At 41.6% G+C, this 108,904-nt stretch overlaps 7 protein-coding genes across 7 annotated transcripts; 2 read left to right on the top strand and 5 right to left on the bottom strand.

Moving 5' to 3' along the window:
- Nucleotides 1-2,464: 2,464 nt before the first annotated feature.
- On the bottom strand, nt 2,465-14,401 carry LOC145457187 (homeobox protein DBX1-like). Its single transcript, XM_080335363.1, has 4 exons — nt 13,647-14,401; nt 12,817-12,930; nt 4,980-5,185; nt 2,465-4,213 (listed from the first exon to the last, which is right to left on the bottom strand). Exons 1-4 carry the CDS (start codon nt 14,233-14,235, stop codon nt 3,866-3,868), a joined length of 1,257 nt encoding a protein of 418 aa, XP_080191489.1. The 5' UTR covers nt 14,236-14,401; the 3' UTR covers nt 2,465-3,865.
- A 13,107-nt stretch (nt 14,402-27,508) lies between these two features.
- Nucleotides 27,509-41,779, bottom strand: LOC145457891 (72 kDa type IV collagenase-like). The gene is made up of 14 exons (XM_080336183.1): nt 41,275-41,779; nt 40,602-40,707; nt 37,382-37,505; nt 37,152-37,297; nt 36,267-36,401; nt 36,035-36,208; nt 32,800-32,973; nt 32,475-32,739; nt 30,831-30,979; nt 30,614-30,771; nt 30,224-30,368; nt 29,246-29,426; nt 28,612-28,733; nt 27,509-27,968 (listed from the first exon to the last, which is right to left on the bottom strand). Exons 1-14 carry the CDS (start codon nt 41,719-41,721, stop codon nt 27,814-27,816), a joined length of 2,481 nt encoding a protein of 826 aa, XP_080192309.1. The 5' UTR covers nt 41,722-41,779; the 3' UTR covers nt 27,509-27,813.
- Nucleotides 41,780-47,571: 5,792 nt separating this feature from the next.
- Nucleotides 47,572-55,760, bottom strand: LOC145457892 (72 kDa type IV collagenase-like). Its single transcript, XM_080336184.1, has 14 exons — nt 55,313-55,760; nt 55,126-55,222; nt 54,481-54,607; nt 53,815-53,963; nt 53,621-53,755; nt 52,753-52,926; nt 52,185-52,358; nt 51,487-51,751; nt 50,618-50,760; nt 49,843-50,039; nt 49,632-49,776; nt 48,720-48,900; nt 48,531-48,652; nt 47,572-47,891 (listed from the first exon to the last, which is right to left on the bottom strand). The coding sequence occupies exons 1-14, from the start codon at nt 55,706-55,708 to the stop codon at nt 47,773-47,775; spliced, it is 2,424 nt and encodes an 807-aa protein (XP_080192310.1). The 5' UTR covers nt 55,709-55,760; the 3' UTR covers nt 47,572-47,772.
- A 9,107-nt stretch (nt 55,761-64,867) lies between these two features.
- On the top strand, nt 64,868-79,761 carry LOC145457893 (melatonin receptor type 1A-like). The gene is made up of 8 exons (XM_080336186.1): nt 64,868-65,542; nt 65,936-66,042; nt 66,602-66,691; nt 67,008-67,204; nt 67,865-68,057; nt 68,118-68,272; nt 71,327-71,507; nt 79,108-79,761. The coding sequence occupies exons 1-8, from the start codon at nt 65,378-65,380 to the stop codon at nt 79,637-79,639; spliced, it is 1,620 nt and encodes a 539-aa protein (XP_080192312.1). The 5' UTR covers nt 64,868-65,377; the 3' UTR covers nt 79,640-79,761.
- A 949-nt stretch (nt 79,762-80,710) lies between these two features.
- LOC145457894 (uncharacterized) lies at nt 80,711-83,912 on the top strand. The gene is made up of 4 exons (XM_080336187.1): nt 80,711-81,213; nt 82,265-82,391; nt 82,539-82,656; nt 83,431-83,912. Exons 1-4 carry the CDS (start codon nt 81,077-81,079, stop codon nt 83,784-83,786), a joined length of 738 nt encoding a protein of 245 aa, XP_080192313.1. The 5' UTR covers nt 80,711-81,076; the 3' UTR covers nt 83,787-83,912.
- An 11,977-nt stretch (nt 83,913-95,889) lies between these two features.
- LOC145456791 (sodium/hydrogen exchanger 8-like) lies at nt 95,890-104,166 on the bottom strand. Its single transcript, XM_080334905.1, has 15 exons — nt 104,024-104,166; nt 103,775-103,968; nt 103,636-103,716; nt 102,948-103,006; nt 102,806-102,889; nt 102,597-102,733; nt 101,753-101,896; nt 101,562-101,694; nt 100,949-101,054; nt 99,348-99,464; nt 99,204-99,286; nt 99,029-99,140; nt 98,826-98,971; nt 98,227-98,442; nt 95,890-96,297 (listed from the first exon to the last, which is right to left on the bottom strand). The coding sequence occupies exons 1-15, from the start codon at nt 104,143-104,145 to the stop codon at nt 96,190-96,192; spliced, it is 1,842 nt and encodes a 613-aa protein (XP_080191031.1). The 5' UTR covers nt 104,146-104,166; the 3' UTR covers nt 95,890-96,189.
- Nucleotides 104,167-104,185: 19 nt separating this feature from the next.
- On the bottom strand, nt 104,186-107,938 carry LOC145456789 (sorting nexin-25-like). The gene has a single exon (XM_080334903.1). The coding sequence runs from the start codon at nt 107,786-107,788 to the stop codon at nt 104,711-104,713; it is 3,078 nt and encodes a 1,025-aa protein (XP_080191029.1). The 5' UTR covers nt 107,789-107,938; the 3' UTR covers nt 104,186-104,710.
- Between the last annotated feature and the right edge of the window lie 966 nt (nt 107,939-108,904).

The following is a 108,904-nucleotide window of genomic DNA, read 5'->3' as shown; positions in this document are numbered from 1 at the left end:
GAGGAAAAACGGTCGTGAACCATAAGGTAACACCGATCTGAGTTCCACTTGGTAGTATCATTCAAAATTAGCGCTTAGAGTTGAGTTCCCCAAAGTTTCAAACAATGTCCGCCCTGGCTCTTAGTAAAATTTCAGGCCACGCGTTTTGATCGCTAGGACCTTTTCCGCAGGAGAAAATAACAAACCGGCTTGGCCTGCCAGGCTTCTTGATTCTATCTCCAAAGTTTTTTTTAAAACAACGCCCCTGGGTCGCAAACCAAGAATCAAACGCCCCAAAGACCACTTCTTCTCCCGACAAAACCTTTTTGGCTCATTGCACAGTGCATATGCTCATTGCTCAGTCACTACACGTGTTGATCTAATTCATTGCCAGCCCGATATATGTTATGTGTGCTATGTCAGAGTTACGATTTTGTACGAACTCTGGTACAGACACAATCAGTGAAAACAATCGTACAAGGCAATTTATCTTCCAAATCATCGTACTTCGTTTTGGTGCGATATGCACACACAACTTTATCGTCCTCGTTGTACTGTAAATACATTTGAATGTGTGCTCACTGCTCATACTTGTGCAAAATCAGTGTCACTGAATAATTTAATTAGTCTATTCGTTGTTTGGTTGACTGGCTGTCTGTATGGTTAGTTGAAGAAAACTCAATGTTGCATGACAATGAGCATCCGCGGAGAACGCTGGTGACGATTTTCGATTGAATGCAACTTGCCCGACCGCGAACGACCTGACAATATTCCTAAATCTGCCTTCGGTGCACGAGCAGAGAGAGAGAGAGCTTCAAGCAAGTAGCAAGTTTATTGCAAGCAGCACTTGAGCGAACTGACTGAAGAACAACCAAACAGCTCTTGACAATGTAAAGAGCAAGGACTGTACGCTTCGATGACCACTGTAGTGGCACCGCATGGTGTCGCCACAAGCTAATATTATATGGATTTTTCCATAGCGCCTACGTTTACTCTCAGCGCCCCCAATCACCCAATTCGTAGCTAGCGCCCCCAGGGGCGCTGGGACCCACTTTCGGAACCACTGGTTTTGAGCGTTTGACATCAGAGGGTCCTAACCTGCGTTCCCTGAGTCAGTCTCGGGGGTTTCCTGGATGTCAAGACACGCACTTAACTCATATACATGAAATGTGATGACACGGCCGCCTTGGCCACCATTGGTTGAAGGTATATAATCAGAGCCGATCAGTAGTCGAATTGTGACTGTTATGTAGCGTTACCATATTTTTGAAATCTGAATTTCAGACTCGCAATACCGGAGGAAAATCCTGAAAATGGTAAATTTTTTGCAGTTCGTGGTCGGTTGACTAAAAAAGGTCAACTTTCTCGCGCAGAGCCCAAAATACAGTTTCCCTTTTACATTGTCAATTGGTTGACCAACAAGAAGGTCATCCATCTCGCTCAGCGCTCAAAATACAGTTTCCCTTTCACATTATTAGTGGGTTGACTAAATAAAAAGGCCAACTTTCCGGCTCAGCTCCCGAAATAGCACTTCAGTGCTGATTTACTGTATCTCAGTCGAATTTTGCCCCGTATTTATGCAAAATTCTCAAAATAGAGGACAAAATCTCAAAAAATGGACATTTGGGCGTCCTCCGAGGACGCTTTCAAAAAAGTCAATAAAGAGGACAAATCCTCTTAAAACAGGACGTATGGTATGGTAACCCTACTGTTATGGTCATGTGGTGGTACTTCGTGTGCAGTGGCGTACGCATGGAAGGCTGGTGTTTGAAATCGAAACCCCGTCCTTCTGAAATGTCGACTAGATCTCCAATATTTATATGCTAATGTGTAACTAAGAATTTAAATAGTATCACGCGATTGCGTTTCAACCTATCATCCGTAGACACTTTCCAATGTGAATGAATGAATACTAGCCATCTAGTTTACCGGACCACAACCTGACATATCGATCTCGCCATACGACAAATGCCACCTTTTTTGTCACCTGTCCTTCTATATTATTTTTTGCTACTTTTCATTCAATGTGCATGCCTCCTTTTTTACATCGCCTAGGCCAGATGGGTGTCTGATTTCCAGGGGTACTCCAAATCGTTTCGACACGTTCCTATCTTTTATTATATTGCAGTCTTGCGGTGCAATGAAATGACAAACATTTTAGCAATAAATTGATTGAATCCTCGCATTTCTGCACTGGTTTTTCGAAAGAACAGCAGAGGTCACACTGATTTGCAAGGAATTTTCCTTATGTTTTCGTTTTGTGTGAAAAATATATATTTAAATGGTTTGTTATTTTAAGACTTGTTGATGCAATCAATAGTACTGTATTTGATATATGGTTAGAACCCGTACAATCATGCTACGAGTTTTTGCCCACGACCTATAAAGAACCTATCCACGATTGTATACTTCGAAGACAATTACCGAACATGGCAGCTTCCCCACGGAACGATAACAATCTGCGATATATAATCAGACAGCCGAGTACAAGAGAACTTGAAAATGTATATTGATAGGAATGCCATTGCAATAACGAAAGTGTTTCGTACGAAAAGCAGTCATATGTAAAACGGGCGATCGCCCAATCCCAATGAGGGAACATTAACGAATAATGAAATTCGTTCACAGCGATAGAAGCATCACGTTATTGTTAGAGGGCCAAAATATTACGCCCAAAAGATTCAAAGCAACAATACGGTTACGCCATATATTTAATATATGTTCTATTGCAGGGCTGGGCAACTTCTCGGGTCGGCGGTTCGGATCAGGGAAAATTAAGTACTTGGCGGGCCAGATTGCCGATTAAATACATTATTCGCGTATTTATCCACCAATACAAGGAATATAAATCCTGTATAAGTTTAAAGCATAGACACCACAGTAGCTGTTGAAGTCAATCAGACAGCTGTGGTCGGTCAAAGTTGTCAACAAGTTAGCTGTCTGCATGTCGTATGTAGAAACCCTTAGTAATGACTGCACGTGAACATCAGTTATGAACGCAGCCTTGTCTCGTTAATGTTTATGGTCGAAAATATATGTACACCTGAACTGGTTCGCAAACTTGGATTCATTCTGTGACGCATAAAATTTGTCAATACTTTTAGAATAGAATGTCACGTTCAGGGTAGAAACTCTCTGCGGGCCGGATTCGGCCCCCGGGCCGTATGTTACCCGTCCCTGTTCTATTGGCAATAATAGACTATTGCAATGGGTGTCGTATTTAAATCTATCTTCAAGTTTTGTACAACGAACCAGATCTTTCAGTAACGATTTCCAATACATGTACAGATTATTTCAAATGGGAGTACAAAATTAAAGTCAGAAAAGTATATCGAGTGCGTAATATAACATGGTAGATTTGCTATTTTGGTCTCATACTTTTAGCACTTTTAGAGGTTAATCGAAATTGCAGGATATCTATTCACCACTAACGCATATGGACTGATGACGATACAACTAGGCGAAATCCTCGAAAATAAATCCCGTTACCGAGATACAGGGCTATTTCACGCGGTTGTTAAGAGCATTTCACTCATGAAAGGGATATAAACTCCCTTCAAAATCCAGGTTGGAAAAGTAAGTCGGTTTGCACGAAAAACTGTTAGTAGACTGGAAGAAGTGGAATTAGTCCAATCAGGGTCATATCCACCCTAGTAAGTATAGTGCGAGAACAGGCAAAACCTATACTTGAGTGCTCTGTGAAAAAGTAGCAATTTCTCATTACTGACCACCTCCGCGGTTCCATCCGCCAATTCTCTTTTTTAATTGGCGCGCATCAAAGATACGATTACGGAGCATAATTCATGACCAATGAAATTGCCAAGTCATCGCGCTGCAGTCAAACCGAGACATGGTCGACTAATATTCCAGCATGCAGATACTAAGGTCACATCGGCGCCGTGCTGCTATCATACCGTTGACAAAACTTCACGAAACTGCTCGTGCTCGCACTCGTGTTCTCATCGCCGCTGCTGTACGGCAGTATCGTGTCGTACAAACGATCGTTATTGTCCGTTTGTCGGGGCGCGTCGTGCGAATAATCCTCAGAAACGGGCCTCGACTCGGCAGACATCTGCCACGCGCCGTCCGGGTCTCGTTTCGAGTCCGTGAGATCCGGTTTGGGATTGGTTTTGTTCGGGATTGTTGTGTTTCTGTTGCCGTCGCCTGTCGCGATGAGTTCGCGCTCTTTGGTGTTGCGCCATTTCATCCGACGGTTTTGGAACCAGATCTTGACCTTAAAAAGTGAAGGTGCGAGTGAGATCAATCGCTCGTGGATTTGATGGAAGCACCCTGAAATCCCCGGGACCTCAATGTTTCGCGTGGTCGTACGTTTACATTTAATGTTGACGTCATTGCGATAAGGAACATAGGGAACAATAGGCTATTAGCAGGACTTAGGTCACGAGATTGGTTTCGCATAGAAATGCGGCTATACACCGCCAAGTAAGACCGAGTAGAGTACCAGCTAACTTACGGATCACACACACCTATTAGTCAGTCAAGTCTCAAAATATTCTCGTCGGAAAGATGGGATATGTTTCAACCCAAAATCAATGATTTAACATAAGGACCGTTCCATAAGAACATATACAGTAGTGAGTGACTTGCTAACCATACTAACTTTACTAACCGTCATGGATGCGACCCTAGATAAACGCTGGAGAACGGTTATTCCAGCACTATGAGAAACAATCAAGCCTAAATAACATAAATAGCGATCGCAGGACAACATCAATTCAATGATGCTTGGTATAATATTTTGGTCACAAAGGGCGACTCGTAAGACTAAAATTAACATTCACTTTGGCAGAATACTTAACGTTTTGTCATGTTACATCTACAATGTAATATATTTGCTGCCGATTTGTACCAACGCTGTCAACGCTGCTTCAACTTTCACTCTCAATGGCACCTTCGTATTGGATCTCGATAGGTCAATCTCTTTACCATATTTGCAATGCAATCATCGCACGCAATTGATTCCCGCAACTGTCACTTACTTGTGAGTCTTTCAAGCCCAGTTTGCTCGCCAGCTTCTTTCGATCGGGTTTGCTGATGTATTTTTGTTGTTGAAATTTTTTCTCCAGCGACTTCCGTTGGTGGTCGGAGAAGACAGCCCTCCTGAGCATTCCCCTCCGCGGCTTTCCTCGTGATGCGATGGGAAACCATGAGTATGACGGACCGTACGCAGACGCGTGAGGCGGAACTGAAATATATAACATGTGAAAATAAGGATTGGTGTCAATGGAGAATTCTCGATGCACATTTTAAAACGATGGTAGGCAAGAATGTATAGCGATAATCCAATAAGTTAATTGTATACATAGGAAAATGTGGGGAGCTTGATTATCCCTGCTAAAGAAGGCGAAACCCACGCAGGAGACGAATGAGTTTTTGAAATATCATGACGTCACGGTGACTGTGACATATATTCATTTTTCATCCGACCATAATGTTTTCGGCTATATAAGAAAGTAGTGTTGTTGATGTCAAGAGTGTCGTGAGAGAGCACTTTTAATATAATATTTGACAGTTTATCGTTCGAAATATTTTCAGGATGAAGTATAGGAAATATTCCTAGTTTATATGAGCAATTTTGTATGTTATCTGTCACGCTTCCTGTGCAGTTTTATATGAGTTTTATAATTGCTATTGCTATCGTCAATATTATTATTGTTGTATATCCAGATGTTCCCCTTTCAAGCGAAATTTGAAAAGGTCCTACATGTATCAATGCTAATAGCCTGCTTCTATAACATTGACGGATCACGTAGTTTGTCGTATCGATTTCACCCATACCTCGTACCGACACTTGTCAATTCATTTCCATTGCTTGTCTATTCTTTGGTGAATATTTATGTATTTCTCTTTCAATGTGGATACCTCATTTAACACGTTTTTTGTTTTATTACTGGTAAGCCGATAGGTGTTCGGTCGACAACGCAAGCCCTGTCGACTCTACGATATCGTCAACCGACAATTGAAGAATTATTGCTGTGGCGTTCTGAACTAATAATATATCAAATTAACCGAAAAATCGTTTTCTGTGATTAGGTTGATACATTTAGCCTATTCATTTCTCTCGTAACTAAGTGAAATATATACAAACACTTTCCAGCAATCGGTGCTTCGATGACACTTTCCGACTTGAATATATCGCGACCCAGTCAATTAACAATGCAAATTCTTAATTTCCCTCAGCTATAGCTTCAGCTATATTTCGAACACCAGACAGATGGGCTGAGTCGAGCCGTCTATTTTGCATTTGATACAGCAGCGCGCAAAATAAAAATGGTGGCCACGCCTCATCGTCACCATACATCATCGACACGACACTTTCCGCGATAAAGTTTAATAAGTTTGATGGATGTCATCTTGTCCGGCGTATATCGGTCATAATCTCATACATAGAAACACTCTCCGTCATCCGACGACAGGGCTAAAAGGATCACTTGTTTTGATAATCCCCACATCCATTGCCACCAAAATAATCGTGTGCCGCAATGTTCGCATCGTGTTGGGCATAATCAAAAATAGATTCCGCAAATCTCAATTACTCCATGAACAAAGGGCGGCGACGACGCCATTTTGAAAGTCGCAGAAAATTCATGTGTGGTTTGTTTCGCATGAAGCCGATTGCATTCAATGAACATAAAAGAGAGGTGTAACATTGCCACATCATAGATCCCCTCGTGGACACGAGGTCACGGGAAACCACGCGTTCTATTAAATTCAAGTCCGACACTTTGAATCGATGATTGCCGACAAATTAAATGGGACATATTAGCCAATATTGAGTCAGTCATGTTTTTGTTTTTATTGCATTGCTTAGGGAAATGAATCGACTTTTATGTCTGCGATACGTCTCGTGTATGATGGAATATATAGATCGAATTACCTGTCACTAAACGTGCAGTAATCCTCTCATTACTAAATCCAATCCGCGAATGTTACTGGAATTACACGCGACATGAAACTTGAATTTACAGTTCAAAGGTGTAGGAAGTGATGCCGGCAAACTGGATGTGTTTATGGTAGGTCGCATATTTTTCTCACTGTGATAAGTTTCAAGACAAATATGGGTTGATTGGATAACCCTGCTTAGATTACTGTGAGACGCCTTCATTATGAGGCCGATGTATATAAGATGGCACAATTGAATATGGTAACCGGAATCTTTGGATCGCGCATCTAAAGGTATTCTTTATCATAAACTTGAATTTTTAAATGCACTCGCGCGGCCATTAAACATGAAACAATGTTAAGAAATAAAAATAGGAGCACTAAATTGCTATTCAGGTGTTTAGTACAGATACGAGTGTAATGCCCATTATTACGGCCCCATTTTTTAAATACACGACATAACACCTAACCAAAGCCTAGTAGTGGGCCGTGCTATAAGTCGGCAGTTACGGAATAAAAATGAAGAATATCGGCATGGTGTAAATGACCATAGTAGTCGACAAACACCATGAATACCCAGAAAACTAGACATCGATAAAACTTATAGGACTATTCACACCCTGTTCGACCTTAACTTTACCAATAACACAATTTTGATGTATTCTCAATGATGCTTTGGGTCCACATCTGAAACGAACGAAGACTGAAAACCATAGATCCGGATTTTAATCTCTGGGACAAACGTAGTGGTAGATCACATAAAATAGCGAGTGAGTTGAAGCATAAATGTCCTTGAAAAGCTTTAATTCGAAATAAAGCCACGACAAATTCAAGCTAGTGCTGTTAAGACATCGTATATTTCATTACGGCGAAATAGGATATTTTGATTACAATAAGCCAGCCAGGCGGGTATACTCTTTGAAAAAATATCGCTATCGCTTATGTTGACCATGAATCTTCCGGATACAACAAACATTCCGAAGTGACATCACAAATACACGCTTACAGACACGAAAGAGAATCAATCTACCAATTGGGAATCAATGAGAGCAAGTAAATTATTTTCTTCTTTTTGCGTATAAATGGCATTGTGCATTGCTAATATCGGTCAACATCGCATATGGCATGCCAATAAGGCGTTGAATTGAATGCCATTGCGTTTGATGGACGACAGACGTGACTGCCACCGGGAATCGAAATTCAGCGGCGCACTTTTCATCATATTAAACAAATACAATAACCGCATCCCGCCGCAACGTAATCCATTCTATATGGCGCTACCGGATTCAAAACGCAATATGTCGGCCCCGCGCGAAATTCCAAGTCAGGAAAATTTGCGGCCAAGCCGAATCGCTGAAATAACATTTTATGACTTCTTAATGAGTTATTTGACCAAGGCACCGTCTTATTTACCTAATATTCCGCGTTACAATGAGCTTTACGACAAATCCTCGCCGTCGCTTTGATCTCGTGGATCTACTTTCAAAACACGAATCCATGGAACGAGATTCGACTTGGGGGCCGATTCGTTTGAAACGGCGTTTTACTCAGCAAATTTATTCCTCAAATAAAATCAGTTAGGTAAGAATAGTATTGATTGGAAAGTTCTATCGATTCGTAAAAATTACTAGCCGATAGGCCCAAGCAAACACTTTTTCTCGATACCAGATCGGTCGAAATTTCATCTGAGTTTCGAAAGTATTGGCTACATTAATTCGCGATGATGTTGACTACTCGCAATCGTAACAAGACTAATCTCAAAATCTCCAGACGTACATCCACGCAGACTTGAACAGCTGGGGTTGCGAAATGAAGGTAGTCCACTTCGAATCTAATTCGTGAAATGTTTCCATGTACTAATTTTAATTCTAATTCAATTTCTGGTTTTCCTGAAAATGTCAGGAGCGTGCGAAACGAGCTAATCTTAATGTGCATATACGTATGAGACTGGACTTTGAATTGAAACAAACTTTATTTTGGTTGTATTTAGTTTGCGAATTCAGTTATTCTAATTCTAATATAATTTGGCAATTTTGAAAATTTTTGAGTTGTCCAGCTCTGCTTCCATGTGCCACTCTTAACTATGTGCGTTACATCTTGAATATAAAATATAAAAAAATTGATGAATGGAAGAATGAATGAACTGGGATAGCAAACTTGAACATCGAGCCATAAAGTATTCAGAAAATGCTGACAAGGTGAGTGCCCGAAACCCCTTGCTGCTTGACCCCAATTTCAAAACATCGGGGGCGGAGATCATAAAGTTGTATTATCGATAAAGTCGAATATCGTGTTCATCAGGATTTAACAACCCCATGATTGAGGAAACCGGTTGATCGCAGCGCATGAAGTTAGTTTTAATCTCAGGATTTAACAAACCGAAATAAACTATAGATAATAGTTAGCATTGCTACGTGCAAATATTTCCGATAATGACCGTGACAATCGTGTCCTGGGTAATGGCTTCACCAAATAAGCAGACAATCAACGAACTATACCACCATTGCAGAGCGATATATCTATCAATATTCTATAATACGTTTATTCGCTGTTCATTACTGCTTACGCACGACTTTCATTTCGCAATGATGGCAATTCTACCTACTATAGTCGCAGTATCGTTATCAGCAACCTGGCGTTTCATTCAACAAATTGACAACTGACAGTCAAAACCCCGTTTTCACATATATAACATCGCTTAATTGAAAACTCGAGACACCTCGGGTAATCATTCGCGTAACCTTATCCAACTTTATGCGTCGCGATTAGCAGTTTTTAATCACACGATTAGCATTCTTCCGGATCAGCTAACTTTATGATCTCCGCCTAAAATGCGTCCCGACTAACAGTTTTTAATCACATGATTAGCATTCTCCCGGATCAGCTTGACTTATGATCTCCGCCCCGGGACCGGCTTCTATCTCTGCATGAGCAATGAGCATCACTCGTACTTGGTGGACGCTGACGCCATCCCAAAGCCTTGAAGAACATTTATCGAACTGATTACAATATGCGCCCGATGATTGAATTTAACGAAAAAGAAAAAGTATATTAAAAGATATGTTTTGAGCTTGGAGCTTTTGGGTTGGGATTTCGGGATCAAATTTGAAATCCCGGAATTGTCTCCTTAATCCAACTATTTTTGGGTATTAGGAAAAATATATACAAGCTACACAAACCACGTTTATTCATTGTAATAATGGCGCGAAACATGAGATCATCGGGACTCGGGAGTATCATAGTTAAGACCATGTCTGATTCGGCTATGAATATATCCAAGAGCTGAAAATGTACGTTCAGCCTCAACAGATGTTGGCGTAATACTTCTCAATGCTGCATATAAAGTATTCGGGTTTTCTGGATTTTTTGCATGCTTCAGATTGACGCATATCCTCAAAATTCGCCATCCTGAGCTAAATTTCAATTTCTCCTTCGACAAAAGCTATAGGGCAGAATTAGCAGAAAACGGGGTTGGAATCTCGGTATGTTTTGAGAAATAAACTAGATGTGCCAACTTGTGAATTTCACAAAGTCCCTGTGGCAACTCGCCAGCAAGCCGTATCAACTGAAAGATTTCGACAACGATTTGCCTACAATCCTGTTAAATTTGACTAATTGGATACTTGTTGGTCCCTTGGGAGTTTTGAGAGAAGTGATGACCTCTCTCTTGAGTGCCAGCTAGGAATAAGTCTTTGATGATATTTATGACTTCCAACAAGACTCTTTTGAGGTACGTATCACAGCAGGTTTCTATGTTATTACAGATATCCGTGCCAGTGCGATCATTATCACGCTAATGTGTAGTGTTCAAGACAATCGACTGATATTGTAAACGCTATTTTTAACCCTTTGCGACCGGCGGTCTAGTATACTAGACCGCGACTGTTTAACACAGAGGAGTCTATATTTAATCCAAGATAGCTAGACCTGTATTGGTCATAAACGATTGCAATCGGTTGGTATGTATAGCTCTTATAAATACGCATACATCAGACCATGTATAACCTAATGTTGCAATGTATATCCTGCTTGAAATGCAGATTGAACACGCAAAAAGGTTTCCCGCAAAATTGAATTTGTAATGATGTTCGCGTGAGTGACCGCCTGAAATATAAACCATTGTATCTTCCGTTCTAGACTTCATATAACCGATTACAGTTATCTTCTATGACTTGTTGTTGGTCATACTATTCTATGAAAGTCCTTATATCGAAGATTAGCACGTAGAAGATGTTTCAAAATTGACGTGAAAGAAGCATACCTTATTACGTGAAAATCATGGCTGCGTAAGATGACCTGACTCGTTGCGGTTTCAAACAGATGTACAATTGCTTCAGGCAATAGCAAATTATACATATAGTTAGCCATTATCCTGGCATATCCATATCATGGAGCTTAGTTTTGTATAAGAAAGCCGACACCAGCCCTAACACCGCACAAATAAGCGTGCGAGTTAGGCTATTTTTGTACCCGAGCCTGTGATAACAACATCATATAGAGGCAGTTATATATCTGTTTTAGATGGCACACGAAGTTACTGTTGGCTTGTATGACTACTGTTGATCATACATGGAGCATTAGCCGTGTAGAATACAGTTCAAATTGATGCGAAATAAAGCAATGTATCACGTGAAATTACTTCCCGAGCGTATATGGGCACTGGGCAGTGTCGAATAAGGCAATTTATGTGTATACTTACGGATTCCTTGCAGCTGCAAGTTACATATAACAAGCAACTGGGGTTGATAACACTTCAATAGCATGGAGATGTAGGCCTATACTAACGGCAACATTGCCAAGGCAGTTCCTATGTTCTGCACAACTGGACGCGCGTTGCCTTCAACGAGAATACGAGATTACGTAATCGATTACTCATCGGCGGCGGCCGCGTGATTGTGCTCATCATCACTACCTTTCCAAGATCGTAGCGCTGGGCTATGAAGCGCTATGGTAGCATGTAATGTCTCGTTGGAACGTAGAGATTCATGCGGAAGGCAATCAGGTGGTCATATACTAAGAGAGGGCCTAGGTATGACGTCAGGAGATATAGAAGAACAAAATTGTAATTTATTTTCAAGAAATCGCGAACATTTTCTCGCACAACGCTATTCCCTCTGGCGTCTGAGCCGTGAGAGTATCTCAGACCGCTAGGCGGCTACTTCAGGTTGACGGCAATATATTGGGCGTCGATTTGAGCCATATGGATGACATTTTATCGTTTACTATGTGGATGCAGTAAAATTTTGGTCAGTAGGCCGGCCGGTTACAAAGGGTTAAAACAAAGTAAGAGATATTTCCATCAGCTTTTGAAGGTGTTTTCCAGAAATCCAGGATTAAACCCGTGTTCTGGGTTGCAAAATCGACCGGATTTCCCGGGGTCCAGCCTTTATGGGTTCGACTCCCACAGAAGTCGACTTTAGAAGACTAGGATGAAAGTGGGCCGTGTTAAGAGGTCGACAGCTCAGGAATCACAATGACGAATATCGACTAGTTGTAAAATGACCAAAGTAGTCGAATCACCATGAATACTTGAACAATAACAACAACGTACTATAACTATGCAGGTATTCATCTATAACATAGAAGATTGTAATGTGAATATATGATCAGCGCCACACGCTGCTTTTTCATTGTTACCTGACTCAAAAGTCTTGAAACCCCCAATTTGTTTCGGGACGCCTTCACGCATACGGCTATATACGCCTAGCAACGAAACAGTAGCCGGTATTGCTAACTTGAACTTCGACAGCGTGACAAACCGCATTTGGTGGATACAAAGCCGGATTACGGTTCACCAGTAAGGGGCCACGGTTGCTCTACGCCCCGTACCGGATATATCGACTTTGACACGTTTGAGTACATCGACAGACTACAAATCCACCTAAAAAGGTAATTATCGACGAACCGCGAAAGGAAAACAAACGGGCCACTTACTCATGTAGACGTTCGTTTGAAATGGCAACGTGAAATTATGAAACAGGTCCCGGGGTTCCATTTTTCTTGCTGCGTGTAAAGGAGGGCGCATATTTGTTGGGATTGATAAGTTTTCTGTCGGAATAAAGATATAGAATTGATAGTGATGACGTAAAAGAGGTGAATTCTTAATTAGACCGAGTGTGTACGCTCTCTAGTTCGGGTGTTCGATGAGAAACCTTCCATAATAGTCACTTGGTGAGGTGTACAGCGCGGTAATGCGACCGATTGTGGAGACTTTCTTCAAATTATCGATCGTTAAAAGCGTGACTCATATTATGAGGCGTCATTAGCACTCAATGTTATCCAAAACAAAACTGTGAAATTAAAGTAACGTGAGTAAATTGCCCGTGCAATATGCGACAGCGTCGCCATGTTATAGCGAGACATTGATGAAATACCTGAAGCCGAACACTATTCGGTGGCTTAACCTAACATGACTATTGAGTCAAATTAGCCTTGAAATGTACTGGCAAGTAACAAAAGCATGCGAATGGCGTACATATTATTCGTATCTCAACCGTTACGGATTGGATAAATGTTTACTTGAACGTGATAGTCAGACTTATACAACGTTGCTACTTATACTCCGTATTAGTGCTATGTTGTGGAACTCCCATTTGCGTCAGAGTTGTCACGTTCGATCGGAACGGATAATTTACCTTGCTGAATAGCTTAGGCCACACTTGTCATAATTTTCTTGTGTTTGGTGACAGGTAGCACCCGTTCCCCATTCACAAAAGGTGTCGTGTCAATACCGTTATGTTTTTACTGAAAGCTTAAACACCAACCTCTGTGATCGCAGGAAGTAGCCGTCTCCGTCGTCTTTGATAAAATCGCCCGGACCCCGAACTTCAGATAAGGTTCGGATTTGTCCGTTCTCTCGTCGTCAGAGGACGGAGTTGATAATCTTGACGGGGGTGTCTGTGTGGAACAGGGTCTGAAACCCCGAGGTGGTTCATTCGCGTCATGGAATGCTCCTTGACTAGCAGTCTCACAGGATGGCACGGGGCTAGAAGATGAATCCTCATTTTCTGGTACATCATATTCTCTCCTGCATTCTCTATCAACGGTTTCGTTATCATGAAATGCCGGCAGTCGATCAGGACTTTGCCTCCGTAACGACATTACTTCCGAGGCGGTGTATGATTCGGTGCTGCGCATTCTATCGTAAATTGCCTTGAACGTCCAAGGTCCACGTCCTTCCGCAGACCCGATTGCCCCGCGCCATAGATTTCGAGGCCACATAAAGTTTCTTTCTGGTGGAAAAGGCGCGGCATAGGGGAAATCTAACGGAGACATCATATATGAATTGCACATCAAATGATGGTTATATAAACCTTGCGATACGTAAACGGCCCTAGTCGGAGAGGGCTCCATGATTATCGAGTTCGGATGTATATATTGTCAGGGTTAATTCGTTTGAGCTATAACCTGAAGACATAAGCACAGTTTATCATATATCAAACATAAATGCAATAGCTTTATTCAACAAGTTCAACTTAATCAGCTCTAATCTGTCGTGATAACGTGATCAGCCTCTAGTCGTCGACTGGAGGCATCAACAACATGCGTAGACTGACCCACTGCCGAGACCCTCTCCTATTAAATGGCGCTTGAGAGAGTTCGCTGGTTTTGTTTACGCAGAGCAAAATAAAATGGCGCATCATTCTCTCCTTCGGCAATATCGTTTCGAGCTGTTTAAATTTCCCAATAATACACAACATTAGATTGTGAACGCGTTGGAGGCATTATAGAAGTCACGAGTCCAAAGATGTGGAAATTTCAAGTATCTGCGTATCAGGACAGTGAACACAAATACTAAATTGCGCAGTGTACTTTCAGTCAAAGGCGAATGACGCTATTACCATTATCCGCTAGAAGTGGGAGAGGAATTCGTAGGACCTCCTATGCTTTGGAGATGGTTCGTACTCATGGGTCATTTATTATGACTACATCAATTTGAGAGACGTTTTCGCAGTGGTCGGGAACCTTTTTCGTCCGAAGAGCCATATTGACCCTATATTTTCCATTTGAACTCCCAAAGAGCCATACATGTCAGTCAACTATTACGTCACAATGGGAAAATCGTAGCGCAAATTCGAAAGTACTACATGGGATTCGTCGTTTGTACCGTATTTTCTCTGTAAAAACTCGTACTAATCATGCTATTTGCCTTTATTTGAGTAAGGAGTATTCAAAACTTGAGTTACATAGATCTTTTGCAAGTTATATATTTTTAATTGTATTGCACTGAGGGGCATATCATAGTTTTCGAAGCTTAAGACAATTACCTTTTAGATTTCCAACAGATGTAAACAACAGTAAAGTATTTATCTACTTTTTAGACAGTTTTACCCACCTGTCTACGCTAGATTTTGAACATTTTTACTGCCAAAATCACGCCTATTTATTGTTCGAAAATAAAGTGTAAATGGAGAGGTAAGGCATAGGTGAGGCACAACCGGGCGATGCCTTATCTGTGATAGCGCAATTCATCGCAAATATCATATAATTTATTAACTGATATTAATCGAATGTAATTGTCGCACTGATTCCGATTCGACTTTGATTTCATTGATTTGTTTTGGGGTATTCATGGTGTTTGTCGACTACTATGGTCATTTACACCAGACCGATATTCTTCTTATTTTCCGTAACTGCCGACTTATAGCACGTCCCACCTCTAGGCCTTTGTAAGACACCGCTGACGCGGATGAGGTGGCGAGGAGGAGCCTAGGTAAACCTCCAACACTTAGGTATCGGAATTCGGAAGTCGACCTCGGTCGGACTCGAATCCGCACCCATTGGTGTTGCAGCCGCGGATTATACCGCTGCGCTATCTCGCCACTTCCGATTCGACTTCTTGCGCCACGATGTTGGGTCACACGCCTACATTTTAACAGCGACTACAAAGCTACGTTATCAATCAAGAAAGTGGATAGCTATGGCGTTGTTTGTAATTTGAATTTGTAATTGTGCAATCCAAGATTTCGTGGTGGGTACATCAAATTCGGGAGTGATATTGGTCGCTGGCGCGACAGCAACTTAAATTTGAGGATTTTGGAAAGGGGGTCCGAGCCCCTAACCTCGAATATGCCACTGTAATAAACTCTCACAGACATGTTTATACTGCCACAAGAATAAGTATACTGGTCGTGCTGAAGATTTAGTAACAAGTTGCTGCAATATAGATAAATTAAGCACAAAAATACAGATTTCGCAAAGAGCCATATCTTATGCCCAAAAGATATGGCTCGCGAGCCATAGGTTCCCGACCACTGATAGGCTTGCCTTTTTGACGCAATAATTTACCGGACCACGACCTGACATATCGATCTCGCCTTCCGTCACATGCCACCACAGTTTGTCGATTGTCTCTTTGTATTGTCTTCTTTTACTATTCATTCAGTGTGCAATGTGCATGCCTCTTTTTTACATCGCCTAGGCCCCGGCGGGTGTCTGATTTCAAAGACTACTCCAAGTCGTTTCGACACCTATACCTATCTTTTCATTGTATCGCAGTCTTGTGGTGTTTTGAATTGATGAAAATTATTATTAAACTGAACTGAAAACTGACACTGAGAGCGAAGTTTAATCGGTGCATGATCTATAAATACGACTAGATGATTTTGGTAATGATGCTAGCCTTTTTAAACATTTTTTTGCGTCTTACATCGCAATTTGACTTTTTTAAACGTGGTAGTGTAGGGCATCACTTCTATCATTGCAAAAACGATTGGAAATACATTGTACCGCGGAAAGTGTAGATACATATACTATACTGTGACCGAAACCTATATATACTGTTCGTCCTACGAAAATCCTTCTGCTGACCCTAAAAGGTTTTTGAGTATTGGAGACAATGACATTGTGAGAAGTCGATAGTTATTTACGCTTTTACAAATTACATCACTATGCTACACCGTTCAAGTGCAAAATTGGTCAGCTTCACGTAGCTTATGATTCTCATGACAACGGATAACAAAATACAGATGGTGGTATTAGAAATTGAACTGTTTTCGAGCCTTCTTCACGATATTACCCACTGAATTTCAGTATAATCAAGCGAAAGTAATTATCGTAAATGACCCATCCATGCGTGCTGTCGATTCCTTGAAAAATGGCTATATAGTTCCGCCTCGTGCAAGATTTTTCCGTAACGGCGTGCTATATACTTGACAAGGAAAAGGGTTATAAACGTAGTTATGAATAGAGCATACATATATATCGCTAGAATGGAGCAATAAGAATACTTTAATCACGTACCGATGTTTACAGACTGTGCCAGCTGTCGACATAACTCGGAATTAGTTTTGTTTAATCGCACAGGCCAGCTCCTTACTCATTCGGTAGCCTTAAAGTATTCAATCCGCAGCCTCCTCATCTGTAAATATAGAGCTTCAATCGACTAAAAAACCGTGATTTACCTACTAGCTGTCGTGTGGGGCGTAGTCTATTACACAGGTGAGCTAATAATATTACAATAGTTCACTGGTCTTTTTCATGATGACGAAATAAGTGACGAGCAGAGAAGAGAAGTGTAACATGAACCGGAAGGTGGTCCAGATGATGATACAATGAGCATCTTTGACGCCTGCCCGCTATTTTTCACCACATTGTCGGAAAATTTTTCTGAATGCAATCTGACGACGTGAAGGCACTTTCTGCGCAGTTCACAACCTGGTCATGTTTTAGAATAAATGTGCTGACGGTACGCGCACATTGTGCCATCCGTCACCCAAACTTTCGTCTCGGAACAGCTCATAGTTTTATGTTGTTATATGTGCCTAATATACGATATCTATCAGAGTACAAAACCTTCATTCTATCGGCCGCAATTTTGTGCCCGGAGGTAAAACTTCGAATGTGTAATCAGCTGGTCACTGGCGAGAAAGCGCGACAATGAATGGGTGTATGAGCGGCTTGTGTTTGTCAATCGCTTCGATTGGATTTGATTTAGATTATATGATCGAATTTACTTTTGTTCATATAAACCTTTCGGGTGGTTAATTGCCTAGCAAGATTTACTTTTACTTCGACAACCTCACCACCTAAACATCAGAGACTTTAATCATTTGCTTGTAACGCCTAAATATGTTTCCGGTGATCGAATTCAGCTGTGGAGGTTATCAAATACTTACTCATTAGGAGCACTCATCGATAGCAAATTGGGATTGCCTATGCATAGAAATTCTTTCGACTTCTATAGATGGTGACTATATCTTTACGGAATAAAAGATCGTGAGTTTAACTAGTGATTAAAATATACTCATAAAATATTCCAATCCACGCCAGATCGAAAGCCTGACTGAATGTGAAATTTGTCATACTTTGCTATTTTACTCCTTAATTTTTGACCTACTCGCAAATGGAATAAAATAATTCAGTACATGGTGCCTGTCGTCTGTCGCAACAAAGGCCCTCTACACCACAGCTCTTGGCAAATAAAAACTGATACACTTTTTATTGACTTGATTATACACGCGGAGTCTATATGTGAAATGGGTATTATTATTTATTTTCGTTGCTTGTTAATATCTCTGCAATAACTTTTAAAATAGAAATTCTATGGTATTATGATTTTATGCAATTCTGTAAATTAATGTAAATAAAGGCGGTATAATTTTCGTTTCTTGATATTGCTAAAGAAAGTTGAGGGTAAATTATTTACGTTTATAATCTTATCACGTGAAATGACGTAGGCATGACGTAACCGACTTCATCATGTTTTCTATCATTGAATATAATTCAAAGAATATATATTATGGCTCTGGTGTCCGCGGAATAATGCATCGTAGCCTATAAAAACTTCGGATGAATCGTCGATCAGGAAGTAACTATCGACAAAGAAGACACCTCTGTGACCTCTTCGTGGCCAGAATAACGCACCTTTCGCTGACATATGGATTATATTTGCACGAAGCGAAGTAGAATATATGTTATTCCACAAAAGATCACTCCCACCCAATTTCCAAATTCGGCAATTATTTGATTATATTCAATGACGTGATGTGATTCAGACAGATTGTATGGGGCGATATTAGGATTATTACAGCGATCGCTCAAATGGCCAATGAATGGCCGTTTCCTCAAATAAATTTTCTCCTCCGCTATTCACACAGAGGAATAATCCGAGCGACGTGATTCCAACGCAATTATTTCCTTTTGATGAAGATGAAAGCCACCGAAAAACAGATGTTGAGTTAACATGACCATTCTCTCTGCGTATGGATTCACTCCCAAAATTATGCTGCACTTTTGAGTGAATTTCCCGCTGCCATCAAAGGGACACGCGTGTGACGCACAAGCCAAGTCCTTGAAAATGACACTGTCCAAATCGACAACACCATGTACCAGCGCAATAATGTTGCATCAGAACAGCCCATTGTTTATGATCTTGAATGTCCCGATTGAAGTTGAAAACAAATAAAACACTCGGTTAAAGGGATCTTCAATTACGCTCAAGTTGTGTGCACAGCGCTAAACTAAGATTATTGTGCTACTGTTGCTAATCTTGCATGCCGAAACATGGAGTGCGAGGCTGCTTAAATGGTATGTTTTGACGCTGCCCAGAGGGAGTCACGGAGTAAGTTTGTTCAGGTGGAGTCGCACATTATCTTTTTCGACGTCAATGCGCGCGCAGGTTGTGATAAAGTTATCAAGGTGATAAGTACACACTCGTGAATGGCAGGCGCATGTATAGGTGATGCGTATTTCAAAAGATATGGTACACATCGCCAAGGGATAAAAAGTGATGTCTGTCAGCGGATCATATTTGAGAGTTCTCCATCAAACTTCCGAGCACAATATATTTAATATCTGCCCTTGTATCCACATCATTTTCAATTCAAATATATGCATCCATGATCGATCGATTGTGTTGAAAAGTGGATTACACGATTTCGGTCGTTTTGCGATTTCGGACATAATAATACCGTTTCCGTGACCTTTTCCTCTGGCACACCAAGCCGTTAATAATCTCGATGCGAACGAAAATATCTGCTTTGAATCACACTTGAGAAAGTGAGAGAAACCCCATATTACCTGACCAATTTCAGGTCCCAGACCACTGTAGAGCGAGAATGTCGTCGACTCTTTATGCGCAGTGTTTTCTTGCCCATGTCTATCGATAACAACGAGGAAAACTACAATATTTGTATCAATTTTCTGGAGACATTTTCTGTAAATCCATTTAGGTGTATAATCTCTTCAATTGTTTCAAAAGCCTCTGAAAACAAAACGAACTTTGAGCCCCTCCGGCGTTGAATGGTGTTTTTTTTTTATTTCAGGAAAAGGGACGGCTCACTTCAGCGACTTTCAGCGTTATTCGCATGTGTCATGAACACAACGTCGACACTTCTGGTGTTTTGAATTCTTGCCTATATGTTGTATTACCGATCATTCGGACAAGTTTCGTGACACTATTAAATCTCTGTGTTATTATCATTATCAATAATGTATTGTATTGAATATTTACATATGTTTGAATTTCAAGCGGTGGTTAATTGGGAATTTACCACTAGGAATATTAACAGAACGGGCTTATGCCCTCTCATTATCAAGGAAAAATTATGATGAATCCCGTGAAATGACAAATTGATTTTAATATTGTAATTCCTCATTCATGATTAAGCGCTATACGATCGTGAAATTATACCCAGGAAACTAACTAAATGTTACAAGCATTTATTTTTGCTTGAGTTAAAATTGAAATGACGATACAATTTTAGGTTTTCGCCACTCATTACTATCCAGCCAACGAGCTGATATTGACAGCTATATATTTAATCGGGAATTTTTCCACATAGTCCCTGAATTTTCCAAGTCCGCGTGTCACCTTTGTAATTCGATTTCCGAGTTTTGTAAATAACAGAAAATATCGTAATTACAAACAGTCCACACCAAAATGAATGTAATTACGTCACTCTCCCTTGGCACACTTAGCAGCCGCAATAGCAGACTTCAATCATTTCTTAAAGGACACGATATCCATTATTGTACAATAATATTCAGATTAAGGAGATTGAGCATTCGAAGATTACATACTTTCGCCTATTGTCATGAACGGTATCATGTCCGCATCAGAGGCCAGCACACGTTAACGCTTTGTTACAAATCCGCCCTTGGCTAAACAGTCCATTATTCCAAGTGATTGTCACGGACAGGATACAATTTGTCGTTTCATTTCAATAGACAACGGTCCCGTGGGGATAAAAGCCTCTACATTCAGTCGAAAAGAGCAGCTAATCGGAATGAGTAGTAACTACAAAGGGAGCCGAACTAAAGTCGCGTTGTTCTGTGTATTTAGGCAATAAAATAAATGTCAGTTGATAGAAATCAAAAGCACATCTGCGCTAGATCAGAATACTCTTGGATATGGGTGATTCACATCCAGAAGCGGCCCATCAGAACCACTGGGGTCCAAGGTAACAAAGATTGGTCTAACATATAGACCGTGTTGGTGATTTAGTTGGAAATTAAAGTTTCATTCAAGTCCACACTTACGGAATAAAATGTGCTAGGTACGAATTCTGTCTATTCCGTATCGTACTACTTCCGGCGCTGTCATATATTGTATCGTCATACAGCTGATGTTGTATTATTTACTGGAAATCTTGGTTGGTTGTTTGTTTTGAGGTAGGCTACTATGGTCAATGGTCATTTACACCAGGACACTTGTCTTCATTTTTATTTCGTAGCTGCCGACTTGCAGCACGGCCACTTCTGTAGGCTTTTTTTTTATAAGACACCGCTTACACGGATGAGATGGCGAGGAGGAGCCTAGATAAACCTCCAACACTTAAGTATAGGCTTACCATACGTCCCGTTTTAGGCGGGATAGTCCCGCTTTTTAACGTCTTGTCCCGGCGTCCCGACCGGTCAGCCAAACGTCCCGCTTTTTAAGGCCGTAAGGAACTGCTGAACTGTCCGGAATTTTGAAGACTTGACGTAGGCTCATAACTTTTTCGTAAATCAGCATAAAAACAATATTTTTGGGGGAATATTTATGCTGATGCATGGTATTTTTCTTCGCGCTGCGCGCGATTGACCATCACATATATTGATTTTACTATAGAGACTACCACCATCGCAAAAACTGCAATAACAACCTTCATTTACTGGACAAGCCTAATTGTAATCGAAATTATAGGAGAACGGTATATTCCTAGACATCGTTAAGGCCGTTTAAATGCTTTATTCAAAGATAATAGTGGTTCCAAACGGGGGATGGGGGGGGGGGGTGTTCGTTTGCCTTTATTCTGGGATTGCGAATATGATGAACGTAATCAACTTCCAAAATAGCCCGTGAGTAAGTCTGGCCAAAGGTGCTGACTTCTTTTAGTAATCAGCTCGTCAAATTTTGATCTGGACCACGGAACATTTTCAAATTGGAGATGGAGTCGCGAATATAAAAGGTTGGGAACCACTGGATGTTTTTTTTATAGAGCTCTGTGGTGCGCGCCGGCAAGTTGCCTAGAATACCCTATGGTGTGGGCTCAAAATACGTTGGTTATTTGGGCAGGAGGGGGCTGAAACGTGTGCTTTCGGTGCCGGTTACACAACACACACCCATATACTCCTGAACCGGATCGTGACCACCTCTGGTCTACGAGCAAAGCTTTGTTAGTGTGACGTCATAACCCATTTTGAAATCCACTAGTGGGCGCTAGAGAGTGTCCCGAATTTGGGTTTCTGAAATATGGTAGCCCTACTTAAGTAGGAACTCTGGAGCCGATCTGTCTCGGACACGAACCCGCAACCCATAGGTGTTGCAGCTGTGGATTATGCCACTACGCCGTCACGCCACTAATCTTGTTGTGTAGACTAAAAAAGAAAAGAAAAAAGATCACCCTCATCGCTTACATTCATCTCCCCAATGACCCGCTAGTACGTCCGCATTACCTATTTCACGTCATTTATGCCGATTTCCAGTTAACTCTTTACATTATCCTAGCTGTAAAGGATGACGAATTGCCAAAAATGAGGACATTTAGGCGTCCTCGGAAGACAAATCCTCCAAAAGTAGGACGTATGGTAACCCTAACCCTAAAATATACAGTTTTCAATAGATGAGAATTAGACTACCACAATACCATGTTTAAAATCACGTGCCAACGATACATTACTAAAGAGCAGTGCCTAGATGTGATTCGTCAGAACCGAAATTGCGATGTATGCGTATTGAATGCGATCGAGCACATGACCTGTGGTGTTGGGGGCGGGTTAGTCCTGATTTCCAAAAGCGGTGCTTGTTCTGCTGAATGTTGAGGTCAGTGCCTATGGTGTCGACCAGACATGGGGTGATTACTTCACGAATGTAATCGATTGCGATTACGATTACTTGTGAATCCCGCGATTACGATTACGATTACGATTACAGCCAAATCAGGAAGTAGTCGATTACAATTACGATTACTTTTCAAAAGTAATCACGATTACTCACGATTACATTTGTTTTGCTTCTTAGAACTAATTTCAGAAGAGATATTGGAAGACAATATAAATAAGGCTTGCGGTGAAAAGGTCTAATGAGATAAAAACTTTCTTTAATAATCATACGTGATTTGCTTGTTACGTCATAATGCACCCATTGCCCACCTTTTTGCAGGACTATTCGTCGCACCCAACGATTTGCATTCTTGCCAGGTTCGTAACTGCCACACACCAAACTCCCCAATAGGACCGGCAGCGAGCTCTAAGGGGACTCAAAAGTATTTCGTAAATCAACGTATTTTCAAGAGAGTTAATTACCTTGAGAATTTTCTTCGAGTTTTGGGATTTAATGTCTCTAAATAGCTTGATTTTGAAATGCATACCTCTCCCCCTCAAGAAAAAAAGCATGCATAATTTATAGGAATAGGCATTTCGGTGTCGGTCATTACCCCGCCACGACACCAAAAGACGTATGCAATTTCGGCCAACATGCAACTCCACAAAGTGTGCTACCAAAGAATGACCTTGGCCAAAACGTTGGGTATGTGTCCATTGTCAGTAGCCGCGCTCTGTGGACGTGGCAAATAGTCCGGTCCTTCCAATCTGAGCCCCGACAATGCAAATGCCACCCGGGGCACTCACAGAGGAATGAAGACATGACAATTTGTGCGTGCGTCTCACGAAAGTTTTTCCTTTAGTCTACTACGTTAGGGCGACTACAGAATCTTTTGATTATATAAAAGACCGGAGGTCACGAATTAACAACATACAATAATGAAATTATAACAACATACCAGATGCTATAATTATGAATTACATGCCCCCAGCTCTACTGGTAAATCTGGATGAATAGCAATATAATGCAATTACCAATATTATTGACGAAATTCAGTCATCAACTTGAAAACTGACCCCACTATGGGGCCCCAATACCCAGGGTTGTAATGACTCGAGTCATGACTCTACTCGAGTCGCGATTTTTTGGTGAATATACTTGACTTGAGTCATTTTTTGTATTGACTCGACTTGTACTCGAGTCATTTTGCATGACTCGAACCAAGTCATATGACACGAGACTAGAACGGCCAAGACAGACATTCCATGTAACTTCGAAGAATAGTTAAGTTACCACATTATTTGTATTTCGTCTATCAGTCCCGATACTTGGAAATAGGGCCGTAAAGTGTGAAAACTGATGAAAATTACTATATTATGAATACGAGCCATTCTAGATCACTCGAGCAGAGTTGAAAAAAGTGGGCTGAATCGGATTGATCAGAAAACTGATCTGTGAACATAACGACTTGGACTCGTAGCCTACTCGAGTAAAAAAATATGACTCGGACTCGACCCTATACCAGCTGACTTGGACTCGGACTTGACTCGGGGGTGAATTGAAAATGACTCGACTTGACTCGAGTCAAAACCAGGGCTTTGGAGCCGGAGCCGGAGCCCGGAGCCGGAGCCCCGGAGCCGTGCATTTTCACCGGAGCTGGAGCCGGAGCCGGAGCTCTACATAAAATTCAGCTGGAGCCGGAGCCGGAGCTGGAGCCCGTTATTTGAGGAGTAGCTCCGGCTCCGACCTATTTCATTGCCGTTATACATATATGCAACAACCACATCTGCTGATTTATCATAATTGAACAGCAGGCCTAAATTTTATTGCTGTGCACAGCAATGGCATAGAGTAAAGTGCGTTCTAGTGCAACTATGATGTTGTGGACAATTGACAAGTATTCAATATGACGTCACAAGCAGACACGGCGGCACCTATATGTCTTCGTTGCTACATCGGATGTTACTGACGGCTGAAAGACTCGAGATTACTATAGATAACTAACCTATGGGTAGATTAGTAATCTATATAGACCAGGAATGGCGAACCTTTTCGGCTAAAGGGGCACATGCAATTGACGAACGAGAGTGCGGTCCACTAGCCGCGCCAAGCGGGTATAATTTTGAAGTTCATAAATAAACTAGGTCAATAATATTATTACTTGAGTATTGCGGGTCTATTGTATACCGCCCGCTAGGCTCAGTTTGCAAGGACACGACTATTCGGCGTCTGGCCACATCGATATCAAAGATCTCCGATAATATGCGACAATAATGTTGCGCCTACATCTCACCGTCGACGATCATTATGCGAGCGCAAACGCGAAAAGACTTTCTCGCGTAATTGCGAATACAGTTAGACTCAATCGGGTAAATTGGGCGTTTTTTTTTCATTGTCAGTAGGGGGTAGGCTACCAAGCAAGAAATCGTGTGACAATTAAACACGCGAAGCGTGAAGAAAAATTTCGCTACTATTTTAGTTTATTGTAATGTACGACGATTTACTGAAAATGTGACTGGACCCTGGATCTGCCAATGCGTCGGAACTGATATTTTAGTCATCAACATCCCAAGTGTCGCAGCCAGAATTGTAATTTTTGGTTGGCATTGCAAGTTCACAATCTGAGCAATTCATTTTCGATAATATAATGGGAAATTACCTCGCGGGCCACGCAAAACCTCTCGCAGGCCACATTTTACCCGCGGGTTGGCCACCCCTGATATAGATAGGCCCATTCGATAATTTCAGAGCCGGAGCCGGAGCTGGAGCCGGAGCAGTGGTAATAATGCGGCTCCGGAGCTGGAGCCGGAGCTAATGTATGATAGAAGAGAGCTCCGGAGCCGGAGCTGGAGCAGTTTAAATTTACGGCTGCTCCAAAGCCCTGGTCAAAACTATAAAAGTGATATTGACTTGTGACTCGGAACATTGTAACTTGGTTACAACCTTACCAATACCAACGTTTGGAGTGGGGGACGAATTGCTGTTTTGGTCCTGATTGTACCTACAACCCACGCTAACATGGTGTATAAGCGGGTGGCTATGACGACAGGTATAGATGTCGAGTGAAGAATTGTGAAATAACGATTGGCGCCCGTTTCAAGTAGTCATATGAGGATAAGATAAAGTGAACTTAAAATTCTACCTCCAACTTAATACAGATACTGCAAACTGCCGTTATGCCGTTACGAGAAACGGCAAAGAACGGCTCGGTTATGATATATAAACGCAGCTGTTGATTTTAACCATCGTAATGTTTTATTTGACGAGTACAAAACTTCAAATCTTTGTCCGGTGTATGTACAATACATAGCCTACGTATACTACATAGATATGCCTACTGCTCGCCAAGCAGCAACGGTCAAACTGCGTTTAACTATCAGCATAACCAAACATCAATACATCATTTACTATTTGAAACTAGGCAGAGTGGTGATTATTATATTGCTGCGAGGTAGTGGCGTCTGGAGTGTATTGATAACCTGGCTGATATACAGCATGGCTTATACTGTTCTAACAATCACACAACAATGTACATCGAATATATATTTACTACGTGTGGATACGCAAGGACGAGCAAAGCTAATACTTCTGACGTAATAATGAGCAGTGGCGTTTGAAAATCAACTGCTTGCGCTATCAATAACCTAGTATAATATCTCTTCCTTGTTCACGAATGTTCGGTTATGTCATATTCATTGTACAAATAAAAAGTAATCGTTCTTTCACAAAAAAATCGATTAGATATGTGAAGTAGTCTATTACGATTACTTTGGATTTTTTTCGAATGTAATCGATTGCGATTACGATTACTTGAAAATGCTGTAATTGTCGTAATCGATTACGATTACTAATCGCGATTACCCCATGTCTGGTGTCGACCAAGAGCGCAGCAGCTGATGAAAAAATGGTTTCCATAGTGATATAATCAGTAATTACGTCTTGTCCACATTGTGCTTTTGTGTAGCTTTTGTGTTGCCTGGGCCGCTGATTATATTATCGCACGTGGGATTGATTGATTACGAGTTGATTGAATTTAGATTGGTGGACGTGTATAATATATACGATTGGCCGGCAGATCGCGCGTGACTGTGGAGAGAGACGTCGAATTTGTTCTTGTGTTGCCTGTTGCTGTTTTAATCTTTGTAATAAACTTCGCATACACAATACACATGCATCAGTCGGAACTACACCTCTTCCTACAGTGGCGGTGCTATCTCATATACGGGTAAGGAACAGACTATTTAAGTCTGTACCGTCTAAGAAGATATGCCGCGGTGTGTTATCGCCCAGTTGAGATCAAGTTATGTAGCTCTCAGCACTGCAAAGTTTTGCATATAAGCAGCTAGTTGATGCCGAGGGCACAAACAAACAAACTGTCCCTCCATTACCCAAATAATTTATCAATGGCAAATCGTAATAATGGCGAGACTGAAGTAAGGAGGAGGCACCAGAAGTCACTTAGATGTAATGAGAAACCGAGCAGCATGTGATGCTCACGTTTCAACTTGTCAATAGCGTTCATAAGCCGTTAAGCACCTTTAAAATCTGAATATCGTTTTATATGGCGTATACAACTACTGAAATACCAGTTGTACATAGCAGTAAAGAAACATTGAAAGTGCGCAGCGTTTGAATACAGAAACGGGTATGAACGAAGACGTAAATCTCAAATTATAATCAAGAGTTCAAGTCGGACGCTCCAGCAGAGGTAGCGCAATGGCTGGCGATTGCTTTCCGTTACAGCGAAATATTTTCTTCACGTTCCGATTGGCATAATCGAGTGTACCTTGATAGTTGTTGTATCGGTGATACTTCTTACCCTTCAGGAATATGGTATACGCTGAAATAATACGGGAGCACGTTATATGACAGTACAGGACGTCTACAGGACAGGTAGGACAGTTATAGGACAGCATGTTATGACAGTCGTAAAGAATATTGAAAGTTCACAGAGTTGCACTTGTTTCCACACTGGGCCTAGACGTGGTACCAAAGGCGAAGATCTTAATTTCTAACTATCTCACGTCATTTGCGTTGATTACTTCATGGTGTCCGGCGAATTCAATTCGCGGATGTTCGATGAAAAATTATATTCTGTTCTCTCCAAATGCTCATGCTCATTTGCTTGTAATGTGAGTACAAGTTGCGCGATGTTATATTTCTGTATCATTTCGGAAATGAATACGCAGCTGGTACTCTATCTGTGCCAGAACGCATACGTTATATTCAGTACTTCCGGGACATAAATCCCACCGGAAGTGATGGAGAGTAGACAAATTTTGTGATCACTATCAGAGCTATTTTCGGGATTGTGACGCCATACTGATGTCGTGGTGCATATCATTTCCTATTTTAGCTATGGGTTCGTCTCAAGCAGCCTCGATAACAAATCTCGATATGTCTCTTACGCTGTCGGCAAATGCGGGGAATTCAGACGTGATGAATGAAGGATAACAGTTTAGAAAAATATACATGTAACTAACGTTTATCCAGGCTTTCCATAAACACAGCGTCCAGATCTCTGGGTACATCTCTCCAAGCAGGCGTCTGACCGAGAATGGAAGGTTCCAGATCAGTCCGAACCTGCCCGCTATCGGGATCAGCTCTGTTGAAATATAGATTGTTTTCGATTAGAATACAGAAATTGCAAAATGGTTAAGTAGGGGCCTGCGATAACTTAAGTTATAGTAGGCTCCGGTTAAGTGCCTGCGCAGTGCGCATTGAGCAGTAGTGCTCTCGTAAGTTTATCACGTAAGTAGAATTTGCAAGTTGATGATTAAAATCAACCTTTCATAAATGTTTAGAAAAGAGAGAATTCGCCTTGCTTACTCGACGACAATCTAAAAGAAACATGCCTTTGGCCCCCTGACCCGAACGGACCGCAGTGTCAGATGCAATTGTGAAACTCACTTCTGCGTGTTGGCATGATAGGCTTCAAAATCATCAATGACCAAAAACTAGCTTCCTGACAGTATTTCGAAATAGACTAGTGATACTTCGATTGTGTCGGAAGTCGTTACAGAATGTCTGTGCAAAAGTAAAACCACTCTACCAGTCACGTGGTTGGGGCTGGTCTGATTTGTTACCCATTACCAGTTAACTCTTATCATAACACACCTATAGACTTTTTCGCCAACAAAATAGTACAGCCTGGACTCCTTCCTCCTTGTAACCGGGTCCCGGGTGCGCATAAAAACAACGTCGTCGACCTTGGTCCGTGGCGGCAGCCCGAGGGTTGTCACAGACTTGGGGTAACCTTCCACGACGCGTTGGCCCTCGAACAGGTAATATTTGCTGCCTAAAGAAGAGGTCGAGTTCGTTAAAGTTTGTATTTTGCGACACCAAACCGATCGATGTCGACGATTGATGCCTGGGAGAATATTATAATATATAATCCACGGCCATGTAGATTTCGACGGTGTACTTTCCACCGGGGCCAGCGCTTGGCCTCGTTTCCACACCACTAAATGTACCTAGTATGCTTTATATCTAACGTCTTCACCATTTGCTATAAATGCAATGCTATATCGACGTGAATATCAGTATTAAATTGAGTTTGTTTTGATATGGTACATGTTATAAAGACCTAAATGTGCTATAAACTTTGTAAATTTTGTTTCCAAACGGGCTATTCGGAAATATCGACTGACACCTAGCGCATTTAACAATACCGATATCGAATTCAGATACATGCTGACGTCATCGTACGGTGCGCGTTAGTTAATATCAAGACTAATGTAGAAATCTAGCTCCAATCCACCAAAGAAGCGGCTACATTAAAGTTAGCAATATTTCAACTCTCTTTTAATGGAACCAAATACTCCAATTGTACATCGCTTGACATTAAAACAACCAACAACCAATAAATATATGGACAGGCGACACGCGACCATCGTTGTTCACTGTTGTTCAGTGTTCACCCTTTCCAGAGTTGTCGTGACCTAACGGTGGGGTTATTTCGTTTATCACGTCATAAATTTAATTAGAATCTACACAAACCTACTTTAAACTCTTCATCAAAGTCCAGGTAAATACTAACTTCTCTATGACAGCCGTAAAATCAGAATTAATTGGAAAGCAAATCTTCGTATATACCTTTGAAAAACATGAGCATGGCGTCGCTCTGCCTTTGATAACCGGCGTCTATTCCGCACTTGAGCTCTCTCCAATACGATGCTACTCTGGAGAGAGTTTGGGTTTGAGCTTTCCCACGTCCGGAAACCACCCACAGCCATGCACCCTACAATGGCGTTCATGAGATGCATTGGAAAGAAGAAGGCAATTCACGCCCTTGCCAGTACGGAATCCAAAATGGAATAGTGGCGTCACAATGCTTTTCATGTGATTATAACAACAAGTGTTTGAATTTATTCAGGGAGTCTTAAATCGAAAACTAGGCTTTAAAGTGCAGTCCCACAGCCATGATTCCAAAATTACATCGTGAATAACACATCAATCAATACTGTTACATTTAGTGTAAGCTACCTGAAAAACGTAATAGTCGTTTTGGTAAGTGATCACTGAGTCGATGCCACGATCGCAAATCCGTGCCGGTCTGGCTCTGTCGCAATCATCGACCACCGGAGGCGCGGTAGTGGTACTTGACGACGGTCTCGTGGACCTGTTCGTTACCGGAGGTCGACCTAAATGCAACGCAATGAAGAGAGAGATCCGGATTAGCGGTAGGGTCAAAATTCCTCACGTGTTGTCGCCGTTTCCGTCACGGTCAGGTCCCCGCCGCACGACTCTAAACGCAAAGGCGGCAGCCTCTTTCTCCTGGGGCCGCCGTATAGGTCCTGCGCACCTCGCGTGTCGTCGTCGGGTAGGTTGAAATCAGCCGAATAGGAATATCTGGCGAGGAATACAATGCCATACATTATTTGCCGACCGATTATTCCTCAACTCAGGAATAGAATAGCAACGCAACGAACAAGCAAGGGTACATCCATGGTAATGTTCCATCTAATTTTTGATGGGTCTGCGCACACTCACCAACTCACTGCGCAGACCCTTGGACAACAGTGCGTTACCACTAAAAAAAGGACATCACTTCGGATTTTCTGTGCGCAGACACCTTGTCAGCACTGCGCATTTGCGCACGTGCGCAGCTTAGAGGGAACATAGATCTAGGTCAGGGGCGGGCCACTTCTCCATCCGGCGGGCCGGATAGGGGAACATGAACATAAGGCGGGTCGGATTCCTGAAATTTTTTTATGATTTCAGGGGAACTCTCCCCGCGGTAAAGAGCCACAGATCCGTCCATCCTACCCGGCACTATACCCTTTGTATGTACAATTCAAAGACGCACACATTCCTGCAATTGCGAACTATGACCGATCGGGCGACCGATTCACGGGCGAGCCTCAATCAGTGATATGAATGTGATCCAAAAAGTCAGAGTGCATTCGGCTTCTAGTCGCGCGAAGCGCGAAAATGATATTGATGAGTGTCTGAGCAGGTGGTTTCTTCCAAAATTTACAGCACGTATAATTATAATTTTGAACATTGATCATGGCATAAGAATACATACATTTGTGAGCTTATCGCACGTTATTCTCTTCGGGCGGGTTCATTCTTATTAATTACTTTGTTGAAAACTCCTGCAACCCAACGGCCTCGGGCTATTATAGTGTATCAATGATACTGTATTCTCATAATCAAGACACGTACGTAGAGACACTAAATCGCGCGAAACCCGCGATTTTTTTTAGTTTGAATTCATCTACCCGAAAATATTCCTCTATTTACAGATATTACGAATATTTTCGAAAAATCTGTGAATGGCATGGCCCAATTCGCCCCTGGCTATACGTCAATGCGATGAACATCAGTTTTAATGAAACGCCGCTTTATCTTGCTAATGTTCATGATCGAAAGTGTTTTCGCCTAATTGTCTGTAGACGGCGACGCGGGCCACATCATCACAAACTGTCGGCGGCCCGCACAAAATCCCGGCGGGCCGTATGTTGCCCGCCCCTGATCTAGGTGGTTGCAATAAGCGGTTATATAAACTGCAGAAGTATGAAGAACTGAGAGCACAATTGTCGTGAATTGCGAATCGCATATAGATGTAACGCTCACACTCGTAAAGAACTTGGAAACGTCTATGATAAAGAATCATGCTGGGTTCAACTATGGTGAAGACACTTAATTAGGTAACGTTTAACGCAGACTCAGCTGTACGCACACATACAATATGAGCGATTTACTATTTCCAAATCCGATGTCAAAGCCCAGAATGATTTCTAAATTTCATGCCCGAATTCAAATCCAAATCTACGCTCACCATCACAATAAGCAGCAAATACAGATTGCCACAAACAAAAAAAAAGTTCGCACTACTCACGTCGGGTACATGAGGGCACCATCAACGCTGGAATGATCCATCCCGATCGCGTGACCGAATTCGTGAGCAGCCACCAGAAACAGACTGTACCCGTCACCCTCGCAGAATCCCCACTTTCCGTCTACGTCGTAATCGGCAGTGGTCGCGCACCATAGCATATAGTCGCTCCTACCGACGGTGGTACATTGCGAGTAGCTGTTCCCTTGGAAATTGAACGGGAAGGTGCAAGCCGCCCCGCCTGCGTTGCCGCTGCTGGTTCCATGAGCTGAATAAAGAAGACAAATCTGACTCCTGCTCTCCGTGATAATTTACAGACATTTGATACCTCGCGAAGGACAAAATCCCCAGCGGCCGTCTTCGTCGTAGTTGGCGGACGTGGCGCACCACGCGTATCCGTCCGATCGACCTTCGTATGTGCACTCCGTGTATTCGTTGTTTTGGAAGCGAAACGGAAAGACGCAAGGGTCGTTGTCTGCGTTCCCGCCGTAGGTGAAGAGCACTGAACAGAGGTGATCAACGTAGTCAGCGTTGCTACTATGGTGGAGGTCGAAGTATAAATTTCTACTCAATTACGGAAGGAACAATTTCAACAACAAAATGGAGACTTGAAAATAAAGTAATTAGTTTCAAAGTAGTTTTTGTTGATGTGTCGCATACTTTTAGCAGTTAATGGGTGGTGGAAGGGTCGCATCTTACCGACCAACGGAAAATGACAAACGACATTACAGATCGGTGCATTTTTCTAAAATATAGCCGGTTTTCGTGATACGGTGGCTCTTTAGATCAGTCTTCATAACAATTTCGCTCATAAAAGTGAAACAAGCGTAACTTTAAACTACATTATACTCAGAGCTGATCAGTAACGACGTACTTATACTTTTTCGAAGTACTCAAATAGTTTGCCCTACTTCAAGTACTTACTCAAGTAAATCTAATATACCGCAACTTCTACTTCGGCTTCGTCATATTTTGTCACTTACGTACATTGCGCTATTTACAGTTGTAAGAGAGAGAGAGAGAGAGAGGGAGAGAGAGAGGGTAAAACGGATAATTTCAGAGAATCTTTTCGCGGGGTCCAATTTTCGTTATGCTGCGTGCGAAATAGATATGGAATGACCAATCTATTTCCACGAAACACCATGGCCTACTAAAACAGGCCATGGAAAGACTCGGTTAATATAACTTAGGTAGCGGTTAAGAGGTTAATGTGCCCAAATTCAGGCCTCACAGCCGTCCATATCACAGCTTCATCATAGTGAGTATAACTCGGCAAAATGTTCGGGATTATAAGGATCTAGCATATTTCCACTTGGCAGTTTCGTAATAGAGCAGCGTGTTAATGTAGGATCCGTTACAAATTTTCCGTGCTGCTCATCGTCTGATTAACTATATGAGCCTTGTATACACGGGAGGACACATGCCGTTCCGTTCCCTGAAAGGGAGCACTATGGGGTGAAAATCGGTATCGAACCAATGTTTATAGCAAAGCTATTATTTGTGTCACATGATATAGTCGAATTCTTATGCTGTTGAGAATATACAAAGTTGTAATGACTCGGGTCATGACTCGACTCGAATCGCGATGTTTTGGTGACTTGACTTGACTTGACTTGAGGCAATTGTCTCGACTTGTACTCGAGTCATGTCGCATGACAGCACGACCAAGTCATGTCATATGACTCGAAACTAGGACGGCCAAGACAGGCACTTTGTTGTAACTTCGAAGGACTGTCTATTGATAACACACTGTTGATATGTCGTCTATCATTTCTGGTACTTGAAGAAAGGGTCAAACTGTGTAAAATATGGAAAATGACGATATCATGAATGCGAGGTATTCAATATCACCCAAACAGAGGTGTAAAAGTGAGTTGAACAGGATTGAACTCGAAAATGAACACTGAGCACAATGAATTGGACTCGGACTAGAGTCACAACACTATAACTCGGACTCGGACCGTTGAAACCTGACTTGGACTCGGACTTGACTCGGTGATGAATTGAAAATGACTCAAGTCAAAACTTTAACAGTTGAATCGACTTGTGACGCGGGTCCTTGTGACTTGGTTACAACCCTGATAATATATATCTTCTGCTTGAGGTGTATCAACACATCCGGTCAATGAGAGCGTGTTTAATGGCTGCTTTTCAAAACCTTACTTACTTACCGTACTTGAGTAGTTCACAAAGACAGCAAATTCTACTTCTACTTGAAGCAGTGTTGGGCTGCTTTCGAAATCACTACTTTTACTCGTACTTGAGTAGCCTTCTTAACTACTTTGTTCACATCTGATTATGCTTTAAAACAGAGGTCTCAAACTCAAATGTGCTCGCGGGTCAATTTCCTACTTTTTGATGGCGCCGCGGGCCGCCGCACCAATAATAGGGGAATTCAACGTATTTCCAAGTAGGCCTTATTTGACGGGACCTTGCTGACGCACATTCCACACGCATCGTGAAAATGTGATTTACTATTGTGAATTCACGCCTGGCACGACAAAAATCACATTTTTAAATATTTGAATAAAATTGTTGCTGTTCTTGGCATAGTTTGTCAGCATAATTAGTTGTAGACCCCATGCGACAGCACAAATGCATCAGGACATCTCAAACGCTGTCGCGTTATAATTTTGCAGCTGCTGGACATTTGACGTGCCGTAGGATTTAGTAATTTTACCAAGATTGACCTGATCTCAGAGCATCGGAGCAGTACAGCCTGATCCGGATTTCGGGCATAGGCCTACTCCTGAATAAGGCTATATTGATCATGTCATTACCAAAGTCAAATATTATCAGCGTTATATTTACCTTCGAAATGGAACAGATCAATAACAACTTAAACATAATGAATACTGTGCCGTAGCAGTAGAAATGTGCAATCGCCGAAGAATCCCAAGATGACACAGAATGTAACCAACTATACATCAAACGGGCAACATATTGCCAATGGCGGTTGCCATACCGACCTGCTTATATATCTAAATAAGCTACGCAACGCAAGCCACGAGCTTTTGATATTTTACTGTTTCTCATACCAGTTTGATAGTTTGTTGCGTCCGTGGTTGTACCAAGTCACGGCATTCTGAGTCACAGAAGTCCTTCTCTGATTGTAACGTTTGACGCGACGAGTACGAGTAATTCTACAGAAGGTCGCGGCCGGCCAAGTTCAAATCACAATTTTCAGTCACGAATCATCAACGGGTCATGTTTTATCATCGTGAACAAGTAATGTCACGTAATTGTTGATCTTCCACGGCGTGGTAACTTTTGAAAGTGATGTAATAGTGAAGTTTGATGAGTAGTTTCAGGCTTCTGGAGTAGTTTCAGAGCAAATTTTAAGTTCTCAAATTAGAAAAAAAAATTGGTAGTTAAATATTGTCGAATACTTCGAAATCCAAAATGCCATCGCGGGCCGCACAAAATGGTCTCGGGGGCCGCGTGTTTGAGACCTCTGATTTAAAATATCCAAGGTATAGCAAGTAGGTAAAATCGTCTTGGATACTCCGAAAAAGTACAGTAGAAGTACTTCGTTACTGGGCACCCCTGAATATAACACATACGTTCATGCGGGCAGTAAGCCCACCGCTGATCCCTGTCGAAGTCACCAGTGGTCGCGCACCACTCGAGACCATCATCTCGCCCGACGCTGGTACAGGCGTTGTATTCCACGTCTTGGAAGTAGAACGGAAACACGCAGGCTTCGCCCCCGGAGTTGCCGTTGAAGGTATCGAAAACTGCAAGAGAATCGCGTTATTTCTTATACGAAAGAGCTATTCGTGTGCGCGTCCTCACCGCGCCCTTTGCCAAGCGTCCAGAATTCCCCTTCGTCGAAGTGACTGTCTCCAGATATCGCAGCGTTGCCGGGGTTGAAGGCGTGAGCGAGCAGGCCGTTGGAGCCGTCAAACGGATAGCCGTCGCCGTGCTCCTCTGAAAAAATATTGATTTCCTTCACACGATACCGGAAATTCGGGAACACAGTATAGAAGCCTAGCTTCAGCGATTGCAAACAGCCGTGAGTGAGAAAAGGGTGTGTTTCCGGCTAACTCTCATCAGGAGCGAATGTCAGTGGACGGGACGGAAAAATTCGAAATTCTGATTTATGTCTGTGACTTGAACATACGGCATATGAAAATGCCGGAAGTAGTCACTAACGATGTACTTCTACTTTTTCGGAGAGCTCAAATAATTTTTGCGTATTTGCACCACTGATTCAAGTGTTTATGTTGGTTCATTCCTTCCGCTTCTATATTTTGTACGTTACTGTGTGCTGTGAAATAACCGAAAATGTACACAACGCTAATGAAATCCACGCAGAGCAATACGTCGTTCACGGTTCAGTTAATTTGAAATCATTACGTCAAAAATCCAGAACTTTACACCTACATTTCGGACACCGAATGTTTTAGAAATGATAGAAGTTCAAAGATTGAAATCGGGTTCATACCAGTCGCGTATATTCTAAACTGCGTTCGGGATTAGGTACGTGCATGAACCTATATTTGAACTCACATCTGAGTTCAAGACGCGTTGCTGCATACAACCCGGCATAGTGTATTCCATTGGATAAAATATACGCAAAAAGTTTGTTACCATAGCGGAAACGATCATAGCTGTGTATAGTTTCCTGCTTTATACTAAACTGAAATCGTTCGACAGCATTTAAATACAAACATTTACCGTGTCCAAAGTAAATAATTATATCCGCATCGTCTCGATCTACCATTTCGAACGTAAGATCAGTCACCTCCTCCCACACTCTGAACGCCCGTTTCAGTGCGTTTCTCGTCTGGCACTGACTCATGTCGGGTGAATAACCTTGAATCCTGGAATAATATAAACAGCGTCAATCCCGGTAGCGCGTTGGTGTTTTTCGTAATTCGTATTTTCACGGAAATCATATTACTCACGTGTACGTGACGTCCATATTTTCCCAGCGCGGCCTCGAAGGAAATAAATTATATTCGGCGGGACCGTCGGGGACGCCGCATCGCGGCGATGCCATAGCTATAACTGTTGGTTCGTCCATTTCGCCTGCGCGTACATAATACGTATTTCAAACACACTGGGATGGTTTTATACTTATCCCTGTCTGGTAGAACCATGAAGCAGAGACTATCAAATAGTCAGTGATGCGTTCTCCAGGATTTATGACAATACCTTCCGTACATTCGTTAATATCCCTACTTACTTAAAATTGTTTTTACTTATCCCTCAGCACAAAAAGAGACACAACTAGGTCCAGGTTGGCATTGGGTTGAATTTGCAACTCATGTAATTTAGTAAGGAAATGTGAAACATGTGGTAGAAACGCTGTTTTCACTTCGGAAAATGTATAAATTGTACTCTTACTAAATAATGACAAGTGAACATAAATGGATTCAAAATATAATCACACAAAACTTAACATCCATGAAAAGACACCACCATTTTGTATACTATATAAACCGAACGTTTTGTTTAGTGATCTAGCTATGATTTATTACAAGAATGTTCTGACACACTGATTATATACAGGTAGGGTTGCATTTAAAACAAAAATCAATTTAAAAGAAACATGTTGAAGTATGGCCCTTGTTTAAAACAAGTTCTTTATTATCATTATTTTTTATTATTATTGACAATTGAAAATACAGGGTAAATATGGCTCCTTCGACGAACTGAGCTTCCGACCACGGTCTTAACCAGGACCATAAATATCTTTAACCATCAGGACTGGATCATTTTACGGTCGGCGGTCATCATCATCAGAACGTCCACTCCGTACCGATTTACTTGCTATAACTGTTGAACCCAGGGCTGTGGAGTCGGAGTCGGTGGAGTCGGAGACGGAGTTTGGCTAATTTTCGCTTGATGGAGTCGGAGTCGTATATAAACTGTGGTGGCTGGAGTCGGAGTCGTGGAAAAAATACTGACTGGAGTCGGAGTTAATGAAAATGACCCCGACTTCGACTCCGACTCCAACTTCTTTATTATGTAAACAATTTCTTTTCAAAGATATCTTTCAAATTACTAATAATATCTAAAATAGGATTTTTATGTACTATCAATCACTGTTATTAGTAACGATGCAGATCAGGGGCGGCCAGACCGTGTCCCGCAGGCCAAATGTGGTTTTCCGTGGCCTGCGAGGTGATTCTCGAAATTAGATATAACATCGGGTAAAATTGCAAGACCAACCAAAATTTGATTAGCCTGACCGCGAAATTTGATGATGACTAAAACATCAGTTTCGACGCATTGGCGTAACCAGGGGCCAGCCACATTCAGCGCAGATCTTCGTATATGACCATAAAGTAGAATATTCCGTATCAGATTTATTTGACTTGAAATTTTTCTTAGCACTTCGCATGATTTATTGTCACATTTCTTGCATTTAGTATTGGAAACCACCCTTGAAATTATAAATACGCGTAATTTACAGAATTGAGTCAAACTATCATCGAGATTAGGAGATAACGTGTCGTCCAACACGTGACTTCGCTTGTGCGCTCGTAGCGAGATCGTCGGCAATGAAACATTTGCGCAAAATGACAGAGCCATGTTCATTGTTCACCGAAACTGTCGATATTGCTATGTCTAAAACGCAAAATGATCCTGTCCTAGCCAAATGAGCCCATTGCTATACAGAGGCGACCCCCAATATGTGCAACAGTGCAAGTGATATATTTATTGATCAAATTCACCCATTACCTTTGAAAAAATTTCGTGCTTCGCGCGACCAGGGCATGACTGCAAACTGTACACTGTACAGTTGCACACTGAGTTTTCATGACATAATTGTTATCAATTTTAAAACGTAGTCATATAAGTCTTGTTTTCAGTGTTACCGAATTCGGTTCGTTCCTATCGGGCGACAAAAAAAAAGGTTACGGTATCAACATTCAAGTTGCCCGCGCAATATTTCGTAAATCTCGGAGCAAATGTATCGTGTGGTTGTAAAATTGATGTAAATATAACCAAACGATGCTTCCCACTTGACAAAATTGAAAATATTTGTGGTGTAGCTTAGCTGCTTGGGTCGGACAAATGATTAAGAAAGACTGCAAGTCCTAGTCCTTGAATATTTGACTAAGTGCATGTAGAGTTGTAGACTAGACATATGCTATTTGACTACTTCCTAAATTTCGGTTATGACCAATGTCTGTTAGTAGTGAGAGTGTGTGTGCTTGTAATCAGTACAGTGTGTAATGAGAAAATTAGTAAGATGCATCTCTGTATTAGTTGCTGACTCATACACAAGAGCAACACTTCGATTGTTTTATCTACATTGTAATTATACAGTATGATGGGATGAATGTCGTGGTCGAATGATTCGTACATATTAGGTTATTAGAGAGTCCATGTTATGAAAACTGATAAAATATGAAAAAATGAAGGAATTTTAGAAAGGCAATCTTTCATGTATAGTGATTAATTCGAGCTGTGCCACAATGAAACAATTTCGCAAGCCATCGTTAATCATGTGTTTGCAGATGTTTCATGGTCATATGATAGTCCTTTAACCGTCCTTGAGGCCTATAATTTTCGAAGTAAATTGGTTATACTGTTGGAGTCGGGGTTGGAGTCGGAGTCGGTATTTTTAAAGGCTCGGGAGTCGGAGTCGGAGCCGGAGTCGGAGTCGGTACGTTTAAGACTCAGGAGTTGGAGTCGGTTCATTGAAAATGTGTGGAGTCGGAGTCGGAGTTGGAGTCGGTGCTAAAAGTTGCCGACTCCACAGCCCTGGTTGAACCAACGACGATTTTGAGGGTTCCAGCCACTCCATATCGTATACGTCGGCTCTATTGGGTGCAAATCGTCCGTAGGCTCATACTTCATGTTTTTCAAAAGTATGTACACAATACGGCATAATTATACGTTTGAAAAAAAAACACATTTTTGTATTCTTAAAAAAGGAAGTTGCTTAAAAGATTGTTTAAAACACCGTCTGTTTTAAATGCAACCCTGCATACAGGTCTTTGTATATCCACTCTGAGTGCATTATTTCATCGGGACATGCAGCAGAGTTTATGATTAACTCATAGCATTGTGACAAGAACGAACTTCATCGTATATATAAGCTACTGTAGCCTATACGTACAGTTCACAAATGAGAACGCCTTTTGCTATAGAAACTGCTAATTTGCTCACCTGTTACTGGCAGTCCATAGTTCCTTTGCATCGTTCTAATGAGATCAACTCTATCAGTTAAGGCAGGCTTAGATGGATCGACGTATCCATACTTCAAGAAGAATTCCTGGCCAAAACGAAAATAGATTAGTCCGCGAGGATGATGATTATCCTATTCATTTATCCACATTGAGATTAATGTATTTTGTTTCACATCGCACTTGCGTAATTTCAGTCGCAGTTCGACCGTGAAATTTACGCCCACCCCCGATGGATTGTGCAGCCTCTAGGTTGTAAAAAAGCAATTTCCATAAAATTTAATGTGTCATTTTACTAGGATTTTCAGTCGAAAGTATTATGGGTCGAACATTGAATGCTAATGTTCGTAGCCCACACATGATACATTTTGTGGGTGTCTTGGCTCTGGGATTTAGGTACAAAGAGAAAGATTGAGTATTCAGCGCTAACTTAATCGTCGTCATTGACATTTAAAGAATATTGCAGCGTTCCAACGCAAGGAAATCTTAAATGCTTCACCTTTATCCTGATCGTAATATCACTTCATTACAGACCTAACCAGCAATCAAATTATTTACTCCTGCGCGCTTCATTTGAAATGTTTTCACAAACATTTTTGCGGTTAATTTTAAGATTATTCGGCAGGCGGGTACGAAGTATACAACCATCAACTTACGGTAGAAATATCGTTTTTCTGTCGTTCACTCAATGTCGCGAGGCGCGCCGGCGCTGCTTGAACTCTTCTATCGGGAGCCTCGTAGTGCTTCGGGCGGAACTGCTGCTTTGCTTTCAGTCTCTTCGGAACGTCATTGTTCCCCATGCGACCGTTTAGCTGAGGCCTGACCGCCGCCAATTCTGTTGGAGCATGAGCGTGACTCCGAATACTGGCTGCTCTATACGGATTGACGACGTTCCATTCTGCAACTCCAGACTTCCCTATTCCCAGGCGCAGAGTGTTCTCCAGCGCTCGACTACGCTTCGTGGAAGTATATGGCCCCCGTCGTCTTCTTGACTGCCTCTTTCGACTGGGTGCGTTTTGGGCCTCGTGCAATAGCGCCAACGCTAGCAACAGCAAGAATATAACTCGTCTGTTCGGCATTAGTAATTGTGCTGCAAACGACATTGAGTCTGATCAAGTTACAAGCCGCAGGACAACTATCGCAGATTTTGTACATCTCGCAGCATTTAAAGGTAAGCAACAACATTCCAAGACAAAGCAACACCGTGACCCGTCTACTTGTAGATCTAGCACACTTATCGCGCGCATTCAGCGAATGAGCGCATACGACCGATTCGAAGAGAGAATTTACCCAAGTGTGATGTCCAAAACAAATGACGTAACGATCTGGAATTTTGACATGGTGTTTCAATGCATTTCGACCCGTTTGCGATGGCATAGTCATTTCCTGCTCGGTGGATCATTTGCCAATCGAAATCGCGCCTATGTGCGCAATGACCAGGGAAAAGTCGATATCCACCCTGATATTCAAATATGACGTCATATCAGTAAAAATAGAGCGTCACGATTCGAATTGGTTAAGCTAGGTTCTCAACAGTGCTGCTGCACCAACTTGTACTGCAGATCAACCGATTTCTTCTATGATCAATCGAATTATAGTTACTAGTTGATGGAGCCGCTGCAAAATAATTCACCGTGAAATCCTCCAAGATCATGCGTCGCTCGTAATTCACCTTTCACGCAGTCATTGGTTGACAAGAAACAAACATCAGCCACAAATATTTTTGTTTAGATTTTGACTGCTCGGCTATTCTCCTAAGATTTGTTACCGTCACTTCAAACATATAATAGCTTGATATGCTCAATTGCGCACTCCTCACGTCACACATATTGCGGTAGCAGACCCATTTGTTTTCTTACCAAAGGTGATTCACTGTCCTTGAGCTTGGAAATTGTAGATGTTGGATTCCATCCGTAGGAGTGTTTACTAGCACAAAATCAATTAATAACACTTGCGTAGTAATCAGGTCAATTGGAAGTCTAGACGAATGTTACTTTGTATCAATTGGTATATTCTCAACAGTGCTGATTGTTGAGGTTCTTTTATCGCAGGAGCTTCAATACTTCGAACTCCGAGATAGCGTAGTGGTATCATCCGACAACACTAATGGGCTGTGGGTTCGAGTCCGACCGTGGTCGACTCCAGAATTCCCACGTAAGTGTTGGGGGTTTATCTAGGGTCCTCCTCGCCATCTCATCCGCGTAAGCGGTGTCTTACAAAATGCCTAGTATTGGGCCGTGCTACGAGTCGGCAGATACGAATAAAAAATAAAAAATATCGGCCTGGTGTAAATGACCAGTCCATAGTAGTCGACAAACACCATGAAATGCCACAAACAACAAAAATCGAATTCCAGTTACGTGATGGCAACGGCACACACCAAGTAATCCTGTTAATTACGTCTCAGTGTGTCTAGTACAGTGGTTCTCAACCTTTTTGTCTTCGTGGACCCCTCTTGACCGTCACAGACCGCCGCGGACTCCCACGAAGTTTTAGTTCAAATCTACCTCAAGTATCGTGCAATCGTCATCTGTCTCGTGCAATGGTACAAATAAATGCCTTTTCTTAAAAATAAGATCATACTATTCATGTAGAAATTGGGCTGACTTCTATTATTTCAAAGCGAATTCTGCAACTGCATTTCTTGAAATACGTGGTGGTGTCTTGAAAATCCGCTTCTTCGATTCCATATGAACGAGTGCCGAAATCCATTTCCATATAGGGGATAGCGAATGTAATAATAACGCGTGACGCTTCTGACTACACATTTGGGTATGATCGCAACAAATATGTCACCAAAATTGACAAACCAATTTATTTAATGAACATAAAACGTCAAGCCTGTTCATTTCTATGTAGCAGCTTATCTTGAAGTTATTATAAAAAAATGGTTATATATATCACGGGAGAAAATGGATTTTTGTAAACATTACGAAGTCACCGTGATTGACCTTACTCATTCAACTTTTTCCCACTATCCCCAACAAAACATCTCTACACAGTAAAATGTTTGTATCAGTAGGCTATTGACAATTTAGCAATTAACATGAGTCTGCACAGTAGGATATTTGATCTCAGATGGCCATTATGTTGATGTGAGCTCTGGAGTTTTACTGGTAATGAAGCGAAACTACCTCGTGATTTTCCGAATTAAAAAAAATACAAATTAGGTTATCAACTATTTTGAGGCTTCGCGGACCCCCGGTTGAGAACCATTGGTTTAGTGTAGTGCTCTTCAACCTTTTGCGCTGTGGCACACCCTGGTAACGTTTACTCGAAACTCGTATACACCACTGACCACTTAACACACTGATTCCGTATAGTAAGCCTAATCCAGGGGATTTCAACCTTTTTGCCATTCACGGCCGTACTTCGATTTAGCATCCGTCCGCATTCCGGCGGAGAGTCGTCAAGGCCAATCTGGACGTCTTATACTCATTACTCGTGTTAAATTGGCAAGTGGAAACTTCGCACCGTGGAGATCCCTTTTGGTGTTCTGTGCCATCACTGATACGTTGAGATATACCATGCGTAGGGTTACCATATTTTGGAATCGGGAAAGGAGGACACTTTTTCAAAATTTTCAAACTCAGAATACCGGAGGAAAATCTTGAAAAATGGTAAATGTTTTCCACTCTGTGGTCGGTTGATTAAAAAAGGTCAACTTTCTCGCTCAGTGCCCAAATTAGAGAGCAGCACACCCCGCAGGCTTACGATCTAGGTACCGAAATCGCGAGAATAAATACTAGGAAAAGTTATCTGGATTCCCTTTCTAGTCACGCGGTGCGCGAACAAATTTCCGATCTGATTAACCGTTAGAGCTAATGATCTTCGAAAATTTTGGGCACAAAACTAATGATGATGCATTTTCCGGTTTTTATTAATCCCTTTGTTGTAAGCTCCCATCAGGATTATAGGCACGTCGAAATGCATATTTGAATCGCCCAAACGTACGAGAACAACCTCCTTTCGTGATATTACGATTACGATACTTGGTATTTGTTTATGGGGTGCAGCATTATCCTCTCTGGTTCGAATTTGTACTGTGGGGTTCAGATTCCATTATGATACAAAATACGAAAAATCCAAGTCACCCTGAATCGCGCCCAGCTTGAATAAAATTTTCAAGTTTAATTAAATTCTCTCAACGATTGGATTTGGAGAACCAATTCGTTAATTCAAATTGCATATTGACGGTCGCCAACACACGCTACTTTAATTATGTGTATAGACGGCCTCATAATTATTGATTAACGGCTTGCGACCGTACGTCTGCAGGTTAGCAACTTCTGGCCTTGAAACAAGGATGAACAAGGCTGCAACGTATTGGAAATGCTAAATACTAATCAGGGCTCGAAGTTACCGGACCACCATTAGCACAGTGGCTCTCAAACTCGACCCCCGAGACACCATGGCTATACGGTCCTGCAATTATGTACACTGCGCTATTTATAAGCATCTTGCAGGAAGTTTCCAATTCAGTCTGAGCTCTTGCGACGGTTTCCTCAAGAATCCTTATAGACAGACATCGCAAACCGAAAACATGTCAACTCCATCATGTTCTACTCCAAAAGTTACCAATAAGTCCGTTACCAGCGTTTAATTGATGAGAAGTATTTGCTTATGGCATCACAAAAGGAATGTAATTTACAAGCTAGGTACAGTTGATATGAACATGATACGATATTGCACACCCGGTCACCATGTCCTAAACCTAAAGCATAGACTTGTCTATTTATTGCGATAGCTTGTCATTGATCCATTTTACTGCGGGTATGGGGAAGCAAGTGGCGCAGTGTGCTAAGCGACACCGCCATGGCATCAATGGTTGTTGGTTCGAGTCTTGGCTCTGGGCTCCTCATCGCCGACCTCACTGCGATTGCAGTGACTTCAAAATCCCAGAAAGTACAGTTAGCCGAGATTGGAAATCGGCAGCAAAGATTCGAAGAATGGATGCGTGTGGAAGAGGGAGAGGAAGAAAAGTAGCGAAGAAAAAATGCATTGATCAGTTGAAATTGCCATTGTGCCATTGTCGTGGAGCACAAAGCCTCATAAGGCTACAAGCACCACTGTCGTATGTTATCAATACAATACAATACTGCGCATCTGGTACACCTGGGGTTACCATACGTTCTCTTTTAAGAGGAGTTGTCCTCTTTTTTGATTTTTTGTATTGTGACCTCGGAGGACGCCTAAATGTCCTCTTTTTTGAAAATTTTGGTTGAATATAGGTTAAAATTCGACTGAGACATAAGAAATCGGTACTCAAGTAACGTTCCGGCGGGTATTTCGGGAGTTGAGCCGGAAAGTTAACCTTTTTTTAGTCAACCAACGGAGAATTCAACGAAAGTGTATATTTCTGGACACGAGTCAGAAAAATGACATTTTTTAGTGATCCAGCCACAAAGTGGGAAAAGAATTTATCATTTTTTCCTGATTTCACTCCAGTATTGTAAGTCTGAAAATTTCGAAAAATTGTCCTCTTTTTAGATCTTCAAAATATTGTAACCCTAGGTATACACTAGGATTAGTTCGGATATCAATAATTTTTACTATCCGGATAACGGATATATCCGGATATTTGGAATTTATCTAACCGGTTAACCGGATAATAACTGTTAAATGAGACAATCGATTTCATGAAATCTGCATGTAAAACGGATCGCAAAATCATTACACAGTGGTATTCTAGAGTACCTCTACACGCGCAGTATGAGCGAATACGAGAAAAACCACGCAAATTTAATGTTCACTGCTTCTGCAACGTCCTCTTTACAAAGCACAGATGCATCAATTGTGGCATCCTGCAGCCGGGACCGGAATTTTGTAACAAAGAGTCCACGTTCATTGAATGCTTTTTCAGCTTCCACAGAAGTGGGCTGAATAGTATGCAGCGCTTCGTAGAGAGTCAAAAGGTTGGCAGGTCGTATGCCGGAAACTTCAACGGCTTTACATCCTTTTGACCATCCTTATGTTTAGGTTTGGAGTACTAGAAGGACGACTAGCTGATACTGGAATTGATGCCGACATGATACCTCGCTCTAATTCACGTGATCAGGCACGCAGCCAGCCGAAAATGTAGGGGGGTTTGAACTAAAATCAGAAGGTTTCGATTTTTTTCGAATTAATTATAAGCGGAAATCAATTACGCTTGCACGCACGCACATTTTTGCGAACATTCGATATCATTCAGTTTCGCGGTGTCACTCTCAAAATCACTTATCTGAATACACTTAACGGCGTATCGTCACCAAGCCATCGAGAGATAGGAGCCAACGCATGCTGGGTCCGAGATGGTTAGGCCAGCGATGATATCTTTCGTAGGCCTATTGCAGATTCGATTGTGTAGGTCGGCGATAATATCGTGAGCACCAAGCCAATGCAGATGCGATTGTGCAGGCCAGCGATGGAATAGTGTGCACACTGCACAGGGCCTATTGCAGATGTGGAACCAGCGGAACTATAGGCTTGTTGAAGACGCGATAAATCAGGCCAGACACGATGGCAATCAATGACCTAATTTAACGATCTTCTCAGTAAGACATCGCGTCACGTTACATTGTGCAATGTACACCGACGCATCTCGCTAATTGGCAACACGCTTATCGCTAATCGGCCGCGCCAACACTGAATACGACTTATTGATGCTTACTACAAAGTGTAAAACGCAATAGCAACGATTCTTTTTTATCCGGTTAACCGGCAGAATAATATCCGGATATCAGATAGTAAAAATACGTGCGGTTAACCGTTATCCGGATAATCGAACCCTAGTATACACCCCATATAAGTGGTACACCCTTCTAAAATTTTGGTACACCCGGTTGAAGAGCCCTGGCTCTAGTGTATTCCATTGTACATCGTGTGTCCTTGGACGGATGAAAATAATAAAATTGCTGATTATGATTCCAGTTGTTTCATAAAATCAAGCTTCAACTCAATGAACAACCAAATCTCTTTTCATTCTCGTAGAAAATTCGATTTAATACCGTTTTCATATAAAAAAAGAAAGAATTCAAAAACTGGATATCAGAAGACGCAAGTACGAAAACTAAATGGACCGACAGATAAATAGACCTTAATAGTTGAACATAAATAACATGATTGAAGACAAAATATGTGTTGCAAGATAATAAAATAATGTTTTGCATATATTAGCAATTAAACATCCGGCGGACTTCGTATTCTTTCAATCCGTTTTTCAGGGGCTTGATCGCTTGCTTCTTATTTTCGTAACGCATCAATTTGCCGTCCTTGACGAACACCGAAAACGCTGGAACACAAGAGCATATATGTCATTTCGCAAAAGCGGAAAACGGCATTTTCGGCAAAATTTCTTAAATTCAACTTCTGGAATTCACATCTAATTTTTTAAATACATTTTCCAATGGTAAATACGCTTTAAGTCTCTTAAGGGACGAAAAATCGTCACCGAGAAAAACTCAGTGCACTTCCGGTTATTTTTAAGTAATCGTCTTTGAAAAGTGAAGGATATTGGTATCAAATCCTCAATCCTCAATCCATATCAAACAGAATCAAGCAGCTGGAGAAATAATGAGAGAAGCAAGCTCATTTGAGCTATTCGAAACGATAACGCCAGTGATAACATGTCACGATAACGGGCCCGCTGCCATACCGATAATCCGATTATTATCAGTATATTTACACCACCTAAATATTGGGCTGAAAGGTTAGGAGGAAATGCATTTACACCATATTTGAGCGAGTCTTAGCATTACGCCATATAAAATAGAAACTGCGAGCCATCCTGTATGGAGAAAAACTACAGCATGTAAATACTGGATACCACCACCCGCAATTGTATCTCCTGAATATATCACCTTGATCGGAATAGCAACGATAGATCCTAGGGTTAAAGTTGAACTGGACTAGATTCACAATTTATACTTACCACCGTTCATTGATTCTCTGTAAACCGCGTCGGGGCGCGCGGGCAGGCCGGCCCAATTCGGAGACGTTCCGAGGTCTTCCACCGGCGCGTTCTTCATAACGGTGCTGTTTGTATTGTGCGCTCTAAGATAATACCTCAAGGGTAACGATGCTGTGTCCGTGGAAAGATTCATTCAAATGATTTTTCTACCTATAAGCTTTGCCGTTAACGAAGAAGTAGGTTCGATCCTTGTTCGTGTTATGGTTGTTCTTTCCCCACTTCATATAAACTACATCGTCGACTGTGGCAAACGCGGGTAACCCAAGTTCAGAGTTCGGTCGCGGGTAACCTCTTTCGATCGCCAGTCCTTGATACATAAACTGTTCCCCGTCTGAATTATAAACAGGCAGATGTTGTCAAATTAGTCATCGTTGGTGGTAGTTAAAGTGGAAATAGATGTAACGTCTTAAATATCTACTCAAGTCTTGTCGAATCTACGACAAGTGGAGATATTTTTTAAGGTATAAAAACACTTAAGTGAGCAGTTTCAAAAAGAAAAATTGGTCAAGGGATAGCCTACTTTTAATAGCTACACGGAGGTTAGCCTATACTTTCGAAAGTGTAAAGTGTATCTAGCGACTAATACAAATTTCAAGTGACACTACAACTATAGGTCCAATTTACGAAAATATATAGTCAGTTACCGTATCACATTCATTTCAAAGCTACTTTCTACTTTACAACATTTAAAGAAGTATAGGTACTATCGCTTTCAAAACTTTTCAAGTAGAAGTGGTAGTAGTGTAAAAACATCATTAGTTCAACAGCTTCTTGGAGGTACAGAACTTCAATATAATAGAATAGTATACTCATATTGAAATGAACCCGAATGTTTTCGGCTGACACTCGGATATTCGGGTTCATTTAAATATGAATATACTATTCAATCATTAGTTCAGTAAAAGTGCGAATTGGCAAATTCTACAAAGCGTACAAGTTAGTGACAACTGTGGTTATCTCAACCAAAACTGATTAATCGCCCATGTGGTCCAAGTATAGCAACAAATCGGATGGTATGTACGGATTACAGTAGCGCCGCGTAAACAATGTTTATATACGTACCTTTGAAAAACAGGAGCTTGTGATCAGATGGTCTCTGATACGCCGCATCAACGCCGCACTCCAATTCCTTCCAATAATTTTTCACTTCGGTAAGATGAGCCCGAATCGCCTTCTTTTGCCCTTTCGTCCTCCACAGAAACGGACCCTGAGACAGAAAAACGACGTTAACTGGCGGCTCGAGCCGAAACGCACAAGTGACGTATATATTTACCTGGAAGATGAACATTTCGTCCTGGAAATTGAGGATTGCATCGATGGGCCTGTCGCAAATCTTTTTCGGCCTCACGGTCGTGTCGCAACTGTTTGGAGGCGGCGTTGTTGACGGTGTAGATCGGGTAGTTGTGGTACTTATCGACGTGGAACTTGCGGTAGTAGAGGCAGTGCTTCTGGGTTTAGGCGTCGTAGTGGCTAAAGTGCAAGGGATTTGATAACCATGAAATAGTTTGTCAATCCTCAAAAACACATCAAGTGTAGGCCTACGGCCAATAAACGTAATTAAGTGTCCAGCGTAAGTAAACTCTTGACAGATGTTGGTGTTGATGCTACATTTTAGTATACATAGTGTTTCGAATACGTTAATTATATTACATCAAGCTGACGTTCCTAATAACGATTCCTGAACTATTGGATGGCCCGCTTTCTTTCCAGGTTTTTGTAAGACACCGCTTACGCACATCGAATTGCGATGAGGTGCCTAGATAAACCTCGAATGATGTATGAATTTGAGAGTCGACCTCAGTCGAACTCGAAAGCCATTCGTGTAGCTGTGTGAGGCATCACTACGCAATCTAGACGCGATAAAAGTTTCCCGTGACATAAATAAACTGTATATTGCAACCAATCCAAATTAAGTACGGCGAGTAATAAAGCTCTCGCATTATATAGTAGTGTGTCGAACGGCATTCCTTTTGCTTGGAAATTATACATTTCATTAACACGGGAAAGAAAGATTCGCCATATATGGACAAAAACAGGCCAAAACTCACTGGTGCTAATTCCGACTCCCGCCAAGTCTCCGCCGCATTTCTCCAGCTGAAGGGGGTAGAGAGGCTTTGTTCTCCCGCCATAGAGAGATTGCGCCCCCAAGCGGTCGTCATCCGGAAGTTGGAAGTCCTTCACATACGAGTAGCTGTAAGGAATAAAAATAGTTGACAGGTGATCAGCTACGAAGTCATGATGTAGACAGCGTTGGTATTCAAGTAAAGTTGAAGCAATTAATAGTAGCAGCGATTTCCAAGACATGTCAGATTCCATAGACTACTCCTTGTCGCTTCGACATCTTCCTGTCTTTTCATTGTATCGCATTTTTGTGGTGTATTGAACTGATAAAATTGCATGATGATGATGATGATGATGTCAAACCTACATCAAGGAAAGGTAGAAAAAGGAGGTATGAACAGTACAGGTAAGTACGTTCAAAAAGTGGAATTTGATCGACTGATCGCATACTCTTAGCAGTAAACCGAAAGTGGTTATTTTTGAAATTGAATGGTGCATCTTCGCGACTAACGCAAAATGACCACCAGCGACACTACGAAAAGATGCAATTTACGAAAATATACCCAGTTACCGGCATATAGGTTGCTTCACCCATCAGCTGTTACGAAAATACCGCTCATAACAGCGATGCGAACATATCCCAATGTCACTTTATACTTTAAACGATATCAAATTTTTTTTTAAAGTATTTTGAATAATAAATTGCGAAGTAGAGGAAGTCTAAGAGCAAAAAAAAGTGAGTAAGTAGGGCAAGTAGCAGAAACTTCTTGAATACTCCGACATAGTAGGATACTTCGTTACTCAGCACCTCTGAATTCCACATACAAACCAAACGTTAATCACAAACACTAATTACCTGGGGTACATCAGAGCTCCCGCCACCCGCGAATGATCCAACCCAATGGCGTGACCGAATTCGTGAGCCGCCACGAGGAAAAGGCTGTATCCGCTGCCCTCGCAGAATCCCCATTTCCCGTCGTTGTCGTAATCGCCGGTCGTAGCGCACCACAGCCTATAATCGGAACGGCCGCGCGTAGTGCACCGGTCGTAAGTGTAGCCTTCGAACGTGAACGGAAATGTGCACGATTGCCCGTTGGAATTACCACCTGTTGTGCCGTGAGCTGAACGGAAAAATGAAACTTTAAACGAAACCGGTTGAGACAGGTTCACGTCGCCAGCGATGCGAGGCCTTCAATAACAAGGTAGGTAATTTCGCATGTCATATTGCACTCTCAGCATAATCACGTACATCGAGGTACAAAATACATATATTAATTATAGGAGGTTGGAGATTAGAGTCGCATTTCCAACGAGATGGTCGATAACGAAGTACTTTTTCTGAATGCTAGATATTGTGTATTAGGCCTATTTGCACTAAGGCAAATGTTTATACACTTCTACTTCAACTTATACGGAACAGATTGACTACTTTGACCACCTCTGTATTTACGTTGCTTCATGCTGGTTTCCAACAGGAGAAAAAAAATTTCATACAGATTTTCATTGTGCGTTGCCATTTCACCGGTACGGAGTCCATTCTCGTATGCAACTTACCTCTGTCAGGGCAGAACCCCCATTTCTTGTCGTTGGTATAGTCGCTCGTAGTGGCGCACCATCTGTACCCGTCAGTTCGGCCATCTGTGGTGCAGCTTTCGTACGTCTTGCCGAGAAATTCAAACGGGAAAGAGCACGGCTCGCCTTCGCCGCTACCGCCGTACGTGAAGAGCTCTGAAGGTAATCGATAAACCGGGTTAAACACACATGTGGTAGAAGTAGAACTAACGCCATAAATTTCTAATCAGTAGAAGTAGCAATTTCCAAGACATGTCAAAACTACTCAAGTAGAAGTAGAAAATTGAAAGGTTGAAATGTAATCTAGTTAGTCTCAAAAACTATATTTGGTAGAGGGGCAGTATACTTTAGCAGTTAATCGCAGTAATCTGCTTGCAAAAGTAAGTAAAAACATGTTCAAGTGGAAGTGGAATTAGTCAAAACTCATAACCAGTTTAGTAAGTAGTAAATGCAGGGAAAGTCTGCTTGAGGTCTACGAAAAATAAGATCTGCTTCGTTACTGACCACCTCTGGTAAAAGTCAGGAGCAAAAGTATAGTATAAAATCTTACTCTCGTGCGGACAGAACGCGAATTTCCCGTCCTTGGTGTAGTTGCTGGTGGTGGCGCACCATTCTAAGCCGTCAGACCGGCCTTCCGCGGTACAGGAGTGATACATTTTGCCCTCGAAGTAAAACGGAAACACGCACGACTCTCCACCGGTATTTCCCGCGTACGTGTCGAATACTAAAAGCAAAAAACGCCCGTCATATTTCGCACAACGCAAACACAATCCTATCATCTCGCCTATACTCGAAACCCAGACCCGTGAATGGATGAGTACGATTCCGGCTACGCCTGCGCGAGTGTGCAGCCATAGTAAAGTATGAATCAAGTATAGTCCTACACTGTAAATGAAACTTGTGTATTTCGCCGATTTGCATCGTAGCATATGGTACAACTCATCGGTCAAATCAGGTAAACAGTACTTTAGAGTTCCAGATTTTGATTTCACGCCCATTTCAATGACCAGAAAAGAGTCAAAAACACCATTGGGATATATCGCAGGGCTGAAATAGGTCATGTTTTCGTTTTCCACTGCAATAAGGTGCACAATGGTAGTACACGTGTATACAGAACCCACTACACACCACTGGGATATGTCTCCATAAGGATTGGTGTATTCGACTCGTTTTCAACTTTAGTACCAGAAAGTGCCGAGGGTGTAATTTGCACCCTTTGGTATGGCGGCGGAAATCTGCCACATACACCACCCATGTAATAACACGGTAATTTTCACCCTACATTATGATGAAAATCTGGTAAATACACCTGCACCACACACGTATCTAAACCCTAATTTGAACCCTATGCTACGATGGTAATCTGATATATACACCTATTTTCCAACCGTGTATAAGTGTATGAATATGGAGTGTACCTTTCCCGCTTCCAAGGGTCCAGAATTCACTTTCGTCAAAATGAGTGTCGCCGGATATGGAGCTGCGTCCGGGTGAGAAGGCGTGAGCCAGCAACCCGTTTTGTCCGTCAAACGGATATCCGTCGCCGTGTTCGCCTGGATTGTTACGAAACGTCAGTGGTGCGATAGTTACCAAGCCGTAATGGGATGCTCACTGTATCCGAAATAAATGACGATGTCGGCCTGATCGCTGACCCCGACTTGAGTGAACGTTAGATCGGTGACCTCTTCCCACACTCTGAACGCTCTCTTTATGGTGTTACGTGTCTGGCATTGATTCATGTCCGGGGTGTAACCGGTGAGCCTGGAAGGAAATTAACTCGTGAAAAGTTGTCGATAGGATGTCGAGATCGAGAATATAGCAAGTCGCAATTGCGGCTGGATGCTGGGATAGTTTCAAGGCTGCCATGGCTAGAAGGGGGTATAAACATTATGCCGGGATAGTTTCAAGGCTATACCGTCATAATACCATCATAATTCTCCGTGATGAAATAACTCGTATACGATTGTGGCAAGCATATCGCAACTAGCGTGTAATTCAGTTCTCGAAAATAATCGTCTGTACACTATTCGACTCAACTCGTTACAATTAATGATTAATTCGGAACCGAACACAAGAAGCATTCTGCCTAGCCATAGTCACAATATAGCACCCCGGGAATGCATTGAATACGGTCTAGATTCGAATGTGAAGTGTACGGTGTACACTTAATGCATCAGCTCGAATGATAATACATAATTCGATCGATTGCGCTGGATGATTATATGTTAACCGCGATGCCTTCCAGTCATGAGACAGCTATGTAACGAATGGAACATACTTGTAGGTAACGTCCTTATTCGTCCAACGAGGTCCGCCAGCGAACGTACTGAAAGCAGCTGGAGCCGAGTCCGGGGCTCCGCAACGCGGCCGAAGCATTTCCAAGACAGTGCCGTCGTCGAGTTGACCTGCAGACAGATCGCGTATTAAACATTTCGTCCCTCATCGGTTTTACGCTCATATGAGCATTAAGCTATGAAATGAAGTTAGGAATACAGCATGGACGCGCTGCTGTTCACATTGAAAATTTCCAATTCGTTTTTCTTGTTGTTAATTAAACAGCAAATTAGGTGCTTGTCCCATGTTGGTTTGTTGCGCCATGTTCAATGATGGCGCACAAAATCTTTAAGTAAAGTCAAAGTTATCAAGTATTCTTCACCTTGCATTTCGTCAAAGCCATTATCAAATCGCGGAGGAGATCGCTATTTGTAATAATCCTTCGTAATGCTTTAAACGCTACGCGGATTTATTACGGGATATATAAGTAATTAATGGAGTATATACTGGCGGCACATGATCGATAGAAATCACACCTCCCGCGCATTTAATATTGATACCTTTCTTGTATAGAGACAGCAAAAGCTTATACGGTCGTTGCGACGGTACATCTTCGTAACTGCCGTGTCGCACCATAATATAAACTTACCGGTTTCTTGAAGGCCGTAATTGTATTGCATCTTCCGAACGAGAGGTCCCAACTCGGACTGAGAGCCTTGTCCGTAATTGTAGCGCAACATGAATTGCTGGAAGAAAATCATATTTTAGGTTGCGATGCGGTTCAAGTATACAACAAACTCTTCAATATATATATATCGAAATGGGAGCAAACTCACAGTGGCTATGGATTCCCTTTCCGAATCCGTCAAACTTCTGAGGCCACCTGGAGGGGATTCAAGCCCCGGCCGCGGCGGGTCATCTTCAGGCACTTGAAACTGTTCCGACTCAGGAAGCCTCCTCGGCGGCAGCGCATCGCCCAAGTTTCCATTCAATTCCGTCTTCTGGCCGACGTATTCAACAGGCGTTCGTCCGGAGGTTCTCAACAGCCCAGCCGTATTTGTACTTTCGACAGACCACTCGGCAATGCCTTCTTTATCAAGGCCAAGTCTATATATTTGCTCCAATCTCTCTCCGTCGATAGTGGACGATAAACGATGCGGCGCCGATAAGCAAACGTCAAGCTCGCTAAAACACAACCCGGCGAATAGCAGTGCGTAAATTTTAACTCTCATCTTGGCAGATTGTTTCTTCTAAAGTCGCGGCTACTATATTATAACTACAACACGGCACCTCGCCGTCTTATATATACGGTCGATATTACGTCACGCCCGTTTCCCGAAAAGTCACCCAGCTGAGATTTTCAAATAAGCGCACAAAATCGAGAATCGGTTAACCGCTATCGAAACAGGAAGATAAAAATACAAATCTCTCGATATAATCGCTCCATTAACAACCTACCTGTGACTAATTTCATCCCTATCGGGTATATTCACCTCTGTGACACTCTGTGCTATTCTCCCATTTCACTTTGTACAGGTGTATCATTTGAGAAACAATTCGCTGATTTTATCGGTATTTGGTTGTATGTAATGAATCTTCTTATTTGCGATGTTATATTGATAACGCACGTTCACCAATTCGTGACTGTTTTATTGAGTAAACAGTTTACGCAGGGAAACGCTTCATTGACTTAATCCGTCGCGAGTAACACGCTTTCGGTGTCAATTCATTCGGGAACGATACAATTCTGAGATGGGCATACCCCACTTTAAATCAGGTTAATGAGGGTGACGAAACGGACACTGTACATGTGTACAATTGCACTCAATCGCGAATACATGTGTGTACCAAAATTTCCCAAGATGTAATATCTACGCAACGACGAGCGAATTAACATATAGCGGATATGATCTGGTTATGAATGACGCGTTTGCTTTCAGAAACAGTCGAATGCTTTGGCAGGTAAAACGCAAATCTGTCGCCACGGTTTACTATTATAATGATGGGTTGTGGTAGTCTCCGTACTGCAATGCACTTTCGGTGAGTGTCAGTGAGTTTATTGCGGTATCATTCCCGGCGTTTCGATTGGTCAAGCGACGTATGATGTCATAATCGCACAACATCCATGTTTGCCGCCTAACATTGCAAAAACAGTAGGCCTAATGCTATTTCTACCCGTTACATCAGCGACTGCATGATTTGCGGGAAGCCGATTGCATTGAATATGAATTGGTTTCCAGTCATTCGGGGAGAGCCTAAGCAGTGTTACTCATACGAGAGATCAATCATGCATAGTGAATCGAGTTTTCGACGAACATTCTTCTGGCGATCTAGTTTGTTATTTTGTGCTCTAGCTTAGTCCGTTTGAGGTCTCCACTCATCGTTTGACTATGCCTAAAATATGTGCAAAACTTTGCACTGCAATTCGTTTTGGCTGATACACATCCGCACCAAAACGCCACATTGTGTAAATTGGAAACTGACAAACTCGGAAAACTGCATCACCGACATAGGACTCGTAACTATCGTGAATGACTCAAGGGACGAAACTCAAACCACCAATACGACCCAAGTATGGCACTCGGAAAGACCATTCAGTTCATCGCGTAGGGTAGTATTTGGTTTATGAATATAAAAATGCCCTATGCTTCAGCCAAGTAAAGTAATTTCTGAACAATTCCAAATATGGCTGTAAATCAGATGGGAAGAAATGCAATCAGGCCTGTAGTTGATAGCATTAATCATGTAACTGGAGTGATATAGGAATTAAATGATTATTAAAGCACTGTACGAAGTGCGCATAGCAGATGACTCATTGGTAAAGTAAGCGATTTCTCCCAGACTACGATTTAGACAAAATGTCTCATTATGCGATGGTGCTACGATTCATACTGGGGGTGTTTTACACAACCCCCGTCATGGAAATAATTCATTGTAGATTCAGTACTCAGCAGCCATGTATGATTGGATAACCGAATTTCACGAAACAGGTTTTAAAAGGCAATATTGCGAGGACTTTCAATCGAATTTCATCCAATACATTCATATGTTATATCATGTTGCAGCCACGGGGCGATATAGATAGATGCTATTCCAAATTTAAAATTCTAGTATTGAGGCATAATTATACCAGCGATGTGACAACGGACCTATAACATTATTTTCTTGTTAAAATTGTTTCCATTTCAAAAATGTCCTTGTTAGGCTCACGGTCACGAATTGACCTCATCTATTATAAGTGCATGGGCGTCAAGAATATGTGTAATCTCATTTAGAGTACAGAAATTGAAGTACGCCTCTGTGTAATCGGTACTTGTTGAGTTCCGTAGTCATAAAATATGCCCCCTGAATACAGCCGTGTATAATCTATAAAATATTGCAGAGACCTCAATTCCAAGTTCCAACAATAGAAATAGTTCGCATATGACGCTTCAATCTCGATGACATCTCGTCATCACCGTGACGTAAAGTCACCCATTTGTCTTCAACAGCAAATAAACAACTCCCGATTGCATAGTGACTGTTTGATGTTCAAAATTCCATAAATACAGCTCACAGTGTATTCGCGTGATCGTATATGTGTACTTATAGTCATGGATAGCTGGACGGAGATCGTGAACATTTTGACTTACATAGTTCGAAAATAAAAGGTCAGCTTCCAGAATATATTCAAGTGTAGTTGAATCGCATAATACACAATTCGCTTCTCACAGAATTATCTTTTATTATTGTTATCATTAAGTGTGAAAATGAGACACTGTGGCGCTTATCACCTTATCGGTCTGGTGCGCCACGGCAAAAAATTTCGTATTACATGTCATAAATCCTGACATAAATGAACACATTGCTGGCAAGGAAGAACTGTGTGTTAATTTAAGCAATTTATGAATTTATCTGGTGCTGGTGTGTTACTATAGTAGAAGATAAATCAAGCCAGATTGTAATAAAATAGCTGCATTTCATGTCCAATCACCAAATGGCTGTTGCAGATTCTTGTGGATGAATATTAACGAAGGAGAGTTTCAAACCATAGCACCTCTTTTACGAAACTAAATACGAGAAAAGATAATTCTTGACAAGGTTGATCCGTGTTTCAGTTTCATTGTCACAAACATGTTACGCAGCGGTTGTCATGTTTTGCGCGTTTTGCCCGGAGCGTAACAGACGCACAATTAACCGTAACTCTGACAGTGACTTCGTCATTAGTGATTTTACGTATGGTTTTTAAAATTATGCGTCAAATGCGTTATGATTGCTATTGTAGACGTGTGCGTTACGTTATCGCGGCAAACAATTACACTATACGTTCAATACGAGAGTTATCGTGCTCGCGAAATCTTATGTTTGTAAAGAATTTAGGAGATAAGATCTTGTTCGCCCAATTTTCGTATCAATGACGATTAAATGATATCGGTGGTTTTGTCACGAGATAAGAAACTCTTACGGTGTGATTGCAGATAAGCTTAGCAATAGCACGGATTTTCGCTCTTTTTCGACGATGCCTGTACTGTAAATACATGCCGGGGGAAGATCGATGTATTTACAAGATTATCACCAAACCAAGCCTCTAGCATGACTTCCTGGTATCAAATTTTGTTTTTACACCCGTTCCAATTGGCAAAACGAGTCAAATTCACCAATCCCTGTGGATTCTGTTAGAACAAGCGTGAAAGTAGAATTTCGTACCACAAAGCCACTCACGCGATTTGCTCCCGACACTGTAGTGGAAATCGACGGGATGCAGTATCGTCGTTTAACTTTAACAGTAGCTCAAATTTACTTGCATCGGTGTGTTTACATTTTGACAGGATACATAATATTGTGGATTGTGGACACGATCAACCAACACCTCTAAAATGGGTATAAGTTCAAATTTTTGATGCTGTCTTTCAAAAGGGAAGGATGAAGGTATAAGCAGTTCATTTTCATGTGTATCATCGAGGTGCGAAGGATCTGCGAGGCTATCGAGTCAAGGCCACCATTTCCTGGAGTGCCGAGCTCTTAGCGGGGAAGCCGTGGGTATCAGCTTTACGTGGCCCTTGCTCAGACCTGGTCGGGGCTCAAATCCACAACTTGCCGATCGCGAGTCGGACGCTCTACGACTATACGCTATCTTGGTGTTACCAGGTAACTTGGGATAAGCGATAGTACCATAGGGCGTCACACAAATGCGAAGATCCCAGAAGTCAGAACACCTAAAAATATTATAAAATAATCACGCGGTTGTGTTCCTCTAATCCAGTACTTTCAACCTGTGGGGTAGTACGCACTACGCACTTGTGTGGATGAAAATTGTACTGTACATATTTTTCACTTTTTCCGACGTGGAATATTTCGCATAAACTTAATAGGAGATTAAGTACAGTTACACCCGAACTTTTGTCGTTACGACGAATCTGTGAAAAATTTTTGGACTGATCGTAGCTTTTACAATTTACCATGACTTTGTCTCCCACGAGCCACAGTGAATTATTTGCCCACTATTATTATGGCGTAATCACAAATCTGGCTCGAAAGCGGGTGAAATGACTGACATGCACAGAATCAGCACGCGGGAGCATTTTTCAGCAGCAACCGAGTCATTGATAAACTGGTGGTGTATACTTGTGGACATTTGAATACAAAAGTGTTAAGTTTCTTCATTTTCGTTTTGTGTAATCAATAAATCATTTTCGGTTGGTTTGTGCAGATGAAATTTTTGCCCACATATAAGTGCGGGTGGTATTGAAAAAGTTGAAAGGGTTGAAAACCACTGTTTTAATCTATTTCCACACTAACACCACCATGGCAATATCAGAAAGCGGTGCTAGGGATTATATAAAATATAAAAATAGCTTGAGTGGGAACGCAATAATGTAGGTGTTTACTAACGGCAATACACGTATTGCGTGACATAGATTCGGCGACAGTCCGCTTTTCCGCTGTTTTTGATTGAATAAGGGATTAAAACCAGCCGAGTGTGAAAGTCATGATGCTGTAGATAGCTCTTTAGTCAAAAACTGCCTTTCTGATGCCTGAAGTAGGTTTCAAATGTACGAGCTCAAATGACATAGCAACAACAAGCAGCTGCGCATGCAGGAAGTTCGACTCACAGCCCACAGGCCTAGGTTAATACAACAGAGCCTTACCATGCAGCTCGGTAAGAATAGCGAACTTTAAATCCGCCCGCTATCATTACGAAATACCGCAGATTTACGTGGTTAAAGTAACTCTTCAATACTACAAACGCGATAATTATTTTGAACCCAGGAATGCCACGAGAGACACGATAACATGTTTGTGAGTCATATCGCACGCGCGGTCAAGTTATCCGAAGGATACCTCTCAAGTTAAAGTGTCGTATCATTGTAATTGGAGCACAAAACATTAGGCCTGTATGGGGAAAGATAGATTACCTTATTTACCCACGGTAAACATACAAATTTTTTTCTGTCGGCAAAACAGATAATGTGACGAGGACAGCTTCGCGTAAATTGACGTATGTCATATACCCGCGACGGATTGACACACAAATTTGTTTTAACAAGAGAGAGAGAGAGAGAGAGAGAGAGAGAGAGAGAGAGAGAGAGAGAGAGAGAGAGAGAGAGAGAGAGAGAGAGAGAGAGAGAGAGAGAGAGAGCGAGCCGAAATCCAGCCGAAATAGAAAACAAACAGACAGCAATGATGGTGGTACAGAAAATACGCACGTAAATGTACAGTATCGGTATCAGATAGGAATGGTCGATGGAGGAGGTTAACTATAATCTGATCACACCCGCATCAAACAGGTACACTTGTCACTTTTCTGTTGACCGGAAAACATTAGCTGTCTTACAGACATACTAACAACATTAGTGAACGTTTCGCACGTCTGCTGGCGTCAAAAGTTTTGGAGTGGAACTGCCACAACGATTCGACAATAAAAGTTATGCTATTGCTGAAGTATTAGTTAATATGGCTGCCGCGACATAATAAAGCTACATTTCATTCACATTCCTGTGTGGTACTAGTTTGATGTAACGCGCTAGCAATATTAATAAAGGTGAAGTATAAATGCTTGCAATTTGATGTATATAAATGGGTCACTTGTGGTTCAGAGCTTCGGCACTGCATCAAAAAAAAAACACTTCATACTGTTGTATCGAACGTTTTTAATGTGAAATTATTATTTGATGTGAAGCAACTTGGAGTATGTTGGAAAGTCATGTTTTCCAGTCTATTTATTGACACGAAAAGAATCAACTTTGATCATGATGTATGCTCACTGATCAGCGAAAGATGTGGTTGCTGATCTGTAGGCCTACCAAGGCGGATAAACGACGTCAAAGTCCAAAGACCGGTATATCGGATTCTGGCTTGCGGAGAAATGGGAGTCTGGTACACAGATTGCAGAATCACTCCGAAGGCATTGACGGCTTGAATAGAGTATTTCAGGTTTGCTGAATAAGGGTCTTCAAAAATGACTCTTTTTTCTCAAATCGTACTGGCTGCTTGATAAAATTGCTAGGTTACCTAATTTAAGCCCACACACCAAATTTGGCTCAATTCCAACAAGTGGAAGCTGAGTTATTGCCGTTAAAAAAATTCGGCTTTGAATAAAATAGTATTTACGGTGGGCACCACTATAATAAATGATTAAAGAATTGGCCATAATAAATACTATTTTATTCATAATCCAAATTTTTCGACGGCAATAACTCCGCTTCCACTGGTTGGAATTGAACCAAATTTGATGAACATCGTTTCGACAGACAACCTAACACTTTCATGGGGTGAACAGAAAATTTTCAAATTTTTTGTTATTTATCTTTATTTGATAAATAGAAACTTTCTTATCCTGTAGCAATGCGGCTACTGGTTGGAATTGAACCAAATTTGGTGTGTGGGCTTAAATTAGGCAACCTAACAATTTTATCAAGTAGCCAGTACGATTTGAGAAAAAAAAGTCATTTTTGAAGACCCCTATTGTTGAATTCTGCGAAATTGCTGTTCGGGGATGTTTCATTGATTAACAGGGAATAAATTAATAACATTGCATTTTGAGTCACACTGCATTGAGCGCAACGACTGATCAGATATGTCACGAATTCGCCTTGTGACGAAATCCCACAATACAAATGAACAACGCTATACAAATCGGTCAAATTTTAAACCCGATGCATAGCTTTGTATTTCCTCATTATCTCCATAACCAGGGGTATAGCGGAGCAATGGTAACGTATTCAGCGATTCCGACCTATAGGTTATAAGATATGTGTTACTTGAGTCTTCATATGTATACTCAGAGAAAGCACGAAGTATTGGTAAGGTGAACAATAGCACAGTGTCGGCATTGATCCAGATACTAGACGGGATGAACCTTTAGACAAGTCTACATAGTTTCAGTATGATAATCACTTATTTACGACCACACAGTCGCGGCCAAAACGGCATGAAAGCAAATTACGACGCAATGGCGACTTCGTGAAATAGGCAGCGGACGACGTACCGCTGCAAAGCACTTTCTGAAATATAGGTAATGCAGGTCTCTCGATATTCATGATCATTGATCATTGATTACAAAGTAAATGCGGAAAATGAAATATATCTCAAACGAAGCGAGACATGCAGCGAGCTGACCGATTAAATATACATGGATGTGAAGCTGCTCTTCGCTCACACTGCTGGCGCAACCTAACGATACAGTTACGATTCACGAAGAAAGCGACATTTAGCCAATTTTGTTTGCTAAAATCAGCGGTCAAATTCTGGGATTGCAGGTTACGGTTAATCGAAACACGATAATATTTTGTCAGGTCACGGAACAGTCACATCGGAGTTATCCAGTATATGATATCACCTTTGCTTACGCTGCATTTTTCCACAAATCATACATCATGTCACCATGGCAACCCGATATTGAAAATACTATCGGTGCTGGATTGTCTCGTGACTCGTGTCTGCATTCTACGTATGAATATAGATAACTAACCTATAGTCTGAACGCATTCTTGGCAACATCTAGAGTCAATCTAGTGCAGTGCGTCGAGTGATTTTAATTATTGATTCTCAAACGGAAGGCAGCAAATTCATCCACGTTAGATCCTGCCAAAAGCGACTGTATTACCAAGTTGGAATCAGAGAATTTGTAGGTAGACCTAAAAGTCTTGTCATTCTACCGTCGGAAGTTGGTCAAGGTGAGATTTTCCCAAGTATAGGTAATGCTAATAGGACTTGAATCACAGGCGAAATCCACCTCGGTTTATTAGAACTTGAGACAAATTGGAAGCAGCACGGAGGTGTAACTATTCAAATGTTGAAAATTTATCGGACGTGATTGACTGCGAGGCATGCTCGTTCATTAACATATATTGTCACCTCTTTTTACGCATCAAACCAATATAACTCTGTACGTTTTGTTCCGTTTTCAATGTGATTGTAGTGAGTATCGCATCAACATAGTGTCTTGAGCTACAGAAGAGAGTTGTGCCCGAATTCCGTCATATTTACCAAGTAATAAAGGTGGAGGTAATGTTATGGATTAAATACGAAACTTCAACATATCTACTCGATTATAGTAGGCCGTCTAAAGTTCTCCAATTACCGACTGGCGTGAAACCGCGGTTTATTCTTTTGAGATTAGGAAAGGTCGTTTGCGTCGGTAATATCGGTATAGTTGGCATTGCGTTCATAAAGCGATGGGCGGAAAAAAATTGAGTCTGGTAAGGATAAGAACAGAACAGTTCAATACTAAATAATAAAGAGTTAAATATGTAAAATGCCATATCGTTGACATGTCGTTCGACTTAAAAACAGCTGCGCAAGGATTGAAACACGCACCTATAGGGTTGCATCTAAAACAAAAATCATTTTCAAACAAACAAGTTTAAAAGGCGACTCTTGTTTAAAACGTGTTTTATCGATTTTGTGTTTTGTTTTCAACCATGACGTCGCGAATCTTTAATTGCGACGTTGCAGTGGATTGACTTTGACATTGACAATTCAAAATATATGGTAAATATGGTTCGTTTGACGAAAATGGCATCCGACTCCTGTCATAAACGACTCAGTCGCTGCGCAGCATTTTAGGGTCGGCGGACATCATCTTCGGAACATCAATCATGTTCCAGTGACATATAACTAATTACCTCTACGTGTCATAACTGTTGCACCACGACGATTTCGACCATTCCAGCCATTCCTATCGTATACGTCGACTATATCGGTTGCGAATCGTCCGTAGGTTCATACTCCATATTTTTTCGAAAGTGTTTACACAAATATGGCATAATTATTCACGTTAAAGGCAGTTTTTAAAACAAGATTTTTTAAAAATGCAGCCCTACCCGCGCTCCGCCACTCCCTTTCGCTCTACTGATACAAAAGCTTCTATATGTTACGATGTATTCCAGTTCTGTCATCTATTTCCTATCCGGCGGAATTGCCTTTAAATAATTAGTGGAAACGATCAATTATAGACGAGGAACCTTGCCAATTGAGCTATTCAGCTGTTTGCATGAGGCGTAGTTACATGGGCCAATCCGTTTAGGCGTTGTTACGATATGTTATAAATTATTAATCGACGGCTGTAATATACATGGTCGTAGAATGCTATCAAAATGTTAATCATGCCGCATTGAATTACCAGTCTGCAATAGAGGCAAGGTACGGTTCGCAGTGTGAATAGTCTTTTCTTGTCATATGAAAAGATTGGAGCAGTGAGCGGAATGGATATCAACGCATTAGTATCAAATCAGTTCAAGATCAGTGGAGCTTTATCAGTAATTCAGCGGCATTTATTTTTCAAACATCTTGATTGAATTTTTAAGTAGATAAGTGGGATTTTATGGATTTAAATTCAGCTTTTGCGGCACTATGTTCAGCGGTTCCAGTACCATATGCATCCATTCGTTTTCAGAGTATGTTACAGTAGAATCTTTTAGATGAATGAAACGGCCGCAGCAAGCGATTTGATACCCACGGATACTGGGTTATTTTTGCATGGTAGTGCGTGGAGCGTAGCGTCTATAATACAGATCGTCATACTCGCCGTTCTCATATTCTTCGGTTCATTTGGAAATATTTTAGTTGTGGTTACGATATGCCGGGTATGTATATAAGCAGGACCGAAAGAGTATCTCCCAGCCCCCCTAAAAACGTTGGTCTTCCCCCCCATAGGATCATCCATGAAGAAATTGCAACATTATAATTTTTTTAATTTATCAATACTATTTCTACTCTAACATAAGTGTATACCCCTTTTTTAAATTGAAATTACATTTTTTTTCATTTTCGAAGGTTCTAGAATAACAGGGGCCATTGAGTTTCAAAGGGGCGACAAAGTAAAAAAAGTTTGGGTACCCCTTGTCTAATCTATCCAAGGAATTGGTAATTCGCAAACTTGGTTCCTTTTGATACAACTGCTAGACTTAACGAAAGACTTTAGTTACTTTCCTTGTCCATGCCACAGCTTCCATCCCTCACCTTAGTTTATATTACAGGACAGGAAGCTCAGGGTGCCGGGAAATTATTTCATAATCAACCTGACGGTCGCTGATCTAATTATTACGTCAATCAGCATTCCGGTGATACTATCGAATCTGATCAGGTAAACTTTAATGGTTAAATTAGGATTCTAATCGAAAATCCGTGCGGCGGACAGAGGGAGACGTATATAGTCGCTGGAGCTATTAGAGTAAAATCCAGGATACTCCAGCTCTAAATAGTTCAAGTACATACCCTTCAAACCTTTCACGTCGTAGTACAGTTCGTCAAGAGACGTACTTCTTCGCAACTACAGCGCTGAATGGGTATTGATACCAAATACAATTATGAAAGAATATACAATTTACATGACCTGCACTACAGGACTTATATATTGCCCGGTGGTGGGAAGAATACATCATAAAACAACAAAAATCTATCCACCAAGAGCCTTTTCATTTGATAAATCCAAATTATAGTCCATTATTATATACAAAGTGCTAGGTACAAAGTACATAAACGAGCAAAGAAAAGTTTGCATTAGTATAGCTGTAAAAGCAAGAAGTGGGAACGTGCAGATGTTCGTCGAAAATGAAGCCTAGCATTTCCACGGAACATTTTTGTGTAGCCTGCTATACTGCTAGAAGTATTGGAAAGTTATTCATCGGATATCATATGTTTAGAGAAAACCTGAAACAAGAGGTCAAGGCCGATGTCGACACCTTCTGCCAAACCACTGCCTACCTGAAAGTTCTAGGACTGCACGTTTCATGGTAACTATAAAAACGGTAGATGATCTCGCGGTCATGTCATAGCTTTTAGATCTATATGCAAATAGAAATCATTTTCTGTTGGCATCCTTTCGAGTCGAGTTCATCAAATCAAGCCGTTGTATATTTACATATCTTGAATGGCGAGCAGTTTTATCCGGTCGTGATTTTTCTGGAAATGGAGAAATTAGAAATAGCCCGTTATTTTTAGATTTGAGCTCTATGTATAGGAATGCGTTACATGAGTATGTCTGAGTGTACTTTCTTTGTTTTGGGAGACAGCATAGTTTATAAATCAACTCGACATGAATTGTCGCAGGTACAGTCTGGCTTTCATCGCTCTCAACAGATACTATTCGCTATGCCGGATGCATGAATACGCCACCTACTTTACGAAAAACAGAGTACTCGCGACAATAGGGATGATCTGGATCTTTACGACGCTTATCAACTTTCCAATCATGGCGGGATGGGCGATTCCTAATTCCAAAATTTATCCGGAAAATTCCACCGAGAGTAAGTCAATGGAAGTTATAACTCCGCAAAATTTTTGAAATTTTCACAGTCCAGAAGTTCATAGTAGAAAAGCTTATAGCGTGGGCGGAAAGAGCGCGACACCTACATTCAGGGCTGCATTTAAAACAGACGGTGTTATAAAACACTTTGTTTAAAACATGTTTAAACAGTGTTTTGAACAGTGTTTTACACAAATGCATTTTTCAAATTTTTTTTCAAACGTTGTATAATTATGACATTATACCACATACTTTCGAAAAAACAGTAGCATGGGCCTACGGACGATTTGCACTCAAAATAGTCGACTTATATGATGTGGGGTGGCTGGAACCATCGCCATCGTCGTCGGTTCAACAGTTACAACAAGTAGATTTAGATCATTGGTATGGAATGGGTGTTCTGATGATATTAACCACCGACCGTAAAAATGCTGCATAAAGATGTAGTCCTGGTTAAAGATATTTGAGGTCTGTTTATGACAGAGGTCGCAAGCTCATTTTGTCGAAGGAGCCATATTCCCCCTATATTTTCAATGGTCAATGTCAACACATTGTGACGTCACAAATAAAGATTCATGACGTAATGATTAAAATACATGCTATAAACAATTGGGCCATGTTTTAACCATTTTTGTTTGAAATGCAATTCTACCTATCGTAGGTTACTACTATTCATATAAGCGCAACCAGCCGCCGGTCATCTACGACAAGTCATCGCACGACTGCGTTCTAGGAGTCCGCAACCAGGGCGGCTACACCTACGCCAACGGATTCTTCGTCATATCCCTGCCTCTCATCTCAATCATATTCTGCTACTCTCTGGTCACGATGGAGATCGTCAGGAATCGCCGAAAGTAAGCGCATGCGATTTTATTGCTTGTCATGCGCCGTACGTTTGCGTTTCGTTCCGATAGAATGGAAAACAGCATGAACCCGAAGCAATTGAAACGGAGGTACCAAAAAGAGATGAAGATATCAGTGATGCTGGCGATCGTGGTGGTGGCTTTCATACTATGCTGGGCTCCCGCTATTATCTACGATTATGCTATCGTGATGGACGATGACGAAGGTATATGAATGATCCAGAGGTGGTCAGAAATGAAGTAGGCTACATAAACTGTATAGTGTATGTGCGTCAACTAAAAAATGTAATCTGTTTCATCTGCCTGTGAAATTGTGTTTTACTGTTCATACCGCTTAATATGTGTCTACCAGACTAAAAAAAGCTCGACATACTTTCATTTGGCTTCCAAATATTTGTTCATTACAGAGGCTGATTGATTACTAAAACAAGGTGAACAAAGTCACAAGTTTCACCCGCAGTGTATAAATATAGATAACTAACCTACGGATAGATGCGCATCACGTGATTCGCGGTCGAGTGATGCTACAGTTGCAGATTTGTTGTCGCTTCATAGCATGAAACGGCAACGTAATTGCTAATCCCGTAAAGAGAGAGAGAGAGAGAGAGAGTCTTTATTTTCATCCAACCAAAATACATAACAAACGGCAGTGATGGTGGTGCAGAAAATATGCATGCACAGTATTCGGTATTCGATAGGAATGATCGATAAGACCGTGAAGGTCATCTAGTCTGATCACACCAGCATCAAACAGGTACACTTGACTCTGAACAGTATGGCTGTAAAATATGTGTTGTTAAAAAAGGAAAATAGAATAAAAATCAAACGATGGTATAGCAAATGATCAATGAAGCAATGTCTGGACGAGGTAGGGCAACAGTATTAGTAGTATAACGACAGGAGGGGATCAAGTAGGTCTTTTTTGAATCTATTATAATGCAATTCACGGATATGTGGTGGTAATGCATTCCAGATTATAGGTCACGAGTAGTCGATAGATCTCTTAGCTCGAAGGAGTCCCAAAATTATTTCTTGAATATACATAAATTATCGAGTATGTTTTTAAAAAAATTTTCAACTTCATTCAATTTTCTTCGCCCTACGCTCGATTTAATGTCAAATTTCTTGATTATTGGGTAGCCTTCCCCAAGAAAAAATACGCAAGTTTAATAGCAATGGGCATTTCGGTGTCGGCCATTACCGCGCCACAACGCTCCAAGACATATGAAGTTTTAGGCCATGTAACGAAATGCGATCCTAGAAGTGTGCCAGAATGATCGGCAGCGAGAAAACATTGGTCAAAAAGGACCGCCCTTGTGCTGACTGAAAACCATGAGGGGACCAAGGGGCCCGCCCGAATTATTTTTATTTACGGTCCTACATTTTCCAAAACATTTCATTTTGATTGTAAATCCTAAAGTAAATCTGATTACCTGGGCAGAGAGAAAGAATAACAAAATGTATAACAATATGTATGCAATTTCTGATGTTATTGATGGATTCAATCACGAATTATAGAAAATTTCACGCCTCGCGCGATCTTACGCTATAAACTAGCCCACTAACGTGTATAACAAATTTCGCTGACAAAGTAGCGGTTAAAACGTAGACCGTGATGAGGGGTCTACTGTTTGGTTCATGACGCTATGGGGGTCCAAGACCAACGTTTTTTAGGGGGGGGGGGGTCTGACGAAGTGCTGTTTCGGCCCTGCATATACTCATGTTAAATTGGCTACTGGCAACTTCACACCGCAGAGAGCGCTTGTGGTGTTCTGCGCCATCACTGATTGCTTGAGGTATTACTTGCGTATAGAAGTTTTTAATTGTAACAGTAGTCGCGCGGACGCTAAACACATCTACATGTTATATGAAGATATTTTACGATAATGCACGCCCGGTCAACATAACGATGTTCTGAAGCATACAATTGCCTCTTTGCTGTGATAGCTATATAGTCATCGGTCTATTTTAATTCGGATCTGGTACACCCCTGTACACCCCATGTGAGTGGTACACCCTTTTAAAATTTTGGTACACCCTAGGGTGTACGAAAACCCCGGTTGAAGAGCACTGGTATAAACGACTGATATGAAGTACAATGTTTCTCATGCACCCCGGTGCACCATTTTTTATTGATGCACCCGGTGCCAGATTTTCTTGCATCCTGGGGTGCACCGTGTACATCGGTCGAATAGAACAGATGCACACTACAATCAATATTAATACAACAATATTTTAAGCCATGTTTGTAATCTCATGTCATAGATGTCATATGTGACGAGCGCCACCAGACTTTTACTATAACAATACCCGAAGCCAAATTACTTCGTTTTTACATTGTTTCAAGTATGAAGCATTACAATGATTTGTGACCCTTTCTCGAAGGTAAATTGGCATGACCATCGTGTGACAATCACAGACAGTAATTTCATAAATTATACGTATATGTATTTTCATCGACATTAATCATTCTGCGTTATTCGCCAAGATTTATCTTGCAAAATTCTGCAGCCCGCATCTACTATCTCAAACTCCAGATACTTGAGTAGTTCTCGGCCCTTTCGGTTTCTACTCCTACTCGAAGTAGTTTGGCACACATCAGGGTTGTAATGACTCTAGTCTGGTCTCGACTCGAGTCATACTCGGGTCGCGATTTTTTGGTGACTCAACTTGACTCGAGTCATTTCCTTGAAAATGAAAAATGAATCGACTCGACTCGAGTCAATGCACATGACTCGGACCAAGTCATATGACTCGAGACTGAGTCTACCTAGACAGGCATCTCATTGTAATTTCGAATGATAGTAAAGTTATCACACTATTGTTATTTCGTCTATCAGTACTGGTACTTGAAAATGCTACCAAAACTGTTAAAAGTGAGGAAAATTTGTATATTATGAATGCGAAGCGATCGATATCACGGAGAAGAGCTGTAAAATAGGGTTCCACGTGACATTATCTCGGAACTGATCAGTCAACACAATTCCTTGGACTCGGACTCGAGTCAAAACACTATGGCTCGGACTCGACACTATACTCCGTGACTTGGACTCGGACTTGACTCGGTGGTGAATTGAAAATGACTCGACTTGACTCTAGTCAAAACTATAAAAGTGAAATTGACTTGTGACTCGGAACCTCGTGACTTGGTTACAACCCTAGGACACATTGAATTACATTCTTCCATCTCAATAGAGTCTAGTTGAGTGCTAACAATGACTACTTTGGCCACCTCTGAAAGAATCGTGAAATTCGTTCAGATCTGGACATTGCCAGGCTGGTTTTCAGTTGGCTGGCTCTGAGTAACAGCGCCATGAATCCGGGATTGTACGCGTTGCTCAGCAAGGCGTTCCGCAATGGTTACAAGAAAAATATTCAAATCGCGTTGGGGCTTGCAGTGTGCCGATCATTGAATACGCGGACCGATCAAAGTGAACTGAGGTGAGTTTATCGGTTGCCAGATACTTTGTTTACACGTAGTCGGGAATTTATGTGATTTCTATCGAAAACTGCACCTGAAAACCAGGTCCCAACTTGTACAATCAACATTCAATGGCCGCCTAATCTAGTGTTTCCAAAGGTCCAACGCCGACTGTACGGCCGTGTTGACATCATGAAGCAACATATTTAGCTTACCCGAGTGGACTTATTATCCAAATCGGTAATTCACGGCATAATATGCCCAAATCCAGGTTCACACCGGTAAATAATCTGGACTCATAGGGAAATATCGTGAAAACTGAAATTTATCATAGCTTCGTAAAACGGTAAAATCAAATTCGATTGAAATCCAACCGGAACGTTCAAATCCGTTTTAAAAAATCCCAATCCACCCGCAATTCTCACATCCGTCGTATACTGCTCAACATGATGTCATTGCCGAGAGGAATCAATTTGGATATTGAAATGTGATAGATAAGACTAGGCCCTAGGCCATGGACAGGCAACAGACGGCCCGCGGCTCCAGTATTCTAAAATTCCCCACTACTTGCCTAAACGTCAAATTTTAGTGACTGGATGTTATTATGTAGGCCTACGTACGTGTGTGCGCAGCGTGCGAGAGTAGAGCTTACGCGTAAGCTCGTCGAAGCGATGAGACTGGCATTATCGGCATTTACGATGTACCCGACCCTAATGAATTGATATACTGGTAAATTTGCGGTACCGGGCTTATCGAACGCCTTGAAATCTTAATTAAGGATTGCACTGTGTGTTAATTGATCAGAGAGAAGCAGACACGGCGGCGCCTGTATGACAATGCTGTTCTCAAATCCTCGTTAACTTCGTCATTGTCGGCGATATATTGCTTTAAAGTTTAAAATGACATTGCTTTCGCTAAATGGGCGAATAATGTATCGATTCTGCAATCCGTCCCGCCAAGTACGTAATTTTCTTATATCCGGCACGCCGACTGGAGAAGTTGCCCGCCACTGCCCTAGACCATAGGGCAGAGGCGGGCAACATACGGCCTGCGACGGGATTTCGCGCGGCCCGCGGACACGGACACTCGGACAGTTTTCCGTCTTACATGATAATGTGGCTCGCGACCACAGTCTGCCGAGAATCTCCACTACTTGCTTAGTAGTTTTAGGGACTGTATTTTGTTATATACGTGTGTGCGCAGCGTGCGAGAGTTGAGCTTATACGCATAAGTTCGGTGAATCTTAGTAAATTTAGGGTACCGGGCTTATCGAACGCCTTGAACTCAATGATTACACCACGTGTAGATTGATCAGAGAGAAGCAGACATGGCGGCGCCTGTATGACAATGATGTTCACCAATCCACATTGTCTTCGTCAATATCGGCGGAAAAGGGCTTTGAAGTGACGTTGCTGTAGTTAAAATATCGGCTTGTTGCGTAATGTCATGTTGTCACCGTTGAATCAGATTATTGAGTCGGCCCAGTGGTAAAGTTATCCTATTGATATCAGATTGCAATTTTATCTATGGCTGAAGTTATTATCTCGGTTCGACTATAGTGACAGCGTGTGACTTACAGTAAAACCATAGTGTCCTATATGGTGTCGGGTCGACACAAGCAAATCTCACGCCTCAGTGAAATTGATTCACGTCACACTTTCCATTTGGCTACAGGCAATTTGACGGTCATTTTTGACCGGCTTGACGAGCATTAAATTTGGTAAAACGGGTATCAATCGAAAGCTGACTCTGCACTGATTACGGAAATATAAATTTTATTCCGCTCGTGGCCCTGGAACCCCTACAATCAGCCTCGAATTTTTCATTGTTACGGAGATCGGTATTGGGACGCAACAATGCTGCCTGGCTCTTTTGCTCTTGAGCTACTCTCTCGTTTCGCTAGACAGCATTGTTGCGTCCCAATGCCAATCTCCATAACAATGAAAAATTCGAGGCTGATTGTGGGAGTTCCAGGGCCACGAGCGGAATAAAATTTATATTTTCGTAATCAGTGCAGAGTCAGCTTTCGATTGATACACGTTTTACCAAATTTAATGCTAGGCAAGCCGGTCAAAACTGACCGCCAAATTGCCTGTAGCCAAATGGAAATTGTGATGTGAATCAATTTCACTGGGGCGTGAGATTTGCTTGTGTCGACCGACACCATATAGGACACTGTATGGTAAAACAATTGGGGTCTGGCTATCCTCTGGCGCGTACAGTACAGCCGCCTGACGTAGGCCGTTGAAAAGCGCACGCCGCACATTCATGCACGCCTCAGTATTCCTTGACGGTGATCGTAGTTTGCATTTTCTATTATCCATGGAAGTCGCATACGACATTGCTAAAGACAGCAAACCATTCTGTGATGGTGAATTTATGGAAAAGTGCATGCTCGATGTAGCTGATGTGGCCTGTCCAGAAATAAGAAAGAAGTTTGAAGAAATCAGTTTGTTCAACAGAACTGTGGCTCGCCGCATTGAAGCTATGGGTGAAAACCTGACATCACAACTGAAAGGGCATGTACCGTCATTTCAGCTGTTTTCATGAAAGCGCTGACATTGATGACACTGCACAGTAGGGCTCTTCAAAAATGACTTTTTTTCTCAAATCGTACTGGATACTTGATAACATTGTTAGGTTACCTAATTTAAGCCTACACACAAAATTTGGCTCAATGCCAACCAGTAGCCGCATTGCTACAGGAGAAGAAAGTTTCTATTTATTATATAAAAATAAATAACAAAAAATTTGAAAATTTTCTGTTCACCCCATGAAAGTGCTAGGTTGTCCATAGAAACGATGCTCATCAAATTTGGTTCAATTCCAACCAGTGGAAGCGGAGTTATCGCCGTCGAAAAATTTGGATTATGAATAAAATAGTATTTACGGAGACCAATTCTCTAATTATTTATTACAGTGGTGCCCACTGTAAATACTATTTTATTCAAATCCAAATTTTTCGACGGCAATAACTCCGCTTGTACTGGTTGGAATTCAATCAAATTTGGTGAACATCGTTTCTATAGACGACCTAACACTTTCATGGGGTGAACAGAAATCTTTTACATTTTTGGTATTTATTTTTATATAATAAATAGAAACTTTCTTCTCCTGTAGCAATGCGGCTACTGGTTAGAATTGAACCAAATTTGGTGTGCAGGCTTAAATTAGATAACCTAACAATGTGATCAAGTAGCCAGTGCGATTTTGAGAAAAAAGTCATTTCTGAAGAGCCCTACTGCACACTTGCACACTGCACAGTTGCTCATCTTTGTAAGAAGCATTTCAGAAAACTTTGAAATCACAGAAGAATTGCTCTCAATGGAATCAATGAAGGGTACTACTTCAAGGAAAGATTATTGCGAATGTGTGAAAAATGCCGTGTATACAATGCAACTACCATGGAAAAACTGGCCAGTGTTACTACAGATGGTTGTCCATCTTTAACAGGGAAGAAAGTTGGTGTACTGACCGTGTTGCGGAGGTCGATAGCACCATGGACCTGATATTTCTACTTGGCATGATACACCAGGAAGTGCTATGTAAGAGTGTTCTCAAGATGAAGCATGTTGTGGATCCAGTTGTTAGAATTGTTAATTTCATGATTGCGGATCGGATCACAGTGATGTTTTGTATCATTCCGTTGTTCGGTGGCTGACCTTAGGGAAAGTTTTGAGACGTTTCTGGGGCTTGAAAAAGGAAATATAACTGTTTTTGAAGATGAAAGGGGAAGACGTAGACCAGGGGTGGCCAACCTTTTCGAGCAAAGGGCCACATGCAATTGACGAAATATTGTGCGGGCCACTAACCGCGCCAAGCGAGAAATTTTTTCGAAGTTTATAGGTCAATAATATTGTTACTTGAGTATATTGCGGGTCTGCTGTATATCGCTGGGCTCAGTTTACAAGGAACGGACTATTCGGCGCCTTCAGTCAACATGCGTCAATCATTTTGTGCGTATAGGTTTCATCGTCGATGGTCATTCTGGGAGCGCAAGCACAAGGTCGCATGCTGGACGACACTTTGTCTCGTAATTGCGAATATAGTAATCAGTGGTCTGGAACCTTTTTCGTCCGAAGAGCCATATTGACCCTATAGTTTCCATTCTAACTCCCAAAGAGCCATACATGTCAATCAACTACTACGTCACAATTGAAAAATCGTGACGTCATCGTAGCGTAAATTCGAAATCTCTACGTGGGATCGTCGTTTGCACCGTATTTTCTCTGTAAAAACTCGTACTAATCATACTGCTTACCTTATTTGAGTAATGAGAATGTAACACTTCATTTACATAGATCTTCTGCAAGTTATATATTTTTAATTGTATTGCACTGAGAGGCATATATTATTTTTCGAAGCTTAAGACAATTGACATTTAGATTAGAACAATTAGACCCATGATGACATATACGTAGCGGGAGCCAAACATGGTCAGTATACAGCAGTATACAACTATACACACCCACTGTAATGTGTGATGCGTCAGTGAGTTGAGGTCAGTGCTTCAGCTGTCTACTGGATTTTGAACATTTTTACTACCAAAATAACGCAAGTTGCCTATTTATTGCTCGAAAAAAGCGTGAAAGGAAAAGTAAGGCATTGGTGAGGCCCAGCCGGGCGATTACTTACCCGTGATAGCGCAATTGATCGTGAATATCGAGGAATTTATAATAATAACTGATATTAATCGAATGTAATTGTGGCACTGATTTCGATTCGTCTTCTCAATTCCCAAGGTATTCGGCGTCAACATAATGTTGCGCCACACGCCCACATTTTAACAGCGACTACAAAGCTACGTTATCAATCAAGAACGCGGGTAGCTATGGCGGCGCTGTTTGTGATTTGAATTTGTAATTCTTAATGTCACTTCTGCAGTAGTTCATTTCTGGCCGTAGATCAGGAAGACAATGTGCATTTGAAAACTGCATTGTGATACAGGCGCCTCCATGTCTGCTATTCTCTTTGATCAATCATCTTATCGTGCAATCCCAGATTTCGTGGCGGGTACATCGAATTCGGGAGTGATATTGGTCGCCGGCGCTGCAGCAACTTAAATTTGAGGATTTTGAAAAGCGGGTCCGAGCCCATAACCCTTAGTACTCTACTGTACCCAAAAGAGCCATATATGGATCATAGGTTCCCGACCACTGATATAGTTAGACCCAATATGGTACATCAGGCGTTCTTATATTTTCAGAAAGGGGTAACAATATTATAAGCATGAAATCGAGTGACAACATAGGCCTATTGCGCGAAGCGTAAAGAAATTTTTTACTTGGTATCTGTAAATCTATCGTAATTTATTCTGCTTTATTGTAGTGTACGAAGATCTACCAAAACGTGACTGCGATGCATGGCTCATGGATCTGCCAATGCGCCAGAACTGATATTTTAGTCATCATGTCTCAAGTGTTGCGGCCAGACTAATCAAATTTTTGGTTGGTCTTGCAAGTTCTCAATCTGTGCAACCAATTTTGAAAATATTACTAATTTCGGAAATTAGGTCGCGGGCCACGGGTTGGCCGACCCTGACGTAGACCTTTCCCAACTCGGAGATTTCGAATGGCTTTCCGATCTGGCGTTCTTATTTGATCTCTTTAAACACGTGAATGAATTGAACACCAGACTTCAAGGGAAGGACACTTTTGCCCACGAAATGTTCACAGCAGTGAAGGCATTCAGGGTGAAGCTCAAACTGTTTTCTCGCCAGCTCAGTCAGAATATCATGTTACACTTTCCGACACTCGAAACTATGACACCACAGATGACAACAACCGAGAAGTACACCAAAATGATATCTGCACTTGACAATCAATTTGGTCGTCGTTTTCCGTACTTTCGGAAACTTTCCGCTGAGTTTGATATCTTGACTGCACACTTTACAACTGACTTTGAAAAGATGCCTGGTGCCCTACAACTGGAATTGATCGATCTGCAATGTGACTCTACCCTGAAACAGAAATTCCAATCTGAAAGCATTGACAAATTTTATGCGTCACTGAATGAATCCAAGTCTTACCAACCTGAGAAAGATGGCCATGAAACTATTTGTTCTGTTCGGGTCTACATACATTTGCGCGCAAACATTTTCGACCATGAACATGAACATTAACAAGACTGCGCGTGCAGTCTTCACTAAGGGTTTCTACGTCGGACATGGAACCAGAGTTCAAAGAACTGGTTGACAGCTTTGATCGACCACAGATGTATCATTAAATTCAACAGATATGAAAGTACATTTCGTTAATAAATTCATTCAAGTCTGTGTATGGTCTCAATGCTTAATAAACTTTACATTCATTATATACGGTTTATTCCTAAATCCTAATGTCAGTGGATATAATGTATCGATTCAAGAATCCGGCCCGCCAAGTAGCTTACTTCATTTTCCCTTATCCGGCCCGCCGACTGGAGAAGTTGCCCACCCCTGCCCTAGGGCCTAGGGGTGATAACGGGTTAGGTCATGACTTGGGATAAATTCAACCAGATGTGGATATGGTGTGAACAGTGGTCCTTGACCTTTACTTACCTGAGGAACACTAACGCTAATCCGTAAGCTGTCTGGAACCCATTTTTTGCTGGGTCATAGAATCCAGTCTAACACAATACACCTCAAATAAACTACTATAGATGACTATGTAGGTGCACAACATAAACTGTGCATCAACAAAGTGTTAAAAGAACTAAACCATTTAAATATATGACTTCCACACAAAACTAAAACCATTTATTGAATATCTATTGCGAATCAGAATGACTTCTGCTACAGGCCGTGATCGGACGTAATTGCTTACAACCTATGATGGCCAAAGATGCTCGAGTCATCGGAAGTCATATGTAGCCTATGAGTTGACTGTGTGTCTGACTGAGCCGCTGCGGTTCTAGGGAGCTCCGGTTCAGAGTCACCGGGTTAGGATATGGTTAGCGTGGGTGAGGAGTAAGTGTATAGTAGGGCTGTTCAAAAATAACTTTTTCCCCCGCATTCCAGCCAGTCACTGATTAAATTGTCAGGTTACCCTAAAAACGCTGCACACCAAATTTGGTTCAATTCCAACAAGTATAAGACTCCGCAGATCCAATTAAAAAATTTTAATTTATTATGAAAAATTGAAAAAAAAATCAATATTTTTATCAACCCCATGAAATTGTTGAGCTGTCTTCAAAGACGATGCAAAACAAATTTGAGTCAATTCCAACTAGTAGAAGCGGAGTTATTTGAATTTTTTCGTTGATAATTCTCGCTGTGTAGGTTGGATTAGCTTGGTTTCAGGTAACGGTTAGGTTGTTGCAAGGTTGGTTAATCGGCGGCTCAACCCTGTTCTATAATATTAATCCAATCCGCTCAAGACTCACAAAATGTACAACGCGATAAACAAGAATCAATGAAATGTAATGATCAATAAAGAGGATGTCAAAACGACATGTACGGTCTCTCAATCTCGTCAGGGTTAGATTGGGAATTTGATTATGGATTACAATGCCCGAAATCTCCAGTGTCTGTCATTCGTCAACGTTAAATGACCTCCGTTTTCTTCAAGACCCCCTCATGATCTCTTCAGCTGAGTCGATTGAGCAGCAAAACGACTTGTCTAATCGTACATTTTTTATCAGCTCAGTGTCAAACTCCAGAAGCGAAAGGATCAACTCGAGCCAGAGACGTCCACGATTTGCCGGAATTACGTCATGGACAAAAGTGACAGACAATAAAACAAACTCTCCAGGCCAAAGCGTCGCGGAAACGACGGGAGACAGGAAGAAGCCGACAAGAACGAAAGGCACAGCGGTGGCGATGGTGACTGTGCGGGCGGAAACACACGCCAGCAGTTCTTTTCGGGGAAGACAAGATTTCACAGTAGCCAAAGTTGACAGCAAGACTAAAACGAATTCACAAAAACGTACCGGAGAGGCACCCGCACCGATACAAACCATATCATCGGAACTTGCCGCTACTCCGACGACTGACGCAATATATCCAGTTCCAGGCGAGGCTACGGGAAAGGAACTACCAACGCCAGATACAATAGAAACCGCGAACTCCACACCTGACAAGAACTTCAAGCCACTGCTGGAACAGCTTGATGACGAAAACTCGAAATTTACTCAGTCAGGGATTTATATAGGCGGAAGTGTGCCACGATCATAAAATGACTATTCTGCTTGTGGCCACCTAGCGCACATGCGGAATCTATGTGAAACATTTTTTGAATTAATTTAAAGTCTGTCTGTTTATCTGTCTGACTACTAACACGAGAAAGTGGGATTTAAGCATATCCTTTACGCGTGCCGAAAATTCACCTTTAAACTCTCTTCAGTTACGCTATAAATAGCAAGTGAAGATAGGACGAGGCGTAAATCTTGCTATTTCGAGGTTGACGAAAGGGTATGTGTGTGAAAATAGTGATAGGATATGCTCAAATGAGATTTCCATGTCTTGATTTAATCTTGATATGTCAAAGCCGGAGTTGCTCGAATGCCATGAAATTAATCTTTCACATCCGATTATCCCCATTTCTAGCATCTCATATATGTCCTTGCCTGAGGTCGAATATATGATGTGTTAGAAAGTTTATCTTAGCATGATATACTCGAAACACTGAATGAATTACCACATACAGCATTCATATATTGCCCCAGTTCATTATCCTATAGCTTGACTGAAATCACATTCTGATTAGTAACCGGCTCGCACCCAATTTCCTCGTCTAATAGGCGGCTCTACAAAAGCAGCATATGCCCACTGAGTCCATAGGTTCCATAGATATCATCCCGTCTATGGAAACCGATGTAAACAAGTTGCAAGTTGGTCCATCATAAGTTGTGTAAGTAAAGCAAAAATCTTTACAGACGACAGGTTGGATGATACCAATATGGTTGACTGGTTATATTTTGTTTTCCATTCCATATCCGAGGTGCACTCGACGAGAAGGATGTATACAAAGAATAATAGATGTATCAATGTACCATTATTATCCTAATCTACGGCGATATAATATAATATTCAATCATCGTCAAAACGAAACAATAACGGGACTCAACAAGCTATTGAATAGCGATCGCGAAAAGAAATACAATCGGCTTTCGGCTACATATCGTACATCGGGCGAAGACGCGTATGGCCTCAACAAACTTCTTTTGATTGACGCGCAAACAGCGATTTAAGGCGAGGACGATTCACGCCAAAGTTACAGCTTCTGTTTGGTCACGATTTCCAAACTTCGTTATATTGATGCGTAGACAGCTCCAGTGTCAGTTAAATGCCGTGATTGCCGTGAATAGTAAGTCATGCGTGTTAGTAGTCATGAAGATTGCCACTTGGCCAGTAAAGTAACTATGTGAAAGGGGACAATCATATCATGCCAGACGGATTAAAATTTGTGAATCTGACGTCGAAGCTTTTACTTCAAGTGCTCAGTATCAGGGGGTTGTTGATCAAGTCAATGTTTTATTTGTTTAGCAGTGTTTGTGCTAGGTTGTATGGAATATATTGAAATCTCGAAGGTAGTGTCTACTACTAGCAAGAACACAACTGTATTTTTATACAATAAACATATACACGATCCAGTGTGAGGGAAATATCGTTATGAAGAAGAAGATAAACCAGGAGCCTACTACTTCGTTGCTGGATTCCGTATTTTATCAAAGCGCTTTGCGATCAAATCGCCTGGAAGACAACAGGTTGAAGAAACTACAGCTCCGACTTGAACAAGATTTTGAAAAGTAAGCTATGCTTCATACTCATTTAAGTGCAAAATATCTGTTGTCAGTTACTCATTTCACCTATTATTGCCACAAGGATATTACAATGTTAATTTGTGCAGTCAATATAAAACGCTGTTGATGTGAATGTATATGTGTAGTTCCGAAATTCGTGTTATGTGAGGAGTGATGATCATCGCAATCCCAGCCGTATACAGGCCACTCCAAATATTTCATCTTTCAGACAGTGAGCATTAGAACAAACAGAGATATCTATACTCATCATAGCTCATGGCGTTGTTGTACTGTACAAACATGATCGCCGTTGGTCCCGTAACTATTCGTGGTGATGAACGACCAGTGGTTCCCAACCTTTTTCGACTCATCGCCCCCTTTTCAAGCTCAAGGCCGATCATCGCCCCCCCAGATTTTGTGAACCGAAAAACCGGTATACAATCTGTAGTCATCGGCGGGTTGACTGAAAAAAAAAAAAAAAAAAGGTCAACTTCTCGGATCGTTGTCGAATTTTACACTTTTGCAACCAAATTTCCGTGGGTTGACCAGAAATAAAAGGACATTTCGGGAATTGACTCCAAAATGGCCGTTTTAACGCGTCATCGCCCCCCTATCGCCCCCTTCGCTATTTTCGCCCCCTGTCGCCCCCTTTGTCCATTTTCGCCCCCCTATCGCCCCCTTCGTCATTTTCGCCCCCCTAGGCCGCCAAATCGCCCCCTGGGGGGCGATATCGCCCACGTTGGGAACCACTGCCTTAGACTGTGCGGTGCGTTTTAGTTTTATCTCAGACGTCCCTGATAGCCAAACAAACTGAGCAAGTATGTAGCGATGTAGCGTTTTGTAAACGGATGGAGGATGCGACACATTGGCAAAACGAAACTCAACATATCTACTTTTGGTCATGGTGAAACGTGAGTCCATCGACAATCTTTCCTAATGGACACAGTTGGATATGGTTTTCAAGCTAATGTCTACTGAATTGCATTATAAATTTCAAGTAGGCTACGCACCACAATTTGCTCACTCCACTTATCTGCCGAAACTTATATTACCACAGAGCATTCACCTACTACGACAACAACAGCCGCAACTCATATGACTGGGCTATTGAGATGCGTAAAAATTCAGGACGGTCTTTTCCTGTAATCCCTTCACGTATGAAAAGCAAGCCGACCAGACCGCAGGTTGGCATTTATTATTATTGTGAAAATGAGGCATTGTGGAGCGTATCAACTTATCGGTCTGGTGCGCCACGGCAAAAATTTCGTATCACAAGTCAATTCTAGTTTCTAGTTTCATAGCTATCGTTTTTAACCGCTCTGTGTCTACAGACTGTTCCGGAACATCGCCCATCATGCTGTGTTTTGTACGGAATGATTATTGGCGAGCGCCCAGTTCTCCTGAAAAACTTTCTGGGGAAGAAGGCAAAAAAGAAAAAGGGAGTGGGAGGTATATCTTACCGATCAGTATATGATAAATGACCGTGCGTTGCATCGCGTTTTAGATTCTTTCCGTCCATAAAATTAGCTTAGCAGCTCAGTCGACCAGTCGCAGTAATTTATTCTGGGCGATGTGAAATTGGGCAAGTTAAAATATGTACGGTTGCTAATGGAAGGCGACACTTTGCTAAAATGATTAGAAAGGGGAACCGTAAAATCACATAATTACTGAAACTATTTGCCACACCCTTCATTTTTTCCACCTCAATTTAACGATAAAATCTCTACGAGGTAAGCGAAGTGCAAAATTTCAGCACTAGAAAATAGCGCATTTTCGTATCTGCTGTGGTTCAACCTCGGAGATATGTAGTTTTCTATATATATCATATGAGTAGGCCTAGTCATGCTGCATAGTGTGGTAAACGGGCGACCACGAATATCGGTACACCATAAAACTGACATATGGATGTCATAATGACGCTGTTGACCGAATTTGGAAATCACTGCTCTCATCAATATGGTTTCCTACCAGGAATATCTAAACTTGAGTCTCGATATCCCTGGTTATGACAATCCCCCGTTTCATATCATGCCGCACGACGTAGCAAGATTTGTGTACTGCCGTCTAGTTCACAATAATGTGGCAGCAGCAATTGACCTTCTCGAGAATAACTGTAAGCTGATGCTGCGGTGACTTTAAGATATCAGGCGATACGACCTAAGCGAATTATAATTATCGGCTACTATCGACGAATATGTGAATGCCGTGCATGTCTTTTTACAGAACAATCTGCGAAAAATCACGAACATTTTCCTGCCTCGCATAACGGAGTAAATGACAACAAGAAATCAGTTCAATCTGATTTGCAACAGACCCCGTCTAGGGAACATGACCATGAGAAACAGACTGCCAACGGCGCTCAGGCTGATTCCGACCCTGACAATCAACTGAAATCCTTTATGATTGACAATAAGCTTGTCACCCAGGTCCCGATCGGGTATTCCCGCTCGAGCGTCAGACCCCGGACGTGTTTCGTAACCCACACAAGTGAAATGCTACGGCCTGAAAATACTCGCACGCCAGGCTATTATACGCTGCGATACAAATATGTCTTACCTCCGGTAGGAATGACAAACTGAACTTGCTGCCTGATTTTCTTTCTGCTCACGAAGTGATATTGGATGTGTGATATTTTTTGCTATGTGACGGGTGGTTCACCACTGTCTATTGTAATGAGAATACATGAGATGCGCTCTCTAAACGCACTCAGCCTGTTGCAGCTTCGAACTCATCAACCTTGAGTGCTACAATAAGAATAACATATACAAAAGCAGACAACAGCAAGAGACACGTCAAAAGATATAAAAGCAAACTCGAAATTCTAAATTTTTCCGTGAGCGTCGAGAAATTCGAGTTTTCTGGCGCCATATTCATATTTATTATTAAGAAGCTCTACAAACAGGAAGAGTCAACAAAAGTCAATAAATGTTTCTAACAATAGGAATTGAGTAATGATGCATACCGTATCCATATCCAACCAATTTGCCGTAGGCTTCAAGGGGTTTTCAAGTTTCATGAGTATATTTACCGAAGAAGACCTGGTAGCCGATGTTTAAGATGCAGTAATCACTTTCGATCACCTTTCGTCCAAGCCACCTCGCGTCCATTGAGTGCTGGGTATCTGGTGGCAATAAGCAATACCTTGGCCTGATGGCCTCACAGTTTGCAATCCCAAAATTGTGAAGATAGTTGATCTTGCTTAGGTTTTTTCGTAAGATTAAAGTTGATAGTAGCAATCGGCAAACTGTCATTGAAATATGGATATATTTTTACCAGGTCAAGCTATTCTTGACATTGTTTAGTATATTAGTATACGGTGTTCCGAAATCCGCGACGTTGATATTTTTCATTATTTCTTAGCTGCCTGCCAGGGTTTTCTAGATATCCCTATTGCTGTCGACATATAATCCGTATATAACGGCCGGCTGTTGCGATGAGAAAGCTGGTCAATCTGAAGCCTGGCTATTATTAATATATAGGGATTCGACAATCGACCGCGCCCCTTCTCGAACACAGTGACAGTATCCTAAATGGTGTGGACACAGCGAGAGTGGACGACTCACTGCACTACTTTCCATTTGGCCAAAGGCAATTTTACGGCTAGTTTAGACCGGCTTGACGAGCGCTAAGTTTGATAAAACGGGTATCAATGGAAAGTTGATGTTGTACTGATTACGAAAATATAAATTTTACTCTGTCCACGACCCTGGAACCCCTCAAAGTCAGCCTCGAATTTTAGATTGTGATGGAACTTGACATTGTGACGTAGCTGTCTGGCTCACTCTCATGTGCTGCCGTCTCGTCTCGCCAGACAGCATTGTTGCGTCGCAATGCCAAACTATACCTCACAATGCAAAATATGAGGCTGATATAATGGGTGCCTTTAACTTGTGCTAGGAAACTTATGACACTTATGGAAACTTATGGGAACTTATGGAAACTTATGAAACTTATGAAACTTATGAAACTTATGGAAACTTATGAAACTTATGAAAACTTATGAAAGTTATGGAAACTTATGAAACTTATGTAACTTATGAAAACTTATGAAATTTATGAAAACTTATTAAACTTATGGAAACATGAAGATAAAGAGACACTTGGAGGAAGAGCCATTCAACATACAATTTAACAATATCTTCCTATTTAAATGAACCCGAATATTTTCGGCTGAAACACGTCTGTGGTAATCGTCAGCAGCTAGTAGAGAATTGAAAAGAACATTGTATAGCAACAATCGCAATGACATAATGAATAAAAGCCAATAATAGTAAGGGCATTTTATGGAATATATCACAAAACTGTGAACTATATTGTTACCAAACAATTTCTTCACCACTATCTCAGTCAAGGTCTCTTTTAACATGTGTTAAAATGTTGAAGTTCAACTCCTGTGGGAAACTCAGAAAAAAAAGCTGTTAAATTTGACAAATTTGAAAAAATAAAAAAAATTGAAAAAAATTGAAAAAAAAATCTTAATCACTTATAAGTAACTAAAGAAGGGTATAATAATGGATTTTCGTAATTCTCAATTGATTGTTAACATTTACATTTTGCTACAGACTGTTTTGTGGAAAATATATGTAACAATAATGGCACTGCTGGCATAGTTATACCGTCAGAAGTACACCGTTCAGTAATTCGACACCGCACGATTCAACAAATTCTGTGTACTGTATTACTGGGTAAAACACACATATATAGGCTTAAAACCAGTACAGTAATTATTCAAATACAGTACTAAGCCATCCAGCAGGGGCTAAAACGGTATTTTGTGTATTATTCCGTTCTGTAAGATGGACGCAAATGTACTGAAGTAAAAGCGACTATGAGCCCAGCACGGCCTTGTGTGAGTTCATTGAAGATCAGTGGTTCCCAACCTTTTTCGACCCATCGCCCCCTTTTCAAAGTCAACACCGATCATCGCCCCCAAATTTTGTGTACCCAAAATTGGGCATACAAACTGTGATCACCGGAGGGTTGACTAAAAAAAGGTCAAATTTTCGACTCGATGTCTAATTTGACACACTTTTGTAACTAAATTTCCGTGGGTTGACTAAAAAAAAAAAGGTCAGCCATTTTGACGCGTCATCGCCCCCCTATCGCCCCTTCGCTATTTTCGCCGCCCGTCGCCCCATTTGTCCATTTTCGCCCCCCTGTCGCCCCCTTCGTCATTTTCGCCCCCCCTATACCGCCAAATCGCCCCCTGGGGGCGATATCGCCCACGTTGGGAACCTCTGTTGTAGATTGTTACTGCTGTTTCACCATAATTTCTGATCATTGGTTCATGAATCAGCCTCTCATCAGTCCAGGTAACACACTATGAGCAGCGAGGTGGATTATAAAGCCAATGAGCCCGAGTTTCAACATTCCAACTGGAATGGCTGGATGAAAAGAATCAATGCTAATGATGCAAAACAGGGCACACAGATCGAGTTCCATCCAGTTATTGAAGGAGACCGTAATGACCTCAACACCACCTTCACCACTCATAAAGAGTGCACACAGCGCTCTGGGGTCGCTATAGCGACCGTCGATCTTCCGATTTGACTGAGGGTTGTATAGGCTACATAATAAAGCTGACAAATTTACCAGTCCTTCTAAGGTTGGGTGGTTTTCACCTATTGCGCTTTTATCTGGGATCAATTGGTAACATCATTGAAGACTTAGGGCTCTAGATGTGATCCAGTTGATCTATGCTGGAAGCGCAACAGCCAGCCACGTCATGTATGGAGGGTGTTTGGACAATAGGGCTATTCAAAAATGACTTTTTTTCTCAAATCGTACTGGCTACTTGATAAAATTGTTAGGTTACCTAATTTAAGCCTACACACATAATTTGGTTCAATTCCAGCCAGTAACCGCTTTGCTACAGGAGAAGAAAGTTTCTATTTATTATATAAAAATAAATAATAAAAATTTGAAAATTTTCTGTTTACTCCATGAAAGTGTTAGGATGTCTATAGAAACGATGCTCACCAAATTTGGTTCAATTCCAACCAGTGGAAGCGGAGTTATTGCCGTCGAAAAATTTGGATTTGAGTAACATAGTATTTACGGTGACCGATTCTTTGTTTATTTATTATAGTTGTGCTCACCGTAAATACTATTTTATTCAAAGCAAAATTTTTCGACCTAACAAATTTATCAAGTAGCCAGTACGATTTGAGAAAAAAAAGTCATTTTTGAAGAGCCCTATTGGACAAGGCAACCCGGCTCACCCCATCTATGCAGCTATGTATCAATATGCCATGAAAATTGCCTTAACTGAGGATGAGCGTGGTGACATGAAGTCCTTCATGGAAATGGTGACTGATGGGGAAATGGGGTAGAGACACACCGAACCAGTAGTGCGAGTATATTTGGGCGAAGGTTCGAAGAAACGTTCAATTGATTCGCAGAAGCAGGAAGAACACCTGCACTTTGGGTGGAGCACCACTACTTGGTAGAAGTGCCCAAGGTCTTTATCAGAAACGAGTGACTCGCAGACCACAATGGGAATCTGCCCTGCATTGTTATCAAGATGCTTCACACCTGCAGCCCATCATCGGTGGTTCTCAAACTTAATTTGGCACGCCTCTTGATAATAGTGAAAAATTTCGCTCCCTCCCTTATCGTCATATCGAAAAATATTAAAAAGAGCAAGCAGAATGTTTGCAATCCCAATTCATTGTTTGGTGGCATGGGAGGTATATTATGGCTGTTGAGACACTTCACAAATATGGAATTCCAGTTGAATACTTTATTAAACATAACCACGTGCAATGATAGCACGTAGCTGCATCACATAGATATTTTAGCGATTTTGGTGGCTAACCCCTTCTATTACCCCACCTGAGCTTAGCTCAAACGCATCTAATCATAACCTAAGTCAAAAACCAGTGGCAGCTACACGCATTTGCCAGTTACTCTTAATTCAGGGACATCTTATTAGTGCAAGGTTCGGTATCACTCAAAATCTAGAATCAGTGTTTGGGTGGTACAGCGGAATTATGAAGTATAGGCCTAATTAGGATTATTGCCACTGGTGAAACATGGAAGTTTCAGCACAAATTAAACTCATTGCGAGGTCAAGAAAAATGATTTCTCTCAAGCTGCTTCGCGCCACCCCTCAGATGCTTTCACCCCCCTAGTTTGAGAACGCCTGTATGTCCGCCCGCGGGAACCATATTGGTGAACTGAGCAAAGGAAGCATGAGAAACTGCTTTTAAAGCCATCGATGTTGGGTGTTCAGACTGCTCACTCTCAGTCATTTGTCAGATGTCAACCGGAGAATGGGGGAGGACCTCAGTAGACATGTACCCGTCAACAGAGCAGTGTTGGGATGTCTCGAGTCATGACTTGACTCGAGTCAGACTCGAGTCAATATTTTCGTATGACTTGACTTGACTCGAGTCACTTTCCAAAAATGATTTGACTTGACTTGACTCGGCGCTTCAAAAATGTCAATTGACTCGTGACTCGGAGCAAAATTTACGAGTCAATTTCAAGTCATCAACTAAACGGTGTCGATTAAATCACCCTAGCTTTTTTATGTATGTTCGGATTGTTCGCGATACGCCGATGTCACTTGTGAGGGCAAGCAGTAATTTACTGATTGCAAATTGACCACAAACGAAACTATCACAACTTCCGTTGTCGTAGCAGTAGTGGATTAATCCAATAGCAACGTATCTTTGTTTCTCAAAGCTCAGTATACGCAGCACCCACCTTTACCAACCCGCTGGTATAATTTAAATCGAACGAACATCGTTTATGTGTTTATATTCTCGCAGGTGTGTAGATGGGTAGTGTAGGATACTGTAGCATATCAATTTGTTACGACTTCTCTAGGCTTCGTATTCGATCCTCTATTTTGGTTGATAATAACAGACTGTAGCATGTATCTATACGCAGCAGTTACTCAAGTATTTTATTAGCAGTTCTAAGTGTGCGTGAGCGATACAGCGCATTTTTGCATGTATATTTAACTTTATATTTTTAATTTGATGCAACATAAATGTCCAATTAATCCGTCTTTAATCCAGTTAGCAAAATCTAATGACTTTACATCATCACTCATACTTCGAAAATCCAATTTGACTTGAATCGTGACTTGACTCGTGACTTGACTTGACTTGACTCGACTTGACTCGAGTCACCTCCAAAAAACGAGTGACTTGACTTGACTCGAGTCAACTTCGAAAATCGACTGACTTGACTTGACTCGAGTCAGAATGTGCAATGACTCGAGATGACTCGTGACTCGAAGGTAGTGACTTGATCCCAACACTGCCACAGAGACCTCACCAATACACAGATGAAGCGAGATGCAGGGGCCATTGAACCTAAATGGTTTGTGGAAATGAAGCCATTCATCAACGATAGCGAAAAGGGGTTGATCGTGTAATCCTGAACTGAATTCACAATTATGGAGTGATGACGTATAGTCGAAATGCTCTGAGGGGAAGCTGACGTTAGGATAGCCATGCAGATCAACAGGAGTGAAAATTCAGTGACACCGACCATGGTTGTCATATCCGAGGTGAAAGCCCTGGCATCGCTAAAAATGTCCTAAGGTTAACGAGTAAAACATTCACATTAATTAATTGAAGTTGTTCAACCGACTGATCATTTTCACCCAGCTGGATATGGAAGTTGAGACAAGCTTACAGTATGAGTTCACTCATTTCCCGTTGTCCCTGTTCAGCAACAAAGATCAGAAGATGAACAAGGCAGAATTTTCAAATACAACCAACCATGAAGGCCTGAATTGATCAACTTGACTTGACCAACCAATCATGCTGTACCCTCGAAATTGATGGTATAGATGGCTTCTGTTCATGATGAAGTAGGAACAACGTCAGACATGACAGGCAATTGGCACTTGGCAGCAATTACCTGAGCTACGTGCAATATTTGGGCTGTTGCTTTCAGAATGTCATTGTGGTCTTTGATGGTCACAGCAGTTCACCAAAAGATACAACAAGTTCTCAAGGAAGACAGCGGCAGGAGTGATCAAACCAGAGACACTACCCCTAATAGAGGGTGCAGATGCACAACGTTCACTCCTAGCGCGAACCTGCAGACACAGGATTGGGTTATTTTACATAACATGTCTCTGAACCCCAGCAATTACGGATGGAAATAGGCGTATTGGATATGAGCTAGATCCAGTATTGTGGAACCCATGGCTCCTGATGTCCAGTCTTCAGGATTACCGGACCACGACCTAACATCGACCTCGCCCTCCGCCACATACCACCCAATGTTGTCGCTTGCGTCTTATATTCTCTGCATTACTTTTCATTCAGTGTGCATGCCTCTTATTTACTTCGCCTAGGCTAAGGTGGGTGTCTGATCTTAATGGCTACTCCAAGTTGTTTCGACACCCTCCTATCTTTTCATTGTATCGCAGTCTTGTGATGTTTTGAAACGATGAAAATATTAATAAACCTGACTGACTGACTGACTGACTGACTGAGCTATTGCAATTCACAAGCTGTAATTGTCAAAAAGATTGCAACAAGATGCAACTGCACATGTACATGCATTTCGGCCTGTGGAGTATGTACAGGACTATGCAAAACTGCAGTCACGATGATGTTGAGTCTGAAGAAGGCATATGCAATGCCTGTTGAAATGTCTGACATTGTGCATGAGAAATAACACTTCAGTAAACATAGCTATGCTATGTGAAATAAAGGCTATTTTGCGCATAAATATCGAAGTGGGTGTGGCGTCTTTCTCAAAGCAGAGCCTGTAGTGAAATATAAGTGTTTAAAATCAATTGAGAATTATGGAATACCAATATTAAACCCGTCCTAAGTTACTGATAGGCGATAAATATATTTTTTATTTTTATTTTTAAATTCGTCAAATTTAACAGCTTTTTTGGGAAGTTTCCCCACAAGAGTTGAACTTCAACATTTTAACACATGTTATTACACACCCTAACAAAGATATTGGTGAAGGAATTTATTGGTAACAATATAGTTCACAGATTTTCATAAGTTTCCCTTACTATAACTAACCAATCAATTTTTGTTGAAACCGTCCAGTACCTTATTCTCATCGCATATATGCGCTATGTCGATGTTTGATATGAACGCATGGCATCACGCACACCAATGCTACTTAGCCTATTTCATAGCCCAATGGTGAGAGTTCAGCATGCATACACCCGCTTTATCTTATATTATAAACCTGACTGGAAATTTATTATCGTGAATTATACTGGACTCATTCACCTTTACTTTGCTTAAATTTATTTCGAATGCCAAGTGAAAACCGTGGGCGTTGTCAATGTGAAGTTGGATAACTCGGAAAATTTTCGCGACCAGTTGGAAATTGAGATAAGTTCAGTTCATACCAAGTCAGTGCTCTTTGTTATAAGCACGAGAATGACAAATGTCTGTACAGCAAGCTCGGTTCGTTTCGGACTATACAATTTTGTAGTATTTTCCGGAAAACCTCAAGTAGATTAAATTCAAAATTGTAAAGCATTGAAAAATATCAGAAATAAATTAGAAGATTACCAGCATTTCGCTCTAAGTAGACAATTATGTCGGAATCAGGGTATCTGGTATTCTCCTAAATTAACATTACAATTTAGATAAACGATATTCGTAATTGTGGAAGAATTAAAGCTTCGCGTCCGGAGAGTTAGCATTTTTATATAATCTGTTGTGAAGAACAGAGAGTAGGCCTACATCAAAACAATGTGACGTCTACCAGCGCATCTGAGATATTGTGCACATTGCACAATCTTGAACTACCGGCTTCTCGAGCGGTAGGTCGTGGGTTCGATCCCCGGCCGGGTCATACCAAAGACTCGAAAATTGGTATCCGCAGCTATCCTGCTAGGCGCTCAGCAATCACGGATAGCATGGAGGAGAAAAAAAACGGGGGCGCAGACTAGATGACCTCATGGGGCCGTATCGCAACTCCGTCGTCAAAGCATCTCGATGGTGCAGGCGAGAAAGAATATCATCTCTCTCTCTCTCTCCCCGCGCAGCAATCAAATCGGATCACGCGTTAGCATACGAAGATTGCGACACATTCGCGTTTGCTGATTGACTCTGAATTGGTATCTTTGAAATAATAGTCGACGTCAATGCCACTCATGTATTTGGATAAACTTTGCTTCCAGTTATATCTTTAAAACAACCTTTACGGTTCTCGATATTATTGAAAATACTCGTGAAGTCGTGATATACTCATATATGACGTATGAATATGTTGTTACTTATCGTTCCCAATGATCATGATTTTAAAAATTATATGTAGGTAGAATCACCACACATCGACCAATAATCGCTGATGCGCAATTGCCCATTGCCATCCATCATTGCTCTGGTAAACCTCTAGTACAGTGGTTCCCAACCTTTTTGTCTCCATTCCCCACTTAAAGATTTATTCCGAGCCTTCATTCCCCACCAAGCCCGTAACAGCACTTCGTCAGCCCCTCCCCCCTAAAAAAACGTTGGTCTTGGGTCCCCCACAATGAGATAAACCAAACAACGCCCCCTAGAACCCCCTCATAACATATAACATAACATAACATTGTTGGGTTATTATTTTTATCTGAACAAGTCACACACAATGTACAATGCGATAAGACACAATGCGATGTCATGAACAGATAGGAGGATGTCGAACGACACGCATCAGTAGCGATCCTTTACTCTAACATCCACCTCGGCCTAGAGTGCCCGATGTTACAGTTTTTTTCGATGTTGATCTTCTTTGAAGCTGGGACCTTTTCTACTGGTTCTTTCCATTCCTTGTGAGTAGTTTCTTTCGTCGGGTCTTTTTACTGGGCTTTTTTGTCGCCGTAAGAACGGCAACGGCGGGGGAAGAGGAGCCCAGATAAACCTCCGACGGGAATCGAACCCGGTTCTCCTGCGTGCTGGGCGCTTATCGTAACCACTACACTATCTCCCCCGCTATCCCCCCTCAGCCACCCTGAGCCTGTACGCTTCCCTCACTTATCAGCTACATAACATAACATAACATAACATAACATAACATAACATGGTTGGGTTATATTTTTATCTGAACAAGTCACACACAATGTACAATGCGATAAGACACAATGCGATGTCATGAACAGATAGGAGGATGTAGAACGACACGCATCAGTAGCGATCCTTTACTCTAACATCCACCTCGGCCTAGAGTGCCCGATGTCACAGTTCTTTTTCGATGTTGATCTCTTTGAAGCCGCGGCCCTTTCTACTAGTTCTTTTCCATTCATTCTGAGTGCTTTCTTTCGTCGGGTCTTTTTCTGGGCTTTTACATTGCGTGTACTGTTTAGTGTGTCGCCTTATATCGACTAAACGCGCGAAAAATTATATAATTCATGTTTGAATCGGTCAATATGATCGGGAATTGCATATATTTTGTTATCAATTTTTTATCCCCTCTCTGCTCACGTAATCAGATTTACCGGTAGAGCTAATTGAGGCGCGTTGGAAAAGATAAGACCCCTAACTAAGTATTAAACATCTTCGGGCGGACCCGTTGGTATATTGACCTCGTTACATTATGCTATTTTGTGACCTATATCTGCTATGTCAAAAGCTTTGGAAATCGCCAAAACTAAAAGACACTCACGATTCCAAATTGGTAACATTGTTGGGTTATTATTTTTTATCTGAACAAGTCACACAAAATGTACTATGCGATAAGACACAATGCGATGTCATGAACAGATAGGAGGATGTCGAACGACACGCATCAGTAGCGATCCTTTACTCTAACATCCACCTCGGCCTAGAGCGCCCGATGTTACAGTTCTTTTCGATGTTGATCTTCTTTGAAGCTGGGTCCTTTTCTACTGGTTCTTTCCATTCCTTGTGAGTAGTTTCTTTCGTCGGGTCTTTTTACTGGGCTTTTTTGTCGCCGTAAGAACGGCAACGGCGGGGGAAGAGGAGCCCAGATAAACCTCCGACGGGAATCGAACCCGGTTCTCCTGCGTGCTGGGCGCTTATCGTAACCACTACACTATCTCCCCCGCATTACTGCGGCAAATAATTTTTGCCTGCGCGATATGTCATTTGTCTTGTGCGGTTCAGATCGCCAAGACAGGATCATTCGGCGCCAGTCAGTTAGCCGCCTATGGGCTATGGACAATTAAAGATATGTGTATATTGTATATATATCGGAGTTTTCGGTCAGAACAGGGGCATTCCTTCTCGGCAGAGCTCTTCTCGCTGCTGATCGTTCTGGCACACTTCTCGGAGTCGCATGTTACATGGTCTATAACTTCATATGTATTGGTGCGTCGATGCGCAGTAGCCTAATGGCCGACTCCGAAGCCTCCATTTCTATAAAATCTACGTATTTTCGTGGGGGAAGGCTACCCAATGATCAAGATATTCGGCACTAATAAATCGCGCACCCAACGCAAAATTTTTTTGAAAAATTGGCATAAATTTCCAAAAAATACTCCATAATTTATGGTAATTCACGAAATAATTTTGGGCCCTTCGAGCTCGCTCCCCCCAATTGGGGGGTTTGGGGTGCGGCAATTACGGTCCTGTTCGCCACTACCCAACACTTTTTTCATAACAGAGCAGCTAGTTGCTGGTTTGACTACACAAGACACCCAACCACACCAGTACGCAAGACAATCGCCTATAATTGCAACATAAAAAGTATTGTGAACCGATACCGGCAACCAATGATATAAATTTATATCATTGCCGGCAACGGTCAAAATTTGGCGAAAGCGTCGTGCAAGTGTCGTGCTGAATGCGTTTGTGACGCCATCATTGTCCATCCAGAGTTAAAAATGAGGTTTTGTGAACAACACGCAATATAATTTTCGACACATACATTCCAGAGCAGTTAACTGGTAACGGTAATTGCGCATGTCTCCGTGAATATGTGAACTGTCCTGTATATAATTTTAAACAAATGCGTCTATTCTCAACCAGCAACCATTGAATTCGCCATGAGTGGGGAATTCCCCACCGTTTAGGAACCACTGCTCTAGCGAGTCTCTCGTTGTCTCCTGGCAGTCCAGCAGTCACAGGCGTGTGACACCAGTACCAATATCCAGCCCTGGTAAAGTAACGGCAGAAACGAAATCCGTCGTCAAAATCGATCACTACTGAATGAGTAGTACTCATTTAGCGGATCACCGATCCGTTGAGGCAATTTCAAATTCTGTTTAATAAGTTTACATAAGCTTTCATAAGTTTCCATCAGTTTCATACGTTCCCATAAGTTTTATAAGTTTTCATAAGTTTTTATAAGTTCCCATAAGTTTTAAAAGTTTTCATAAGTTCCCATAAGTTTCCATAAGTGTCATAAGTTTCCAAGCACAAAATAAAGGCGCCCGATATAAGGGGGTTCCAGGGCCGTGGGTAGAATATAATTCATATTTCCGTAATGATGTTTAGCAGCAGCTTTCCATTGATACCCGGTTTACCGCTCTAGCCGGCCAAAAATGGCCGTAAAATTGCCTTTAGTCGAATGGAAAGTATAAGTATGACGTAACCCAAGTGCAGTGAGCTGTTCAATCTCGCTGTGTCCATACCACTTAGGACACTATGTTGGAACCCTCCAATGACTGGTTTCGGTTGGCTGTACTCACTCATTGTCGATCCTTCCACTCCGGTTGAAAATCGGTGCACGCTACGCGCCTGCAATCCTTTCACCAACCCCAGACAAGATTTACTACACACCAAAAAGTTTAGCATCTTATGCAGGTGGCCTGCTTCTATTTATCGACCCATCACAAAATGCGCACAGTGCAAAGGGAAATGATAATATTATAGACACTATGAAATTGCTACGAGTGCAATATATGATCTCGGAACAAGCCGTTATAAAAGTACCATGTCCCAGTTTCCCCAACCAACTATAAAGTCACACGCTGCAACACGTGTTTTTATGACACAGCTACATCCACAGGACGCAAACACGGTAATGGGGAAAAGATGGCACAAATATCGCTAGCTAGCTGATCAGATACAGCTGAATGATTGCCGTCTACAATTCCGTCTCGTCTTCGTCCTCCGACGCCGAAGGCCTGCCTCTGACTTCCTCGTACCACTTGTTAGTCAGCTGTTGCATGTGCGTGCGGTTGCGTATCATTTCCTAAAAGAATAGGGCAAATTCTAAGAACTTATGGATGCAACAATCGTGGAATGGACAAGAAGCAATTAACACAAAAAAAAATTGTTCACACCTCAGATAGTCAAAGCAATCAGTGATGATACTAAAGACAGGTAAGGTGGTAGGTAACGAAGCACTTCTACTTTTGGAGTGCTCAATTCGGTTTTGCATACATCCATTTCTACTTTAACAATTTTGAAGCAAAGCTACTTCTTTTTTACAAGTTGGATTTAGAAGAGCTTCTTGGAGGTACAAAACTTCAATAAAGAATTGAATAGTATATTCATATTGAAATGAACCCGAATATTTTATGCTGACACTCGTCAGGGGTAATCGTCAGCAACTAGTAGAGAATTGGAAAGAACACTGTATAATGCATATCGCCAAGGCTATTTCAACAAAAGGAGTCCGTGTACCATTTAAAAATAGTACATTGAACGCTCTCTTATTCGAAATTTAATGCTGGTGACCTCATATTTTGTGGTACGATTGTTGATATGCAATGTTCTTTCCGATTCTCTACTAGTTACTGACGATTACCCCTGACGAGCGTCAGCCGAAAACATTCGGGTACATATCAATATAAACATGAACATACTGCTCGATTGTAAATTTGGATTTTGCGGAGTTGAAATTAGTTTTAAGAAATGTCTTTATGAGTGAAATTGTCTTATCAATTCGGCGAAATGACCCCAGAATGACAGGAGTGCCTGAGTAATTCTGATATGTTCTGGAAATTGTACGAATAATTCCCAAGTAGTAGATTGGGACAAGACGCGGCAGACATTTCTCAGTCAATCACTGGTGACATCACCGCGAAGGTTGCAGAACGCGTAACCGCGACTGATGCCGAATGCCTACCGTCATCACAAATTCGTAAATTTTTGAAATTACATTCTCTTTCCGTGATTTCACGCGCAAAAGCGACGCAAATCCATCCACACATATTGTTACTTGGAAAATTCTAAAAAACAAGTAGTTTGGGCTTCAAAACTATTCAAATATAAAACGAAGTAGTGTAAAAACATCACCACAAAAGAGTAACTACTGTGAGCAGACAAAGTCTGTTAGGGAAATCCACAGAAGCTGAAAGAATCCATCACTGATCCCCTCTCATTATACCTGTAGCGATTGTATGATGCAGCAGGGCTGTAATGACTCGAGTCGCGATTGTTTGGTGACTCGAATCATTTCTTCAAATGCGTAAAATGACTAGACTCGAGTCAATTTTTCTATTGACAAGACTTGAGTCAGTGTTTCTATTGACTCAACTTGTACTCTAGTTATTGTGCGTGACTCAAACTAAGTCATACGAGTCGAGACTAGGATGGCCAAAACAGACATATCATTGCAACTTACAAGAAAGCTACCACATTATTAGTATTTCGTCTATCTGTCCTGATACTTGGAAAATAGGGCCAGAAACTGTTAAATCTGGGGAAAATTAGTATATTATGTGCGCGAGTCATTCTATATAACTCGAGCAGAGTTTCACAAGTGAGTTGAACCGGATTGAATGGAAACTGATGAGTGAACATAATGGCTAGGACTTGGACTCGAGTCAAAACACTTTGACTCGGACTCGACCCTCTACTAGCTGACTTTGACTCGAGTCAAAACTATAAAAGTGACATTGACTTGACTCGGAACCTTGTGACTGGGTTACAACCCTGTGACGCAGTGCAGTTGATGACCATCACAGAAGTGACATCACGGATATACTGTGACGCAAAGAGTGCAAGTCACACCACAACGTTTTAATTTAACATTAGTAAGTTGTCATATTTCCCTGGCTAGGTAGGTCCATGAATTCGGAACATCAGAAACCTTACGTGCAAAATACAATCTGCTTTTTTCTATCGCTTTGTAGCTATGGAAACAATAAAAGCGACACAACCGAATCCTAATTACCATTTTGGTAATCCTCCTGGTGAAGAAAGGAAGCAGGTATTTCGCGTCGAGATATGCGAATCCTTTCAGTTCCGGTCGCGCCGCGATATATTTGTCCTCGTACTCTTCTTCCGTCAATTCCGATATATGATCCGATTCCAGTGCCGTACCCATTTCCTCGGTCTTGCTCATCGTCCAGTTACCGGAGATATCGCGAAATTCCTGAACCCGCAGGCACTGGGGGAAAAGAATGATATACGTCACAACAGTAGATATATAGGATTGTCGGCAGCGTCTTCAATGTCGTAGTCGCATTCCGGGCATCAATCCTTATGGAAGGTAATCATTTCGAGTTGTCATGACACCGTTGGAAAAATTACCTTTATCTGCTCAGCGAACAGTGAACATATTCCTTTTACTAACATCAGTAATTATGCTGTGGCTACTAAGCAACCCTTTAGCTTAGCCTACACTGCGCCACCCTTTTTGCTATCCCAACTATCCTGGAATGCCGCACGCCTACCGGGGAAGCCGTGGATACCAGAATTACAAGCAAGTATTTGGTCGTGTCGAACACTATGCTGTCGTGTATTCGCAACTAATGAAAAACAATAGCGAACCTTGACTACAGGAAATGTCGCACCACCAAGTATCAGTATCGTAAAGAGCACAATGATTAACGAGGTAGTTATGATCACATGTCGCTTCTCATCGCTGTCCAGCTCTAAATGCAAGCTGAGCACATAGCAAATTGCTCCTCGTAAACCTAAAAAATACGATTTAAAAAGTTACATGCACCAAAAATAGCTAACACAGAAAATACCGCTGAACCACATGATGAATTGCATCCGTTTAGTGATTTTCGTGTCTCGGAAATGATTCAAAACCCACGACAAGGGGTAAATGTTCAGGGCCCGGGCTAACAACAGCAATATCTGTTAAAAACATGGACAGGTATCAAGAAGTAGCTTTGATAAATGTCACTAGTGTGTGCTCACAATGCTCCATATCACAAAGGCTGGCTGGAAGTTGTGTTCAAAGCTGAAAATAGCCATCCCGAGATACGCGAATACACTTGTCTCTGTACAAAAAAATGGATCTTTGTGAAACAAGGGCGCGACCCACAATCACCAATCATTTACCTGCCATGTACGCCAAGGTTCGAAGGGTTTGTTGTATGTTGATTTGCGTTACGAGAGAGAGGTTGTGGTGAGTGTAATGGGACATCACAATGCCGGCAAAAAGTATGGCCATGATTCCTGCAAAAATATTTTTGACAAACATTTAATATTAATTGTAACATCTAATTTCAGACGTCTGGCAAATACCACTTGACAATTTAGTTTAAACAAAATCGAGTCATACGGTGTCAGAATTTCAAGATGACACTGACGTATCAAAACACACACTTCAACCATTGATTTGTTGGACAACCACTCAATTTATTGTGGTACAATCAGTTGTCAGACTAACCCAGGGCTGGCCAACCTTTTCAGCCAAAGGGCCACATTCGATTGACGAAATATTGCGCGGGCCACTTACCGCGCGAAGCGCGAAAATTTTTTGAAGTTCATAGGTCAATAATATTGTCACTTGACTATATTGCGGGCCTGCCGCATATCGCTGGGCTAAGTTTGCGAGGACTGGGCTATTCGGCGCATGGACATATCGATATCGAAAGCTGCGACCAACATGCGTCAAGCGCCTAGACTTCATAGTCAACGATCTTACTGCGAGCCTAAACGCAAGGTCGCATATGTTGAAAGACACTTTGTCCCGTAATCGCGAATATAGTTAGACTCAATCTGATACATCAGGCGTTCTTCCATTTAAACAAAAAGGGTAACAATATTAAAAACAAGGAATCGAGTGACAACAGGTTTCTCTAAGCTTGCAGAAAATTTTTACTTTTGATAAATCTATCGCAAATTATTCTGCTTTATTGTAGTGTACGAAGATATACCAATATGTGACTGGCTGATGGATCTGTCAATGCGTCGGAACTGATATTTTAGTCATCACATCTCAAGTGTAGCGGCCAAACTAATCAAATTTTTGGTTGGCCTTGCAAGTTCACAATCTGTGCAAACCATTTTTGATATTATAAATTTCGGAAATTACCTCGCGGGCCACTCAAAACCTTCTCGCGGGCCACGGGTTGGCCGGCCCTGGACTAACCCGTCTAATACATTAGCTATGTAAATCAATAGCCACCTTACCAGTCAACTGTTGGCATTGAGTATCATGCCGCAACTTCAACGAAAAGTAAGCCAAATAAGTTATTTACACAAGGTATACTTTCAGAAAATCGTTTTTTAATTATTTAAGAACCCAACCAGCTACAAATTATGCTATACTGCAATATTTAATAAATTGGAATTTATAGTTAGGACCAGGATTAGATTTTTGATAAGGTTAAGGCGACAGGAGTTTTAAAATTCCGCCACTATGAACCCGCGTGTAAATACGATGATGGCGTACTCGTTAGACACAAATCACCGACTACTGTAGTGAATATCAAAATTCAAAGTAAAATTGCCCACACGTATAACAAGGACTGAGTATGCAGGAAGAATTACATATAAAGAAAACTGGAAATTCATCAATCAGTCAAGAGGATAGCAGTCAACTCTTTACAAATCACTCCCAAACCATTACCTGAAAATCCCGCTGTCAGCACAAAGAAACGAGTTGAAAACACATAGCCGACATTATAAATAAATCAGTATCCGCTTCAACATACCTGACAATTTGAGTCCCTCGGCAAGACCATACGGAATGTAAGAGAAGATTAGCATCATACCCATTTCCAGAGAAGGAGTTTTTCGCAGATCCACCCACTTGAGCAAGTGATAGTGATGAGTCAAGGAAAATGAAATACAGCAGAATGTCTTCTAATTCGCAAAACAGAACTCATTTATAAATGGAAGCCGACCATCTTGTGTGACAATCAAAAAGGCTACTTGACAAACAGTATGCAAAAAATTGCAAATAACGATTTCGTTATTGCTGTTATTACTACTGCATTCATTGCAATGGAAGGTGCTGAAGCCATTTGAAATAGTATTAACTTCTGTTAAAATCAATTGCTAAGAAAATCACAATAGTACAAGCCTGGCAACATGTTACTTTATCTGGAAGATTGTCCAAGGTGAAAAGGAATGGGCCTAAATATCTACAAAGGCACCTAATAGAGCTTCTTGACATTACCGGCATTCATTCAACAGCACACACAGCCTAACCCTGACCATCAAGTAATATATCAAACAACATGGCTTTAAGAAGCCTAGTTTGCGAGCTTGCAGTAAGTGCATATCAATCGTATGTCAACGTGGGAAAATACTGCAAAAGGATATCAATGCGCTGATCAACCCTAGCAGCACGCCAAGAGCCGCCGATCCCAACATCATCCTCAAAAAGTCGGTGAGGGCCAACGTGAATCTTGAGGTAGTCCCGTCGACAGTTTCATTAGCCAGCGATTGAAACGTGCTGAGTAACGAGGGGACAATGTGAAATCATGGACTTGATGAAACAGTTTCTGGCTTACTTTGTCAGCACGATCGACACGGCGTCGTTTAAAATGCTCTCACCAAATACCAACATGTTCAGCACGGGGTCAACATTCAATGCATTGAAAATGGCGATCGTCGCTACTGGGTCAACAGCAGATACCAATGATCCATAAGCAAAACTGCGAAGAAAATTCGAAAAAAATCGGTGTAGCAACAACAAAAATATTCTGAGATCATTTTCTCAACAATGGTGTGACATTATAGATATCTTGCAACGCGGCAATCTCATATTATAGGGAAAGACTCAATTCTGTAAGGTGCATTTCACCCGCTGTCTAGGGCAGTGTTCGTAGGATGATTAGGAGTACGGTAGGTCTGTAGATGTTGAATGTAAGACACAGCGACCCCACTAATGCTGCACCGAAATCATGACGTCACAACGCCATATTTTGTTTTCAGGCTAATCAAAAGACTACTCCAGCAATTTCGCCCGTGCAAAAACAGAGCAGATACTGAGTCGAGTGTCAATCGGTCATGAATCGAGTCGAGTAATGAAAATGGATATTTTCGAGTAATGGAATTTTACAACCTAAACATGAAGAGTTACTGTAAATGTTAACAGGAATCATAGTCGCAATACTTTCTTCCCATTACGGCAGTCTGGGAACCTCGATTGGTCGTAACTTGGCATCCAAAACCTGATCACAGAGGTACTTCATTCTGTCCATCATTATTCAACAGCCTTAGCCTATATGTGGACATGGAAATGATCCAAACCAGTTATCGTCACAATAATTAATCGCTGATCAATTCCAGCAGGAAGCGCACAATTTCTCCAGGGCAAAAAGGAAATACGTTATTCATATTGACAAATCACACCTGTCAAGAAGAGTCAAATTGTAAGCGATTCCTGCTACGCCCATGAGATAAATACCACCGCCGACAAACATCGCAGAGATTGTGGTTCCGATAACAGCGAAAACCATGATTGAACCAATGTTCTGAAAAAAGTTTCCCTGCAACGAGCAATCAGAAATATTGAAGCTGAAAATTTACACAAACAGCAATCCAACTAGAACAAGTCTAACCTTATGAAGGGAATAGCCCGCTTCAAATATGATTGGTGGCAGCAGTAAAAGGAAAAAAGTATTAGGGCTCAGCATTTCGGCTTCCTGGAAAACACCAGAGATAACGTTTCGAGTAGTATTTTGAACAAATATGGATACTTACAAGCCAATTGCCAACACCTGCTTTCTGAATGGCTCTGACAATCCCACCGATAAGCGCACCTGAAAATAGGTAGATATTTTCAGATAGGATTTATTTGGCAATCGATTGCAAATTGTCAGTCAAATTGTGGCTAGGATTGTTATCAGGGAAGATGTTGAGCGAAACAATCATTAGATGAATCCCTATCAGGTTAGTTCAAATTTAGGGTTACCATATGTTGAGAATCGGGAAAGGAGGGCACGTTTACCAATTAAGAAAAGTTAGTTGATCAAGACTGAAAACAGCCGATTTTGCTACTTTTGCTGGAAAATAAAAAAAAGTCATCCCTTTGGTGGTGACTGAAAAAAAAGATCGTCACTTTACACTTTCTATCGACTCCCGATCAGCTATTTCGCATCATTTATGCCGATTCTCAGTCGAACACGTCCAGTACCCTACCTGTAAAAGCTGTAAAGGAGGACGAATTGCCAAACAGGAGGACATATGGCAACCCTAATCTAGCTGAACGGAAGAAATTTTGGCAGATACTTTTGCCTAAATTATTTGCGCACTGAGTATGAAATTTTTTTAAAGATCGCAGTCCTGGAGATATGATCGGACTAGCCATGCTACACCCAACACCTCACGGTATTTAGAGTTGAAATATTACCACATGCCAGATTATGGCTGGATCGAGAATGTTACTCACCCAAGAATACAACAGCAACACTGTCCGGTAGAAGATGAAACTTGAATTTGATTAAAAAGTGAGTCAACAATATACATAATGCTGTAAACAGAAGTGAGATTAAGTCCGCATCTTATTAAATCTTGCAACTGCATTTTACCTAGTACAATTAATATAAAGAAGATCCTCATGCTGCTACTCTGTTCCTCTTTTTGTGCTTCTTGTCCAGTCTGGATATTCGATATGGGTTCGTTGATTTCATCCTCTTTTTCAGTGGTGGTAGTTGAGACCGTCGTCGTCGTTAGAGGCACTGTTGTATTTAATCCAGCAGATGCATTGGCGACACTCTTTACGCTGCGAAAAGACAGTTCGACAAGTGTAACACAGCATCCTTGTGTAACAAACTTACTCATCCTGATTTGAACCATCTGTCTTCTCTTTCTTATTTGTAGTTTCTTGATCAATAGCAGCATAGCAAGCCAAGGCGAATATATATAAAAGAGTGAGACGACACAATGCTTTCCACATCATTTAGGCTACTTCTATCATATTAAAATCACAATCGTTACAGCTGTGAAGCCAAAGTAGAAAATTGCTATCATTAGAACGGGAGCAATGGAATCTGGTCGAAATTGCTTCGACTATTCAATTCCCAGAGTGATTGATGCAAAAATCATCAGCTTCATGATATAACAGCATTTAAATCAGTCAATGAGCAGTACCTTTCATTCGTAAGGATCGTATTACAAAATCTAGACATGTGACTCTTCAACAATAGTTGGTCAATCCAACACAGTGTGTAAAAATTAGTGAACAAAAACAGAGTGGTATTGCGACTGGATGATGTCAAAAAGTCAAAGAATGGGACACCGACACTTACTGGTGAAACATTAGCCCCGGCCTTGAAATCATTAGCTCCGGCTTGTAACAGGCTTAAATTTCAAAATATCGCCGTATCACTCACCACTGCGTCGAGTCAATTATGATTTGCAGTGATTACGCATTGCACAGAATATAGAAATCACCGAAATGCCCGAAGATATGAAAATCAAACTCGCGCGATACCTCAAATTACATGCACGCTGTTTGCATCGCATTATTCTCGATCCGTTTTCAAAATTTCTGGAAAGACTTCTTCAACCGTCTGCTCGAGCAACCGATAAAACAAATGTTTATTCAAACGCTTATCCTGAAGGCCGCGGAAAACTTTCGAGAAGCCACGCCTGGCGTTCTCGTGTCCGATCAAATTCTGCAAAGCTTCCGGGACGTTTTCCAGAAATTTAACTTGCGCCTCCAGAGCGGTATGCAATCTTTCCTCTTCGGTACGCTCCTGCAATTTCGGTTTCAACTTACCGTCAGGCCACATCGAGTCTATGAAAACCTGCAGATAGTAAGTCAGCATCGGTTCCGAAACCAGCCACTGCACGGTTTCTCTGATTTGCTTGTTTATACTGCCGCCAAACGCCAGTCTCACAAACACGATCAAGGTCTTACGCAGGGCTCGAAACAATCCGTGAATCTCAAACACCTCGTTGATCAGTTCGTACAACGGGGCGGCGATAGAATCTGGGTCTACGTCTTTGAGACTCTCTTCTTCTTCGTCACTATCGGAAGATTCCTCTTCTTGGTGAATAATTGCGTCCAGTATGTCTTTCGGTAACGTCAACAGCAGACTTCCGAACTGCCACAGGGAGTTTTTGTAGCCATCATTGAAATGTGACTGCCCTGCTAAAGCGCGAGAGAGACCAGTCTTCCTAGTCGGTTTCTTGCGTTTTGCGTCATCTTTTCTATCCCCAGTGCTCGGATTGAGGAAAGCATACACAAACTCACTACGGCTCAAAATTTGATCCTTCAACACGACACTAAGATAATCGTTCAGCGAATTTTTCGAGGTGGCCAAAAATTTTTCAGACAGTGAGCCGAAGCTTATGACAGGTAACGTGGGCATGCGTTGCTTTTTCAAATTTGGCTGCAATCTCTTCAATTCTTGATGCAGCTGCTGGAATTCTTCCAAATTTCGTTCCACTACCCACCCGGAAACATCATCAGTAGCCTCGCGTAAGGTTTCATCAGAGTTTAAAACAACGATACTGTACACAGGATACTTGGACTGTGTGTCATCGCCGCTTGGAACAGACGCGCTTTGGATAGACGCGGACCAGCTGCCCATTCTCGCCCACCAGGTGTCGGTCCTTTCGATGAACAACTGCTGCTCCAGTTTCTGTTCCTGTAACTCCGCGATCTCGGCTTCGAGTACTTTTGTCAACTTGTGATCTTGCCTCGCTGCAGGCCGCAAGCTTTCAAGAGCCTGCGCCTTATACTCCAACTTGTCCTCGATCTCTCGCAATTTCGTGAGAGCTTGATCGGGAGTGGACTTGAGTCGGCCAAAAGCAGCATGGCGCTCGCGGTCAGGGTCTTCAAGGTCTTGAAACATGGCCGAAAGTTCGTCGCCGGTATCGCTTAATTGGGGCATGAGTTGACGTATATAAAAATCGCTTACGACAAAAGAAGGGTAGTGTTCCTTTTCGAGAACGGTGGATATGCGTTTTTGCAGAAATAAAAAATCGTCAGGGTCTTTATTCCCAAGAACGCAATGCTGCATACCCCTCAAGGTAGCCTTGTCAATCTCAATATCTAATTCATCCGGTGACCCAGATACAATATAGGTCTGGTAGAGGTGGCTGATAACTTTAGCCATTTCTTTCCCAGCAGGAGCCGTCTCTTTTAGCAGACCTATATCGATTTCACACCAGTATTTCAGCAACGGTCCTTTCCCGATACTTTTCAGATATTTCAGAAAATAACTCCTCGCCATGTGCGACGTCATGACTTCGTCGTATGTGAGTAAACGCACGCTTGAAGCGATAGCGGCGTCCACACTGTCCCCGTGAAATCCATGTTGATTTTCGTTGCCGCCCATCTCAGCAAGCCTTTTCGCACACAGCTGCCGCGCCACCTGGCATTGATTTATATATTTTTTGAGGTCTCTTGACAGCAGTAGCTGTCCTTTAGCCATGCTTTTGGCTTTTCCGACTTTTTTATCGTCGCGTTTCAGACTGTTAATTGCAGTGGCATGCATTAGCTCGGTCATGATGTGCCGATGAATTTGACGCAATTCCGCTAAATTGTCAGCGGAGCTTATAATTTTTATGAAATCTTCATATGTCGCGGCATACGTGTATGTGCGAGATTTCTCTTCCTCCACTGCCTCTCTTTGATTTACATAAGAGAGAATACTCAGATTTATGTAATCTGGGTCGCAGACAGTTTCGATCAATGGTAAAAACACAAGACCAGCAAGAATTTCACGGAGTATTACTCGGCTACTAGAATTTGAGGATATTTGATAAGGAAAGCATAACCGTATGATATATTCGCTGATTCGTCGTAGAAATTCTTTTTCACAATTACCGTCTCGTAAACACGGATGTAAATGAAATGGAGCAAATTTCTTCTTGACAGGGTCAGTGGCATCCAGCTCACTGAAATATTGTGTTAATGTTTTTGTGTACCGGTTCATTACTAGATTGATAATATCAACTTTAGCCAGTCGCTTGGTGAACACATCGTAGGTCTCCCAGAAATCGGACTTTACTAGTTTGTGCAGCACCCCGCGATCATTACTAACAGTCGCATACCATGTCTCTACATAATCACGAAATGTGTATTCGAAAATTCGATTCATCAACATATCTACATTTTGGGATACGCATACATATGTGCCACACTGCAATTTAGCATCTGGAGTTTGACCAAGAAGAAACAGTTGATCTTGCAAGTCTTTTATCTCTTCTTGTCCGCGACGAGCGAATGAGGTGTCACTTTCATTCTTGTAGTAAAAGCTTAGTCTATCAGCAACAGTATGTAAAATTCGATGGTATATCTTTGTAACGCGAGCTACAATTCTCTTAAACCTAGTCATTTCCTTGATGACCGTTTCATCTTCAACATGATGGACATTCCCATTGATAGTGTCATTCTGCTCCAAATGCAGCTTAACGGCTCTATTGATAACCTCGATTCCAATCAAATACGCAAGCAATGTTCCCAGAGTGATGATCAAAATGTGATGGAAAATTGAAACAAGTACACAGAAGATAGATGGAAGTAAAATCAAAGCTAATAGTCCAGCTCCAATATACAATACATATTTACCGTTGTTGAGCACGTCCATGATTCCAAGTCATTCAATTACTCGCCCTTTTCTTTTCCAGCAACTTTTTCGTGGAAGGCAGCGTAAACAAACAATCCCAAGATAACGTGCACGACAACAATTGCGATGATTGCTGCAGGAACAATGGAGCTATCCTCGTCTAATCCAAAGATGGGTTTTAGCACCAGATTTTTTGAAGCGAAATATGATGACAACGGACAAGCAACCATCAGAAAGGTGTAAAATAACATACGAATCAGAGTATATCCAGAGCTTTCCGTTTGATTCTGTTGCGCAAACACCTGTTGGGAGTATTCCGGCATAACGCTTTAGTGCGAATTCTGTCTCAAATTTACTAACTGAAAAAGCAGACATCGTTACTATAAGGAACTAAACACCTGAGCTTGGGGACGTTGGCTATGAACTTACAGTTAAATAACCAGTCAGTACTGTAATCACTTATCAATAATAAAATTATCCGACCATAAATCAAAATTTATCGACTAAAGCGTTTGATTTTGTGGTGGGTATTAAACGGAAGTATCACAAGATGATGTTTCGGACATATTTTCATCATCATCATTGGTTTATTAGCAATTTTATCAGTTCAATACACCACAAAAAATGCGATACAATGAAAAGAAAGGAAGATGTCGAAGCGACTAGGAGTTGTCTATGGAATCGGACACCCACCTTGGCCTAGGCGATGTAAAGAGGAGGCATGCACACTGAATGAAAGTAAAGAAGATAGTATAGAAAAAGGAAGCGACAAGAAATAGGGCGGCATGTCATGGGAAGCGAGATCGATAGGTCAGTCGTGGTCCGGTAATCTTGAGGATGGACTGTATTTATTTAGTAGTAATTGCTTGTATTTCGACTTGAATGTGGACATGCTCGTCGACTGTCGGATGGCCGGCGGGATACTGTTCCACACATCAGGTCCGGCATATTTGATAGAGCGATGATCTTTTCGGTCGATCATATGATATTTGGACGACGTGGACGCGCGTGTGTTGTACCTGTGCGCTTTTGATTCAGAGGTAAAGAAGTCATTGAAGTATTCGGGGCAACGACCGCAGTGAAACTGATACATAAACTTGGCGATTTCTAGTTTCCGCATATCTTCTATGTTTAGGA

The sequence above is a fragment of the Botryllus schlosseri genome, chromosome 15 (genome assembly GCF_051294905.1).
Source record: "Botryllus schlosseri isolate E-star chromosome 15, Bs_hap1, whole genome shotgun sequence".
NCBI classification, from domain to species: domain Eukaryota; kingdom Metazoa; phylum Chordata; class Ascidiacea; order Stolidobranchia; family Styelidae; genus Botryllus; species Botryllus schlosseri.
The sequence above is the reverse complement of the archived record's forward strand: the minus strand, read 5'-3'. Positions and strand labels throughout refer to the sequence as shown.

Excerpts from the sequence above, each read along its gene's own strand:
- LOC145457893 (XM_080336186.1), top strand. The coding sequence starts at position 65,378 with ATGAATGAAACGGCCGCAGCAAGCGATTTGATACCCACGGATACTGGG. Across the intron at positions 68,058-68,117 it reads ATCGTCAGGAATCGCCGAAA|AATGGAAAACAGCATGAACC; the intron begins GTAAGCGCATGC and ends TCGTTCCGATAG. Across the intron at positions 68,273-71,326 it reads CGTGATGGACGATGACGAAG|ATCTGGACATTGCCAGGCTG; the intron begins GTATATGAATGA and ends AAATTCGTTCAG.
- LOC145456789 (XM_080334903.1), bottom strand. The coding sequence starts at position 107,788 with ATGGACGTGCTCAACAACGGTAAATATGTATTGTATATTGGAGCTGGA.
- LOC145457891 (XM_080336183.1), bottom strand. The coding sequence starts at position 41,721 with ATGTCGTTTGCAGCACAATTACTAATGCCGAACAGACGAGTTATATTC. Across the intron at positions 37,298-37,381 it reads AATATGGACGTCACGTACAC|GATTCAAGGTTATTCACCCG; the intron begins GTGAGTAATATG and ends ATATTATTCCAG. Across the intron at positions 28,734-29,245 it reads GTTGGCGAAAAAGTCTATAG|AGCTGATCCCGATAGCGGGC; the intron begins GTGTGTTATGAT and ends ATATTTCAACAG.
- LOC145457894 (XM_080336187.1), top strand. The coding sequence starts at position 81,077 with ATGAAGAAGAAGATAAACCAGGAGCCTACTACTTCGTTGCTGGATTCC. Across the intron at positions 81,214-82,264 it reads CTTGAACAAGATTTTGAAAA|AGCATTCACCTACTACGACA; the intron begins GTAAGCTATGCT and ends ATATTACCACAG. Across the intron at positions 82,657-83,430 it reads AAAGAAAAAGGGAGTGGGAG|AACAATCTGCGAAAAATCAC; the intron begins GTATATCTTACC and ends GTCTTTTTACAG.
- LOC145457187 (XM_080335363.1), bottom strand. The coding sequence starts at position 14,235 with ATGGAGCCCTCTCCGACTAGGGCCGTTTACGTATCGCAAGGTTTATAT. Across the intron at positions 12,931-13,646 it reads TACTTCCTGCGATCACAGAG|AAAACTTATCAATCCCAACA; the intron begins GTTGGTGTTTAA and ends TTATTCCGACAG. Across the intron at positions 5,186-12,816 it reads TCAAACGAACGTCTACATGA|TTCCGCCTCACGCGTCTGCG; the intron begins GTAAGTGGCCCG and ends TATATATTTCAG.
- LOC145457892 (XM_080336184.1), bottom strand. The coding sequence starts at position 55,708 with ATGAGAGTTAAAATTTACGCACTGCTATTCGCCGGGTTGTGTTTTAGC. Across the intron at positions 50,040-50,617 it reads GGGAGTCGGAATTAGCACCA|CCACTACGACGCCTAAACCC; the intron begins GTGAGTTTTGGC and ends CTTGCACTTTAG. Across the intron at positions 49,777-49,842 it reads ACGAAATGTTCATCTTCCAG|GGTCCGTTTCTGTGGAGGAC; the intron begins GTAAATATATAC and ends TTTCTGTCTCAG.
- LOC145456791 (XM_080334905.1), bottom strand. The coding sequence starts at position 104,145 with ATGATGTGGAAAGCATTGTGTCGTCTCACTCTTTTATATATATTCGCC. Across the intron at positions 102,734-102,805 it reads CGGGCTATTCCCTTCATAAG|GGAAACTTTTTTCAGAACAT; the intron begins GTTAGACTTGTT and ends TGCTCGTTGCAG. Across the intron at positions 101,055-101,561 it reads TAGGGTTGATCAGCGCATTG|TTGCTCAAGTGGGTGGATCT; the intron begins ATATCCTTTTGC and ends CATCACTATCAC.